This window comes from Carcharhinus amblyrhynchos, chromosome 9 (genome assembly GCF_965287045.1).
Source record: "Carcharhinus amblyrhynchos chromosome 9, sCarAmb.v2.hapA, whole genome shotgun sequence".
Taxonomy (NCBI): Eukaryota; Metazoa; Chordata; class Chondrichthyes; order Carcharhiniformes; family Carcharhinidae; genus Carcharhinus; species Carcharhinus amblyrhynchos.
Window position 1 is genome coordinate 111,605,658 of NC_137332.1, and position 133,039 is coordinate 111,738,696.

General features: G+C 45.9%; 2 protein-coding genes and 1 pseudogene across 2 annotated transcripts; 2 read left to right on the top strand and 1 right to left on the bottom strand.

Annotated features, from left to right (window-relative positions):
• The first annotated feature begins 5,264 nt into the window (after positions 1–5,264).
• LOC145348696 (zinc-binding protein A33-like) lies at positions 5,265–26,161 on the top strand. Its single transcript, XM_080196853.1, has 6 exons — positions 5,265–5,979; positions 6,068–6,163; positions 6,257–6,490; positions 7,024–7,046; positions 8,301–8,416; positions 25,611–26,161. The coding sequence occupies exons 1-6, from the start codon at positions 5,509–5,511 to the stop codon at positions 26,159–26,161; spliced, it is 1,491 nt and encodes a 496-aa protein (XP_080052979.1). The 5' UTR covers positions 5,265–5,508.
• Positions 26,162–36,596: 10,435 nt separating this feature from the next.
• On the top strand, positions 36,597–102,449 carry LOC145348697 (uncharacterized). The gene is made up of 18 exons (XM_080196854.1): positions 36,597–37,007; positions 37,096–37,191; positions 37,285–37,518; positions 37,702–37,791; positions 38,066–38,088; positions 39,209–39,324; positions 55,020–55,562; positions 74,490–74,560; positions 75,667–75,836; positions 80,041–80,383; positions 80,515–80,658; positions 82,883–82,958; positions 84,470–84,951; positions 85,040–85,135; positions 85,229–85,462; positions 85,994–86,016; positions 87,117–87,232; positions 101,899–102,449. The coding sequence occupies exons 1-18, from the start codon at positions 36,597–36,599 to the stop codon at positions 102,447–102,449; spliced, it is 3,819 nt and encodes a 1,272-aa protein (XP_080052980.1).
• On the bottom strand, positions 76,501–76,667 carry LOC145348787 (U2 spliceosomal RNA; annotated as a pseudogene).
• Positions 102,450–133,039: the final 30,590 nt, after the last annotated feature.

Here is a 133,039-nt window from a genome sequence, read left to right on the forward strand (position 1 = left end):
AATCTGTGAACCTTCAGAAACAGTCCCCATTACTTGGGCCGTTTCTAATGGGGAATTCTTCCCGGCAGCACTGTGATTCCGTCAGCAGGGGGCAGCGGTGCGCTTTGTAACAATGAAAGACTTGAGTTCACAGAGTCTCATAAGAACATAAGAAATAGGAGCAGGAGTCGGCCATCTAGCCCTTCGAGCCTGCCCCGCCATTCAGTGGCCACCTCGCACTTGCCAACGTTAAATTCCATTTGCCAGTTCCTGGCCCATTCGCCCAGTCTATCTAGATCCTTCTGCAGACTCTCCACACCCTCCGTTCCACCAATCTTGGTGTCATCAGCAAATTTCAACACCATACACTCGGTTCCCTCCTCCAGATCATCTATATAAATGGTAAATAGCTGACGCCCCAGCACCGACCCCTGGGGCACTCCACTAGTCACCAACTGCCAATCCGAATAGTACCCATTAACCCCCACTCTCTGCCTCCTATTTGACAACCAATACTCGATCCACGCTAACACCCTACCCCCAACTCCATGCCCCCTTACCTTCTGCAATAACCTCTTGTGAGGTACCTTGTCAAACGCCTTCTGAAAATCAAGAAAGACCACATCCACCGGCTCTCCTCTATCCACCGCCCTCGACACATCCTCACAGAACTCCAATAAATTTGTCAGACACGACTTCCCCTTGACGAGACCCTGCTGCGTCTGCTCTATCAAGCAATTCCCTTCAAGATGCCTCGCTATTTACTCCTTGATGACGGATTCTAACATTTTACCTACAACAGACGTTAAACTAACCGGCCTATAATTCCCAGCCTTTTGCCTGCCACCCTTCTTAAACAACGGCGTAACATTAGCCGTTTTCCAATCTTCCGGCACTTCCCCGGAATCCAGCGTCGTTTGGAAATTAACCACCAAGGCACCCACTATCACCTCCACCATTTCTTTCAGAACCCTCGGATGCATTCCATCCGGTCCTGGGGACTTGTCCACAATCAGTCCCTCCAGTCTGTCGAGCACCGCCTCTCTAGTAACAATAATGTCATTGAGATCCTCCAGTCCCACCACCTTGCCATCGCTAACACCCGGCAAATTATTCACGTCCTCCTCCGTGAAGACCGAAACAAAAACGTTATTCAAGACCTCAGCCATTTCCCCAAACCCTACCACTAAGTCCCCCCTCTCATCCTCTAAGGGTCCAACGTTCACCCTAGCCAGCCTCTTCCTTTTTATATATTTATAAAAACTCTTGCTATCCTTTTTTATATTAAGCGCTAGCCCAGCTTCATAGTTTCTCCTACCCTTCTTTATCAACTTCTTTGTCAATCTTTGTTGACATTTAAACCTCTCCCAATCCTCTTCTCGCCCACTACTCTTAGCTACTCTAAACGCCTCCGCTTTTAATTTAACACTTTCCTTCACCTCCTTCGTTATCCACGGCTTATTACCTCTCCTCCTGCGGTCCTTTTTGACCATCGGAATAAATTTCTGCTGAGCACCAAGAAAGATCTCCTTCAAGATCCTCCACTGCTCCTCAGCAGACCTACCTTCCAACGCGCTCCCCCAGTCCACATTCGCCAATTCTTGTCTCATCCTACCGTACTCCCCTCTGTTCAAACAAAGGACGCGCGTCCGGGAACCCACTTTCTCCTCCTCCATCTGCACCAGAAACTCCATCATACAATGATCACTCTCCCCAAGAGGATCCTTCACCACAAGGTCCCTAATTCTTCCCGCCTCATTACATAACACAAGATCCAAGATGGCACGCTCCCTCGTCAGCTCTAACACACACTATTCAAGAAAACTATCCCGGCAGCATTCCAAGAACTCCTCCTTGAGCCCACCGCGTCCAACATGGGTCGACCAATCAATATGTAGATTGAAATCCCCCATAATTATCGCCGTTCCGTTCCTGCATGCCGCACTTATTTGCGCGTTAACAGCCCGCCCCACCTCCAGATCATTATTCGGGGGCCTATAGACGACACCCACCAGCGTCTTCCTCCCTTTGCTGTTCCTAATCTCCACCCACAACGATTCCACTTTCTGCTCTTTGGTTCCTGTATCATCCCTTGCTACCACCCTGATGCTATCTTTAATCAGCAAAGCTACGCCCCCCACTTTTTCCTCCCGCCTATCCTTCCTAAACACTTGATACCCCTGGACATTCAGCTCCCTGTCCCTGTCACCTTGCAGCCACGTCTCTGTAATGGCCACCAGATCATATCCATTTGTGCTGATCTGCGGCACCAGCTCATCCACTTTATTCCGAATGCTTCGTGCATTCAGATAAAGTGCCTTCATCCCAGCCTTCACCTGGACCCTATTTGCCAGAACGCCACCAACCATACTCACGCCCCCTACTCCCTTTATTATTGGGACATCCTCGGCCTCTTCCCTTACCTGTACCCTCTCCTTAACTTTAGACCCCGTAATGTCACCTACCCTTGCACCCTCCACCACCCCCCCCCCCAATTAGTTTAAAGCCCTGTCTACAGTCCTATTTACACGATTCGCAATGACTCTGGTCCCAGCACGGTTCAGACCAACCCCATCCCACCTGAACAGGTCCCACCTACCCCAATACTGATGCCAATGCCCCATAAATTCAAACCCATTCCTCCCACACCAATCCCTGAGCCACCCATTCACTTCCTTAATCTTATCAACCTTACGCCTGCCTGCACTCAGTTCAGACAGTAGCCCAGAGATAACCACCTTGTCGGTTCTACTTTTTAATTCCATTCCCAGCTTTTCATGCTCCCTCCCCAGATCCTCAGTTCGCATTTTGCCTACGTCGTTGGCACCCACATGTACCACAACGACCGGATTCTCACCCTCGCATTCCAGGTTCCTCTGCAGCCCAGATGCGACATCCCGGACCGGAGCACCAGGCAGACAACACACCCTTCTGTGCACTTTGTCATTGTGACAAAGGACAGTGTCAATACCCTTAACCCCACTATCCCCAATTACTACTACGTTGCTTTTCACCTTCTCTTTGCCTATGTCCTGCATCTGCATCACTGTACTGTGTGCAGTTTGCTCACCAACCTCACCTCCCTCGTTCTCGTCCAGACTGGAAGCAAGAACCTCAAACCTGTTATGCAGATTGAGAGGCTGAGGCCTCCTCTCCCCACCGTCCTTCCTCCGCTTCCCACCCTCCTTCCTCCGCCCCCCACCCTCCTTCCCCCGCTCCCCACCCTCCTTCCTCCGCTCCCCACCCCCCTTCCTCCACTCCTCACCCTCCTTCCTCCGCTCCCCACCCTCCTTCCTCCGCTCCCCACTCTCCTTCCTCCTCTCAGCAGCCCCCTCTTGTTCCTGACAATTAGAGTTAGCCAGTCTAGGGGGGGTTGATGTCACTTGCACCCCATTGACAATGGCACCCTCTCTCCCCCTGATGAGCCTCAGTGTCTGTCGCTCAGAGGCCAGCTCATCTACCTTGAGCTGGAGCTCCTCCAGCAACCTGCACTTACTGCAGACATGGTCACTGGGAAGGACCCTGGGGTCCACCAGCTCCCACATCATACAGAAACAACACATCACATGCCCCTCCATTATTCACTGTAGTAGTATTGAAAATTTCAACACGCACTTACCTGGCCCTTTTTCTCCCCAGCCCTTTTGCTCCTAAGCCCTAATAGCTCACTCTGCTTCCCTCTCACTCCGCTGCCCGCTCCGACGCTGCCCGCTGTCTACACCAGGCCTCCTTTTAAACCTGGCGCTGTTTTCAAGCTTGCTCCCCCACAACTCCCTGCTATCCACTCCCTTAGAATTCTTAAAGCGGTAGATACAAAAAGCCCGCAAAAATGCTTTTAAATGATTTAAACACTTCTACAAGGTAAGTTCTCAACCCATCCCAGAAACTGACTGCACCCGCAATGAATTATTAACAAGAACAGGTCCAGCCGTCAAGTAGAGAGATTGTCACAAATGACAGAAACTTCTCAGATTTTTCTTGGGTGGAAATGATTGTCAGTAAGTTCCACTGGGCTCCGCACCTTGTCACCCTGGAAATTTACAATGTTCCCAATATCTATCCCCAGAGAGAATTCACATTTTCCGACTCTTTAATTTAAAATTGCTGCATGATTTCACTCCTGAATGTCTCCGGTCAGATTTTAACGATGAAAACAGAACTCCTCCCAATGCTGATAATGGGTGAGAGTTTCCCAAAATCGAGAATTCCATCCAGCGGGAGGATTGTCGCCAATGGCACAAACGTCCCACATTTTCCATGTGTTGAAATGACTGTCAGTAAATTCCGCTGGGCTGTGTAAGGGGTGTCCAGGTCCCCCAGGACAGATTGTCTTTCCTGTTCTCCACACAGGAGCTGTTTAACGCCCAGGCAGTAACAATAAAACCCAATGTTCAACACTGTCAGATATATGAAACATTTTACACCAGAATCCCAGACAATATCTCTGCAATAAAACAAGACATTGATTTCCAATCCACATTGATCTCTCTACCTCTACCTGCCATTTTCCCAACTTTACAAAAATGCCTGTTAATGAATCTGATCCATCGGAAAACTTCACAGCCTGTGTTTTTTCTTGCTGGAATAGTGCGAGTGTTGGGGGAAACTCTTCAAATACAATCCCAGTAGGATGTCGTTTTACCCTCTCCCATTTCCCATGTCCCACAGTCCTGCCCCCACACCCTGTGATGTGCTTCCTCTCTATCAGGGACTGGGACAGCAGAACTGTCAATGTATCAACTCTATCTCCTTCACCCACTCCATGTGACAGCGAGTTCCACATTCTCCCCACTCTGTGTGAAGAAACTCCGCCCAATATTGGAGGAGAGATTCCACTTCAAATGTTCCCTCATCAGTTAAAAGCAAGTTACTGCGGATGCTGGAACCTGACGAAGAGACATCCAGACTGGAAACGTCAGCTCTGTTCCCTCTCCACAGATGCTGTCAGACCTGCTGAGATTTTCCAGCATTTTCTGTTTTCGCTCCGTCATCAGTTGATGTTTCTCTGGGTCAGGGTCCCCGGGAGGGATTCATAAACATTTATAAAACTGTAAGTTTCTCTTTCTAGAAAATAAACCAAACTTCACAGATGAAACCCTCTAAATATCGTCCCGATACCTGCTATGTAAAATGCCCCCTTGACATTTATAGTACTTGATGTTTTAATGTGAGCGACTGCAGCCATGAACACAATTCAATTTCTGGATCTGGATCTCACACCGAGTTTCACCAGAATGGTTTTAATCGGCACTGGGTTCAGACTGAAGAGAAATGTAATGGAATCTCGATCCCTCCCATCTCCACCTCTTCTCCCCATTCTATCTCTCCATCTCTCTCTCTCTCTTTCCACTGTCAACATCCCCGGGAGCCCAACCTGCCCCCGACTGAGTTCAATGATTTCCCTCCGTTATCCTTGAGACCGCGCCAGTTGTTATCTCCAGTGTGAAAGTGGCGAGGACATGGCCCACTCTGTAATAATAATTCCCTGAGTGCTGCAGTGAACTTTATCAGTAAATAGCTGAACTGAGGATGTGCGGCAGTAACACCGAAAGTAAAAGCGGTTTGAATCAGGAAGTGCTGAGTGTGAGCATGGCTTCCAGACAACAAGCAGAGAGCTGGACCGAGGAGACAATTTGTCCCATTTGTCTCGATTTCTTCACTGATGCGGTAATGCTGGAATGTGACCACAACTTCTGCCGCTCCTGTATCACCCAGTGTTGGGAAATGAAGGAGATAAACTCCTGCCCGGAATGTAGACAGGAGTTTCCGGAAAGAACCCTCAGGGTAAATCGGGCCTTAGCGAATCTGGCCGAGAAAGCTCGACAATTAAAGCAGAGTCCGAAAGAGAAGAAAAGTAAACTTCACTGTGAGAAACATCAGGAAGAACTGAAGCTGTTTTGTGAAACTGACAAGAAATTGATCTGTCTGATTTGTAGAGATTCGCGGGATCACAGAGAGCACCGCTTCCTGCCCACCGATGAAGCTGTTGAAATCTACAAGGTAAAAGGGGAATATTATTTACCTGACAGTTTTGTCACATTTTCAACATCCAGCACTTTCATTCTGTGATTTTCTCTCCCAATCCCAGGATCAGCTCAAATCTTCTTTAGTTACTCTCACAGAGAAGAAATTGGCGGTTCTAGAAATGGAAGAGAAACAGAAAGGAAAGATTTCTGAAGTTAGGGTAAGATGTCCCTGTGCTGATTTTCTGGGATCTCAGTTAGTTTTGTTCCCTTTATCGCGGGACATTAATTATGTCTCACATTTCATTGGGTAGGAACAGTCGAGCAGCCTGCGGACCCACATCACATCCGAGTTCACTAAAATGTATCAGATTCTCACTGAGAAAGAGCAGCGTTTACTCAGAGATCTCAGGAAAGAAGAGGAGAGGAGTCTAGAACCGATGGAGAGAAACCTTCGAGAGATTCAGGAGAATTTAAATTCTATTGAGGAGAAACTCTCCAAGTTGCGGAAACAGATGGAGCAAAAAGACCAGCTGATATTTCTGAAGGTGAGGGAATATACTGTGTCTCAGTTCAGGGAAACTTCACACAGTCACTAAATAACTGATGGTAATGGTGAAATTTGTATAAAATTTACTGAAAAACAGTAACCGAATTCAACAAATTTCTGTCTATTCCGTGGAAATTCTGCTGTGACTCTGAACTAATGTCTCCCACGCTGAATAAGATTCCCGGGAATACCTGTAATAAGTTTTCTAGATTTTCACTGTTGGTTTGTGATTATTTTCGTGTTTCCCGAGTTTCAATTACTCCTGGAACTCCCATTGTAATCCGGTTCCAGTTCCATGTTGTGAGTGTGTGGGTGTGTCCGGTACGGTGTGTGAGATTCACTGTGTCTGTGAGCGGGACTGATGTTCAATTCCAGTTCATTTGACTCTCCACAATCTTCCTTCCAAAATGCATCACTTTACATTTCGTGTGAAATCACATCTGCTCTGAGTCTGCTCATTTCACCAGCCTGTCGAACTGCTCCTGAAATCTGTTACTGTCACCCTCACTGTTCCTGATTCATTTCTTTCAGGAGGAAGTTTGTCGGGAGAGAAGGTAGGACATGTTCTTTACTGAAACTCTGCAGTTTGGTAAAATAAACTTAGTGAAGTGTTATTTTGTATTTATTTATTGGTTGTTGTCATAACTTTAAATGTTCGGTCATTAGTTACCAAGACATCACACACTGCAGGAAATCATAAGCTCCGCGTATACACACTGACGAGAACTTTATGATAACTCACCTCATTACAGTGATTTTACATAACTGTTCTCCAACATTGTAATAAATAACAGGGAAGTGTAAATAATACAACAGGCCGGAAGTGATCGCTTGCCCGATGTTGGCTATTAGTGTCTGTGACCTTCCCACTGAACCTGAGAGAACCGCGCGGTCCATGTTTCCAAAGAATGGGTCACCCATGTCCCTGCATGGAGCCTGACCAACCCGGGAAAGTCTCAGTTTAAAGGGAGAATGGATTCTAAGTTTATACTAAATAAAAATTGGCTCTGCGTCCTTAACAACACAACACTTGTATTCATATAGAACTTTTATTGGAAATTAATATTGCAAGGAGTTTCACAGGAGCATGATAAAGTAAATTGACACAGAGCCAAATAAGGACATATTAATTTGGATGATCGAGGTAAATTTCAGAGAGCGTCCTCAAGGAAGAAAAAAGAAAGAAAGGTTGAGAGGATCAGGGAGAGAATTCCTGAGTTCAGGACCTCCACAGCTGAAGGTCCAGCTCCCATTGGGGGAGTGACTGAAATCAGAGATGTTCAAGGTGTCGGGAGTAGAGAAGAGCAGCATTCTGGGAGGTTGTGAGCCAAGGGATTGCAGAATTGGATATTCAGCTTTGGGATGTTTTCAGCCTTTGTCTTTGTTCTACAAACTTTGTTTATCATACAGCAAGTGGACAGGCTAAATATTCATCACTTCCTGCAGTCTGTGATGTCTGTTATCAGGTTTTGAACCTTTTTCAAGACATGGCCGTTTCCATTCTCTGCCCTTGAATTTAAAAGCTTTTCTTTCTCATTTAGAGAAACAAGATTAACATTTCACTTTGTACATTTTCTCTGTCATCAAAAATGCTGTAAACTTGAGAGGGGAATAAAGGTTATGGGGAGAGGGCGGGAAGGTGGAATTGAGCCACGACAGATCAGCCATGATCTTATTGAATGGCGGGGCAGGCTCGAAGGGCTAGATGGCCTACTCCTGCTCCTATTTCTTATGTTCTTATGTTCTTAAATAAGTACTAAATTCTTCTCACAAATACAAATTCATAGCATCATTTTTACCATTTACAGGATTAGTGAGGAGTATATCAAACTCTCAGTATCTGCTGCCGCCCTGCCTATCAGAAAGTACAAAGACCTTTTACAGTACAGAGCATGGAGAGAAATGATCAACTTCATTAACCCCGGTAAGTCTCATATTAATTGTCCTGCTTATCAATCCAGTTGTAAATATATTGAATGGACTCCAAAGATCCATCTTAAATACTCACATTTCCAGTTGTTAATACCTGCAGTATCCCCATTCTTATATTTCTCTTTCTGAGGTTCCTCTGGGTAAGTGTCTGAAGCCATCAGCACTGTGTGTCAAAGCAGTGAAGAGATCTGTATAACCAGAGGAATAGAGCACCAATCTCAGGATATGAAATGGAATTGCTCCAGGAGACTGGACTGGTCTCGTCTGTCATTGTGGGAAACATTTTTTTATCATCATTTATCAGGAAGACACACAGACATTAGAGAGCAGGTGTTAAACGGCAGATATTCTGTTTGGTGGAATTCGACACCTGAATCAAGAGGATGGATGCAGAAAGTGCGAGTCTGCACTGGATAAGGGAGGGAATGTGGTGATCTTATTGAAATGTTTAAGGTCTGGAATAAAAGGGTGGTTATAAACGTCCTCAGGTTTCACACAGTCACAGAGTCTAGATCAAAGCTTTACATCTAGAATAGGGAGGATGACAGGGCAGTTTGGATTGAGTGAGGTTGAGCTTTTGAGTGACTCCATTGAGGTAGTGAACCAGTGAACCCATCGCTCACTCGATGAATTTGATCAGAGGCCCAATCCATTCTGAGGGCTGATCTTCAGAACAAAATCTCTGTCCAGTTTCCCGCGGGTTTGCAGTGTGGGAAAATGTTCTGTCGTTCCTGAGGAGGGAACAGGGGACAAGAAATTCTCATGAATACACAGCAGGAGTGAGAGAGAAAGAACGTAAGAACATAAGAAATAGGAGCAGGAGTAGGCCATCTAGCCCCTCGAGCCTGCCCCGCCATTCAATAAGATCATGGCTGATCTGTCATGTCTCAGTTCCACATCCCCGCCCTCTCCCCATAACCCTTAACCCCCTTACCTATCAAAAATCTATCAACCCGCGTCTTAAATATATTGAGCGAGGCAGCCTCCACCACTTCAATGGGCAGAGAATTCTAGAGATTCACCACCCTTTCAGTGAACAAGTTCCTCCTCAACTCCATTCTAAACCGCCCCCCCTTTATCTTGAGGCTGTGCCCTCTAGTCCTACTGTCCTTTCTGAGCGGGAAGAGCCTCTCCACCTCTATCCTATCCATCCCATTCATCATCTTATATGTGTCAATGAGATCTCCCCTCATTCTTCTAAACTCTAACGAGTACAAGCCTAGTTTATTCAGCCTCTCCTCATAGTTCAACCCCCTCAGCTCTGGTATCAGCCTAGTAAACCTCCTCTGCACTCCCTCCAAGGCCAAAATATCCTTGCGTAAGTGCGGCGACCAAAACTGCACACAGTACTCCAGCTGCGGCCTCACAATTGCCCTGTACAGTTGCAGCAAGACCTCCCTACTTTTATATTCAATCCCCCTCGCTATGAAGGCCAGCATCCCATTAGCCTTCCTGACCCCCCCTGCACCTGCAGGCTGGATTTTTGCGACTCATGCACAAGGACCCCGAGGTCCCTCTGCACCGTCACATGCTGCAGTTTTTCGCCATGTAAGTAATAGTCCTTCCTGCCATTATTCCTACCAAAGTGGACAACTTCACACTTGCCAACATTAAATTCTATTTGCCAGTTCCTTGCCCATTCGCCCAGCCTATCTAGATCCTTCTGCAGACTCTCCACATCCTCCGCACAATTTGCTGTTCCACCAATCTTGGTGTCATCAGCAAATTTCGACACCATACACTCGGTTCCCTCCTCCAGATCATCTATATAAATGGTAAATAGCTGAGGCCCCAGCACCAGCCCCTGGGGCACTCCACTAGTCACCAACCGCCAATCTGAATAGCACCCATTGACCCCTACTCTCTGCCTCCTATTTGACAGCCAATCCCCTATTCACGCTAACACCCTACCCCCAACTCCATGCCCCCTGACCTTCTGTAATCACCTCTTGTGAGGCACCTTATCAAACGCCTTCTGAAAATCAAGAAACGCCACATCCACTGGCTCTCCTCTACCAACCGCCCTGGACACATCCTCATAGAACTCCAATAAATTTGTCAGGCACGACTTCCCCTTAATGAAACCGTGCTGTGTCTGCTCTATCAAACAATTCTCCTCAAGATGCCTCGCTATTTTCTCCTTGATCACGAATTCTAACATTTTACCTACAACAGACGTTAAACTAACCAGCCTACAATTCCCTGCCTTTTGCCTGCCACCCTTCTTAAACAATGGCGTAACATTAGCCGTTTACCAATCTTCCGGCACTTCCCCGGAATCCAGTGACGTGTTGAAAATAATCACCAAGGCATCCACTATCACCTCCGTCATTTCTTTCAGTACCCTTGGATTCATTCCATCCGGTCCTGGGGACTTGTCCACAATCAGTCCCTCCAGTCTGTCGAGCACTGCCTCTCTAGTAACAATAATGTCATTCAGGCCCTCCACTCCTACCATCTTTCCATCGCTAACACCTGGCAAATTATTCACGTCCTCCTCCGTGAAGACCGAAACAAAGAAGTTATTCAAGGCCTCAGCCATTTCCCCATCCCCTACCACTAAGTCCCCCCTCTCATCCTCTAAGGGTCCAACATTCACCCGAGTCAGCCTCTTCCTTTTTATATATTTATAAAAACTTTTACGATCCTTTTTTATGTTAAGCGCAAGCCCAGCTTCAGAGTTTATCCTACCCTTCTTTATCAACTTCTTTGTCATTCTTTGTTGACATTTAAACCTCTCCCAATCCTCTTCTCGCCCACTACTCTTAGCTACTCTAAATGCATCCACTTTTAATTTAACACTTTCCTTTACCTCCAGCAAGCAGGAGTAAGGAAAATAACTCACCTCCTGGTCACAGAGAAATCATCAAAAGTTCCCTTCATTCCTGCAGTGTGAGCCTAAACACTTGAGAACCAGTGGAATTATTTTGAGGAACAGTCAGTCTTTGAATGTAGAAAATGAGAAAACCAATGTCCAAGCAAGATCACAGAACAGCATTGTGATGATGATGAAGTCTTCTGTTTTGATGTTGTCATTTCTGGTATAAATATTAGAAAGGAAACAGAGCAAATAACTCCTTATATCATTTCTATTAAGGTTTTCAGTGGTCCCTTTAAGACCAGGGACTAATTGTATAGATTGTTCCTCTGGGTGGGGCATCACCATCCAATGGAAGATCAAGATTGTATTGAGTCTCCAGTTATATCAAATGTCTCCAGTTTGTACAGACAATGTGACTTCTCCTTATGTTTAGTGTGGGAACACTGGATACCTATTTTGCTGCTGCTACATTATTGTGGGGGTTTCATCTCTGCCAATCTTTACATTCTCATCCATCATCTGTCCTGCCATTCATCTTTGCTCAGTTATATGTTTTTCCATGAATTTGAACCTTTCCTTAACTTCTTCAGTGAGCCACAGATGGTGGGTCCTCCCATTGGGGATTTTCTTTACATTAGGAATATATTTATTCTGAATATTCTGAAATATCATCTTAAATATCTGCCATTGCTTCTGTGTCGATATATCCCCAAGCCTGGGGACCCAGTTCACTCCAACTAGCTTAGCTTTCATGATCAGATAGTCGCCCCTATTTTGGTTTAAAATACCGAACTTAGACCCTCTCTTTTCCCTTTCAAACTGGATTTCAAATTCAATCATATTGTAGTTGCGGTGACCAAGTGCTGCCTTCACTCAGAATTCACTAATTATTCCTGTCACATTACATAAAGACAAGTCTAATATAACCTACTCTGTGGTTAATTCCAGAACGTTCTGCTATGAGAAACTTCCTCGAAAGAATTCTGTGAACTCCCCATCCAGGCAACTACAGCCTGGTTTTTCTGGTTTATATTTAGATGAAAATCACCCATGATTATTACTGTCTCTTTATCTGTGACCCACATTGTGGCTACTGTTGCAAGGACTGTTGACGACTCCCACTTTTGACTTCTTTCCCCTACTATTCCTCATCTCCAAACCGATTTTATGTCTGAATCTCCTGAACCAGGATCATCTCCAGCTAATGCACCAATGAGGCCCTTGATAAACAGTGCTCCCACTCCACTTTTACCAAGCTTTCTATTCTTCTTGAATGTAAGTAAATGTTATCCTTTCCTCCTGGAGCAATGTCTCTGGAATCAGATCATATTCATTTACTTCAATATGTGTGATCAATTTGTTAACTTTATGATGAATGTTGTGGGCATTCAGATACAGAGCCTTTAGTTTCATATTTTTATTATCTTTGTACTAATTACTCTTGACTTTTGGTGTATTCGTAGGTTTTTCCTGTTTGTCCATTCCCGTTATTCTCTGATCCCCATTTCCCATATTATTTTGATGGTTTCTTGCCTTGAATCTCCCCCTGGATTTGCCACATATATTCAAGGTAGCTTACCCTCTGAGTTTAGTTTGAAGCCCTTTATACTTCCCGTGTTATGCAATTTCCTGGAACACTCTTACTAGCAGCTCAGGTGTAGACTGTCCCAACAATGAGGAAGCATGGGGTGGGGAAGGTCGGGGGGGGGGTTGGGGGTGAGGTGGCAAGATAGCACAGTGGTTAGCAGGGACTTGGTTTCGATTCCCAGCTTGGGTCACTGTCTGTGTGTAGTTTGCACGTTCTCCCTGTGCTAACTTGGGTTTCCTCCGGGTGCTCCGGTTTCCTCCCACATTCTGAAAGACGTGCTGGTTAGGTGCATTGACCTGAACAGGGGCCAGACTGTGGCGACTAGGGGAATTTCACAGTAACTTCATTGCAGTGTTAATGTAAGCCTTACTTGTGACTAATAAATAAACTTTAACTTGACTACCGTCCGGTGGTTCTAACATCCACCATTATGAAATACTTTGAAAGGTTAGTCATGGCACGAATCAATTCCAGCCTCCCAGACTGACTGGATCCACGACAGGTGGCCTATCACCGCAAAAGGTCCACAGCAGACGCCATTTCCCCGACCCGACACTCAAACCTGGATCACCTAGTTAACAAGGACACCTGTGTCAGACTCCTATTTATTGACGACAGCTCAACATTCAACACCATTATTCCGACAAAACTCATCTTGAAATTCCCTGGCCTTTGGCTTGGCTCCTCCCTTTGCAACTGGATCCTAGATTTCTTTTCTACAGACCGCAATCAGTAAGGATAGGTAACAACATCTCCTCTGTGATCATCCTCAACTCCAGTGCTCCACAAGGCTATTTCTTCAGTCCTTGACGATACTCCTCAAACACCTATGACCACGTGGCCAAATTCCCCTCCTGCCCAATATTCAAATTTGCTGATGATACAACCATAGTGGGTCAAATCTCAAACAATGATGAGATGGGCTACAGGAAAGAGATAGAGAATCTGGCAAAATGGGAAAGGTTTAAATGTCAACAAAGATTGACAAAAAAGTTGATAAAGGAGGGTAGAAGAAGCTATGAAGCTGGGCTAGCGCTTAATATAAAAAAGGATAGCAAGAGTTTTTATAGATATATAAAAAGGAAGAGGCTGGCTAGGGTGAACGTTGGTCCCTTAGAGGATGAAAAAGGGGACCTAGTGGTAGGGGATGGGGATATGGCTAAGGTCTTGAATAACTTTTTTGTTTCTGTCTTCACGGAGGAGGACGTGAATAATTTGCCGGGTGTTAGCGATGGAAAGGTGGTAGGACTGGAGGGTCTTAATGACATTACTGTTACTAGAGAGGTGGTGCGCGACAGACTGGAGGGGCTGATTGTGGACAAGTCCCCAGGACCGGATGGAATGCATCCGAGGGTTCTGAAAGAAATGGCGGAGGTGATAGTGGATGCCTTGGTGGTTATTTTCCAGACGTCGCTGGATTCCGGGGAAGTGCCGGAAGATTGGAAAACGGCTAATGTTACGCCGTTGTTTAAGAAGGGTGCCAGGCAAAAGGCGGGGAATTATAGGCCGGTTAGTTTAACGTCTGTGGTAGGTAAAATGTTAGAATCCGTCATTAAGGAGGAAATTGCGAGGCATCTTGAAGGGAATTGCTTGATAGGGCAGACGCAACACGGTTTCATTAAAGGGAAGTCGTGTCTGACAAATTTACTGGAGTTCTATGAGGATGTGTCTAGGGCGGTGGATAGAGGAGAGCCGGTGGATGTGGTCTTTCTGGATTTTCAGAAGGCGTTTGATAAGGTACCTCACAAGAGGTTACTGCAGAAGGTCAGAGGACATGGAGTTGGGGGTAGGGTGTTAGCGTGGATAGAGGATTGGTTGTCAAATAGGAGGCAGAGAGTGGGGGTCAATGGGTGCTATTCGGATTGGCGGTTGGTGACTAGTGGGGTGCCCCAGGGGTCGGTGCTGGGGCCTCAGCTATTTACCATTTATATAGATGATCTGGAGGAGGGAACCGAGTGTAGGGTGTCGAAATTTGCTGATGACACCAAGATTGGGGGAAAGGCAAATTGTGCGGAGGGTGTGGAGAGTCTGCAGAAGGATCTAGATAGGCTGGGCGAATGGGCCAGGAAATGGCAAATGGAATTTAATGTTGGCAAGTGTGAGGTGGTCCACTTTGGTAGGAAGAATGGTAGGAAGGACTATTACTTACGTGGCGAAAAACTGCAGCAGGCGACGGTGCAGAGGGACCTCGGGGTCCTTGTGCATGAGTCGCAAAAACCCAGCCTGCAGGTGCAGCAGGTGGTCAGGAAGGCGAATGGGATGCTGGCCTTCATAGCGAGGGGGATTGAATATAAAAGTAGGGAGGTCTTGCTGCAGCTGTATAGGGCATTGGTGAGGCCGCAGCTGGAGTACTGTGTGCAGTTTTGGGCGCCGCACCTGCGCAAGGATATTTTGGCCTTAGAGGGAGTGCAGAGGAGGTTTACTAGGCTGATACTGGAGTTGAGGGGGTTGAGCTATGAGGAGAGGCTGAATAAACTAGGCTTGTACTCGTTAGAGTTTAGAAGAATGAGGGGAGATCTCATTGAGACGTATAAGATGATGAATGGGATGGATAGGATAGAGGTGGAGAGACTCTTCCCGCTCAAAAAAGACAGTAGGACTAGGGGGCACAGCCTCAAGATAAAGGGGGGGCGGTTTAGAACGGAGTTGAGGAGGAACTTCTTCACTCAAAGGGTGGTGAATCTCTGGAATTCTCTGCCCGTTGAAGTGGTGGAGGCTGCCTCGCTAAATATTTTTAAGAAGCGGGTTGATGGGTTTTTGATAAGAGAGGGGATTAAGGGTTATGGGGAGAGGGCGGGAAAGTGGAACTGAGCCACGACAGATCAGCCATGATCTTATTGAATGGCGGGGCAGGCTCGAAGGGCCAGATGGCCTACTCCTGCTCCTATTTCTTATGTTCTTATGTTATGTAAAATGGTGTGACGACAGTTTCCCTCAATGTCGTAAGATGAACGAGAGTCATCAACTTCAGGAAATGTATTGGAGGACATGCTCCTGTCTACAAGAACAGGGAGGAAGTGGAAATGGTCAAGAGCTTCAGATTTCAAGGTGTTCAGATCACTAATAACCTGTCCTGGTCCCTCCATGCCAATACTATAGTTAAGAAAGATCAACAGTGCCTGTACTTTCTCAGGAGGCTTTGGAAATTTAGCATGAGCACCTTGACTCTCACCACCTTTTACAGATGCGCCATAGAAAGCATTGATATGGCTCCTGCTTTGACCAAGACCGCAACAAACTACAAAGTGTAGCCTAATTCATCATGCAAACCAGCCCCCCATCCATTGACTCCATCTACAGATCCCGCTGCCTCAGGGAAAGCAGCCAGCATAATCAAGTACCCCGTGCACCCTGGACATATTCTCTTCCAACTTCTTGTATCTGTCGGGAAAAAGAAAAGTCTGAGAATATGTACAAACCAACTCAAGAACAGCTTCTTCCTTGCTGCCATCAGACTTTTGATTGGTGTTATCATATATTAAGGTGGCTTTCTCTTCACCCCATCTGTAACAGTAACACTATATGCGGCATCCTATACTTTCCTCCTCTCATATGTACTCTGTGAATAGTACTTCTCATCTGTATAACCTGCAAGAAACAATATTTTTCACAGCATAAATGTGACAATAATAAATCAAATCAAAACCACCCACAATCCCCAATACTCGTGCCAATGCCCATGATCCAGACACCAGCCTTTGAACATTCATCTTTGCCATCTCATTTTCCCTCTGCCAGTTTACATGTAGCTCAGGTAATGATCGAGAGATTATTCCCTTTGAGGTTCTGCTCCTTAATTTGTAACGAGCTTCTCATGGTGACTATGTCCTTTACAGACATCCCAAATACCCCTGCTTCTGTGACCACTTCCCTCCAACCTCAGTGTCCCCACCCAGCCCACAATATCACCCTGATAGACCATTAGTGGAGTGGACCAGGACAATCTTCTTTGCTTGTCCTGTCTATGTCTTTGGTACCTAAATAGTCCATGCCAACTGGATCCTCCCACTTCCAGTGAAAATTCCTCTCCAGCTCAGAACTCTGGTACGATCAAGCAACTGAGTTGTTTGGGCTCTTGCTTTTGCTGCAGAGATCAGTATCTGTGTCCCACACTATATTGTTCCCTACTGCCACCACATTCCTGTTTGTTATCCCCCACTTGATAGGCTTCCTGTATCATAGTGCCATGGTTGGTGGTTATTTTCCAAACGTCGCTGGATTCTGGGGAAGTGCCGGAAGATTGGAAAACGGCTAATGTTACGCCGTTGTTCAAGAAGGGTGGCAGGCAAAAGGCAGGGAATTATAGGCCGGTTAGTTTAATGTCTGTTGTAGGTAAAATGTTAGAATCCGTCATCAAGGAGGGAATAACGAGGCACCTTGAGGGGAATGGCTTGATAGAGCAGACGCAGCACGGTTTCGTTAAGGGGAAGTCGTGTCTGACAAATTCATTGGAGTTCTATGAGGAAGTGTCTAGGGTGGTGGATAGAGGAGAGCCGGTGGATGTGGTCTTTCTTGATTTTCAGAAGACGTTTGACAAGGTACCTCACAAGAGGTTATTGCAGAAGGTAAGGGGGCATGGAGTTGGGGGTCGGGTGTTAGCGTGGATAGAGGATTGGTTGTCAAATAGGAGGCAGAGACTGGGGGTTAATGGGTACTATTCGGATTGGTGGTTGGTGACTAGTGGAGTGCCCCAGGGGTCGGTGCTGGGGCCTCAGCTATTTACCATTTATATAGATGATCTGGAGGAGGGAACCGAGTGTAGGGTGTCGAAATTTGCTGATGACACCAAGATTTGTGGAACGGCAAATTGCGCGGAGGGTGTGGAGAGTCTGCAGAAGGATCTAGATAGGCTGGTCGAATGGGCCAGGAACTGGCAAATGGAATTTAATGTTGGCAAGTGCGAGGTGGTCCACTTTGGTAGGAATAATGGTAGGAAGGACTATTACTTACATGGCGAAAAACTGCAGCATGCGACGGTGCAGAGGGACCTGGGGGTCCTTGTGCATGAGTCGCAAAAACCCAGCCTGCAGGTGCAGCAGGTGGTCAGGAAGGCTAATGGGATGCTGGCGTTTATAGTGAAGGGGATTGAATATAAAAGTAGGGAGGTCTTGCTGCAGCTGGATAGGGCATTGGTGAGGCTGCAGCTGGAGTACTGTGTGCAGTTTTGGTCGCCGCAATTACGCAAGGATATTTTGGCCTTGGAGGGAGTGCAGAGGAGGTTTACTAGGCTGATACCGGAGTTGAGGGGGTGAGCTATGAGGAGAGGCTGAATAAACTAGGCTTCTACTCGTTAGAGTTTAGAAGAATGAGGGGGGATCTCATTGAGACATACAAGATGATGAATGGGATGGATAGGATAGAGGTGGAGAGACTCTTCCCGCTCAGAAAGGACAGTAGGACTAGAGGGCACAGCCTCAAGATAAAGGGGGGGCGGTTTAGAATGGAGTTGAGGAGGAACTTCTTCACTCAAAGGGTGGTGAATCTATGGAATTCTCTGCCCGTTGAAGTGGTGGAGGCTGCCTCGCTAAATATTTTTAAGACGTGGGTTATTGGGTTTTTGATAAGCGAGGGGATTATGGGTTATGGGGAGAGGGCGGGAATGTGGAACTGAGTCACGACAGATCAGCCATGATCTTATTGAATGGCGGGGCAGGCTGAAAGGGCTGGATGGCCAACTTCTGCTCCTATTTCTTATGTTCTTATGTTCTTATGTTAGACTGCTCACTCACTTTTCAGCCTTTGTTTTCATCCACACAGATTATAAGAATCTCAAATCTTTTCAACAACTCCAAAGTCTGAGGCTCCTCCACTACTGTCTGCTCAGTCCCTTCACTTGTCTCACTCTCGGTCACATCTTCCTGTCACTCACTGCTGACCAAAACAGATGACCCTATTCTAAGAGGTGTGACCACATTCCAGATCAAATTATCCAGGGATTTCTCCCATTCCCTTTCATTGTGCAGTGTCTGCAGTTCAGCCTCTAACTCACTAATTCTGATCTGGAAGTCCTCCAGCTGCTTACACTTTCTGTAGATGTGTTAGTCATGGATTACCTGGACATCCAAAATCACACATTCCTCAACTGCAACATAACACCTGTCTTGCATTATTCCTCATGTTATCTACTTAAATTTAATTAAATTACTCACTTAATTAACTTAGAATAATTCCAGTGATAACCACATTTCTTTCCCCTGTGCATTTCATTCCCGCATGAACCTGATTCGCCCCTCACTCAGTCTCCATCCCAGTCCAGCGCAGTCACCTGTCTCATGCACCTATTGCTGGCCATGCATTTTGCAAGGTGTGTCTTATTTATAGACCCTCTGCTGAGTCGCTGACTAGTTTTACTTCCTGCTGCACTGATTAACACTCATGGACGAACTGATTTGAGGTGGTTGACAGATAACTGCCACTCCATATAGTTCTCTCGTTAACATAGAAACTGGAAGCAGGAGTAGGCCATTTGGCCCTTCAAACATGTTCTGCTTTTTATTTTGATCATGGCGGATCATCAAATTCAATATCCTGATCCCCCCTTCTCCCCATATCCCTTGATCCATTAGCCCCAAGAACTATATCTAATTTCTTTTCGAAATCACACGACATTTTGGCCTCAACTACATTCAGTTATTGTGAATTCCACAGATTCACCATCCTCTGGGTGAAGAAATTTGTCCTCACGTCAGTTCTAAAAGGTTTGCCCCTTATCCTCAAACTATGACCCCTCGATCCAGACTCCTCCACGATTTGGAACATTCTTTTCCAATCTATCCTGTCGAACTCTGTTAGAATTTTAAAGTTTCTGTGAGATCCCCTTTTCACCCTTCTAAACTGCAGTGACTATAATCCTAACCGAGTTAGTCTCTCCTCATGTGACAGACCTGCCACCCAAGAAATCAGCCTGGTAATCCTTCGCTGTATTCCCTCTATAGCAAGGACATCCTTCCACAGATAAGGAGGTCAAAACTGCACACAGTAGTCCAGGTGTGGCCTCACGAATGTGCTATATAATTGCAGCAAAACATCCCCATTCCAATACTCAAATCCTCTCACGATGAAGGTCAACATATCAAAGAACAAAGAAAATTACAGCACAGGAACACACCCATTGGCCATCCAAGCCTGCATCGACCATGTTGTCCAACTGAACTAAAACCCCCTCCCCTTCTCGGAACCATATCCCTCCATTCCCACCTATTCATGTATTTGTCAAGATTCCCCTTAAAATCCACTATCGTATCTCCTTCCACCTCTCTCAGCAGAGAGTCCCAGACACCTATCACCCTCTGTTAAAAAAACTTACCTCGTACATGTCCTATAAACCTTGTCCCTCGCAACTTAAACTTATGCTCACTAGTAATTGACTCTTCCGCCTTGGGAGAAAGCTTCTGAATATCAACTCTGTCTATGCCGCTCATAATCTATCAATTCTCCCCTCAACCTCCATTGTTCCAGTGACCTCTCGTCATATCTAATGCCCTCCATGTCCCCAGGGCTTGATGGGATATAGCCCAGAATACTGAGAGAGGCAAGGGAGGAAATTGCTGGGGCCTTGAGAGAAATCTTTGCATCCTCACTAGCTACAGAGAAGGTCCCAGAGGATTGGAGAATACCTAATGTTGTTCCTACGTTTAAGAAGGGTAGCAAGAATAATCCAGGTAATTCCAATCCGATGAGCCTTACTTCAGTAGTAGGGAAATTATCGGAGAGGATTCTTCGAGACAGGATATATTCCCAGTTGGAAATAAGTGGACGTATTAGTGAGAGCCAACATGGTTTTGTGAAGTGGAGGTCATGTCTCACAAACTTGATCGAGTTTTTCGAGGAAGTGACAAAGATGACTGATGAGAGTAGGGCAGTGGATGTTGTCTACATGGACTTCAGGAAGGCTTTGACAAGGTCCCTCATGACAGACTGGTGCAGAAGCTAAAGCTGCATGGGATCAGAGGTGAACTAGCAAAGTGGACAAAGTCAAAGAAGACAGAGCGTAGGAATGAAAGGGTGTGTTTCTGAAAGGAGGGCTGTGACAAGTGGTGATCCTTAGGGATCAGTACTGGGATCTTTGCTGTTTGTAAGAAATATAAATGATTTGGTGGAAAATGTAACTGGATTGATTAGTAAGATTGCGGATGACGAAAAGGTTGGTGGATTAGTGGATAGTGATGAGGACCATCTGGAGATACAGCAGTTGGAGACTTGGGCGGAGAGATGGCAGATGGAAATTGATCTGCACAAATTTTTTACTCAGAGAGTGGGTCCCTGGAACTGGGTTGCCGTGGGAGGTCATGGAAGTGGATACCGTAGTGACTTTTAAGGGGCGTCTTGACAAGTACATGAACTGGAGGGAACAGAGGGATATGGCCCCTAAAAGGGTAGAGGGTTTTAGTTAAGTTGGGCAGCGTGGTCGGTGCAGGATTGGAAGGACGAAGGGCCTGTTCCTATGCAGTTTGTTAAACTGATTCTTTTTCCGAAATCCCGACTGTGCCCAAATTCACCATTATTTTCTCAGTGTTCAGTTATTACATCATTTGTTACAGATCCTAGCATTTTCCTTCGGACTAATGTCAGACTAACAAGTTTTTCATTCTCCATATTCTCTCTCCCTTCTTTCTTAAACATCAGAGTTACTTTTGCACCTTCCAATCTGCAGGAACAATTCCAGAGTCTGTAGACTTTTGAAAGATAACCACCAATGCATCAACTTTCTCTACAGTCACTACTTTCAGCATCTTAGAAAGAGATCACCAGGTCTGGGGAAATTTATCTGCTTCAAATCTCATTTATTTCTCTATTTCTACTATTCTTTGAAGCATAAAAGCATCTTGTTGTTCCTCATTAATGCCAGTCGCCTGATTCTCCATTATTTATGCAAGGTTTTTAATGAATGGTGATCATTGGTGTTTGGACAGATTTTTGAGAAAGTCAGTGTATTCTGCTTTGGTCATGTCATCTAACATGAGGTTTGAGGTGTGTGTGAGACCAGTGCCTGGAGCTGTGAGGTTGCAGCTGACCAATGCACCACTGTGCGTTGTGTTTCTTTCAAATTATGGAATCTTATGGCTTTATCCTCTTAGTGAGTAATTAGGATTTCCTTTTAATTCATGCTTACCTCGTTCATTATTGATGTATAAGATATATAGTATTAACTGTTTGCCTTGTTGACCCTTTCAAAGAAAAATTATTCCTCACTTCCCCACTTACTCTAATTCAGAGTCCTGGAGAGTCAGAGACTATGCCGACAGGTACTGGGTGTTAAGCAGGGTGCACTCAGAACGGGACACCAATCCATCACAGGGCACACACTCACACACAAAAATTAAGGGGCAATTTAACATTGCCAATCCACCTCATCCACACATCATTGATGTGGGGAGGAAACGGGAGCACCCGGAGGAAACCCATGCAGACACAGGGAGAACGTGCAAACCTCAACCCAGACAGTGAACCAAGGTTGGAATTGAACCCATGTCTCTGGAGCTGTGAGGCAGCATTGCCAATCATTTTGAGACGCTGTCTCAAAAATTATTGCATTTCTTTCACATTATTGAATCTCATGGCTTTGTACTCTTCTTCAGTCACTGGGATTTCAAAGTTGCTCTGTGCACCAAAAAAACTTTGATTGTTCCGATTCTGAACATACCCAAATATGGAGCCTCATCCAACATTGTAACAAATTTGGGGTCTGGTCTGATATCACATTGAGAAACTCAGAACTCTAGTGCAGAGAGGTATCTGGATGTCCTGGTGTAAAAATCACAAAACGTTAGTCTGCATTTACAGCGAGTAATTTGGAATATAAATGGAATGTTAGTGTTTATTGTAAGGACAATTAAATTTTAAAAAATGTGCCTGCAAGCATACAGGGACTTAGTGAGGCTGCATTTGGAGTAATGTGCAGTATTTTGATCTCCTTACGTAAGATCATGAGATCATAAGACAGAGGTAGGGCATTTGGTTCATTGAGTCTGCTCTGCCATTCAATGAGATCAGGACTGGTCTGATGTGATAATCCTCCAACTCCATCTTCCCACCTTATTTCCATAACCCCGATTCCATTACTGATTAAAAATCTGTCTCTCTCAGCCCCAAAGATATGTTCCAGTCTTTACACCTCTCTGCGGTGAAGAGTTCCAAGAATTCACTACCTCTGAGAGAAGAAATTCCTCCTCATCTCTGGCTTAAATGGACAAGCCTTTGCTCTGAGAATATGCCCTTTGGTCGTGGACTCTCCCACAAGGGGAAACAAACTATCAGTGTCCAAGCTGTCAAGCCCCCTGAGAATCCTATATGTATCAATAAGGTCACCTCTCATTCCTTCTCAACTCCAATGAGTACAGGCCCAACCTACCTCGCCTCGATTGATAAAAATATCCCGCCATATTTGGAATCAATCAAATTAACTTTCTCTGGACTGCTTTTAATGGTGGCACGTCTTTTCGGAGTTGAGGGGATGAAAACAGTATTCCAGGTGTGGTCGAACTAGTCACTTGTACAGTTCTAGCAAGTCCTCCCTATTTTCATACTCCATTCCCTTTTCAATTAAGGTCAATATTCCATTTGTCTTCCCTAACACTTGCTGAGCTTGCATGCCAGCTTTTTTGTGATTTATGCACAAGGATCCCAAATCCCTCTGTGCTGCAGCTTTCTGCAGTCTTTCTCTATTTAAATAATATCCAGCTCCTTTATTCTTCCCACCAATCTGCATAACTTCACATTTTCCTGCATTATTTTTCATCTGCCAAGCTTTCACCCACACACCTAATTTTTTTATCCCTCTGTAGACCCTGTCATCCTCAGCACTTGCCTTCCCACCTATTTTTGTGTCATCTCAAATTTAGCAGTAGTACATTCACTTCCCTTATCCAAATTATTAATATACATAAGAAATGACCATTGATTTAGAGACTGATTCCTGGGATGAAGGCAGTTATATTATCATGAAAGCCTGAGCAGATTTGGCCGATACCCATTGGAGTTTTGGAGAATGAGAGGTAATCTTATTGAAACTTAGAAGGCACTGAGGGGACTCGACAGGATTGATGCTGAGTGGATGTTTCCCTTGCGATGGCGTTTGGATAATGCACGTTTTGAAAATTATCAATCTCCCATTTAACACAGAAATGAGATTTTGTTTTCTATCAGAGGGTCATTTGTGTTGGAATTCTCTACCCCAGTGAGCAGTGGAGGCCGGATCACTGACAATATTCAATCAGATCAGTCATGATCTTGTTCAGAATAGGCTCGAGGGACGAATGGCCTACTCCTGTTCCGAATTCTTTTGTTCTTGGAATTGAGGTTTTGTGTGATATCTTACAGACTCGGATTGTGAACAATCTATACAGTGACATTTACACAATGTTTCACAGAGATATCACCTCCCACCCACTGTCTCCAGCGTTCTCTCCTCTACCTCTGTTCCGTCTCCGTCTCTCCTCAACTTTGACCGTCACCCCCCCACTCTTCTTCTCACAGCCTGTCTTCCCTCTCTCAAATTCTCCTTCCCCAACCCTGCTATCTCTCTCTCCTTCCACTCCCTGTCACTTATGCGCTCCTCTGCTCACATACTCCCCACTTCTCCCCACTAACTTCTTTCCACCTACATTCTCTCCCTCCCCTTTCTTCCTCTCTCTCACCTCCCATTCTTCCTTTGTCTCTCCCTCTTTAATTCATCTCTTCTTCCTACTTTGTGTGGCATGGTGGCTCAGTGGTTCGCATTGCTGCCCCAAAGAGCCAGGGAGCCGCTTTCGATTCCTGGTTTGGGTCACGTCTGTGCAGAATCTACACGTTCTCCCTCACGTCTGAGTGGGTTTCCTTCCACAGTTCGAAAGACATGCTGGTTTGCGATGCTAAATTCTCCCTCAGTGTACCCGAACAGGCACTGAAGTGTGGTGACTACGGGATTTTCACACTAACTTCATTACAGTGTTAATGTAAGCCTACTTGTGACACTAATTAACTTGGAAATCAATCTGTCCCGCAATCTCTCTCCCATTTCCCACAACCATCCCATCTCCCTGCCAGCCACTCATTTGTCCCTCCTGCTCCCTGACCCTGCTCCTCACCCACTCTCTCTCAGCACCTTCCTATTCTCCCCCATCGACACATAATCTCTCTCCACCTCACCTCCTATCCCCTTCCCTCATCATTCTGGTATACTTCTCCCCCTCACTCTCTTCTCTTCAGACTCTCTCCCCTTTCCCTCTGTCTCACATTCTTCCCTGCCCCTCCTGCTTTATTTCCCATCCTGCCTTTACATGGAAGGGTCTGTTTCTTTCTTCCTCCCACACTATCTGCCTTCCAGATGCTCTCTCTACTCTGCTCTTTCTTTCTCACCCACTATCCCAATCCCTGTCATCTGCTCTGCCGTTCTCTCTCCTGCTTCCACACTCAAAACATCCCACTCTGAATCTCCCACATCCCACTCTCAATCTCCCTCTTTACACTCCGGCTCCCTCCAGTCCCTCTCATTCTTGTCTCTTTTCTCTCTTCCCAACTGCACCCCTCCACCTATCCTCTCATACCCCCTCCCTATCTCTCTGTCACTCACTGTCTTCTCTCCGCTCTTCCCTGCCTCTCCTTTCTGGTCTATTCCCCCTCCTCTCCCCTCCCTCCGGCTCCATGTTGCCATCCCATTCCTGCTCCCACTCTCTCCTCCCCCTCATTCTCCCTGACCCCTCACAAACCTCTCTCCTCTCCTCCTGTCTCCTCACACTCTCCCTCCCCCCTACCCCATCTCTCTAAATCACTGACTGTGTTATTTTCACTTTCCCCCAGCTCCAGCCTCTCTGACTCTGGATCCGAACACAGCGAATCCCTGGCTCATCCTGTCTGAGGACCGGACCAGTGTGAGACTCAGAGATGAAGAGCAGCCGCTCCCTGACACCCCGGAGAGGTTTGATTCCGGTCTCTGTGTCCTGGGATCAGAGGGATTCACATCAGGGAGACATTACTGGGAGGTGGAGGTTGGGGAGAAGACATGGTGGGATCTGGGAGTGGCCCGAGAGTCTGTGAAGAGGAAAGTGTTTATCTCCCCGAGCCCTGAGTTTGGATTGTGGATGGTGAGGCTGAGTCTCGGAAGTGTTTATTCAGCCCTCACCTCCCCCTCAGTGACCCCCCTCACCCCGAGTGTGAATCCCCGGAAGATCGGGGTTTCCCTGGACTATGAGGGTGGACAGGTGTCATTTTACAATGCGGACAACATGTCCCATCTCCACACTTTCACCCACACTTTCAGTGAGAGAATCTTTCCCATCTTCAGCCCGGGATGGAATTTCGACGGGAAAAACTCGGCGCCGCTGACAATCTGCGGGATTAAAGGTCTCTAACAGATCCATCCCATAATTTCACACCGTCTCCCTGCCTCCTGCCAGCTGTAAACTGATGGAACCTGTTCATATTGTGGTTATTATATAGAATTATAATTTACATTGGGGGCTCCATGATTACATTTGTGAAATGATTCTTCAAATAAATCAATCTGAGAACCACTGGAATAGAAACAGTTTTTCTCAAAGATTCCACAGATCATCATTAAATCCAAGAAGCAGAAACTCAACATGTTGTTTGTGTCTGTCACTGAGTGAGGGAGGCGGGATTCCGGGGAATGGAGAAGCCGATTGGCCGGAGCTCCTGTCACTCAGAGCGAGGGAGGCGGGATTCAGGGGAATGGAGAGGCCGATTGGTCAGAGCTCCTGTCACTCTGAGCGAGGGAGGCGGGCTTCCGGGGAATGGACAATTCAATTCTGCTGGCTGCTTTTCTGAGGCAGGGGGAAGAGTCAATGGATAGGAGGGAGATTTGCATGATGGATTGGACTACGTTCACAACCCTTTGTAATTACTTGCAGTTTTGGTCAGAGCAGGAACCATACCAAGCTGTGATATATGGGAAAGGGTGCTTTCTAAGGTGCAGCTGTCAAAATTACTGAGAGTTGCTGCGGACAGGCCAAATTTCCTTTGCCTCCTGAGAAAGTAGAGGCGTTGGCGGGTGGGGGTGAGGGGGTGGACAAAAGTCATTCAAAGGTCCGTTGACCTTGGGTGTGATTTTCTGGTTTTGGAGCTGGAAAATCCCGTGTGTGTGAACTCAAATCTTTCATTCTTACAAAGCGCAGCCCTGACACCTGCTGACAGAACCTTAGTGCTGCAGGAAAGAATTCCCCATTGAAAACGGCCCAAGAAGTGGGGACAGTTTTCGAAGATTCACAGGCAGGATGAGCCGAATGGTCTCTTTCCATTGCGAGATCACATTATGATTTTTATATGATCTGACATTTACATCGGATCAAATCCACATTTTCAAAGTTGACTTGAACTGAAGATTGTCATGTGAGATGAGAGTAAATACACTCGGCCTCTGTTCCCCAGAGTTTCAATGAGAAGGGGGTTGACACAGAATAGGTGCTGGATGGATGGTTCCCCTGACTGGGGTCTCCAGAACCAGGGACTTTAGCAGCTTGATGGTGATGTTCCTGCAGTAATAATCCAGACTGTAACCAGTGGAGAGTTTCCCCCCGATTGCCATTGAGTTGTGTTTCGCTGGGGCTCCTTGATGCCACACTGGGTGAAATGCTGCCATGATGTTCAGGGCAGTCACTCTCACTCCACCTCTGGAATTCAGCTCTTTGCTCTGGCTGGGGGAGATGTTCAGTTCGAGTTCCTCCAGACGCACTGGGCTCCGCATCTCACGGCAGCCTCTTTGCAAACTATTAAGAGGCCATGGAATGGAGTGAAACTAGCCATCCCATGAGAAAGTGTTGGCCCCATATGAAAGGAGGAGTTGAATGAGCGCCCATGATGCGGCTCTGGGCGGCTGAGGGGGGAAAGCGGGCGCGCGGGAGGAAAAGCTCCGCCCAGAGCGCGAGGAGCGGCCACGCGCTGACCTCCTACCCAACGTCAGAGCGCGGGAAGAAGCGCGGCTCTGATTGGAGGATCAGGTAGCGTCAGCGGGGGCAGGGGGAGGGGCTGGACGCAGCACAGCATCACGTGGTGGGAAGCGCGAGCGGGGGAGGGGAGCCCGGGAAAGGACCCGGAGCCCCGGGTTCAGAAAGAGACAATGTCCCAAATTCAGCTGATTCAGCTTTCTCACCACATTCTGTGATCCTGAGTGTCACTGATTCACCAGCTCCATTCACACGTCACACACACTGATTGACACCCACACTGCAACGTTACATTGCGCTCTTCATCTGGTTATTCCTCTGTTCAGATCATTCCTGCTCAAAACACAGGAAAAATCATCAGATTATCCCCAATCTGACGTGTAAGGCATGGTTACAGTGGATTAACCAGGGTTCAATTAAATACAGTCCTGATGCTGCCCACAAAATAATTATTAAAGTAATTGTCAGAAGTTGATTTGAGCCACCGAAACAAACCTATTTACCAGATATCGAAAAACGGCGACAATCTTAATATTTAAAGAGTATCTTAAAGGAGGGGAGAGAGGTCGGGAGGTATTAGTGGAACCGCGGCCTTAGGGCCGGGACAGCTGAAGACACAGCCACCAATGATGGAGCAAAGGGAATCAGGGTTTAACAAGAGGCAGAATTGGAGCAGCTCAGAGATCTTAATAAGTTATCGGGCTGGAGTAGTTCACAAAGATAGGGAGCAGCGAGGCCAAGGGAGGTGATTTGAACGCAAAGATTTGTTGCGGGAACTGGATACATAATCAGATACACTTCACACCTCACGCGCACCCAAACCCGTGTCCCCATCACAAATACAGACAACATTCAGAAAACACTGAAACAGACAGGGAGATGATCCATTAATTTCACTGTCTTTCAAGGTGATAACTGTGTCATTGACCGACAGAAAATGATCCAACAACAGAGTCACAGACAAGGCCGGAAGGAATAAGGGTAAGGATTGGGAAAGGACGCCAGAGTTAGAATAATCCCCATATCTCGTAACATAACAGAACCGCCACCGGAATAGAGAAAAGTCAGGAAACTGACTAACTTGTTCCGTTCTCTTCACAAGTATTAGACCAATGCCGGAACTCTTATTTCTCAGTAAGAAGTCTCACAACACCAGGTTAACGTCCAACAGCTGAAGGAGCAGCGCTCCGAAAGCTCGTGATTCCAAATAAACCTGTTGGAGTTTAACCCGGTGTTCTGAGATTTCTTACTGTGTCCACCCCAGTCCAACGCCGGCATCTCCACATCTTAATAACAGCTGCCCACTCACCAAGGCCCTTTATAGGATCATTGAATAGAATCACAGAATCCCTGCAGGGCAGAAGGAGGCTTTTCGGCCCATCGAGCATTCACTAGCAACAATTCCACACAGGCCCTATCCAAGTATTTACCCTGTCAATCACATATTAAAGGGCTATTTAGCATGGCCAATCAACCTAACCCGCATTTGTCTGGACTGTGGGAGGAAACTGGAGCATTCCCACGCAGACACGAGGAGAACGTGCAAACTCCACACAGGCAGTTACCCGAGGCTGGAATTGAACCCGGATCCCTGGCGCTGTGAGGAAGCAATGCTAACCACTGTGCCACCGCGCTTCTGTCTATTTACAGTGAGAATTCTTTGCTCTGAAATTCCAATTCCTTTGTAATAGACCGAAAGTCAGGAGTTAACAGTGAACCGAGTCAACGATTTAAAATATAAAGAAATATTTTAGGTGGGAAACACGAGGCTTGTGATTGATTTTTTTAGTGCAGTGTCTCTGAGACGCTCTGTTGAGTCCAAGGAAGTTTGCAGAGTGAGTTGACCCTCACATCATTTTGCCCGGCAGAGGGAATCCCATTGCGATATTGGCTGGAGTACCAGACAACCCGCGAACACAGGCGGGAGTAACTCTGGCTCTCTTGGGCGGGTTTCCCCGGAGAATGAATTCTGGCGAGCTGTCTCTGTGGAGTTTTCTCCTGTTTTTAGCGACCACAGCGACAGTCGCTCCTCCCCGTTGGCTCCCGCTGGGAAACTCAGTAATCCGCTACTGAGGGACTCAACGACTAGGGAAAAGTACGAGACGGCCGCGATCTGCGTGGATCAGAGACTGAGTCTCAAGATGGTATCAAGGAATGGGAATCCCGTTGTTGATGGTTCAGAGCGGCTGGGATCCGTCCCGGATAAACAACCTTCCCCGCAGTGGCGTCTGTAGCAGCGCAATGTGCAAAATGTCAATGTCACCGCCACACATGTTCCAGCTCTCCGGAGCGAGTAACAAGATCTTCCGTAACTCCAACCCAAGAGGAGATCTTGAGACCCCCGCCATTGCTACCAGCCCTGTTGGCAGCTGAGTTCGGGTCCCAGAGCAGGAGAGGCAGCCAACCCAGTGGCGGACGACACTGTTATCGAAGAGTGGACGGCCCATCCACCGGAAAATGCGAACTTTGTAACAACACAAATCTCCTTTTAGAAGAAATATCGCGTTTCCAAGAAGGGAAGGGAACTCCGACCAATGGAGCGGCAATTGACACAAATGGAGAAACATCCGAGACGACCACCTTCATGGAAGGGGTCACTGTCGAGCCGACTTATGACACTGTATCAGTCCGAGAGGTGATCACCCATTACCACCATTGATGGGGTTGTTCTGCAGCTCCTGTAACACCCTCCTCCGCACGATCGGCTTCTCCAACATCCACATGACCAAAGTGCCCCAGGTTATAAACATAAGACCATAAGAACATAAGAAATAGGAGCAGGAGTAGGCCATCTAGCCCTTCGAGCCTGCCCCGCCATTCAATAAGATCATGGCTGATCTGTCGTGGCTCAGTTCCACTTTCCCGCACTCTCCCCATAACCCTTAATCCCCTCTCTTATCAAAAACCCATCAACCCGCGTCTTGAAAATATATAGCGAGGCAGCCTCCACCACTTCAACGGGCAGAGAATTCCAGAGATTCGCCACCCTTTGAGTGAAGACGTTCCTCCTCAACTCCGTTCTAAACCACCCCCCCTTTATCTTGAGGCTGTGCCCTCTAGTCCTACTGTCTTTTTTGAGCGGGAAGAGTCTCTCCACCTCTATCCTATCCATCCCATTCATCATCTTATACGTCTCAATGAGATCTCCCCTCATTCTTCTAAACTCCAACGAGTACAAGCCTAGTTTATTCAGCCTCTCCTCATAGCTCAACCCCCTCAACTTCGGTATCAGCCTAGTAAACCTCCTCTGCACTCCCTCCAAGGCCAAAATATCTTTGTACAGGTGCGGCACCCAAAACTGCACACAGTACTCCAGCTGCGGCCTCACCAATGCCCTATACAGCTGCAGCAAGACCTCCCTACTTTTATATTCAATCCCCCTCGCGATGAAGGCCAGCATCCCATTCGTCTTCCTGACCACCTGCTGCACCTGCAAGCTGGGTTTTTGCAACTCATGCACAAGGACCCCGAGGTCCCTCTGCACCGTCGCCTGCTGCAGTTTTTCGCCACGTAAGTAATAATCCTTCCGACCATTATTCCTACCAACGTGGACCACCTCACACTTGGCAACATTAAATTCCATTTGCCAGTTCCTGGCCCATTCGCCCAGCCTATCTAGATCCTTCTGCAGACTCTCCACACCCTCCGCACAATTTGCCCTTACCCCAATCTTGGTGTCATCAGCAAATTTCGACACCCTACACTCGGTTCCCTCCTCCAGATCATCTATATAAATGGTAAAAAGCTGAGGCCCCAGCACCGACCCCTGGGGCACTCCACTAGTCACCATCCGCCAATCCGAATAGCACCCGTTGACCCCCACTCTCTGCCTCCTATTTGACAGCCAATCCTCTATCCATGCTAACACCCTACCCCCAACTCCATGCCCCCTTACCTTCTGCAATCAACTCTTGTGAGGTACCTTGTCAAACGCCTTCTGAAAATCAAGAAAGACCACATCCACCGGCTCTCCTCTATCCACCGCCCTAGACACATCCTCACAGAACTCCAATAAATTTTTCAGACACGACTTCCCCTTAACGAAACCCTGCTGCGTCTGCTCTATCAAGCCATTCCCCTCAAGATGCCTCGTTATTTCCCCCTTGATGATGGAGTCTAACATTTTACCTACAACAGACGTTAAACTAACCGGCCTATAACTCCCTGCCTTTTGCCTGCCACCGTTCTGAAACAACGGCGTAACATTAGCCGTTTTCCTATCTTCCAGCACTTCCCCGGAATCCAGCGATGTTTGGAAAATAACCACCAAGGCATCCACTGTCACCTCCGCCATTTCGTTCAGAACCCTTGGATGCATTCCATCCGGTCCTGGGGACTTGTCCACAATCAGTCCCTCCAGTCTGTCGAGCACCGCCTCTCTAGTAACAATAATGTCATTGAGATCCTCCAGTCCCACCACTTTTCCATCGCTAACACCCGGCAAATTATTCACGTCCTCCTCCGTGAAGACCGAAACAAAAAAGTTATTCAAGACCTCAGCCATTGCCCCATCCCCTACCACTAAGTCCCCCCTCTCATCCTCTAAGGGTCCAACGTTCACCCTAACCAGCCTCTTCCTTTTTATATATTTATAAAAACTCTTGCTATCCTTTTTTATATTAAGCGCTAGCTCAGCTTCATAGTTTCTCCTACCCTTCTTTATCAACATCTTTGTCAATCTTTGTTGACATTTAAACCTCTCCCAATCCTCTTCTCGCCCACTACTTTTAGCTACTCTAAACGCCTCCGCTTTTAATTTAACACTTTCCTTCACCTCCTTCATTATCCACGGCTTATTACCTCTCCTCCTATGGTCCTTTTTGACCATCGGAAGAAATTTCTGCTGAGCACCAAGAAAGATCTCCTTAAAGATCCTCCACTGCTCCTCAGCAGACCTACCTTCCAGCGTGCTCCCCCAGTCAACATTCACCAATTCTTCTCTCATCCTACCGTACTCCCCTCTGTTCAAACAAAGGACGCGTTTCCGGGAACCCGCTTTCTCCTCCTCCATCTGCACCAGAAACTCCACCATAGAATGATCACTCTCCCCAAGGAGAGGATCCTTCACCACAAGGTCCCTAATTCTTCCCGCCTCATTACATAGCACCAGATCCAAGATAGCTTGCTCCCTCGTCGGCTCCAACTCACACTGTTCAAGGAAACTACCCCGGCAGCATTCCAAGAACTCCTCCTTGAGCCCACCGCGTCCAACATGGGTCGACCAATCAATACGTAGATTGAAATCCCCCATAATTATCGCCGTTCCGTTCCTGCACGCCGCATTTATTTGCGCGTTAACAGCCCGCCCCACCTCCAGATCATTATTCGGGGGCCTATAGACGACACCCACCAGCGTCTTCCTCCCTTTGCTGTTCCTAATCTCCACCCACAACGATTCCACTTTCTGCTCTTTGGTTCCTATATCATCCCTTGCTACCACCCTGATGCTCTCTTTAATCAGCAAAGCTACGGCCCCCCCCCACCCCCGCCTTTTTCCTCCCGCCTATCCTTCCTAAACACTTGATACCCCTGGATATTCAGCTCCCAGTCCCTGTCACTTTGCAGCCACGTCCCTGTAATGGCCACCAGATCATATCCATTTGTGCTGATCTGCGCCACCAGCTCATCCACTTTATTCCGAATGCTTCGTGCATTCAGATAAAGTGCCTTCATCCCAGCCTTCACCTGGACCCTATTTGCCAGAACGCCACCAACCATACTCACGCCCCCTACTCCCTTTATTATTGGGACATCCTCGGCCTCTTCCCTTACCTGTACCCTCTCCTTAACTTTAGACCCCGTAATGTCACCTACCCTCGCACCCTCCCCCTGCCTAATTAGTTTAAAGCCCTGTCTACAGTCCTATTTACACGATTCGCCAGGACTCTGGTCCCAGCAGGATTCAGACCAACCCTATCCCACCTGAACAAGTCCCACCTACCCCAATACTGATGCCAATGCCCCATAAATGCAAACCCATTCCTCCCACACCAATCCCTGAGCCACCCATTCACTTCCTTAATCTTATCAGCCTTACGCCTGCCTGCACTCAGTTCAGACAGTAGCCCAGAGATAACCACCTTGTCGGTTCTACTTTTTAATTCCATTCCCAGCTTTTCATACTCCCTCCCCAGATCCTCAGTTCGCATTTTGCCTACGTCGTTGGCACCCACATGTACCACAATGACCGGATTCTCACCCTCCCATTCCAGGTTCCTCTGCAGCCCAGATGTGACATACCGGACCCGAGCACCAGGCAGACAACACACCCTTCTGTGCACTTTGTCATTGTGACAAACGACAGTGTCAATACCCTTAACCCCACTATCCCCAATTACTACAACGTTCCTTTTCACCTTCTCTTTGCCTGTGTCCTGCATCTGTATCACTGTACTGTGTGCAGTTTGCTCACCAACCTCACCTCCCTCGTTCTCGTCCAGACTGGAAGCAAGAACCTCAAACCTGTTATGCAGATTGAGAGGCTGAGGCATCCGCTCCCCACCCTCCTTCCTCCGCTTCCCACCCTCCTTCCTCCGCCCCCCACCCTCCTTCCTCCGCTCCCCACCCTCCTTCCTCCGCTCCCCACCCTCCTTCCTCCGCTCCCCACTCTCCTTCCTCCTCTCAGCAGCCCCCTCTTGTTCCTGACCCTTAGAGTAAGCCAGTCTAGGGGGGGGTTGATGTCACTTGCACCCCATTGACAATGGCACCCTCTCTCCCCCTGATGAGCCTCAGTGTCTGTCGCTCAGAGGCCAGCTCATCTACCTTGAGCTGGAGCTCCTCCAGCAACCTGCACTTACTGCAGACATGGTCACTGGGAAGGACCCTGGGGTCCACCAGCTCCCACATCATACAGAAACAACACATCACATGCCCCTCCATTATTCACTGTAGTAGTAATGAAAATTTCAACACGAACTTACCTGGCCCTTTTTCTCCCCAGCCCTTTTGCTCCTAAGCCCTAATAGCTCACTCTGCTTCCCTCTCACTCCGCTGCCCACTCCGACGCTGCCCGCTGTCTACACGAGGCCTCCTTTTAAACCTGGCGCTGTTTTAAAGCTTGCTCCCCCACAACTCCCTGCTATCCACTCCCTTAGAATTCTTAAAGCGGTAGATACAAAAAGCCCGCAAAAATGCTTTTAAATGATTTAAACAGTTCTACAAGGTAAGTTCTCAACCCATCCCAGAAACTGACTGCACCCGCAATGAATTATTAACAAGAACAGGTCCAGCCGTCAAGTAGAGAGATTGTCACAAATGACAGAAACTTCCCAGATTTTTCTTGGGTGGAAATGATTGTCAGTAAGTTCCACTGGGCTCCGCACCTTGTCACCCTGGAAATTTACAATGTTCCCAATATCTATCCCCAGAGAGAATTCACATTTTCCGACTCTTTAATTTAAAATTGCTGCATGATTTCACTCCTGAATGTCTCCGGTCAGATTTTAACGATGAAAACAGAACTCCCCCCAATGCTGATAATGGGTGAGAGTTTCCCAAAATCGAGAATTCCATCCAGCGGGAGGATTGTCGCCAATGACACAAACGTCCCAGATTTTCCATGTGTTGAAATGACTGTCAGTAAATTCCGCTGGGCTGTGTAAGGGGTGTCCAGGTCCCCGGGGACAGGTTATCTTTCCTGTTCTCCACACACGAGCTGTTTAACACCCAGGTAGTAACAATAAAACCCAATGTTCAACACTGTCAGATATATGAAACATTTTACACCAGAACCCCAGACAATATATCTGTAATAAAACAAGACATTGATTTCCAATCCACATTGATCTCTCTACCTCTACCTGCCATTTTCCCAACTTTACAAAAATGCCTGTTAATGAATCTGATCCATCGGAAAACTTCACAGCCTGTGTTTTTTCTTGCTGGAATAGTGCGAGTGTTGGGGGAAACTCTTCAAATACAATCCCAGTAGGATGTCGTTTTATCCTCTCCCATTTCCCATGTCCCACAGTCCTGCCCCCACACCCTGTGATGTGCTTCCTCTCTATCAGGGACTGGGAGAGCAGAACTGTCAATGTATCAATTCTATCTCCTTCACCCACTCCATGTGACAGCGAGTTCCACATTCTCCCCACTCTGTGTGAAGAAACTCCGCCCAATATTGGAGGAGAGATTCCACTTCAAATGTTCCCTCATCTGTTAAAAGCAAGTTACTGCGGATGCTGGAACCTGACGAAGAGGGATCCAGACTGGAAACGTCAGCTCTGTTCTCTCTCCACAGATGCTGTCAGACCTGCTGAGATTTTCCAGCATTTTCTGTTTTCGCTCCGTCATCAGTTGATGTTTCTCTGGGTCAGGGTCCCCGGGAGGGATTCATAAACATTTATAAAACTGTAAGTTTCTCTTTCTAGAAAATAAACCAAACTTCACAGATGAAACCCTCTAAATATCGTCCCGATACCTGCTGTGTAAAATGCCTCCTTGACATTTACAGTACTTGATGTTTCAATGTGAGCGGCTGCAGTCATGAACACAATTCAATTTCTGGATCTGGATCTCACACCGAGTTTCACCAGAGTGGTTTTAATCGGCACTGGGTTCAGACTGAAGAGAAATGTAATGGAATCTCGATCCCTCCCAACTCCACCCCTTCTCCCCATTCTATCTCTCCACCTCTCTCTCTCCACTGTCAACATCCCCGGGAGCCCAACCTGCCCCCGACTGAGTTCAATGATTTCCCTCCGTTATCCTTGAGACCGCGCCAGTTGTTATCTCCAGTGTGAAAGTGGCGAGGACAGGGCCCACTCTGTAATAATAATTCCCTGAGTGCTGCAGTGAACTTCATCGGGAAATAGCTGAACTGAGGATGTGCGGCAGTAACACCGAAACTGAAAGCGGTTTGAATGAGGAAGTGCTGAGTGTGAACATGGCTTCCAGACAACAGCTCCAGAGTTTGACCGAGGAGACAATTTGTCCCATTTGTCTCGATTTCTTCACTGATCCGGTAACACTGGATTGTGGACACAACTTCTGCCGCTCCTGTATCACCCAGTGTTGGGAAAAGAAGGAGATAAACTCCTGCCCGGAATGTAGAGAGGATTTTCCGGAAAGAAACCTCAGGGTAAATCGGGCCTTAGCGAATCTGGCCGAGAAAGCTCGACAATTAAAGCTGAATCCGAAAGAGAAGGAAAGTAAACTTCACTGTGAAGAACACCAGGAAGAACTGAAGCTGTTTTGTGAAACTGACAAGAAATTGCTCTGTCTGATTTGTAGAGATTCGCGGGAACACAAATCTCATAATTTCATGCCCATTAAAGAAGCTGTTGAAATCTACAAGGTAAAAGGGGAATATTATTTACCTGATAGCTTTATCACATTTTCAATATCCAGCACTTTCATTCTGTGATTTTCTCTCCCAATCCCAGGATCAGCTCAAATCTGCCCTCGACTCTCTCACAGAGAAGAAATCGGCGGTTCTAGAAATGGAACAGAAACAGAAAGGGGAGATTGCTGAAGTTAGGGTAAAGTCTCCCTGTGCTGATTTTCTGGGATCTCGGTTAGTTTTGTTCCCTTTATCGCGGAACATTAATTATGTTTCACATTTCATTGGGTAGGAACAGTCGAGCAGTCTGCAGACCCACATCACATCCGAATTCACTATAATGCGCCAGATTCTCACTGAGAAAGAGCAGCGATTACTCATAGATCTCAGGGAAGAAGAGGAGGGGATTCTTGAATCAATGGAGAGAAACCTTCGAGAGATTCAGGAGAATTTAAATTCTATTGAGGAGAAACTCTCCAAGTTGCAGAAACAGATGGAGCAAAAAGACGAGCTGATATTTCTGAAGGTGAGGGAATATATTGCAGCTCAGTTCAGGGAAACGTCACACAGTCACTAAATCACTGATGGTAATGGTGAAATTAATATAGAGTTTACTGAAAAATACTAACTGAATTGAACAGAAGTGTGTGTCCCTTCCTGAACCGTTTTCCTGTTGTCTCGGATCTGATGGCTCCCACACGACCTGCAGATTCCCGGGAATTCCTGTAACCTCCTGAGAATGAGTTTTCTTGATTTTCACACTTGCTTTGTGATTATTTCCATGTTTCCCGAGTTCAATGTATCCCTGGAACTCCCATTGTAATCCGGTTCCAGTTCCATGTTGTGAGTGTGTGGGTGTGTGTGGTATGGTGTGTGAGTCACTGTGTCTGTGAGCAGGACTGATGTTCAATTCCAGTTTATTTGACTCTCCACAATCTTCCTTCCAAAATGCATCACTTTACATTTCCGTGTGATATCTCATCTGCTCTGAGTCTGCTCATTTCACCAGCCTGTCTAACTGCTCCTGAAATCTGTTACTGTCATCCTCACTGTTCCTCATTCATTTCTTTCAGGAGGAAGCTTGTTGGAAGAGAAGGTAGAACATGTTCTTTACTGAAACTCTGCAGTTTGGTAAAATAAACTCAATGAAGTGTTATTTTGTATTTATTTATTGGTTGTTGTCACAACTTTCGATGTTCGGTCATTAGTTACCAAGACATCACACACTGCAGGAAATTATAAGCTCCGCGTACACACACTGACGAGAACTTTATGATAACTCACCTCATTACAGTGATTTTACATAACTGTTCAACTATATTGTAATAAATAACAGGGAAGTGTAAATAATACAATCAGACCGAAAGTGATCACTTGCCCGATGTTGGCTGTTAGTGTCTGTGACCTTCCCACTGACTCTCAGGGAACCGCGCAGTCCATGTTTCTAAGGAGTGGGACACCCATGTCCCTGCGTGGAGCCTGACCAACCCGAGAAAGTCTCAGGTTAAAGGGAGAATGGATTCTAAGTTTATGCTAAATAAAAATTGGCTCTGCGTCCTTAACAACGTAACACTTGTATTCATATAGAACCTTTATTGGAAATTAATACTGTAAGGAGTTTCACAGGAGCATTATAAAGTAAATTGGCACAGAGCCAAATAAGGAAAGATTAATTTGGATGATAGAGGTAAATTTCAGAGAGCGTCTTCAAGGAAGAAAAAAGAAAGAAAGATAGCGAGGATCAGGGAGAGAATTCCAGAGCTCAGGACCTCGACAGCTGAAGGTCCAGCTCCTAATGTGGGAGTGACTGAAATCAGAGATGTTCAAGGTGTCGGAAGTAGAGGCGAGCTGGATTCTGGGAGAGTTGTGAGCCCAGGGATTGCAGAATTGGATATTCAGCTTTGGCATGTTTTCAGTCTTTGTCTTTGTTCTACAAACTTTGTTTATCATACTGCAAGTGGACAGGCAAAATATTTATCATTTCCTGCAGTCTGTGATGTCTGTTATCAGGTTTTGAACCTTTTTCAGGACATGGCCGTTTCCATTCTCTGCCCTTGAATTTAAAAGTTACTCCTTTCTTATTTAGAGAAACAAGATTAACATTTCACTTTGTACATTTTCTCTGTCATCAAAAATGCTGTAAACTTGACCATTTAAATAAGTTCTAAAATCTTCGAACAAAAACAAATTCATAGCATCATTTTTACCATTTACAGGATTAGTGAGGAGGTTCGCAGTCTCTCAGTATCTGCGGCCGCCCTGTCTATCAGAAAGTACAAAGACCTTTTACAGTACAGAGCATGGAGAGAAATGATAAACTTCATTAACCCCGGTAAGTCTCATATTAATTGTCCTGCTTATCAATCCAGTTGTAAATATATTGAATGGGCTCCAAAGATCCAGCTTAAATACTCACATTTCCAGTTGTTATTACCTGCAGTCTCCCCATTCTCATATTTCTCTTTCTGAGGTTCCTCTGGGTTAGTGTTTGAAGCCATCAGCACTGTGTGTCAAAGCAGTGAAGGGATCTGTATAACCAGAGGAATAGAGCACCAATCTCAGGATGTGAAATGGAATTGCTCCAGGAGACTGGACTGGTCTCGTCTGTCATTGTGGGAAACATTTTTTTTTGTCATCATTTATCAGGAAGACACACAGACATTAGAGAGCAAGTAATCTGTTTGGTGGAATTCGATACCTTAATCAAGAGGATGGATGCAGAAAGTGCGAGTCTGCAGTGGATAAGGGAGGGAACGTAAGAACATAAGAAATAGGAGCAGGAGTAGGCCATCTAGCCCTTTGAGCCTGCCCTGCCATTCAACAAGATCATGGCTGATCTGAAGTGGCTCAGTTCCACTTTCCCGCTTTCTCCTCATAACCCTTAATCCCCTTGCCTACCAAAAACCTATCTACCTGCGTCTTAAATATATTTAGTGAGGTAGCCTCCACCACTTCAACGGGCAGAGACTTCCAGAGATTCAGTCAACAAAGATTGACAAAGAAGTTGATAAAGGAGGGTAGGAGAAGCTATGAAGCTGGGCTAGCGCTTAATATAAAAAAGGATAGCAAGAGTTTTTATAAATATATAAAAAGGAAGAGGCTGGCTAGGGTGAACGTTGGTCCTTTAGAGGATGAGAAAGGGGACCTAGTGGTAGGGGATGGGGATATGGCTAAGGTATTGAATAACTTTTTTGTTTCTGTCTTCACGGAGGAGGACGTGAATAATTTGCCGGGTGTTAGCGATGGAAAGGTGGTAGGACTGGAGGGTCTTAATGACATTACTGTTACTAGAGAGGTGGTGCTCGACAGACTGGAGGGGCTGATTGTGGACAAGTCCCCAGGACCGGATGGAATGCATCCGAGGGTTCTGAAAGAAATGGCGGAGGTTATAGTGGATGCCTTGGTGGTTATTTTCCAGACGTCGCTGGATTCCGGGGAAGTGCCGGAAGATTGGAAAACGGCTAATGTTACGCCGTTGTTTAAGAAGGGTGCCAGGCAAAAGGCAGGGAATTATAGGCCGGTTAGTTTAACGTCTGTGGTAGGTAAAATGTTGGAATCCGTCATTAAGGAGGAAATTGCGAGGCATCTTGAAGGGAATTGCTTGATAGGGCAGACGCAACACGGTTTCATTAAAGGGAAGTCGTGTCTGACAAATTTACTGGAGTTCTATGAGGATGTGTCTAGGGCAGTGGATAGAGGAGAGCCGGTGGATGTGGTCTTTCTGGATTTTCAGAAGGCGTTTGACAAGGTACCTCACAAGAGGTTATTGCAGAAGGTCAGGGGACATGGAGTTGGGGGTAGGGTGTTAGCGTGGATAGAGGATTGGTTGTCAAATAGGAGGCAGAGAGTGGGGGTCAATGGGTGCTATTCGGATTGGCGGTTGGTGACTAGTGGGGTGCCCCAGGGGTCGGTGCTGGGGCCTCAGCTATTTACCATTTATATAGATGATCTGGAGGAGGGAACCGAGTGCAGGGTGTCGAAATTTGCTGATGACACCAAGATTGGGGGAAAGGCAAATTGTGCGGAGGGTGTGGAGAGTCTGCAGAAGGATCTAGATAGGCTGGGCGAATGGGCCAGGAAATGGCAAATGGAATTTAATGTTGGCAAGTGTGAGGTGGTCCACTTTGGTAGGAAGAATGGTAGGAAGGACTATTACTTACGTGGCGAAAAACTGCAGCAGGCGACGGTGCAGAGGGACCTCGGGGTCCTTGTGCATGAGTCGCAAAAACCCAGCTTGCAGGTGCAGCAGGTGGTCAGGAAGGCGAATGGGATGCTGGCCTTCATAGCGAGGGGGATTGAATATAAAAGTAGGGAGGTCTTGCTGCAGCTGTATAGGGCATTGGTGAGGCCGCAGCTGGAGTACTGTGTGCAGTTTTGGGCGCCGTACTTACGCAAGGATATTTTGGCCCTGGAGGGAGTGCAAAGGAGGTTTACTAGGCTGATACCGGAGTTGAGGGGATTGAGCTATGAGGAGAGGCTGAATAAACTAGGCTTGTACTCGTTAGAGTTTAGAAGAATGAGGGGAGATCTCATTGAGACGTATAAGATGATGAATGGGATGGATAGGATAGAGGTGGAGAGACTCTTCCCGCTCAAAAAAGACAGTAGGACTAGGGGGCACAGCCTCAAGATAAAGGGGAGGCGGTTTAGAACGGAGTTGAGGAGGAACTTCTTCACTCAAAGGGTGGTGAATCTCTGGAATTCTCTGCCCGTTGAAGTGGTGGAGGCTGCCTCGCTAAATATTTTTAAGAAGCAGGTTGATGGGTTCTTGATAAGAGAGGGGATTAAGGGTTATGGGGAGAGGGCGGGAAAGTGGAACTGAGCCACGACAGATCAGCCATGATCTTATTGAATGGCGGGGCAGGCTCGAAGGGCTAGATGGCCTACTCCTGCTCCTATTTCTTATGTTCTTATGTTCTTATGTTCTTATCCTTTGAGTGAAGAAGTTCCTCCTCAACTCTGTTCTAAACTGTCCCCCCCCTTATATTGAGGCTGTGCCCGCTAGTCCTGCTGTCCTTTCTGAGTGGGAAGAACCTCTCCACCTCTACCCTATCCATCCCTTTCATCATCTTATACGTCTCAAAGAGATCTCCCCTCATCCTTCTAAACTCTAATGAGCACAAGCCCAGTCTATTCAGCCTCTCCTCATAGCTCAACCCCCTCAACTCCGGTATCAGCCTAGTGAACCTCCTCTGCACTCCCTCCAAGGCCAAAATATCCTTGCGCAGGTGCGGTGACCAAAACTGCACACAGTACTCCAGCTGCGGCCGCACCAGTGCCCTGTACAGTTGCAGCAAGACCTCCCTACTTCTATATTCAATCCCCCTCGCTATGAAGGCCAGCATCCCATTTGCCTTCCTGACCACCTGCTGCACCTGTAGGCTGGGTTTTTGTGACTCATGCACAAGGACCCCCAGGTCCTTCTGCACCGTAGCATGCTGCAGCTTTTCGCCCTGTAAGTAGTGGTCCTTCCTACCATTATTCCTACTAAAGTGGATAACCTCACACTTGCCAACATTGTATTCCATCTGCCAGGTCCTCGCCCACTCGCTCAACCTATCTAGATCCCTCTGCAGACTTCCCACACCCTCCGCACAATTTGCCATTCCACTTACCTTGTGTCATCAGCAAATTTCGACACCTTACACTCGGTTCCCTCCTCCAGATCATCTATATAAATGGTGAATAGCTGAGGCCCCAGCACCGATCCCTGGGGCACTCTACTTGTCACCAACCGCCAATCCAAATAGCACCCATTGACACCCACTCTCTGCTCCCATTTGACAGCCAATCCCCTATCCACGCAAACACCCTACCCCCAACTCCATGCCCCCTAAACTTCTGTAACAACCTTTTGTGCGGCACCTTATCAAACGCCTTCTGAAAATCGAGAAACACCACATCCACCGGTTCCCCTCTATCCACTGCACTAGACACATCCTCACAGAATTCTAATAAATTCGCCAGACACGACTTCCCCTTAACGAAACCGTGCTGCGTCTGCTCTATCAAACAATTCTTCTCAAGATGCCTCGTTATTTTCTCCTTGATTACGGATTCAAGCAATTTTCCTACAACAGACGTTAAACTAACCGTCATATAATTTCCTGCCTTTTGCCTGTTACCCTTTTTAAACAGCTCGGGGTTTCCAGTGGAATGTGGTGATCTTATTGAAATGTTCAAGATCCGGAATAAAAGGGTGGTTATAAATGTCCACAGGTTCCACACAGTCACAGAGTCGAGATCAAAGTAGATATAGCTTTAAATCTAGAATGGGGAGGATGACAGGGCAGTTTGGATTGAGTGAGGTTGAGTTTTTGAGTGACTCCATTGAGGTAGTGAACCAGTGAGCCCACGGCTCACTCGATGAATTTGATCAGAGGCTCAATCCATCCTGAGGGCTGATCTTCAGAACAAAATCACTGTCCAGTTTCCCACGGGTTTGCAGTGTGGGAAAATGTTCTCTCGTTCCTGAGGAGGGAACAGGGGACAAGAAATCCTCATGAACACACAGCAGGAGTGAAAGAGGAAGGAACAGCAAGCAGGAATTAGAAAAATAACTCACCTCCTGGTCACAGAGAACTCATCAAAAGCTCCCTTCATTCCTGCAGTGTGAGCTTAAACATTTTAGAACCAGTGGAATCGTTTTGAGGAACAGTCTGTGTTTGAATGTAGAAAATGAGGAAACCAATTTCCAAACAAGATCACAGGAAAAGCATTTGATAATGATAAAGTCTTCTGTTTTGATGTTGTCGTTTCCGGTATAAATATTAGAAAGGAAACAGAGCAAATAACTCCTTATATCATTTCTATTAGGGTTTCCAGTGGTCCCTTTAAGGCCAGGGATTAATTGTATAGATTGTTCCTCTGGGTGGGGCATCACCATCCAATGGAAGATCAAGATTGTATTGAGTCTCCAGTTATATCAAATGTCTCCAGTTTGTACAGACAATGTGACTTCTCCTTATGTTTAGTGTGGTAACACTGGATTTTGCTGCTGCTACATTATTGTGGGGGTTTGATCTCTGCCATCCTTTATATTCTGATCTGTCATCTGACCTGCCATTCATCTTTGCTCAGGTAGTGAACTACAGATAGTGGGTCCTCCCATTGGGGATTTTCTTTCCAGTAGGAATATATTTATTCTGAATATTCTAAAATATCATCTTAAATATCTGCCATTGCTTCTCTATCAATATATCCCCAAGCCTGGAGACCCAGTTCACTATGACTAGCTTAGCTTTCACGACCAGATAGTTGCTCCTACTTAAGTTTAAAATACCGAACTTAGACCCTCTCTTTTCCCTTTCAAACTGGATTTCAAATTCAATCATATTGTAGTTGCTGCGGCGGCGTGCTGCCTTCACTCAGAATTCACTAATTATTCCTGTCACATTACTCAAAGACAAGTCTAATATAACCTACTCACTGGTTAATTCCAGAATGTTCCACTATGAGAAACTTTCTCGAAAGAATTCTGTGAACTCACCATCCAGGCAACTACAGCCTAATTTTTCTGTTATTTTTAGATGAAAATCACCCATGATTATTACTGTCTCTTTATCTGTGACCCACATTGTGGCTACTGTTGTGAGGATTGTCGACCACTGCAACTATTGACTTCTTTCCCCTACTATTCCTCATCTCCAAATCAATTTTTAACGGATCTCCTGAACCAAGATCATCTCCAGCTACTGCACCAATGGGGTCCTTGATAAACAGTGCTCCCCCTCCACCTTTACCTAACTTTCTATTCTTCTTGAATGTTATTAAATGTTGTCCTTTCCTCCTGCAGCAATGTCTCTGTAAAGTTATCAGATCATATTCATTTACGTCAACGTGTGTTATCAATTTGTTAACTTTATTATGAATGTTGTGTGCATTCAGATACAGAGCCTTTAGTTTCATATTTTTATTGTCTTTGTACGATTTAGTCTTGACTGTTGGTGTATTCGTAGGTTTTATCTCTTTGTCCATTCCCATTATTCTCTGATCCTCATTTCCCATATTATTTTGATGGTTTCTTGCCTTGAATCTCCCCCTGGATTTGCCACATATATTCAAGGTAGCTTACCCTCTGAGTTTAGTTTGAAGCCCTTTTTACTTCCCGTGTTATGCAATTTCCTGGAACACTCATTCCAGCAGTTCAGGTGTAGACTGTCCCAACAATGAGGCAGCATGGGGTGGGTTTGGGGGGGCGGGGGGCGGGGGGGGGAGGAGTGGGGGGAGGAGGCAAGATAGCACAGTGGTTAGCAGGGACTTGTGTTTGATTCCCAGCTTGGGTCACTGTCTGTGTGTAGTTTGCATGTTCTCCCTGTGTTAGCTTGAGTTTCCTCCGGGTGCTCCCATTTCCTCCAACATTCTGAAAGACATGCTGGTTAGGTGCATTGACTGGAACAGGGGCCAGACTGTGGTGACTAGGGGAATTTCACAGTAACTTCATTGCAGTGTTAATGTAAGCCTAACTTGTGACGAATAAATAAACTTTAACTTGACTACCGTCCGGTGGTTCTAACATCCGCCATTATGAAATGCTTTGAAAGGTTAGTCATGGCACGAATCAATTCCAGCCTCCCAGACTGACTGGATCCACGACAGTTGGCCTATCACCGCAAAAGGTCCACAGCAGACGCCATTTCCCCGACCCGATACTCAAACCTAGTTAACAAGGACACCTATGTCAGACTCCTATTTATTGACTACAGCTCAGCCTTCAACACCATTATTCCGACAAAACTCATCTTGAAATTCCCTGGCCTATGGCTTGGCTCCTCCCTTTGCAACTGGATCCTAGATTTTTTTTCTACAGACGGCAATCAGTAAGGATAGGTAACAACATCTCCTCTGTGATCATCCTCAACTCCAGTGCTCCACAAGGCTATTTCCTCAGTCCCTGACGATACTCCTCAAACACCTATGACCATGTGGCCAAATTCCCCTCCAGCCCAATATTCAAATTTGCTGATGATACAACCGTAGTGGGTCAAATCTCAAACAATGATGAGATGGGCTACAGGAAAGAGATAGAGAATCTGGCAATATGGTGTGACGACAATCTCCCTCAATGTCGTAAAATGAACGAGAGTCATCAACTTCAGGAAATGTATTGGAGGACATGTTCCTGTCTACAAAAACAGGGAGGAAGTGGAAATGGTCGAGAGCTTCAGATTTCAAGGTGTTCAGATCACTAATAGCCTGTCCTGGTCCCTCCATGCCAATACGACAGTTAAGAAAGATCAACAGTGCCTGCACTTTCTCAGGAGGCTTAGGAAATTTAGCATGACCACCATGACTCTCACCAACTTTTACAGATGCACCATAGAAAGCATTGATATGGCTCCTGCTTTGACCAAGACCGCAACAAGCTACGAAGTGCATCCTAATCCATCATGCAAACCAGCCCCCATCCATTGACTCCATCTACACTTCCCGCTGCCTCAGGGAAAGCAGCCAGCATAATCAAGTACCCCGTGCACCCTGGACATATTCTCTTCCAACTTCTTGTATCTGTCGGGAAAAAGATACAAAAGTCTGAGAATACATACAAACCAACTCAAAAACAGCTTCTTCCTTGCTGCCATCAGACTTTTGATTGGTTGTATCATATATTAAGGTGGCTTTCTCTTCACCCCGTCTGTAACTGTAACACTATATTCGGCATCCTATACTTTCCTTCTTTTATATGTGCTCTACGAATAGTACTTTTCATCTGTATAGCCTGCAAGAAGCAGTATTTTTCTCAGTAGAAATGTGACAATAATAAATCAAATCAAAACAACCCACTATCCCCAATACTGGTGCCAATGCCCATGATCCAGACACCAGCCTTTGAACATTCATCTTTGCCATCTCATTTTCCCTCTGCCAGTTTACATGTAGCTCAGGTAATGATCCAGAGATTATTACCTTTGAGGTTCTGCTCCTTAATTTGTACTGAGCCTCTCATGGTGACTATGCCCTTTACAGACATCCCAAATACCCCTGCTTGTGTGACCACTTCCCTCCAACCTCAGTGTCCCCACCCGGCCCACAATATCACCTTGATGGACCATTAGTGGAGTGGACCAGGACAATCTTCTTTGCTTGTCCTGTCTATGTCTTTGGTACCTAAATAGTCCATGCCAACTGGATCCTCCCACTTCCAGTGAAAATTCCTCTCCAGCTCAGAACTCTGGTACAATCAAGCAACTGAGTTGTCTGGGCTCTCGCTTTTGCTGCAGAGATCAGTATCTGTGTCCCACACTATATTGTCTGCTGCTGCAATCACCTTCCTGTTTGTTATCCCCCACTTGATAGGCTTCCTGTATCATAGTGCCATGGTTCGACTGCTCACTCACTTTTCAGCCTTTGTTTTCATCCACACAGATTATAAGCACCTCAACTCTTTTCAACAACTGCAAAGTCTGAGGTTCCTCCACTACTGTCTGCTCAGTCCCTTTCCTTGTCTCACTCTCGATCACATCTTCCTGTCACTCACTGCTGACCAAAACAGATGACCCTATTCTAAGAGGTGTGACCACATTCCAGATTAAATTATCCAGGGATTTCTCCCATTCCCTTTCATTGTGCAGTGTCTGCAGTTCAGCCTCTAACTCACTAATTCTGATCTGGAAGTCCTCCAGCTGCTTACACTTTCTGTAGATGTGTTAGTCATGGATTACCTGGACATCCAAAATCACACATTTCTCAACTGCAACATAACACCTGTCTTGCATTGTTCCTCATGTTATCTACTTAAATTTAATTAAATTACTCACTTAATTAACTTAGCATAATTCCAGTGATAACCACATTCCTTTCCCCTGTGCATTTCATTCCCGCATGAACCTGATTCGCCCCTCGCTCAGTCTCCATCCCAGTCCAGCGCAGTCACCTGTCTCATGCACCTATTACTGGCCATGCATTTTGAAAGGTGTGTCTTATTTATAGGCCCTCTGCTGAGTCGCTTGCTAGTTTTACGTCCTGCTGCACTGGTTAACACTCATGAACAAACTTATTTCAGGTGGTTGACAAATAACTGCCACTCCATATAGTTCTCTAGTTAACATAGAAATTAGAAGCAGGAGTAGGCCATTTGGCCCTTCAAACATGGTCTGCTTTTTAATTTGATCATGGCGGATCATCAAATTCAATATCCTGATCCCCCCTTCTCCCCATATCCCTTGATCCATTAGCCCCAAGAACTATATCGAATTTCTTTTCGAAATCACACAACATTTTGGCCTCAACTACATTCAGTTATTGTGAATTCCACAGATTCACCATCCTCTGGGTGAAGAAATTTCTCCTCACCTCAGTTCTAAAAGGTTTACCCCTTATCCTCAAACTATGACCCTTCATTCCAGACTCCTCCACGATTTGGAACATTCTTTACGAATCTATCCTGTCTAACTCTGTTAGAATTTTAAAGTTTCTATGAGATCCCCTTTCACCCTTCTAAACTGCAGTGACTATAATCCTAACCAACTTAGTCTCTCCTCATGTGACAGACCTGCCACCCCAGAAATCAGCCTGGTAATCCTTTGCTGTATTCCCTCTATAGCAAGGACATCCTTCCTCAGATAAGGAGGTTAAAATTGCACACAGTAGTCCAGGTGTGGCCTCAACAATGCGCTATATAATTGCAGCAAAACATCCCCATGCCAATACTCAAATCCTCTCACGATGAAGGTCAACATATCAAAGAACAAAGAAAATTACAGCACAGGAAGACACCCATTGGCCCTCCAAGCCTGCATCGACCATGCTGTCCAACTGAACTAAAACCCCCTGCCCATACGGGAACCATATCCCTCCATTCCCACCCTATTCATGTATTTGTCAAGACTCCCCTTAAAAGCCACTATTGTATCTCCTTCCACCTCTCTCGACAGAGAGTCCCAGACACCTATCACCCTCTGTGTAAAAAAACTTACCTTGTACATCTCCTATAAACCTTGTCCCTTGCAAGTTAAACTTATGCTCACTAGTAATTGACTCTTCCACCTTGGGAGAAAGCTTCTGAATATCAACTCTATCTATGCCGCTCATAATCTGTCAATTCCCCCCTCAACCTCCATTGTTCCAGTGACCCCTCGTCATATCTAATGCCCTCCATATCCCCAGGGCCTGATGGGATATAGCCCAGAATACTGAGAGAGGCAAGGGAGGAAATTGCTGGGGCCTTGAGAGAAATCTTTGCATCCTCACTAGATACAGAGAAGGTCCCAGAGGATTGGAGAATACCTAATGTTGTTCCTATGTTTAAGAAGGGTAGCAAGAATAATCCAGGTAATTCCAATCCGATGAGCTTTACTTCAGCAGGAGGGAAGTTATTGGAGAGGATCCTTCGAGACAGGATATATTCCCACTTGGAAATAAGTGGACGTATTAGTGAGAGCCAACATGGTTTTGTGAAGGAGAGGTCGTGTCTCACAAACTTGATCGAGTTTTTCGAGGAAGTGACAAAGATGACTGATGAGAGTAGGGCAGTGGATGTTGTCTACATGGACTTCAGTGAGGCCTTTGACAAGGTCCCTCATGACAGACTGGTGCAGAAGCTAAAGTTGCATGGGATCAGAGGTGAACTAGCAAAGTGGATAAAGTCAAAGAAGACAGAGCGTAGGAATGAAAGGGTGTGTTTCTGAAAGGAGGGCTGTGACAAGTGGTGATCCTTAGGGATCAGTACTGGGATCTTTGCTGTTTGTAATATATATAAATAATTTGGAGGAAAATGTAATTGGATTGATTAGTAAGATTGCGGATGACGAAAAGGTTGGTGGATGAGTGGATAACGATGAGGACCATCAGGGGATACAGCAGTTGGAGACTTGGGCGGAGAGATGGCAGATGGAAATTGATCTGGAAAAATTTTTTACTCAGAGAGTGGGTCCCTGGAACTGGGTTGCCGGGGAAGGTAGTGGAAGCGGATACCGTAGTGACTTTTAAGGGGCGTCTTGACAAGTACATGAATTGGAGGGAACAGAGAGATATGGTCCCCAAAAGGGTAGAGAGTTTTAGTTAAGTTGGGCAGCGTGGTCGGTGCAGGATTGGAAGGACGAAGGACCTGTTCCTATGCAGTTTGTTAAACAGATTCTTTTTCCGAAATCCCGACTGTGCCCCAATTCATCATTATTTTCTCAGTGTTCAGTTATTACATCATTTGTTATAGATCCTAGCATTTTCCTTCGGACTAATGTCAGACTAACAAGTTTTTCATTCTCCATATTCTCTCTCCCTTCTTTCTTAAACATCGGAGTTACATTTGCACCTTCCAATCTGCAGGAACAATTCCAGAGTCTGTAGAATTTCGAAAGATAACCACCAATGCATCAACTTTCTCTACAGTCACTACTTTCAGCATCTTAGAAAGAGACCACCATGTCTGGGGAAATTTATCTACTTCAAATCTCATTCATTTCTCTGTTTCTACTATTCTTTGAAGCATAAAAGCATCTTGTTGTTCCTCATTAATGCCAGTCACCTAATTCTCCATTATTTATGGAAGGTTTTTAATGAATGGTGATCATTGGCATTTGGACAGATTTTTGAGAAAGTCTGTGTGTTCTGCCTTGGTCATGTCATCTAACATGAGGTTTGAGGTGTGTGTGAGACCAGTGCCTGGAGTTGTGAGGTAGCAGCTGAACCAATGCACCACTGTGCGTTGTGTTTCTTTCTAATTATGGAATCTTCTGGCTTTATCCTCTTAGTGAGTAATTAGGATTTCCTTTTAATTCATGGTTACCTCATTCATTATTCATGTATAAGATATATAGTATTAACTGTTTGCTTTGTTGACTCTTTAACAGAAAAAATTATTCCTCACTTCCCCACTTACTCTAATTCAGGGTCCTGGTGAGTCAGACACAATATCGACAGGCAGAGGGTGTTCAGACACCAATCCATCACAGGGCACACACTCACACACAAAAATTAAAGGGGCAATTTAACATTGCCAATCCACCTAATCCACACACCATTGATGTGGGGAGGAAACGGGAGCACCCGGAGGAAACCCATGCAGACACAGGGAGAACGTGGAAACCTCAACACAGACAGTGACCCAAGGTTGGAATTGAACCCATGTCTCTGGAGCTGTGAGGCAGCATTGCCAACTATTATGCCCTGACGCTGTCTCAAAAATTTTTGTATTTCTTTCAAATTATTGAATCTCATGGCTTTATACCCTTCTTCAGTAACTGGGATTTCAAAGTTGCTCTGTGCACCAAAAAAAAATTGATTGTTCATATTCTGAACATAACCAAATATGGAGCCTCATCCAATATTGTAACAAATTTGGGGTGTGGTCTGATATCACACTGAGAAACTCAGAACTTTAGTGTAGAGAGGGATCTGGATGTCCTGGTGTAAAAATCACAAAACGTTAGTCTGCATTTACAGGAAGTAATTAGGAATATAAATGGAATGTTAGTATTTATTGTAAGGACAATCAAATATAAAAAATTGTGCCTGCAAGCATACAGGGCCTTAGTGAGGCTGCATTTGGAGGAATGTGCAATATTTTGATTGCCTTACGTAAGATCATGAGATCATAAGACAAAAGTAGGCCATTTGGCTCATTGAGTCTGCTCTGCCATTCAATGAGATCAGGACTGGTCTGATGTGACAATCCTCCAACTCCATTTTCCCACCTTATTTCCATAACCCTGATTCCATTACTGATTAAAAATCTGTCTCTCTCAGCCCCAAAGGTATGTTCCAGTCTTTACACCTCTCTGCCATGAAGATATCCAAGAATTCACTACCTCTGAGAGAAGAAATTCCTCCTCATCTCTGTCTTAAATGGAAAAGCCTTTGCTCTGAGAATATGCCCTTTGGCCTTGGACTCTCCCACAAGGGGAAACAAACTATCAGCATCCAAGCTGTCAAGCCCCCTGAGAATCCTGTATGTATCAATAAAGTCACCTCTCAGTCTTCTCAACTCCAACGAAGACAGGCCCAACCTACTTAGCCTCGATTGATAAAAATATCCTGCCATCTTTGGAATCAATCAAATTAACTTTCTCTGGACTGCTTTTAATGGTGGCATGTCTTTTCTGAGTTGAGGGGATGAAAACAGTATTCCAGGTGTGGTCGAACTAGTCACTTGTACAGTTCTAGCAATACCTCCCTATTTTCATACTCCATTCCCTTTTCAATTAAGGTCAATATTCCATTTGTCTTCCCTAACACTTGCTGAGCTTGCATGCTAGCTTTTTAGTGATTTATGCACAAGGATCCCAAATCCCTCTGTGCTGCAGCTATCTGCAGTCTTTCTCTATTTGAATAATATCCAGCTCCTTAATTCTTCCCACTAATCCGCATAACTTCACATTTTCCTGCATTATTTTTCATCTGCCAAGCTTTCACCCACACACCTAATTTTTTTTATCCCTGTCATCCTCAGCACTTGCCTTCCCAACTATTTTTGTGTCATCTCAAATTTAGCAGTAGTACATTCATAAGAACATAAGAACATAAGAAATAGGAGCAGAAGTAGGCCATCTAGACCCTCGAGCCTGCCCCACCATTCAATAAGAACATGGCTGATCTGTCGTGTCTCAGTTCCACATTCCCGCCCTCTCCCCATAACCCTTAATCCCCTTGCCTATCAAAAATCTATCAACCCGCGTCTTAAAAATATTTAGCAAGGCAGCCTCCACCACCTCAATGGGCAGAGAATTCCAGAGATTCACCACCCTTTGGGTGAAGAAGTTCCTCCTCAACTCTGTTCTAAACCGCCCCCCCTTTATCTTGAGGCTGTGCCCCCTAGTCCTACTGTCCTTTCTGAGCAGGAAGAGCCTCTCCACCTCGATCCTATCCATCCCATTCATCATCTTATATGTCTCAATGAGATCCCCCCTCATTCTTCTAAACTCTAACGAGTACAAGCCTAGTTTATTCAGCCTCTCCTCATAGTTCAACCCCCTCAACCCCGGTATCAGCCTAGTAAACCTCCTCTGCACTCCCTCCAAGGCCAAAATATCCTTGCGTAAGTGCGGCGACCAAAACTGCACACAGTACTCCAGCTGCAGCCTCACCAGTGCCCTATACATCTGAAGCAAGACCTCCCTTCTTTTATATTCAATCCCCCTTGCTATGAAGGCCAGCATCCCATTTGCACTTCCCTTACCCAAATTATTAATATACATAATATAAGAAATGACCATTGAATTAGAGACTGATTCCTGGGATGAAGGCAGTTGTATTATCATAAAGCTTGAGCAGATTTGGCCTATATCCATTGGAGTTTAGGAGAATGAGAGGTGATCTTATTGAAACATAGAAGACACTGAGGGGATTTGACAGGATTGATGCTGAGTGGATGTTTCCCTGGCGATGGTGTCTTGTATAATGCACAGTTTGAAAATTAGCAATCTCCCATTTAATACAGAAATGAGATTTTGTTTTCTATCAGAGGGTCATTTGTGTTGGAATTCTCTACCCGAGTGAGCAGTAGAGGTCGGATCACTGACAATATTCAATCAGATCAGTCATGATCTTGTTCAGAACAGGCTCGAGGGGCCGAATGGCCTAGTCCTGTTCCGAATTCTTTTGTTCTTGGAACTGAGGTTTTGTGTGATATCTTACAGATTCGGATTGTGAACAATCTGTACAGTGACATTTACACAATATTTCACAGATATATCACCTCCCACCCGCTGTCTCCAGCTTTCTCTCCTCTACCTCTGTCCCCTCTCCCTCTCTCCTCAACCTTGACCGTCACCCCCCCACTCTCCTTCTCACAGCCTGTCTTCCCTTTCTCAAATTCTCCTTCCCCAACCCTGCTATCTCTCTCTCCTTCCACTCCCTCTCACTTATGCACTCCTCTGCTCACATACTCCCCACTTCTCCCCACTAACTTCTTTCCACCTACATTCTCTCCCTCCCCTTTCTCCCTCTCTCACTCACCTCCCATTCTTCCTTTGTCTCTCCCTCTTTAATCCGTCTCTTCTTCCTACTTTGTGTGGCATGGTGGCTCAGTGGTTCGCATTGCTGCCCCACAGAGCCAGGAAGCCGCTTTCGATTCCTGGTTTGGGTCACGTCTGTGCAGAATCCACATGTTCTCCCTCACGTCTGCGTGGGTTTCCTTCCACAGTTCGAAAGACATGCTGGTTCGCGATGCTAAATTTTCCCTCAGTGTACCCGAACAGGCACCAAAGTGTGGTGACTACGGGATTTTCACACTAACTTCATTACAGTGTTAATGTAAGCCTACTTGTGATGCTAATTAACTTGGAAATCAATCTGTCCCGCAATCTCTCTCCCATTTCCCACAACCATCCCATCTCCCTGCCAGCCACTCATTTGTCCCTCCTGCTCCCTGACCCTGCTCCTCACTCACTCTCTCAGCACCTTCCTATTCTCCCCCATCGACACATAATCTCTCTCCACCTCACCTCCTATCCCCTTCCCTCATCATTCTGCTATACTTCTCGCCCTCACTCTCTTCTCTTCAGACTCTCTCCCCTTTCCCTCTCTCTCACATTCTTCCCTGCCCCTCCTGCTTTATTTCCCATCTTGTCTTTACATGGAAGGGTCTGTTTATTTCTTCCTCCCACACTATCTGCCTTCCAGTTGCTCTCTCTACTCTGTTCTTTCTTTCTCACCCACTATCCCAATCCCTGTCATCTGCTCTGCCGTTCTCTCTCCTGCTTCCACACTCAAAACATCCCACTCTGAATCTCCCACATCCCACTCTCAATCTCCCTCTTTACACTCCGGCTCCCTCCAGTCCCTCTCATTCCTGCCTCTTTTCTCTCTTCCCAACTGCACCCCTCCACCTATCTTCTCATCCCCCCTCCCTATCTCTCTGTCACTCACTATCTACTCTCCGCTCTTCCCTGCCTCTCCTTTCTGGTCTATTCCCCCTCCTCTCCCCTCCCTCCGGCTCCATGTTGCCATCCCATTCCTGCTCCCACTCTCTCCTCCCCCTCATTCTCCCTTACCCCTCACAAACCTCTTTCCTCTCTTCCTCACTCCTCACTCTCCCTCCTCCCCACCCCCTCTCTCTAAATCACTGACTGTGTTATTTTCACTTTCCCCCAGCTCCAGCCTCTCTGACTCTGGATCCGAACACAGCGAATCCCTGGCTCATCCTGTCTGAGGACCGGACCAGTGTGAGACTCGGAGACGAAGAGCAGCCGCTCCCTGACACCCCGGAGAGGTTTGATTACTGGGAATGTGTCCTGGGATCAGAGGGATTCACATCAGGGAGACATTACTGGGAGGTGGAGGTCGGGGAGCAGACAGACTGGATTCTGGGAGTGGCCCGAGAGTCTGTGAAGAGGAAAGTGTTTATCTCCCTGAACACTGAGTCCGGATTCTGGATTGTGAGGCTGAGACCAGGAAGAGGTTATTTTGCCTTCACCTCCCCCTCACCGACCCCCCTCACCCCGAGTGTGAATCCCCGGAATATCGGGGTTTCCCTGGACTATGAGGGTGGACAGGTGTCATTTTACAATGCGGACAACATGTCCCATCTCCACACTTTCACCCACACTTTCACTGAGAGGATCTTTCCCATCTTCAGCCCGGGATTGAATGACGACGGGGAAAACTCGGCGCCGCTGACAATCTGCGGGATTAAAGGTCTCTAACAGATCCATCCCATAATTTCACACCGTCTCCCTGCCTCCTGCCAGCTGTAAACTGATGGAACCTGTTCATATTGTGGTTATTATATAGAATTATAATTTACATTGGGGGCTCCATGATTACATTTGTAAAATGATTCTTCAAAGAAAGCAATGTGTGAACCGCTGGAATCGAAACAGTTTTTCTCAAAGATTCCCCAGTTCAACATTAAATCCAAGAAGCAGAAACTCAACATGTTGTTTGTGTCTGTCACTGAGTGAGGGAGGCGGGATTCCGGGGAATGGAGAAGCCGATTGGTCGGAGTCCCTGTCACTCAGAGCGAGGGAGGCGGGATTCCGGGGAATGGAGAAGCCGATTGGCCGGAATGGATGTCATTTACATTGAGGGGGCGGTTCGGTGTGGGACTGTCGATTGGTGGCTATAACTGTCAATCAGAGAAGAAGCGGGTGCTCTTGACACCGGGAAGACTCCGATCACTGAGACTGAGGAGGCGGGGTTCATGAAGCTTAGAAGGCGATTGGTTCGCGCCCCTGTCGCTCTGCGCCGGAAAACCGAATTTTGCAGAGTCTGAAATACGATTGGTTCAACCGCCTGTCAGTCATCATGAGGGACGCGGGTTTTCGAGTGGTCCGTAAGTCAATTGGTTGTTGTGTCATTCATTCAGATTAAGAGGCGGGTTTCCGAGCAATAGGGAAGCCGATTGGTCAGTATGACGTATTGACATAAAAGGAGGCCGTCCCCGGAAGGTGGAGGGCGATTGGTTAGCGCCGCTGTCACTCAGACGGAGAGAGGCGAGGTATCAGGGAAGCCGGAAACGGATTGGCCCTATCCGCTGACACGCAGCCTCACAGGGGCGTTGCCAATTGGGGAGCAGGATTGGCTGGAGCGGCTGTCACTCATCTGAAGGGAGGCGGGATTGCGGAACCTCGGAGGTGATTGGCTGCATCTCTTGTCCCTCAGTGCCGGGGTACCCCCCTCGCCCCGTTCCCCCTCCGCTTCATTGCGTTCCCCCTCTCCCTCGCCCCATTCTCCTCACCATCTGCCCCTTCCCTATACGCCCCGCCTCTGTCGCTGCTCTCCCTGCAGTGTAAGTACACCCACCAGTGTGGAACTCCCACCCACCTGACGAAGGAACAGCCTATTCTGAAAGCTTGTTGCATTTGCGACAACTCAACCTGTTGGACTTTAAGCTGGTGTTGTGAGACTTCTTTCTGTGTACGTACATCCACAGCGCTGATAGGGATGGAGCTACAGGATTTTGACTTCTCGGGCAGTGAGGGAACATTTGATATATTTCCAAATCTGGATGGTGGGTGGCTTGGAGGGGACCTTTCAAGTGTTGGTGTTCCCATGCAACCTTATCCTTCTGGGGAGTTCTTTCGGGTTATAACCGAGCAGAGTATACACCTTTCTCAAACCCTTGCCAACAGCCTGCTTTAGCGATTTTGATATTGATTTGATTTATTATTGTCACATGTGTTAGTATGCAAAGAAAAGTATTGTTTATTGTGCGCTATACAGACAAGCAGACTGCTCGGAGAGAAGGAAAGGAGCGAGTGCACAATATAGTGTTACAGTCATAGCTAGGATGTGGAGTGCAAGTTTATAAGGTAAGTCCTTTCAAATGTCTGACGGCAGCAGGGAGGAAGCTGTTCTTGAGTCCGTTGGCATGCGACCTCAGACTTTTGTATCTGTTTCCTGACAGATAAAGGTGGAGGAGAGAATGTCTGGGGTCCTTAATTATGCTGGCTGCTTTTCTGAGGTAGGGGAAGAGTCAATGGATAGGAGGGTGGTTTGCATGATAGACTGGGCTACGTTCACAACCCTTTGTATTTACTTGCAGTCTCGGTCAGAGCAGGAGCCCTACCAAGCTGTGATATATCAGGAAAAGGTGCTTTCTATGGTGCATCTGTAAAAATTGCTGAGAATTGCAGCAGATGTGCCAAATTTCCTTCACCTCCTGAGAAAGTAGCGGTGTTGATGGGTTTCCTAAACCATAGCGCAACATGGAGGGACCAGGACAAGTTGTTGATAAGCTGGACACCTGGAAACTTGAAGCTCTTGACCATGGCGGCACGGTGATACAATGGCTAGCATTGCTGTCTCAGCGCCAGGAACCCGGGTTCGATACTGGCCTCAGGTCACTGTCTGTGATCAGAAAATTTGTTTTTACTCTTCCACTGCAATCCGTTAGGAATAGAAACAAGACAGGAGTTCACAGTAAACTCAGTAAAGAGGAGAGTGAAATATACACTGAAGGATACACTGAAGTTGGATTCATGGCTTTCACAGGGGATTGTTTTCAGCCTCCGTGCCCCAGTCTTAAGAGGTGCGGTGAGAGGTTTTTTCCGCAGTGTGAATGCAGCAGATTGGAGCGGATTTGTCCAAGTCTGGGTTTTGATACCAAGGCTGACAGCGATCCTGTTCACTTCGTGAGTTCACCAATCATTTACTCTGCACCATTACCGTCCAACGATCACCTGTTTATAATCCTCTTCAGTTTTATAGATCGATTAAGAGTCATATAAATACCGCAACATAAAACACTACTGGAAAATCCTTACGTGTGTATATTTCCCACCCAACTGAGGATATGACGAGCATTCTCGCCCTAAGTTTTCTCAATGATGGCTGCGGAATGCATCATCAGACAATGGCATTGAGTGAAATCAATTGTCAGAATGCAGATGTGATACAATCTAAGGACAGGAGGAACACATAAGAGTCATAATATGACCCAGCAGAGTCCATTCGGCTGATCGTAACTGAATTTTCAAAGAGAGTCCCCACTTCTTGGGCCGTTTTGAATGGGGAATTCTTCCCTGCAACATTGTGATTCCGTCAGCAGGTGGAGAAACTGGGACTATTCTCCTTGGAAAGACGGAGATTGAGGGGGGACATGATAGAGGTATATAAGATACTGAAGGGAATAGATAGAGTCAATAGTGAGAGACTGCTCCCTAGACTGGGTACAAATACGAGAGGTCATGATTTAAGGGTGAGGGGGGAGAGGTATAATTTGGATGTGAGAGGAAGGTTCTTTTCGCAGAGAGTTGTGGGGGTATGGAACGCGCTACCGGGTAGGGTGGTGGAGGCAGGAACGTTGGACTCGTTTAAGGTTCAGTTAGATAGACACATGAGTGAAACGAGGATGGAGGGTTATGGTAGGGGCTATTAAATAAGGTTAGAACCTCGGGAGACACCGGAAAAGCAGACTTGTAAGATTAACTTTTTATTCCGCAGGTGGAGGTCCACCTCGTGTCAAACGAGGGGCATGCACACGGTGGGTCGTGCGTGGGCTGCTCTTGGAGGTTCCGGGAGTGGCCTAGTACTTCGTGTCGGTGTGTGTGCTTGATCCTGGACCGGTAGACGGGCGCCGCAACAGCTCGGTGACTATCACTGCTAGCTGTGCAGATACATGGATTTGGGCCTGTGTCTGTGGGAGTTCAGTCTGTGTGCATTCTCCCTGTGGATGCGTGGGTTTCCTCCGGGCGCTCCGGTTTCCTCCCACACCCAAAAGATGCGCTCTTAGGCTGATTGGTTTTACCAAATTGACACTATTCTCCCCTGAATCTGGCTAAGTTAGGGGTTCCATTCGTAGACACGCAGGGTAGAATAGGTGTAGGGTGATGCGGCGGCGCGGGCTCGTTGGGCCGAAGGGCTTGTTTCCCGTGCTGGGCTGTTCTTTGTTGTTGTTGTAAGTCAGAATGAGCCGAAGTGGTGGCGCTATCATAGAATCCCCACAGTGCAGAAGGAGGCCATTCAGCCCACTGAGTCTACACCAACTCTCCGACAGTGATTCCCACCCAGGCCCACCCTGCCCGATGTCGCTATGGTAACATTGCAGAGCGACTGGCTCTGGGAGTCATTAATATTGAATGTAGAACATGTAGATTGGAGAGGATATTATAGGTGGTGATGTGCTCGTCTATCTGCTGTAGGTGGGAGAGGTGATGGATTTGGAATGTGCTGTGGAAGGGGGCCTGGTGAGTTGGTGAATTATATCTTTATATTGCTGTTTGTTCTTCTGTCCATTTCACTTCTCCCCACAATATCAGGAAGATCTTCATCTTCTCCTCCAGTTTCAGTGTCAGGCGCGCTTTGAGCTTCCTAACCAGGGGAGTCTGCTCACCAGGATCATCATAAAACAACAGTTTGGACTGGCTGGAATGAGGGGGGTGAGCAATGCTGTTCCTGCTTCCACAGATACTTGTCCCGGCACCGGTTGCAAATCCCCGAAATACCGGAAAACTCAGCAATAATAACTGTAACTTGCACTTACATAGCACCTTTCACGTTGTAAACTTCAAAAGATTCTTCGCGTGTGGATTATGGGCCAAAGTTAATGTAGTGAAATGGTTCAGGTGAGCAAACTGTTAGTCAAAGAGGAAGGATTTAGAGAATGTTATTAAAGGAAACACAGAATGGTTGGGGGTGGGGAGAAATGGGGTGAGGAGGGGCGAGATAATCCCAGAGTTTAAAATCTGGCCACGTGAACATAGAGCCGCCAGTGATGAAGCGACAAAAATCAGAGTTTACACAAGAGATCAGAATTCGAATGGCACATATATGGTGAGATTTGTAAAGCTGCAGATATTTACAGAGATATGGAGGAATGAGGTCATGGAGAGATTGATAAACAAAGCCGACAATATTATAATCTAGCCGTGGAGTGCATTCTGGAGTGATGTGTGAACAAGTCTTGCTGCGAGTTAGGATACATGAAGAAGAATTTTGAACAAGTCCACTCACATTAGAATGTGTCCAGAAAATCGATGTAATTCCAAGAGATCAATATTTGTATTGTTTAATATTAGGAATCAGGTATAGTTATAAGTGGGTTAATTTAGTGTCGCCATGTGAGGCAGGATACAATTATTGTTGGACCAATGATCGACAATGGTGTTTGTATGTGTGGAGGCTTGGTTTTTGCTCAAATTTGTTTCTGTTGTGCTTACAGAGGTTACCAAATGAAACGTAAGCAAGCTGATGTGATGAAAGTAGTTATAGACATATAATGTTTAAGGGGAATGTTTTTAATGTCAGTATTTTTCTCTGGACAGTTGGTATGTCTGGTGGGAATGCAGCTCAGATGCTGGGAGAGCAGCAGCATAATTACTCATTATAGCCATGTGGTGTTTACTTCAGAGAGAGCTAATTGACTGGGATTTTTGATGAAAGGAATGGCAGGTGAGTTTCGGTACACAGAGTCATGTGATAATGTGCTTCATTGAAGGAGCTTGGTATGTCACAGAGAGAAATAAAAAAACAGCTTTCAACTCTGGCTGGGATTTTGTTTCAAGACAGAGATCTGTAAGATGTTCTCTCCACAACATTTCCAAAAGCTTCAAGGCTGTTTACACTCACTATAGAAAGTATATTTACAGTTGCTAACTGTACTTAAAGTGGTTTTGGAGTCTGTAAAAGAAAGTTGCTTATTTGGAACTGAAGCAGTGATAAGATAGAAGTTAGTGTTGTTTCTTTCCATCTTTAAATATTGTTCAATGAGTTACAGTTAAGCTGCTGCATTTGGTAGAGTTATAATTAAACTGTGTTATTAAATAAAGATTGTTTTACTATTAATGATCCCTAATTTGTCACTGGAATTATACCTGGTGTGAATGATCCTATCTTCACATTGATGCAACAATAGAAAAAGTGTTGGGGTTTTGTCTGTCTTCCTAATTTAATTTGGGATACAGGTCCAAGACTCTAAGACTGGAGAAGTAGAACTCATTACTTAGTAACTGGTCCATCTTTAGATAGGAGCGTTTATTGCGTGTGGTTTTAACTGAGTTCATTGGCAGGTGGCTATAGAAGGATAGAGAGCGGGACATCTCTCTCACCATTGCTCGAAGAAAATCCATACCATGGGCAAATGGTAAAGAACACAAATACGGGAAACATAAAGAACATTGGTTAAGGGAACTAGAGAAATGGATTGAAGTTTCTCAGACGTCCGTCGTTCACAGCACTGCCTTGAACGCAGTGCAAGTAAACGTCAGGCCTGGGCAAAGAAGAGTTAATAAGGTTTACTACGAACAAGCAACATGTCTGAAGTAATTGTAAGATTTGGTATCCTTGCTTCCAGTGTGTGAAGCAACAGTACTCTGCTGGGGGCTGATTTTGTGTCAATTTAAGTCAAGGGAAATCTGAAAGGAGAAGTGGGAAACCGTTGTTCAAAAGTGGAGCGGAAGCTTTGTTTGAAAGGATAGATAGAAAACCAGAAATGGATCCTTGATGAAAACAGCTGATGGAAAGCATTGTTTGAAAGAAGATTTTAAAACGTGTTTATATGGGAGTGGAGTTTTGAAACTCATCTTGAGATTGTCATCGAAATTGACGGAAGATGGGCCATATGGTTTCAGAGTGGGCTATTAATGTTGAAGACTGTAGACATTTGCAACAGGTGGTGAGCTGAGGCCACACAGACACAAGCGATGTTAGAACTGGAATTTCCTTGGGTAAGGGAATGAATGTGAGGTCAGAAGTTCACCTCGGTTGCAGAACAGTTTGGATCAGTATAAGAAATTGTTGGACAGAGGATTGGAGTTTTTGGTGGAGATTAAAATCGGATTTGGCCGCCTCATTTTTCAATTATAGAAATTTCTGCTGAACTAGCACCAGATGTTTGACATATGTTGTGACAATTCAGAGCCACTGGAGAAGTCAGGGAGTTCCTGGTGAGGTAAAGCGGGCTGCTGTCAGCGTCCATGTGTTGGAATCTGATTCTGGATTCTTGGTTTTGTTCTTGAACTTCGGCCCCTCCAACTCCGGATCCGAACTCAGCGTATCCCCGGCTCATCCTGTCTGAGGACAGGACCAGTGTGAGAATCAGAGACAAACCGCAGCCGCTCCCTGACGAGGTTTGATATCTGGCCCCATGATGTAACAGGTTTAAACCAAGTACAGAGGAAGGGAAATGGAGAATAGAACAAAAAGGAAGGTCTGTGATAGGGTGGAAAACGGTAGTGATTAAATGACAAAAGGGATGACGGTGAGAAATAAAAGGGGTTGGAAATGGGGCAAGTGCAATTAATGTCTGGAGGAAGTATAAATGATGTAGAGATTCTGGCGTTGGACTCGGGTAAATACAGTAAGAAGTCTCAAAACACCAGGTTAAAGTCCAACAGGTTTATTTGGTAGCAAACGCCACTAGCTTTCAGAGTGCTGCTCCTTCGTCAGGTGAGTGGGAGATCATATAAAGACACAAAGTCACTTTACAGAATTACATGGTACCAAATTACGAGACATGGCAGATGTTACGACAACGGATGAATGAACACCGCTCAGCAATCACCAGGCAAGACAGTTCCCTTCCTGTTGGGGAAACTTCAGCCGTCACGGGCATTCGGCCTCTGATCTTTGGGGAAGTGTTCTCCAAGGCGGCCTTCACGACACATGACAACGCAGAGCCTCTGAGCAGAGGCTGATAGCTAAGTTCAGCACACATGAGGACGGCCTCAACCGGGATCTTGGGTTCATGTTCAACCCCCACGACTTGCCTGGATTTGCAAAATCTCACTAACTGTCCTGGCTGGACACAATACACATCTCTTTAACCTGTGCTAATGTTCTCTCCACTCACATTGTCTGTACCTTTAAGACTTGATTACCTGTAAAGACTCGCATTCCAATCATTATTCTGTAAACTGACTTTGTGTCTTTATATGCCCTGTTTGTGAACAGACTCCCACTCACCTGACCAAGGAGCAGCGCTCCAAAAGCCAGTGGCGTTTGCTCCCAAAAAAACATGTTGGACTTTAACCTGGTGTTGTGAGACTTCTTCCGGAGGTATAAATGAGCAGAGCTGAATCATCACCAACAGCTGCCGTCTGAAAACAAAGCCAATAAAAATGCAAAACAAAACGGAAACTGAGATTTTAATCTGAAATTGATTAACTGAAAGCTGAATTCAGAAGGTGTAAAATGTCCAATGGAAATATTAGAAGCTATTTCTCCAGCTTAAGTTGGGCTTTATTGGAACAGAGCAGGATGCCGAGGGCAGAAAGGTGAGAGAGGAAATGGGGCGGCCAATTAAGAACATAAGAAATAGGAGCAGGAGTAGGCCATCTAGCCCTTCGAGCCTGCCCCGCCATTCAATAAGATCATGGCTGACCTGTCGTATCACAGTTCCACATTCCCGCCCTCTCCCCATAACCCTTAATCCCCTCTCTTATCAAAAACCTATCAACCCGCGTCTTAAAAATATTTAGCAAGGCAGCCTCCACCACTTCAACGGGCAGAGAATTCCAGAGATTCACCACCCTTTGAGTGAAGAAGTTCTTCCTCAACTCCGTTCTAAACCGCCCCCCCTTTATCTTGAGGCTGTGCCCTCTAGACCTACTGTCCTTTCTGAGCGGGAAGAGTCTCTCCACCTCTATGCTATCCATCCCATTCATCATCTTATACGTCTCAATGAGATCTCCCCTCATTCTTCTAAACTCTAACGAGTAGAAGCCTAGTTTATTCAGCCTCTCCTCATAGCTCATGATAACAGGCACTGGAAGCTCAGGGTCAAGCTTGCGGACGGGACGAAGGTGTCCTGCAAAGATATCACCCAATTTGTGTTTAGTCTCTCCAATGTCGCCAACCTTTCCACCACCGACAACATCACGATTCTGTACAGACAATGCAAACTTGATTTAAATAGTCGCAAGGGCTCGAGAGGCTGGATATCCATCTCTATTCCCCGACTGTTAATTCCGTGTGCTAATCAGCACATGTGCTGCTCTTTCGGTGAGATGTTGACCAAGGTCTTGTCTGCTTTGAATTATGTTTAAATGCCACGGTAAAGAGAAGCGGGAGAGTTAAAGCTGTGTCCTGACCAAGATTCCTCTCTCAAGCACCGATACAAAGAGGTTAACTAGCAATTCATTTTATTTGTTTTTATCTGCGAGAACTTGCTCTGTGTGAAGTACCTGCTTTATCTTCCAACACTGCTCACAAACAGAGGGGTATCGCGATGTAATGCGGGTGCAGTAAGTTTCTGGGATGGGTTGAGACTCTGTGTGAACTCAAGTCTTTCATTGTTACAAAGCGCACCGCTGCCACCTGCTGACGGAACCTCGGTGCTGCAGGAACTAATTCGACCATAACAAATAGAAACAGGAGTGGGCTGTTCAGTTCCTTGAGCTTGCTCCGCCTCTCAATAGAATCATAGTTGGCCCGACATTCCTCAGTGCCCACTTTCCCGCCCTTTCCCCATCACCCATGATTACTTTAATGATCAAGAATCTTTCTTAGCCTTAAATATAAGCAACGACTCTGGCCCCACAGCTTTCTGTGGCAAGGAGTATCAAAGACTCACAACACTCAGAGGAAAAAATCCTCCTCACCTTAGTCTTAAATTAGTACTGCTTTATTCTGAGACAATTCCCTCTGGTCCTGGACTCTCCCTCAAGAGAAAACACCGTCTCAGCATTTACCCTGTCAAGCCCTACTGGAACCCTATATATTTCAACGAGATTCCCTTTCATTCTTCCAATCTCCAATGAGTTGTTGAGTTCCAGAATAAAGGGTCTAAATTTAAATCATGATGACTCATTGAATTGTTCAGTGTGACTCTCGCCCTAATTGGAAGTCTACCCGCGCATGCGCAGTGAATGTGATGAGGTCATGGAAAGGGTGTCAGGGTTGGAAGATGATTGAAAATCCAAATGTTTGATACAATTTTTGCCTTGCAACAAGTACTAAAATGCAAGCAATGAAATTGTTTAAAACTGGAAAGACATAGCCAATATAAAGTTATGCATTGATGATCGCAGATATTCCTCATTTACGTTTTGGACATGTATTAGCAAAATCTGGTTTGCATGCTGGTTGAATAGTAAAAGGGGTGATTTTGGGATCGGGTACAATCAGTGGGGAGGATATCTCACATTCCACATGTTCACAGACATTTACAGAAAACCCAATTTTAGAAGCTATTGCATTTTCCCTTACTTAACCCTTTTAATTGCCATTATTTCTATGTTAACACCATCAGTCTCTCGTAACTCTTTACATTCCTTATTTTGCCTCTCTTCAATGTAACTTCAAAATCGCCCCACAATATTTACCTTAGTCGTCTGTAACCTTTCGGTCTGAACAAGTTTCAAATTTCTCAGGATTCTAAAGCCTACTTGCTACACTGTCTTCACAGCCGACCATCCATCTATCCTATGCCCTTTCCGTACTCAGAAATACACGGGGGCTATTCTGGAGATTGTTACCTTAGTGGTTCCTTGTGGCCAACTTCAGACACCAATGCACTCACACTGGGGAGGGACCATTCAACTGCTCCGTGTGTGGGAAGAGATTTTCCCGACCTGTTGATACGTCAGAGAGTTCACACCGGAGAGAAGCCGTTCACCTGTCTGTGTTTGAGATGAAATTCACTTATTCATCCAAACTGCAGAGGTATCACCGAATTTACAAGTGATTGTGTTTTGCATTGTGCGATTATCGCTGCTGTTAATTACATCCAGGACTGGACCATGTTTATTCGGGTGGGTAGGATTTGTTTGCTAAAAAAGTCTGTGTACTGGGAAATAGCTTGATATTTTGTAAGCATAAATTATCTTTCTTTGAAGCACAACATCTGGTCTTTGATATCTCGGTGACAGGACAATTTGGAGGATTTATGGGGTATGTGGAATCCACCTTTGAATTCAGGTACTGGATCAGAATCTGTATTAAGACGAGAACTGGAGACAATCATATGGGAATTGGATAGAATGGAGACTAGAGTCATGGCTACAGAAAAACATGGCAGACATTAAAAAGTTCAGAGTGTAACGTACTTAGAAAAGTTAGCTGGGGGGAAAGAGGTTGTAAGGTAGTCGTGCTGACTCAGGAGCACAATATTATCTCAATTCTGTCTATGAATCAAATTAGGAACATATTTCCATTTCCTGAGTCCTAACTATATTTTTAATTGATTAATAGGATGTGGACGTCTCTGTTTAGACCAGTATTTATTTCTAATCCCTCATGCCCCTTGAGAAAATGGGGAGCTGCCTTCTTGAACGGCTGAAGTCCCTGAAGGCTAGGTACACCCCTGTGTTGTTCGGGAGGGGGTTCCAGGATATGATTTCCATCAAGTGAAAGTGATGGAACTGCGAAGCATTTCCAAGTCAGGATGTTGAGTGATTTGGAGAGGAACCTCCAGCAGGTAGTTTTCCCATGTGTCTTCTGCACTTGTCCTTCAAGATGGTAGTCGTCATGGGATTGGAAGGTGTTGCTGAAGGAGCCTTGATGAATTTCTGCAGCGCTTCTTGTAGGTGGTACACACTGCTGCGACTGCGCACTAATGGTGGATAGAGTGACTGTTTGTGGATGAGGTGCCAGTCTAGTGTCTGTTTTGTCCTGGATGGTCTTATGGAGTGCTTTTGGAACTGCATTCAACCAAGAAAGTGGAGCGTATTCCATCACATTCCTGACTGGTGGACTATCTTTAATACATAATTGCATTTGGTGACCGATGTTGTCAGAGGATTTCCAGCATCACTTGAAACTGTCTCCTCTGTCTCCAAGTTAATCCGGCCCCTGCCCAATGGGCACCTTCCATCCTTTGGAAACATTGCTGATGATATGAACATGCCCAGTACCCGGAGCCAAAGGAGGGAGTGATAAATCCTGGCTGTTGTATTTGAGTTTACCTGGTGGAATGAGTTTTGTCAGCAGGTGGCAGCGGTGCACGTCTGTCACAGTGAAAAATTGAATTCACGCAGAATCTCAACTCATCCCAGAAACTTACTGCACCCGCAATGAATTAATTACTGACAAGGACAGGAGCCCCGAGTTGCCACAAATGAAAGAAATTTCCACCTTTTCCTTGAGTTGAAATTAAAGTCAGTATATTCCACTGAGCACCTCAACTTGATACCCCGGAAGATCACAATATTCCCAATATCTATCCCAAGATGAGGGAGAATTCCACATTTCTCCGACACTTTGATGTGAAAAATTACTTCATGATTTGACTGCCGAAAGTCCTCGCTCAGATTTTAACGATGATGGCAGAACTCTCCGTGGTGCTGCCGAGGGTGAAGGCATTTTCCAAAACTGAGGAGAATTTAATCCGCTCAGAATGACAGAAATTCCAATTTCAATAACTTCCCAGATTTTCCATGTGTTGAAATGAATGTTAGTAAATTCCGCTGGGCTGTGTAAGGGGTGCTCATGTCCCCCAGGACAGATTCTCTTTCCTATTCTCCACACAGGAGCTGTTTAAAACCCAGGCAGTAACAATAAAACCCAATGTTCCACACTGTCAGATATATGAAACATTTTACACTAGAATCACAGACAATATCTCTGCAATAAAACAAGACATTGATTTCCAATCCACATTGATCTCTCTGCCTCTACCTGCCTGTTAATGAATCTGATCCATCGCCAAACTTCACAGCCTGTGGTTTTCCGTGCTGGATTCGCGCGAGGATAGGAGAGATGGAGTTACTCCGAAGAATGAAGATAGTTGGGTGACAGTGAGAGGAGCTGGGAGGAAGCAGTCAGTACAGGGATACCCTGTGGTCTTTCCCCTCGGCAACAAGTCTACTGCTTTGGATACTGTTGAGGCAGACGATCTACCAGTGGTAAGCCGCGGTGACCGGATCTTCAGCACTGAGTCCGTCCCTGTGGCTCAGAAGGGAAGGGGGGTGGTGGGGGGAAGGGAGCAGGAGGGCAATAGTTATTGGGGACTCGAAAGTTAGAGGGACAGATAGGAGGTTCTGTGGCAACGAAAGAGACTCATGGATGGTATGTTGCCTCCCGGGTGCCAGAGTTCGTGACTTCTCAGAACGTGTTTTCAGGATCTTTAAGGGGGAGAGGGAACAGTTCACAACTCATGGTACATATCAGTACCAACGACTTGGTAAGAGAAGGGACGGGGATTTAAAACAGGAATTTAGGGAGCTAGGGTGGAAGCTGAGAGTCAGGACAAACCATGTTGTCATCTGTGGTTTGTTGCCAGTGCCACGTGCTACCAAGTTGAGGAACAGGGAGAGAGTGCAGATAAACACGTGGCTACAGGGATAGTGTAGGAGGGAGGGTTTCAGTTACATGGATAATTGGAGCACATTCTGGGGAAGGTGAGACCTGGACAAACAGGACGGTTTGCACCTGAACCAGTGGGGCACCAATATCCTGGGAGGGAATTTGCCACGGCTCTTTGGAGGGGATTTAAACTAATTTGTCAGGGGGATAGGAAAACGAGCTGTAGTCCAGAAGCCAGTGTTGAGTGTAGTGAGGTACTGAGGAGGGTATCAAGGTCGCACGAGTGTACAGGCAGACAGGAAGGTGGGCTGATGTTCGTCTACTTCAATGCAAGGAGCACCCAGAATAAGATAGGTGAACTTGGAGCGTGGATTGGGACTTGGGGCTACGATGTTGTGGCTATTACGGAGACATGGTTAGAACAGGGACAGGAATGGTTGTTGGAAGTTCCGGGTATAGATGTTTCAGTAAGAGTAGGGAAGGTGGTAAAAGAGGTGGAGGAGTAGCACTGTTAATCGAGTATAGTTAAGCGGCTGCTGAAAGGCAGTTCGAGGGGAATCTGCCTCCTGAGGTAATATGGGCTGAAGTTGGAAATCGGAAATGAGCGGTCACGTTTTTAGGAGTTTTCTGTAGGCCCCCAAATATCAATCGAGACGTGGAGGAAGAAATTGCAAAACAGATTATGGATCGGTGTGGAGGTCACGGGGTAGTTGTCGTGGGTGACTTTAACTTTCCAAATATTGATTGGAGCCTTTATAGGTCGAATAGTTCGGATGGGGCAGTTTCTGTACAGTGTGTGCAGGAGAGTTTCCTGTCACAATATGTGGGTAGGCCGACAAGTGGTGGGGCCACATTGGACTTGGTACTGGGTAACGAACCGGACCAAGTGTTAGATTTGTTTGTGGGAGAGGACGTTGGAGATAGTGACCACAATTCGGTGTCTTTCATTATTGCAATGGAGAGGGATAGGGCCATACGGCAGAACAACGTTTGTAATTGAAGGAGGGGTAATTATGATGCGATTAGGCAAGAATTAGGGAGCATAAGATGGGAACAGAAACTGTCAGGGAAAGGCACAAATGAAAAGTGGAGCTTGTTCAAGGAACAAATACTGCGTGTCCTTGACAGTTATGTGCCTGTCAGGCAGGGAGGAAATGGCCAAATGAGGGAACCATGGTTCACAAAAGAGGTTGAATGTCCTCTCAAGAGGGAAAAGGAAGCGTATGTAAGGATGAGAAAACAAAGTTCAGTTGGGTCGCTTGAGGGTGACAAGGTAGCAAAAAATGAGGTTAAAAAAGAGTTTAGGGGAGCCAGGAGGAGGCATGAGAAGTCCTTGGTGGAGCGGATCAAGGAAAACCCCAAGGCTTTTTACTTTTATGTGAGAAATAAAAGAATGACCAGGACGAGGTTAGAACTGGCCATGGAGTCAGAAGAGATAGCAGAGGCGATGAACTAATACTTTTCTTCAATGTTCACTAAGGAAAGGGACCATGTTTTTGAGGATGAGAGTATGATACAGGCTGATAGGCTGGAGGAGGTAGATGTTCTGAGGGAAGATGTATTAGCAATTCTGAAAAACCTGAGGGTCAATAAATCCCCTGGGCCAGATGGGATATATCCTAGGATTCTGTGAGAGGCAAGGGATGAGATTGCCGAGCCTTTGGCTTTGATCTCTGGGTCCTCAATATCCATGGGGATAGTGCCAGAGGACTGGAGAGTGGCGAATATTGTTCCTCTGTTCAAGAAAGGTAATAGGAATGACCCTGATAATTATAGGCCGGTTAGTCTTACTTTGGTGGTTGGTAAGTTAATGGAAAAGGTCCCGAGGGATAGGATTTATGCCCATTTGGAAAGATGCAGCTTAATCTAGTATAGTCACCACGGATTCGAGAAGGGTAAGTCTTGCCTCACAAATTTGATTGAATACTTTGAGGAGGTAATTAATGTGTGGACGGAGGTAGAGCAGTTGATGTTGTATGCATGGATTTTAGTAAGGTGTTTGATAAGGTTCCCCATGGTCGGCTCATGAAGAAAGTAAGGAGGTGTGGGATAGAGGGAAATTTGGCCGTTTGGATAAGTAACTGGCTATGTCATAGAAGACAGAGGGTGGTGGTGGATGGAAAAGTTTCAGACTGGAAGCCAGTTACCACCGGTATACCACATGGATCAGTGCTGAATCCTCTGCTATTTGTGATTTTTATCAATGAGTTGGAGGAGGGGGCTAAAGGTTAGGTCAGTAAATTTGCTGATGACACCAAGACTGGTGGGGTAGTGGATGAGGTGGAAGGCTGTTGTCGGCTGCAAAGAGACATTGATAGGATGCAGAGCTGGGCCGAAAAAAACGGCAGATGACGTTTAACCCAGATAAGTGCAAGGTGATTCGTTTTGGTAGATCCAATTTGAATGTGGCTTATAAGGTCAACGACATGATTCTGAGGAATGTGAATGAACAAAGAGATCTTGGGGTTCATATCCACAGATCTCTGAAGGTTGCCACTCAAGTGGATAGAGTCATAAAGAATGTCTATAGTGTGTTCGTGTTTATTAATAGCGGGGGTGGGGGGCGGCGGTGTGGTTGAGTTTAAGAGTAGTGGGGTTATGCTGCAAGTATACAGGACCTTGGTGAGACCACATTTGGATTATTGTGTGCAGTTCTGGTCACCTCACTATAAGAAGGATGTGGAAGCATTAGAGAGAGTGCAGAGGAGATATACCGGGATGCTGCCTGTTTTGGAGGGTAAAACTTATGAGGAAAGGTTGAGGGAGCTAGGACTTTTCTCTTCAGAGTGGAGGAGGATGAGAGGCGACTTACTCAAGATGATGAGGGAAATAGATACTGTGGACGTTCAGAGACTATTTCCTCAGGTGGATGTAGCTGTTATTAGGGGGCATGACTATAAGGTTCATGGTGGGAGATATAGGAGGGGTATCCGAGGTTTCTCTGTCATATTTCTCTTTCTGTGGTTCCTCTGGGTAAGTGTCTCAAGCCATCAGCACTGTGTGTCAAAGCAGTGAAGGGATCTGTCTCGTCTCGTCTGTCATTCTAGGAAATAGTTTTTATCATCGTTTATCAGGAAGACGTAAAGATATTAGAGAGCAAATGTTAAACGGCAGATATTCTGTTTGGTGGAATTCGACTCATTAATCAAGAGGAGGGGGCTGTAGAAACTGCGAGTCTGTGCTGGATAAAGGAGGGAGTGTGGTGATCTTACTGAAATATTCATGGTTCAGAATGAAAGGGAGATTGCAAACATCCAGAGTCTAGATCGACGTAGGTGTAGCTTTAAATCTAGAATGGGGGGGTGACAAGGCAGTTTGGATTGAGTGAGGTTGAGTTTTTGAGTGACTCCAGTGAAGTAGTGAACCAGTGAACCCACCGCTCAGTCTGTGAATTTGATCAGAGACCCAATCCATTTTCAGAGCTGATTTTAAGAACAATATCATAGTCCAGTTTCCCACTGGTTTGCAGTGTGGGATAATGTTCCGTGGCTCCTGAGGAGGGAACAGGAGACAAGAAGTCCTCCTCCTAATTCTGGTGACTCGGGGCCGTGGGATGCATGAATATTCAGTGGGGATGAGAGAGAGCAAGGAGAGTCGAGCAGCAGTGAGAAAGACAAGTCACCTGCTGGTCACAGAGAAATCATTAAAAACTGCCTTCATTCCCACAGTGTGACGCAAATTCCTTCAGAACCAATGAATGTGTTTGCGGAATAATCTCTGCTGTAATGCAGGAAATGTAAAAAACAATTTCCAAATAGCAAGCTCCCAGAAACAGCATAATGATGAAGTTTGATGATGTTGTTTCAGTGTAAATATTGGGCAAGAAACAGAGGGAACAAACTGCTTACCGAATTTCTGATGGGAATTTCCAGTGGTCAATTAAGATCAGTGATTAGAATATTCTGTTCCTCTGAGTGGGGCATCGCAATCCAATGGAAGATCAAGTTTGCATTGAGTCTTCAGGTATGAGATTTTTGCCTATGTGAGTACACTGGCTATCTACTTTGAAGCTGCTACACAATTGCAAGGGCTGGATCTCTGCCTTTCTATACATTCTGTTCAGTCATCGGATTTGCGATTCATCTGCCCACAGTTATATGATTTTTCCTTAAATTTAATGTTCGCTTTAACTTCTTTCGTTAACCACAGATGGTGGATCATCCTTTAGGGATTTTCTTGCCTTGAATCTACCTCTGGATTTGTCACAACTACTCAAGGTTGATCCCTCTCTCTCTATGTTTAGTTTGAAGCCCTCTTTACTTCCCTTGTTAAGTGAATTGCAAGAACATTCATCTCAGCATAGTTTAGGTGTAGATCATTCAAACAATACAACCTTACCATCCCCAAAACTGGTACAATGCCCATGATCGAGAGGCATTCCTCCCACACCAGACTTTGAACATTCATCTCTGCAATCTGCAATTCCCTCTGCCAATTTGCAGCTCAGGTAATCATCCAGAGATTATTACCTTTGAGGTCCTCCTTCTTAGTTAGGTACTTAGCCTCTCATGCTGATTATGTCCTCACAGATATCTGAAATATCCCTGTTAGCATGACCCCATTTGTCCACTTCTGTCCCCAACAGAAGCAGCCTGGAGGGACTGAATGGCCTACTCCTGTTCTTAATGTTTGTGTTCCTGTAATTTAAATATTATTTGGCATCTTACAGGCTCACATTGTGTACAACCTGTGCGGTGACATCTACATGCTGCTTCATGGAAATATCGCTTCCCACCCGATCTCCCTGCAGCTTTCTCTCCTCCTTCTTTGTTCCCTCACTCCTCAACCTTGACCTTTCCCCCCTACTCTCTTTCTCACTGTCTGTCTTCCCTCTCTTAAATTCTAACTCCCCACCACCCCTCGATCCACTCGCTTTCTCTCACTTCCTTCTACTCACCTCTCTCCCTCTTCTCCACCCATCCTTCCCCACACCTATGCTGCCTTATTTTTCCCCCTGGCTCTCAACTCTCAATATGCCCTTCTCTTGCCCGATTTAGCTTCCTCTCTCTTTCTTACCTCAATCTCTGTCTCCCATTCTCCACAATCACTCCCTCACCCTAACTTGCAAGAATCTGTTCTTCCCATTCTCTATCCCGAGTCTCCACACACTCGCTCTTAGTTCCTCCCTGCTCCTTTTCTACCTTTGCATACTATCCTTTCCCCTTTCCTCATCATACAACTATACCTCTTCCCTTCACCATCCCATCTCTCTCGCTATTGTTTCCCTCTCCACCACTTTTTTCCCTGTCCTATTTCTTTCCGGTCCTCTTGTACACATTTTCTCCTCTCTCGCACTCTCTCTCTCTCATACACCATCATGTTGTTCCTCCCAAGGTCCTGTTCGCACCACTTGCCCTTCTTTCTTACAGTCTTCCGCTTTTGTGTTCACCCTCCTACTCTCTCTCTTACGCACACTCTTCCACTCTCCCTGCCATGCCAAACCCTGTACCTCCCATCTTATTATGTCACAACATCCGACACTATCTGCCACTCAGTTGCTCTCTATATACTGCCCTGTGGTTCTCACCCACTACCCCAATCTCATCTCATTGTTTCTCTTGCTTCCACAAACAAGCATTCCCAATCGCATCTGACCTCCCCCTCATCCTGCTCTCCATTTCCCTCTTTACACTCTAGCTCCCTTCACTCCCTTTCACTGCTGAGCTGTTTTCTCTTATCTCAACTGCACCATTCTACCTCCTTCTCTTTCCCCCTCCCTATAACCCTGTCAACCCCCTCTCGACACTTCCTTGCCTCTCCCTTCTGTTCTCTCCACGTTTCTCTCCCTTCCACCGCTCACCATTCCTGGCCTCATGCTCCCCTCCCTCTCATTTCCTCTCTTCTCCCCCTCAAAACCTCTCTTCCTCATTTCTCACACTTCCTCCTCTCCCCACACCCTTTTTCTAAATCACTGAGTGTGTTATTTTAACTTTCCCCCAGCTCCAGGCTTTCTCACTCTGGATCCGAAGACAGCGAAGCCCTGGCTCATCCTGACTGAGGACTGGACCAGTGTGAGACTCGGAGACAAGCTGGAAAGATTTGAACCCTCGAAGATATCCTGGAATCATTAGGGAGACATTAGTGGGAGGTGGAGGTGGGGGTGAAGACAGTGGATTGTAGGAGTAGCCCGAGAGACTGTGAACAGGAAAGGAGGAATCGACATGAGCCCTGAGTCCGGATTCTGGGCTGTGGGACTGGAGTATGGAAGGGGTTATTTTGTCCTCACCTCCCCCTCACCAGCGCCCCTCCTCCACCACCACCACCGCCCTCCACCTCCCCCACCTCCCCCCGCACCCCGCCCCCCCCCCCCCCCCCCGCCACCCCTCCACCACAACTTCGAATGTGAATTCCTGGAAGATCGGAGTTTTCCTGGACTGTGAGGGTGGACAGGTATCATTTTGCAATGCGGACAACGTGTCCCATCTCCACACTTTCACCCAGACTTTCAGTGAGAGATGGAACAGTCCGAGGTGGAATATCGACGGGAAAAACTCGGAGCCACTGACAATCTGCGGGATTAAAGGTCGCTAACAGATCCATCCCATAATTTCACGCCGTCTCCCTGCCTCCTGCCAGCTGTAAACTGATGGAACCGGTTCGTATTGTGGTTATTATATAGAATTATAATTTACACTGGGGTCTCCATGATTACATTTCTAAAATGATTCTTCAAACAAAACAATCTGTGAACCGCTGGAATAGAAACAGTTTTTCTCAAAGATTCCACAGCTCATCATTAAATCCAAGAAGCAGAAACTCAACATGTTGTTTGCGTCTGTCACTGAGTGAGGGAGGCGGGATTCCGGTGAATGGAATCCGGTGAACGGAGAAGCCGAATGGCCGGAGCTCCTGTCACTCTGAGTGAGGGAGGCGGGTTCCCGGGGACTCGACAAGCCGATGGGTCAGTGTGGCTATCATTTACATTGAGGGGGCGGTTCGGGGAGGGACTGTCGATTGGTCGCTATAACTGTCAATCAGAGAAGAAGCGGGTGATCTTGGCATCGGAATGGGCCCGGTTAGTGAGACTGAGGGAAGCGGGGTTCATGAAGCTTAGAAGGCGATTAGTTCGAGCTCCTATCATTCTGAGCCTCAACACCGATTTTTGGGGAATCTGAAGGGCGATTGGTCAAACTGCCTGTCAGTCATCGTGAGAGAGGCGGGATTTCAAGTGTTCCGTAAGACGAATGGTTGTTGTGTCTTTCATTCCGATTACGGGGCGGGTTTCCGAGCAGTGGGGAAGCCGATTGGTCAGAGTGACTTCAGGGAGCCGATCCGCGACATGAGGAGGTCGATTGGTCAGCGCTGCTGTCACTCAGATTGAGAAAGGCAGGATTCCAGGTATCCCGGAATCCGAATCGCCCTACCCGCTGTCATTCAGAGTCACGGGGTCGGGACCTCTGCCAATTAGAGAGGTGGAGTGACCGGAGTGCCTGTCACTCATCTGAAGGGAGAGGTGTTTGCGGAAATTGGAGGTGATTGGCTGCATCTCTTGTCCCTCTGTGAGGGAAATAGCTGTCTCCTGGTGTTCTGAACTGTAATTGGTGAAGGCCGCTGTCAGTCAGAGCTTGTGGGGCGGGTTTCTACTGATCCCCGAAGCGGATTGGTTGACTGTCCTGTCACTCAGATGGGATTCGGGGGCGGAACTCGGCATATCGGCAGTGAGTTTTTGATTTGATTTGGTTCATTATTGTCACATGTATTAGCATCCAATAAAAAGTATTCTTTCTTGCGCACGAAACACAAAACGCATACCGTTCACAGAAAAGGAGCGGAGAGAGTGCAGAATGTCGTGTTACATCAGATCTAGGGTGTGGAGAAAGCTCAACTTAATGCAAGGTAAGTCCCATTCAAATGTTTGATGGCATCAGGGAAGAGCTGTTCTTGAGTCGGTTGGTTGTGATCTCAGATTGTTGTATCTTTTTTCCCGACAGATAAAGGTGGAAGAGCTGTTTTTGAAGTTACCGGTCGATACGTGGAGTGAACGGAGCAAGCCCCGATTCCATCTCCCTGCTCCAAAAATCAATTTAATATATGGTTCCCAGATGCGGGACGTATCAGATATTAAACTGATCAGAACAAATACTACACTTGATCTGAGCCAAAAGGCCGAGAAGCGATGCCAAAGAAAGTGTTTTACTCACAGATGATGCTTCGTTTAAGGAAGGAATGAGCAGCAGAAGGACGGGGTGGAGTGGGTCCATCTGAGAGAGGTCACAGAGTTCCTTTCCTGCCGTCCGAATGTTACTGCTGAAAAGCAGCCTGACCAGGATTCGAACCTGAACCTTCTGCTCTGGGAGCAAGTGTGCTCGTCCGCTTGGGGTCTTTTATTATGCTGGCTGCTTTTCTGAGGCAGGGGGAAGAGTCAATGGGTAGGAGGGAGATTTGCATGATGGATTGGGCTCTGTTTACAACCCTTTGTAATTACTTGCAGTTTTGGTCAGAGCAGGAACCATACCAAGCTGTGATATATCGGAAAGGGTGCTTTCTAAAGTGCGGCCGTAAAAATTACTGAGAGCTGCTGCGGACATGCCAAATTTCCTTTGCCTCCTGAGAAAGTAGAGGCGTTGGGGGGTGGGGGTGAGGGGGTGGACAAAGGTCATTCAAAGGTCCGTTGACCTTGGGTGTGATTTTCTGGTTTTGGAGCTGGAAAATCCCGCCATGTGTGTGAACACAAATCTTTCATTCTTACAAAGCGGAGCGCTGCCACCTGCTGACCGAATCTTAGTGCTGCAGGAAAGAATTCCCCTTTAAAAACGGCCCAAGAAGTGGGGACAGTTTTCGAAGATTCACAGGCAGGGTGAGCCGAATGGTCTCTTTCCATTGCGAGATCACATTATGATTTTTATATGATCTGACATTTAGATCGGATCAAATCCACATTTTCAAAGTTGACTTGAACTGAAGATTGTCATGTGAGATGAGAATAAACACACTCGGCCTCTGTTCCCCAGAGTTTCAATGAAAAGGGGGTTGACAGAGAATAGGTGCTGGAAGGATGGTTCCCCTGACTGGGGTCTCCAGATCCAGGGACTTTAGCAGTTTGATGGTGGTGTTCCTGCAGTAATAATCCAGACTGTAACCAGTGGAAAGTTTCCCCCCGATTGCCATTGAGTTGTGTTTCGCTGGGGCTCCTTGATGCCTCACTGGTGAAATGCTGCCATGATGTTCAGGGCAGTCACTCTCACCCCACCTCTGGAATTCATCTCTTTGCTCCGGCTGGGGGAGATGTTCAGTTCGGCTTCTTCCAGACGCACTGGGCTCCGCATCTCACGGCAGCCTCTTTGCAAACTGTCAGGAGGCCATGGAATGGAGTGAAACTAGACATCCCATGAGAAAGTGTTGAACTCATATGAAAGGAGGAGTTGAATGAGCGCCCATGATGCGGCTCCGGGCGGCTGAGGGGGGAAAGCGGGCGCGCGGGAGGAAAAGCTCCGCCCAGAGCTCGAGGAGCGGCCACGCGCTGACCTCCAGCCCAACGTCAGAGCGCGGGAAGAAGCGCGGCTCTGATTGGAGGATCAGGTAGCATCAGCGGGGGCAGGGGGAGGGGCTGGACGCAGCACAGCATCACGTGGTGGGAAGCGCGAGTGGGGGAGGGGAGCCCGGGAAAGGACCCGGAGCCCCGGGTTTAGAAAGAGACAATGTCTCAAATTCAGCTGATTCAGCTTTCTCACCACATTCTGTGATCCTGAGAGTCACTGATTCACCAGCTCCATTCACACGTCACACACAGACTGATTGATACCCACACTGCAACATTTCATTGCGCTTTTCATCTGGTTATTCCTCTGTTCAGCTCATTCCTGCTCAAAACACAGGAAAAATCATCAGATTATCCCCAGTCTGACCTGTAAGGCGTGGTTACACTGGATTAACCAGGGTTCAATTAAATACAGTCCTGATGCTGCCCACAAAATAATTATTAAAGTAATTGTCAAAAGTTGATTTGAGCCACAGAGACAAACCTATTTACCAGATATCGAAAAACGGCGTCAATCTTAATATTTAAAGAGTGTTTTAAAAGAGGGGAGAGAGGTCGGGAGGTTTTAGTGGAATCGCGGCCTTAGGGCCGGGACAGCTGAAGACACAGCCACCAATGTTGGAGCAAAGGGAATCAGGGTTTAACAAGAGGCAGAATTGGAGCAGCTCAGAGATCTTAATAAGTTATCGGGCTGGAGGAATTTACAAAGGTAGGGAGCAGCGAGGCCAAGGGAGGTGATTTGAACGCAAAGATTTGTTGCGGGAACTGGATACATAACCAGGCACACTTCACACCTCACGCACACCCAAACCCGTGTCCCCATCACAAATACAGACAACATTCAGAAAACACTGAAACAGACAGGGAGATGATCCATCAATTTCACTGTCATTCAAGGTGATAACTGTGTTATTGACCGACAGAAAATTATCCAACAACAGAGTCACAGACAAGGCCGGAAGGAATAAGGGAATGGGGTAAGGATTGGGGAAGGACGCCAGAGTTAGAATAATCCCCATATCTCGTAACATAACAGAACCGCCACCGGAATAGAGGAAAGTCAGGAAACTGACTAACTTGTTCCGTTCTGTTCACAAGTATTAGACGAATGCCGGAAGTCTTCTTTCTCAGTAAGAAGTCTCACAACACCGGGTTAAAGTCCAACAGCTGAAGGAGCAGCGCTCCGAAAGTTCGTGATTCCAAATAAACCTGTTGGAGTTTAACCCGGTGTTCTGAGATTTCTTACTGTGTCCACCCCAGTCCAACGCCGGCATCTCCACATCTTAATAACAGCTGCCCACTCACCAAGGCCCTTTATAGGATCATTGAATAGAATCACAGAATCCCTGCACTGCAGAAGGAGGCTATTCGGCCCATCGAGCATTCACCAGCAACAATTCCACGCAGGCCCTATCCAAGTATTTACCCTGTCAATCACACACTAAGGGGCCATTTAGCATGGCCAATCAACCTAACCCGCATTTGTCTGGACTGTGGGAGGAAACTGGAGCATTCCTACGCAGACACGAGGAGAACGTGCAAACTCCACACAGGCAGTTACCCGAGGCTGGAATTGAACCCGGATCCCTGGTGCTGTGAGGCAGCAATGCTAACCACTGTGCCACCGCGCTTCTGTCTATTTGCAGTGAGAATTCTTTGCTCTGAAATTCCAATTCCTTTGTAATAGACCGAAAGTCAGGAGTTAACAGTGACCCGAGTCAACGATTTAAAATATAAAGAAATATTTTAGGTGGGAAACACGAGACTTGTGATTGATTTTTTTAGTGCAGTGTCTCTGGGACGCTCTGTTGAGTCCAAGGAAGTTTGCAGAGTGAGTTGACCCTCACATCATTTTGCCCGGCAGAGGGAATCCCATTGCGATATTGGCTGGACTACCAGACAACCCGCGAACCCAGGCGGGAGTAAGTCTGGCTCTCTAGGGCGGGTTTCCCCGGAGAATGAATTCTGGCGAGCTGTCTCTGTGGAGTTTTCTCCTGTTTTATGCGACCACAGCGACAGTCGCTCCTCCTCGTTGGCTCCCGCTGGTAAACTCAGTAATCCGCTACTGAGGGACTCAACGACTAGGGAAAAGTACGAGACGGCCGCGATCTGCGTGGATCAGAGACTGAGTCTCAAGATGGTATCAAGGAATGGGAATCCCGTTGTTGATGGTTCAGAGCGGCTGGGATCCGTCCCGGATAAACAACCTCCCCGCAGTGGCGTCTGTAGCAGCGCAATGTGCAAAATGTCAATGTCACCGCCACACATGTTCCAGCTCTCCGGAGCGAGTAACAAGATCTTCCGTAACTCCAACCCAAGAGGAGATCTTGAGATCCCCGCCATTACTACCAGCCCTGTTGGCAGCTGAGTTCGGGTCCCAGAGCAGGAGAGGCAGCCAACCCAGTGGCGGACGACACTGTTATCGAAGAGTGGACGGCCCATCCACCGGAAAATGCGAACTTTGTAACAACACAAATCTCCTTTTAGACGAAATATCGCGTTTCCAAGAAGGGAAGGGGAACTCCGGCCAATGGAGCGGCAATTGACACAAATGGAGAAACATCCGAGACGACCACCTTCATGGAAGGGGTCACTTTCGAGCCGACTGAAAACAGAGCATCAGTCAGAGAGGTGATCACCCATTACCCCCATTGATGGGGTTGTTCTGCAGTTCCTGTAACACCCTCCTCCGCACGATCGGCTTCTCCAACATCCACATGACCAAAGTGCCCCAGGTTCTCAACATCAGAACCAGGTGTTGACTCTGCGGTAAAACAGGAGACTATCAATCCATTGCCTGGCACTGCCCTCAGTGTAGCGGAGAAAGGTAACCTGTAACAGTCGGGGAATACCAATGCAGCGAGTGCGAGCTCAGCTTCACCACCAGGTGTGGGCTGAGCCAGCACGACAGGCAGATACATGTCGCTTTGCGCACCCAGAAGCGCCTGGAAGCTCTTCAGGTCAATTCTCAGCCGGGGATCTGTGCCTGGAAGTGAACCCCGGAGCAAGTTACACTCCTGAGGGAACTCGAGCCGAGATTTGCAGGATGCCGGTACACCAATAAGGAAATCGCAAGCATCCTTCAAACTGAAACACCCAAATAAACCTCAGACAGATAAATAAATACAGCATTCCAAATGAAACCATCTCGTCTCATTAACAACTTACTTTTTCGAAGTAAGCTCTATCCCACAAGTTCATCCCTAACAAGGGGGAGATATCAAACGCTTTCAAATCATATCAGTGATGCGAGGCAGCAAACAAAACCATCGCCCAAATTTCGGTTGCTGCCCGTTTGTAAAGAACGCAAGAATTAAACACCACAGCAGGGATTCCAACAACTACACCGAGATGTCAGTAAGTACTGCTCAATATCTTACAAGGAGCCAAGACTAGTGGCCAAGGACGGCTCCTTATGGAAACCTGACACAATACTCACGTAGATCAGAGAGTTACAGTGGTGGGTGTTACAGTGCGGCACGAAGACGAATACAAGGCACTGAGTTGTGCGGGACTTAAAACGGCACAAATACATCCATCTGGGATCGGAGGTGAAGGAATTACCGGGAGGTTCTGAGTCTGAGTACGTGGGCTTTGTGCTGAGCGCCAGAGGGAAATGGCTGGAAATGAACAACACCTTACTAACATTCCTATTTTACAGAGTAAACAATTTCTCAGCAAGAACAGTGTCAGGGAGAAGGGCGGAGAGTAACAATGGGGAAAGCTCTATGAAATGGTGGAAGACAAGAGAGGTTAAATGTCTGAAGGTGTAACGGTACAAAGTATAAGAGAATGGGGAATGGGACTGGTGAAGAAGCATAAGGTGGTTCCAGAGCAGTGTTAATGGTTACAGCAGAATGGTAACGGTGGTTAGAATCTGAAGTTCCTGAATTCAATGCTGTGGCTGAAAGGCTGGAAAGGACAGAATGGGAATATTCCTAATTCCTGTCAGGAACAAATCACACTGCATTACCAGAGCTGTGTATAAGCGGCTGTTGGAAAGAGAGACGTGTCGATGTCCTTTTGGAAACAGTTCATCAGTTAACAGTGATCTCAGTGAATGAGGGATAATAATTATATCAGAACGAGCCTTAGATGGAACATATCGAGATCATAGTTGATTTTATTGTGTTCAGTGACTCTGTGATCCTCTGGGGTGTCTGAATGAAATCCTTGGAGAGCTCAGTGTCCAACATTTCATCCGGCAGAATGAATCCCATTGCGATCTTCACCAGGTGAACAGACAAACCGAGAGTGCAGCAGATTGGAGTTGACTTACACAAGGCAGGGTCTGATACCAGGCCTGCAGCGATCCTATTCAGTTCCTTAGTTCTCTAAACTCTTGTGCTCCACGATTACTATTGTTCAATCCCGCTGTCAGCTCAACAATTTATACTTAAATAGTTTTCGTTGCGGGTTTCTAAGCCAACTAAATATAGCAGCATGTATTGAGTTTTTGCAGAATTTTAATGCGTAAATCCTTCTCGCAGAATGATGAATATTAATGTGACATTCTCCTGATAATCTTTCTGACTAATAGTCAGGGGACATCTCATCAAACAATGGAATTTACTGAATGGGATTTGTTAATCTGGATTTGATCAGATCCAAGATAAATAACAATGCCAGTCTGATACAACACAGAAAGAGATTATTCGGTCCATTGAATCTGTGAACCTTCAGAGACAGTCCCCATTTCTTGGGCCGTTTTCATGGGGACTTCTTCCCTGCAGCACTGTGATTCCGTCAGCAGGTGGCAGCGGTGCGCTTTGTAACAATGAAAGACTTGAGTTCACAGAGTCTCAACCCATCCCAGAAACTAACTGCACCCGCAATGAATTATTAACAAGAACAGGTCCAGCCGTCAAGTCGAGAGATTGTCACAAATGACAGAAACTTCCCAGATTTTTCTTGGGTGGAAATGGTTGTCAGTAAGTTCCACGGGGCTCCGCACCTTGTCACCCTGGAAATTTACAATGTTCCCGAATATCTATCCCCAGAGAGAATTCACACTTTCCGACACTTTAAAATAAAATTGCTGCATGATTTCACTCCTGAATGTCTCCGGTCAGATTTTAACGATGAAAACAGAACTCCCCCCAATGCTGATAATGGGTGAGAGAGTTTCCCAAAATCGAGAATTCCATCCAGCGGGAGGATTGTCGCCAATGGCACAAATATCCCAGATTTTCCACGTGTTGAAATGACTGTCAGTAAATTCCGCTGAGCTGTGTAAGGGGTGTCCAGGTCCCCCAGGACAGATTGTCTTTCTTGTTCTCCACACACGAGCTGTTTAACGTCCAGGCAGTAACAATAAAACCCAATGTTCAACACTGTTAGATATATGAAACATTTTACACCAGAATCCCAGACAATGTATCTGCAATAAAACAAGACATTGATTTCCAATCCGCATTGATCTCTCTACCTCTATCTGCCATTTTCCCAACTTTACAAAAAAGCCGCTTAACGAATCTGATCCATCGGAAAACTTCACAGCCTGTGGTTTTTCTTGCTGGAATAGTGCGAGTGTTGGGGGAAACTCTCCAAATTCAATCCCAGTAGGAAGTCGTTTTACCCTCTCCCATTTCCCATGTCCCACAGTCCTGCCCCCACACCCTGTGATGTGCTTCCACTTTATCAGGGACTGGGAGAGCAGAACTGTCAATGTGTCAACTCTCTCCTTCACCTACTCCATGTGACACATTCTCCCCACTCTGTGTGAAGAAACTCCGCCCAATATTGGAGGGGAGATTCCACTTCAAATGTTCCCTCATCAGTTAAAAGCAAATTGCTGCTGATGCTGGAACCTGACGAAGAGACATCCAGACTGGAAACGTCAGCTCTGTTCTCTCTCCACGGATGCTGTCAGACCTGCTGAGATTTTCCAGCATTCCCTGTTTTCGCTCCGTCATCAGTTGATGTTTCTCTGGGTCAGGGTCCCCGGGAGGGATTCATAAACATTTATAAAACCGCAAGTTTCTCTTTCTAGAAAACAAACCAAACTTCACAGGTGGAACCCTCGAAATATCTTCCCGATACCTGCTGTGTAAAATCTTTCCTTGACATTTACAGTACTTGATGTTTTAATGTGAGCGGCTGCAGTCATGAACACAATTCACTTTCTGGACCTGGATCTCACACCGAGTTTCACCAGAGTGGTTTTAATCGGCACTGGGTTCAGGCTGAAGAGAAATGTAATGGAATCTCGATCCCTCCCATCACCACCTCTTCTCCCCATTCTATCTCTCCATCTCTCTCTCTCTCTTTCCACTGTCAACATCCCTGGGAGCCCAACCTGCCCCCGACTGAGTTCAATGATTTCCCTCCTTTATCCTTGAGACCGCGCCAGTTGTTATCTCCAGTGTGAAAGTGGCGAAGACAGGGCCCACTCTGTAATAATAATTCCCTGAGTGCTGCAGTGAACTTTATCAGTAAATAGCTGAACTGAGGATGTGCGGCAGTAACACCGAAAGTAAAAGCGGTTTGAATCAGGAAGTGCTGAGTGTGAGCATGGCTTCCAGACAACAAGCAGAGAGCTGGACCGAGGAGACAATTTGTCCCATTTGTCTCGATTTCTTCACTGATCCGGTAATGCTGGAATGTGACCACAACTTCTGCCGCTCCTGTATCACCCAGTGTTGGGAAATGAAGGAATTAAACTCCTGCCCGGAATGTAGAGAGGAGTTTCCGGAAAGAAACCTCAGAGTAAATCGGGCCTTAGCGAATCTGGCCGAGAAAGCTCGACAATTAAAGCAGAGTCCGAAAGAGAAGAAAAGTAAACTTCACTGTGAGAAACATCAGGAAGAACTGAAGCTGTTTTGTGAAACTGACAAGAAATTGATCTGTCTGATTTGTAGAGATTCGCGGGATCACAGAGAGCACCGCTTCCTGCCCACCGATGAAGCTGTTGAAATCTACAAGGTAAAAGGGGAATATGATTTACCTGATAGTTTTATCACATTTTCAACATCCAGCACTTTCATTCTGTGATTTTCTCTCCCAATCCCAGGATCAGCTCAAATCTTATTCAGTTTCTCTCACAGAGAAGAAATTGGCGGTTCTAAAAACGGAAAAGAAACAGAAACGGAAGATTTCTGAAGTGAGGGTAAGGTGCCCCTGGGCTGATTTTCTGGGATCTCGGTTAATTTTGTTCCCTTTATCGTGGACCATTAATTATGTTTCACATTTCATTGGGTAGGAACAGTCGAGCACTCTGCAGACCCACATCACATCCGAGTTCACTAAAATGCACCAGTTTCTCACTGAGAAAGAGCAGCGATTACTCAGAGATCTCAGGAAAGAAGAGGAGAGGATTCTAGAACCGATGGAGAGAAACCTTCGAGAGATTCAGGAGAATTTAAATTCTATTGAGGAGAAACTCTCCAAGTTGCGGAAACAGATGGAGCAAAAAGACCAGCTGATATTTCTGAAGGTGAGGGAATATATTGTGTCTCAGTTCAGGGAAACTTCACACAGTCACTAAATAACTGATGGTGATGGTGAAATTTGTATAAAATTTACTGAAAAACAGTAACCGAATTCACAAATTTCTGTCTATTCCGTGGAAATTCTGCTGTGACTCTGAACTAATGGCTCCCACACTGAATAAGATTCCCGGGAATACTGTAATAAGTTTTCTAGATTTTCACTGTTGGTTTGTGATTATTTTCGTGTTTCCCGAGTTTCAATTACTCCTGGAACTCCCATTGTAACCCGGTTCCAGTTCCATGTTGTGAGTGTGTGGGTGTGTCTGGTACGGTGTGTGAGAGTCACTGTGTCTGTGAGCGGGACTGATGTTCAATTCCAGTTTATCTGACTTTCCACAATCTTCCTTCCAAAATGCATCACTTTACATTTCGTATGAAATCTCATCTGCTCTGAGTCTGCTCATTTCACCAGCCTGTCGAACTGCTCCTGAAATCTGTTACTGTCACCCTCACTGTTCCTGATTCATTTCTTTCAGGAGGAAGCTTGTCGGGAGAGAAGGTAGGACATGTTCTTTACGGAAACTCTGCAGTTTGGTAAAATAAACTCAGTGAAGTGTTATTTTGTATTTGTTGTCATAACTTTCAATGTTCGGTCATTAGTTACCAAGGCATCACACACTGCAGGAAATGATCAGCTCCGCGTATACACACTGACGAGAACTTAATGATAACTCACCTCATTACAGTGATTTTACATAACTGTTCTCCAACGTTGTAATAAATAACAGGGAAGTGTAAATAATACAACCAGGCCGGAAGTGATCACTTGCCCGATGTTGACTGTTCGTGTCTGTGACCTTCCCACTGAACCGGAGAGAACCGCGCGGTCCATGTTTCCAAGGAATGGGCCACCCATGTCCCTCCATGGAGCCTGACCAACCCGAGAAAGTCTCAGGTTAAAGGGAGAATGGATTCTAAGTTTATACTAAATAAAAATTGGCTCTGCGTCCTGAACAACACAACGCTTGTTTTCATATAGAACTTTTATTGGAAATTTATATTGCAAGGAGTTTCACAGGAGCATGATAAAGTAAATTGACACAGAGCCAAATAAGGACATATTAATTTGGGTGATCGAGATAGATTTCAGAGAGCGTCCTCAAGGAAGAAAAAAGAAAGAAAGATAGAGAGGATCAGGGAGAGAATTCCACAGTTCAGGACCTCCACAGCTGAAGGTCCAGCTCCCATTGGGGGAGTGACTGAAATCAGAGATGTTCAAGGTGTCGGAAGTAGAGAAGAGCAGCATTCTGGGAGCCCAGGGATTGCAGAATTGGAGATTCAGCTTTGGGATGTTTTCGGCCTTTGTTTTTGTTCTACAAACTTTGTTTATCATATAGCAAGTGGACAGGCTAAATATTCATCACTTCCTGCAGTCTGTGATGTCTATTATCAGGTTTTGAACCTTTTTCAAGGCATGGCCGTTTCCATTCCCTGCCCTTGAATTTAAAAGTCATTTCTTTCTCATTTCGAGAAACAAGATTAACATTTCACTTTGTACATTTTCTCTGTCATCAGAAATGCTGTAAACTTGACCATTTAAATAAGTTCTAAATTCTTCTAACAATTACAAATTCATAGCATCATTTTTATCATTTACAGGATTAGTGAGGAGTATATCAAACTCTCAGTATCTGCTGCCGCCCTGCCTATGAGAAAGTACAAAGACCTTTTACAGTACAGAACATGGAGAGAAATGATCAACTTCATTAACCCCGGTAAGTCTCATATTAATTGTCCTGCTTATCACTCCAGTTGTAAATATATTGAATGGACTCCAAAGATCCATCTTAAATACTCACATTTCCAGTTGTTAATACCTGCAGTCTCCCCATTCTCATATTTCTCTTTCTGAGGTTCCTCTGGGTTAGTGTCTGAAGCCATCAGCACTGTGTGTCAAAGCAGTGAAGGGATCTGTATAACCAGAGGAATAGAGCACCAATCTCAGGATGTGAAATGGAATTGCTCCAGGAGACTGGACTGGTCTCGTCTGTCATTGGGGGAAACATTTTTTTATCATCATTTATCAGGAAGACACACAGACATTAGAGAGCAGGTGTTAAACGGCAGATAATCTGTTTGGTGGAATTCGACACCTTAATCAAGAGGATGGATGTAGAAAGTGCGAGTCTGCACTGGATAAGGGAGGGAATGTGATGATCTTATTGAAATATTCAAGATCTGGAATAAAAGGGTGGTTATAAACGTCCACAGGTTTCACACAGTCACAGAGCCTAGATCAAAGCTTTACATGTGGAATAGGGAGGATGACAGGGCAGTTTGGATTGAGTGAGGTTGAGTTTTTGAGTGACTCCATTGAGGTAGTGAACCAGTGAACCCATCGCTCACTCGATGAATTTGATCAGAGGCCCAATCCATTCTGAGGGCTGATCTTCAGAACAAAATCTCAGTCCAGTTTCCCGCTGGTTTGCAGTGTGGGAAAATGGTCTGTCGTTCCTGAGGAGGGAACGGGGACAAGAAATCCTCATGAATACACAGCAGGAGTGAGAGAGAAAGAACATAAGAACATAAGAAATAGGAGCAGGAGTAGGCCATCTAGCCCCTCGAGCCTGCCCCGCCATTCAATAAGATCATGGCTGATCTGTCGTGTCTCATTTCCACATTCCCGCCCTCTCCCCATAACCCTTAATCCCCTTGCCTATCAAAAATCTATCAACCCGCGTCTTAAATATATTTAGTGAGGCAGCCTCTACCACTTCAACGGACAGAGAATTCCAGAGATTCACCACCCTTTGAGTGAAGAAGTTCCTCCTCAACTCTGTACTAAACCACCCCCCCTTTATATTGAGGCTGTGCCCTCTAGTGCTACTGTCCTTTCTGAGCGGGAAGAGCCCCTCCACCTCTATCCTATCCATCCCATTCATCATCTTATATGTCTCAATGAGATCTCCCCTCATTCTTCTGAACTCTAACGAGTACAAGCCGAGTTTATTCCGCCTCTCCTCATAGTTCAACCACCTCAACTCCGGTATCTGCCTAGTAAACCTCCTCTGCACTCCCTCCAAGGCCAAAATATCCTTGCGTAAGTGCGGTGACCAAAACTGCACACAGTACTCCAGCTGCGGACTCACCAGTGCCCTGTACAGTTGCAGCAAGACCTCCCTACTTTTATATTCAATCCCACTCGCTATGAAGGCCAGCATTCCATTCGCCTTCCTGACCACCTGCTGCACCTGCAGGCTGGGTTTTCGCGACTCATGCACAAGGACCCCGAGGTCCCTCTGCAACGTCTCATGCTGCAGCTTTTCGCCATGTAAGTAATAGTCCTTCCTACCATTATTCCTACCAAAGTGGACAACTTCACACTTGCCAACATGAAATTCCATTTGCCAGTTCCTGGCCCATTCGCCCAGCCTATCTAGATCCTTCTGCAGACTCTCCACACCCTCCGCACAATTTGCCGTTCCACCAATCTTGGTGTCATCAGCAAATTTCGACGCCATACACTCGGTTCCCTCCTCCAGATCATCTATATACATGGTAAATAGCTGAGGCCCCAGCACCGACCCCTGGGGCACTCCACTAGTCACCAACTGCCAATCCGAATAGCACCCATTGACCCCCACTCTCTGCCTCCTATTTGACAGCCAATCCCCTATCCACGCTAACACCCTGCCCCCAACTCCATGCCCCCGACCTTCTGTAATAACCTCTTGTGAGGCACCTTATCAAACGCCTTCTGAAAATCAAGAAAGACCACATCCACCGGCTCTCCTCTATCCACCGCACTAGATACATCCTCATAGAACTCCAATAAATTCGTTAGACACGACTTCCCCTTAACGAAACGGTGCTGCATCTGCTCTGTCAAACAATTCCTCAAGATGCCTCGCTATTTTCTCCTTGATCACGGATTCTAACATTTTACCTACAACAGACGTTAAACTAACCAGCCTATAATTCCCTGCCTTTTGCCTGCCACCCTTCTTAAACAACGGCGTAACATTAGCCGTTTTCCAATCTTCCGGCACTTCCCCGGAATCCAGCGACGTTTGGAAAATAATCACCAAGGCATCCACTATCACCTCCGTCATTTCTTTCAGAACGCTTGGATGCATTCCATCTGGTCCTGGGGACTTGTCCACAATCAGTCCCTCCAGTCTGTCGAGCACTGCCTCTCTAGTAACAATAATGTCATTCAGGCCCTCTACTCCTACCATCTTTCCATCGCTAACACCCGGCAAATTATTCACGTCCTCCTCCGTGAAGACCGAAACAAAAAAGTTATTCAAGGCCTCAGCCATTTCCCCATCCCCTACCACTAAGTCCCCCCTCTCATCCTCTAAGGGTCCAACGTTCACCCTAGTCAGCCTCTTCCTTTTTATATATTTATAAAAACTCTTACTATCCTTTTTTATATTAAGCGCTAGCCCAGCTTCATAGTTTATCCTACCCTTCTTCATCAACTTCTTTGTCATTCTTTGTTGACATTTAAACCTCTCCCAATCCTCTTCTCGCCCACTACTCTTAGCTACTTTAAACGCATCCGCTTTAATTTAACACTTTCCTTTACCTCTAGCAAGCAGGAGTAAGAAAAATAACTCACCTCCTGGTCACAGAGAATTCATCAAAAGCTCCCTTCATTACTGCAGTGTGAGCCTAAACACTTTAGAACCAGTGGAATTATTTTGAGGAACAGTCAGTGTTTGAATGTAGAAAATGAGAAAACCAATGTCCAAGCAAGATCACAGGAATAGCATTGTGATGATGATGAAGTCTTCTGTTTTGATGTTGTCGTTTCCGGTATAAATATTAGAAAGGAAACAGAGCAAATAACTCCTTATATCATTTCTATTAGGGTTTCCAGTGGTCCCTTTAAGACCAGGGATTAATTGTATAGATTGTTCCTCTGGGTGGGGCATCACCATCCAATGGAAGATCAAGATTGTATTGAGTCTCCAGTTCTATCAAATGTCTCCAGTTTGTACAGACAATGTGACTTCTCCTTATGTTTAGCGTGGAAACACTGGATACCTAGTTTGCTGCTGCTACATTATTGTGGGGGTTTGATCTCTGCCATTCTTTACATTCTCATCAGTCATCTGTCCTGCCATTCATCTTTGCTCAGTTATATGTTTTTCCATGAATCTGAGCCTTTCCTTAACTTCTTCTGTGAGCCTCCCATTGGGAATTTTCTTTACAGTAGGAATATATTTATTCTGAATATTCTGAAATATCATCTTAAATATCTGCCTTTGCTTCTGTATCGATATATCCCCAAGCCTGGGGACCCAGTTCACTACAACTAGCTCAGCTTTCATGACCAGATAGTTGCCCCTATTTAAGTTTAAAATACCGAACTTAGACCCTCTCTTTTCCCTTTCAAACTGGATTTCAAATTAACTCATATTGTAGTTGCGGCGACCAAGTGCTGCCTTCACTCAGAATTCACTAATTATTCCTGTCACATTACATAAAGACAAGTCTAATATAACCTACTCTCTGGTTAATTCCAGAACGTTCCGCTATGAGAAAGTTCCTCGAAAGAATTCTGTGAACTCCCCATCCAGACAACTACAGCCTGATTTTTCTGGTTCATATTTAGATGAAAATCACCCATGATTATTACTGTCCCTTTATCTGTGACCCACATTGTGGCTACTGTTGCAAGGATTGTTGATGACTCGCACTATTGACTTCTTTCCGGTCCTATTCCTCATCTCCAAACCGATTTTATATCTGGATCTCCTGAACCAGGGTCATCTCCAGCTATTGCACCAGTGAGGTCCTTGATAAACAGTGCTCCCACTCGACTTTTACCTAGCTTTCGATTCTTCTTGGATGTTAGTAAATGTTATCCTTTCCTCCTGCAGCAATGTCTCTGTAATCACATCATATTCATTTACTTCAATATGTGTTATCAATTTGTTAACTTTATTATGAATGTTGTGTGCATTCAGGTACAGAGACTTTAGTTTCATCTTTTTATTATCTTTGTACTAATTAGTCTTGACTCTTGGTGTATTCGTAGGTTTTATCTGTTTGGCCATTCCCGTTATTCTCTGATCCCCATTTCCCATATTATTTTGATGGTTTCTTGCCTTGAATCTCCCCCTGGATTTGCCACATATATTCAAGGTAGCTTACCCTCTGAGTTTAGTTTGAAGCCCTTTTTACTTCCCGTGTTATGCAATTTCCTGGAACACTCATTCTAGCAGTTCAGGTGTAGACCGTCCCAACAATGAGGCAGCATGGGGTGGGGTGGGGGGGGGGGGGGGGTGGGGAAGGGGTGGGGGGGGGGGAGTGGGGGAGGTGGCAAGATCGCACAGTGGTTAGCAGGGACTTGGGTTCGATTCCCAGCTTGGGTCACTGTCTGTGTGTAGTTTGCACGTTCTCCCTGTGCTAGCTTGGGTTTCCTCTGGGTGCTCCGGTTTCCTCCCATATTCTGAAAGACATGCTGGTTAGGTGCATTGACTGGAACAGGGGCCAGAGTGTGGCGACTAGGGGAATTTCACAGTAACTTCATTGCAGTGTTAATGTAAGCCTTACTTGTGACTAATAAATAAACTTTAACTTGACTACCGTCCGGTGGTTCTAACATCCGCCATTATGAAATGCTTTGAAAGGTTAGTCATGGCACGAATCAATTCCAGCCTCCCAGATTGACTGGATCCACGACAGTTGGCCTATCACCGCAAAAGGTCCACAGCAGACGCCATTTCCCCGACCCGACACTCAAACCTGGATCACCTAGTCAACAAGAACACCTGTGTCAGACTCCGATTTATTGACTACAGCTCAGCCTTCAACACCATTATTCCTACAAAACTCATCTTGAAATTCCCTGGCCTATGGCTTGGCTCATCCCTTTGCAACTGGATCCTAGATTTCTTTTCTACAGACCGCAATCAGTAAGGACAGGTGACAACATCTCCTCTGTGATCACCCTCAACTCCAGTGCTCCACAAGGCTATTTCTTCAGTCCCTGACGATACTCCTCAAACACCTATGACCATGTGGCCAAATTCCCCTCCAGCCCAATATTCAAATTTGCTGATGATACAACCGTAGTGGGTCAAATCTCAAACAATGATGAGATGGGCTACAGGAAAGAGATAGAGAATCTGGCAAAATGATGTGAGGACAATCTCCCTCAATGTCGTAAAATGAACGAGAGTCATCAACTTCAGGAAATGTATTGGAGGACATGCTCCGGTCTACAAAAACAGGGAGGAAGTGGAAATGGTCGAGAGCTTCAGATTTCAAGGTGTTCAGATCACTAATGGCCTGTCCTGGTCCCTCCATGCCAATACGATAGTTAAGAAAGATCAACAGTGCCTGTACTTTCTCAGGAGGCTTAGGAAATTTAGCATGACCACCACGACTCTCACCAACTTTTACAGATGCACCATAGAAAGCATTGATAAGGCTCCTGCTTTGACCAAGACCGCAACAAACTACGAAGTGTAGCCTAATCCATCATGCAAACCAGCCCCCCATCCATTGACTCCGCCTACACTTCCTGCTGCCTCAGGGAAGGCAGCCAGCATAATCAAGTGCCCCGTGCACCCTGGACATATTCTCTTCCAACTTCTTGTATCTGTCGGGAAAAAGATACAAAAGTCTGAGAATACGTACAAACCAACTCAAGAACAGCTTCTTCCTTGCTGCCATCAGACTTTTGATTGGTGTTATCATATATTAAGCTGAGCTTTCTCTTCACCCCATCTGTCACTGTAACACTATATTCGGCATCCTATACTTTCCTTCTGTCATATGTACTCTATGAATAGTACTTTTCATCTGTATAGCCTGCAAGAAACAATATTTTTCACAGTATAAATGTGACAATAATAAATCAAATCAAAACAACCCACTATCTCCAATACTGGTGCCAATGCCCATGATCCAGACACCAACCTTTGAACATTCATCTTTGCCATCTCATTTTCCCTCTGCCAGTTTACATGTAGCTCAGGTAATGATCCAGAGATCATTACCTTTGAGGTCCTGTTCCTTAATTTGTACCGAGCCCCTCATGGAGACTATGCCCTTTACAGACATCCCAAATACCCATGCTTGTGTGACCACTTCCCTCCAACCTCAGTGTGCCAGCCCACAATATCACCCTGATGGACCATTAGTGGAGTGGACCAGGACAATATTCTTTGCTTGTCCTGTCTATGTCTTTGGTATCTAAATAGTCCATGCCAACTGGATCCTCCCACTTACAGTGAAAATTCCTCTCCAGCTCAGAACTCTGGTACGATCAAGCAACTGAGTTGCCTGGGCTCTCACTTTTGCTGCAGAGATCAGTATCTGTGTTCCACACTATATTGTCCGCTACTGCAATCACATTCCTGTTTGTTATCCCCCACTTAATAGGCTTCCTGTATCACAGTGCCATGGTTCGACTGCTCACTCACTTTTCAGCCTTTGTTTTCATCCACACAGATTATAAGCACGTCAAATCTTTTCAACAACTGCAAAGTCTGAGGTTCCTCCATTACTGTCTGCTCAGTCCCTTTCCTTGTCTCAGTCTCGATCACATCTTCCTGTCACTCACTGCTGACCAAAACAGATGAACCTATTCTAAGAGATGTGACCATATTCCAGATCAAATTATCCAGGGATTTCTCCCATTCCCTTTCATTAAGGAGGAAATTGCGAGGCATCTTGAAGGGAATTGCTTGATAGAGCAGACGCAACACGGTTTCATTAAAGGGAAGTCGTGTCTGACAAATTTACTGGAGTTCTATGAGGATGTGTCTAGGGCGGTGGATAGAGGAGAGCCGGTGGATGTGGTCTTTCTGGATTTTCAGAAGGCGTTTGATAAGGTACCTCACAAGAGGTTACTGCAGAAGGTCAGAGGACATGGAGTTGGGGGTAGGGTGTTAGCGTGGATAGAGGATTGGTTGTCAAATAGGAGGCAGAGAGTGGGGGTCAATGGGTGCTATTCGGATTGGCGGTTGGTGACTAGTGGAGTGCCCCAGGGGTCGGTGCTGGGGCCTCAGCTATTTACCATTTATATAGATGATCTGGAGGAGGGAACCGAGTGTAGGGTGTCGAAATTTGCTGATGACACCAAGATTGGGGGAAAGGCAAATTGTGCGGAGGGTGTGGAGAGTCTGCAGAAGGATCTAGATAGGCTGGGCGAATGGGCCAGGAAATGGCAAATGGAATTTAATGTTGGCAAGTGTGAGGTGGTCCACTTTGGTAGGAAGAATGGTAGGAAGGACTATTACTTACGTGGCAAAAAACTGCAGCAGGCGACAGTGCAGAGGGACCTCGGGGTCCTTGTGCATGAGTCGCAAAAACCCAGCCTGCAGGTGCAGCAGGTGGTCAGGAAGGCGAATGGGATGCTGGCCTTCATAGCGAGGGGGATTGAATATAAAAGTAGGGAGGTCTTGCTGCAGCTGTATAGGGCATTGGTGAGGCCGCAGCTGGAGTACTGTGTGCAGTTTTGGGCGCCGCACCTGCGCAAGGATATTTTGGCCTTGGAGGGAGTGCAGAGGAGGTTTACTAGGCTGATACCGGAGTTGAGGGGGTTGAGCTATGAGGAGAGGCTGAATAAACTAGGCTTGTACTCGTTAGAGTTTAGAAGAATGAGGGGAGATCTCATTGAGACGTATAAGATGATGAATGGGATGGATAGGATAGAGGTGGAAAGACTCTTCCCGCTCAAAAAAGACAGTAGGACTAGGGGGCACAGCCTCAAGATAAAGGGGGGGCAGTTCAGAACGGAGTTGAGGAGGAACTTCTTCACTCAAAGGGTGGTGAATCTCTGGAATTCTCTGCCCGTTGAAGTGGTGGAGGCTGCCTCGCTAAATATTTTTAAGAAGCGGGTTGATGGGTTTTTGATAAGAGAGGGGATTAAGGGTTATGGGGAGAGGGCGGGAAAGTGGAACTGAGCCACGACAGATCAGCCATGATCTTATTGAATGGCGGGGCAGGCTCGAAGGGCCAGATGGCCTACTCCTGCTCCTATTTCTTATGTTCTTATGTTCTTATTGTGCAGTGTCTGCAGTTCAGCCTCTAACTCACTAATTCTGATCTGGAAGTCCTCCAGCTGCTTACACTTTCTGCAGATGTGTCAGTCATGGATTACCTGGACATCCAAAATCACACATTCCTCAACTGCAACATAACACCTATCTTGCATTGTTCCTCATGTTATCTACTTAAATTTAATTAAATTATTCACTTAACTTAGAATAATTCCAATGATAACCACATTTCTTTCCCCTGTGCATTTCATTCCCGCATGAACCTGATTCTCCCCTCATTCAGTCTCCATCCCAGTCCAGCACAGTCACCTGTCTCATGCACCTCTTACTGGCCATGCATTTTGAAAGGTGTGTCTTATTTATAGACCGTCTGCTGAGTCGCTTGCTTGTTTTAATTCCTGCTGCACTGATTAACACTCATGAACCAACTGCTTTCAAGTAATTGACAGACAACTGCCACTCCATAAAGTTCTCCAGTTAACATAGAAATTAGAAGCAGGAGTAGGCCATTTGGCCCTTCAAACATGCCTGGTAATCCTTCGCTGTATTCCTTCTATAGCAAGGACATCGTTCCTCAGATAAGGAGGTCAAAACTGCACACAGTAGTCCAGGTGTGGCCTCACGAATGTGCTATATAATTGCAGCAAAACATCCCTATTCCAATACTCAAATTCTCTCACGATGAAGGTCAACATATTAAAGAACAGAGAAAATTGCAGCACAGGAACACGCCCATTGGCCCTCCAATCCTGCATCGACCATGCTGTCCAACTGAACTAAAACCCCGTACCCATACAGGAACCATATCCCTCCATTCCCACCCTATTCATGTATTTGTCAAGGCTCCCCTTAAAAGCCACTATCGTATCTCCTTCCACCTCTCTCGGCAGAGAGTCCCAGACACCTATCACCCTCTGTGTAAAAAAGACTTGCCTCGTACACCTCCTATAAACCTTGTCCCTCGCAACTTAAGCTTATGCTCACTAGTAATTGACTCTTCCACCTTGGGAGAAAGCTTCTGAATATCAACTCTGTCCATGCCGCTCATAATCTATCAATTCGCCCCTCAACCTCCATCGTTCCAGTGAGAACAAAACAAGCTTCTCCAACCTCTCGTCGCATTTAATGCCCTCCATGTCCCCAGGGCCTGATGGGATATAGCCCAGAATACTAAGAGAGGCAAGGGAGGAAATTGCTGGGGTCTTGAGAGAAATCTTTGCATCCTCACTTGATGCAGAGAAGGTCCCAGAGGATTGGAGAATACTTAATGTTGTTCCTACGTTTAAGAAGGGTAGCAAGAATAATCCAGGTGATTCCAATCCGATGAGCCTTACTTCAGTAGTAGGGAAATTATTGGAGAGGATTCTTCGAGTCAGGATATGTTCCCACTTGGAAATAAGTGGACGTATTAGTGAGAGCCAACATGGTTTTGTGAAGGGGAGGTCGTGTCTCACGAATTTGATTGAGTTTTTCGAGGAAGTGACAAAGATGTTTGATGAGAGTAGGGCAGTGGATGTTGTCTCCATGGACTTCAGTAAGGCCTTTGACAAGGTCCCTCATGACTGATTGGTGCAGAAGCTAAAGCTGTATGGGATCAGAGGTGAACTAGCAAAGTGGATAAATGCAAAGAAGACAGAGCGTAGGAGTGAAAGGGTGAGTTTCTGAATGGAGGACTGTGGCAAGTGGTGATCCTCAGGGATCAGTACTGGGATCTTTGCTGTTTGCAATATATATAAATGATTTGGAGGAAAATGTAACGGGATGGATTCGTATGATTGCGGATGACGAAAAGGTTGGTGGATTTGTGGATAGCGATGAGGACCATCATGGGATACAGCAGTTGGAGGCTTGGGTGGAGAGATGGCAGATGGAAATTGATCTGGACAAATTTTTTACTCAGAGAGTGGGTCCCTGGAACTGGGTTGCCGGGGAAGGTAGTGGAAGCGGATACCGTAGTGACTTTTAAGGGGCGTCTTGACAAGGACATGAATTGGAGGGAACAGAGGGATATGGTCCCCAAAAGGGTAAAGGGTTTTAGTTAAGTTGGGCAGCATGGTCGGTGCAGGATTGGAAGGCCGAAGGGCCTGTTTCTATGCAGTTTGTGAAACTGATACTTTTTCAGAAATCCAGACTATGCCCAAGTTCACCATTATTTTCTCAGTGTTCCGTTATTCCATCATTTGTTACAGATCCTAGCATTTTCCTTCGGACTAATGTCAGGCTAACAAGTTTTTCATTCTCCATATTCTCTCTCCCTTCTTTCTTAAACATCGGAGTTACATTTGCACCTTCCGATCTGCAGGAACAATTGCAGGGTCTGTAGAATTTTGAAAGATAACCACCAATGCATCAACTTTCTCTACAGTCACTACTTTCAGTACCTGAGATAGAGACCACCAAGTCTGGGGAAATTTATCTACTTCAAATCTCATTCATTTTTCCATTCCTACTATTCTTATGAGCATGAAAGCATGTTGTTGTTCCTCATTAATGCTAGTCACCTGATCCTCCATTATTTATGGAAGGTTTTTAATGAATGGTGATCATTGACATGTGGACAGATTATTGAGAAAGTCTGTGTGTTCTGCCTTGGTCATGTCATCTAACATGAGGTTTGAGGTGTGTGTGAGACCAGTGCCTGGAGCTGTGAGGCAGCAGCCGAACCAATGCACCACTGTGCGTTGTGTTTCTTTCAAATTATGGAATCTTATGGCTTTATCCTCTTAGTGAGTAATTAGGATTTCCTTTTAATTCATGCTTATCTCGTTCATTATTCATGTATAAGATACATAGTATTAACTGTTTGCTTTGTTGACTCTTTAATAGAAAAAATTATTCCTCACTTCCCCACTTACTCTAATTCAGGGTCCTGGCGAGTCAGAGACAATGCCGACAGGCACAGGGTGTTAAGACACCAATCCATCACAGGGCACAGACTCACACACAAAAATTAAAGGGGCAATTTAACATTGCCAATCCACCTAATCCACACATCATTGATGTGGGGAGGAAACGGGAGCACCCGGAGGAAACCCATGCAGACACAGGGAGAACGTACAAACCTCAACACAGACAGTGACCCAAGGTTGGAATTGAACCCATGTCTCTGGAGCTGTGAGGCAGCATTGCCAACCTGACGGAGTCTCAAAAATTATTGTATTTCTTTCAAATTATTGAATCTCATGGCTTTATGCCCTTCTCCAGCAACTGGGATTTCAAAGTTGCTCTGTGCACCAAAAAAAACGTTGATTGTTCCTATTCTGAACATAACCAAATATGGAGCTTCATCCAATATTGTAACAAATTTGCGGTGTGGTCTGATATCGCACTGAGAAACTCAAAACTTTAGTGTAGAGAGGGATCTGGATGTCCTGGTGTAAAAATCACAAAACGTTAGTCTGCAATTACAGGAAATAATTAGGAATATACATGGAATGTTAGTGTTTCTTGTAAGGACAATCACATTTAAAAAATTGTGCCTGCAAGCATACAGGGACTTAGTGAGGCTGCATTTGGAGTTATGTGCAATATTTTGATCTCTTTACGTAAGATCATGAGATCATAAGACAAAGGTAGGCCATTTGGCTCATTGAGTCTGCTCTGCCATTCAATGAGATCAGGACTGGTCTGATGTGATAACCCTCCAACTCCATTTTCCCACCTTATTTCCATAACCCTGATTCCATTCCTGATTAAAAATCTGTCTCTCTGAGCCCCGAAGATATGTTCCAGTCTTTACACCTCTCTGCCTTGAAGAGTTCCAAGAATTCACTACCTCTGAGAGAAGAAATTCCTCCTCATCTCTGTCTTAAATGGATAAGCCTTTGCTCTGAGAATATGCCCTTTGGTCGTGGACTCTCCCACAAGGCGAAACAAACTATCAGCATCCAAGCTGTCAAGCCCCCTGAGAACCCTGTATGTATCAATAAGGTCACCTCTCATTCTTCTCAACTCCAATGAGTACAGGCCCAACCTACTTAGCCTCGATTGATAAAAATATCCCGCCATATTTGGAATCAATCAAATTAACTTTCTCTGGACTGCTTTTAATGGTGGCATGTCTTTTCTGAGTTGAGGGGATGAAAACAGTATTCCAGGTGTGGTCGAACTAGTCACTTGTACAGTTCTAGCAAGACCTCCTTATTTTCATACTCCATTCCCTTTTCAATTAAGGCCAATATTCCATTTGTCTTAGCTAACACTTGTGGAGCTTGCATGCCAGCTTTTTTGTGATTTATGCACAAGGATCCCAAATCCCTCTGTGCTGCAGCTTTCTGCAGTCTTTCTCTATTTAAATAATATCCAGCTCCTTTATTCTTCCCACCAATCTGCATAACTTCACATTTTCCTGCATTATTTTTCATCTGCCAAGCTTTCACCCACACACCTAATTTTTTTTATCCCTCTGCAGACCCTGTCATCCTCAGCACTTGCCTTCCCACCTATTTTTGTGTCATCTCAAATTTAGCAGTAGTACATTCACTTCCCTTATTCAAATTATTAATATACACAATGTAAGAAATGACCATTGAATTAGAGACTGATTCCTGGGATGAAAGCAGTTATATTATCATGAAAGCCTGAGCAGATTTGGCCTATATTCATTGGAGTTTAGGAGAATGAGAGGTGATCTTATTGAAACATAGAAGACACTGAGGGGACTCGACAGGATTGATGCCGAGTGGATGTTTCCCTTGCGACGGCGTCTTGTATAATGCACGTTTTGAAAATTAGCAATCTCCCATTTACTACAGAAATGAGATCTTGTTTTCTATCAAAGGATCATTTGTGTTGGAATTCTCTGCCCCAGTGAGCAGTGGAGGCCGGATCACTGACAATATTCAATCAGATCAGTCATGATGTTGTTCATAACAGGCTCGAGGGGCCGAATGGCCTACTCCTGTTCCGAATTCTTTTGTTCTTGGAATTGAGGTTTTGTGTGATATCTTACAGACTTGGATTGTGAACAATCTGTACAGTGACATTTACACAATGTTTCACAGAGATATCACCTCCCACCCGCTGTCTCCAGCTTTCTCTCCTCTACCTCTGTCCCCTCTCCCTCTCTTCTCAAACTTGACCATCACCCCTCCCTCCCACTCTTCTTCTCACAGCCTGTCTTCCCTCTCTCAAATTCTCCTTCCCCAACCCTGCAATCTCTCTCTCCTTCCACTCCCTGTCACTTATGCACTCCTCTGCTCACATACTCCCCACTTCTCCCCACTCACTTCTTTCCACCTACATTCTCTCCCTCCCCTTTCTCCCTCTCTCACTCACCTCCCATTCTTCCTTTGCCTCTCCCTCTTTAATTCATCTCTTCTTCCTACTTTGTGTGGCATGGTGGCTCAGTGGTTCGCATTGCTGCCCCACAGAGCCAGGGAGCCGCTTTCGATTCCTGGTTTGGGTCATGTCTGTGCAGAATCTACACGTTCTCCCTCACGTCTGCATGGGTTTCCTTCCACAGTTCGAAAGACATGCTGGTTCGCGATGCTAAATTCTCCCTCAGTGTACCCGAACAGGCACTGAAGTGTGTTGACTAGAGGATTTTCACACTAACTTCATTACAGTGTTAATGTAAGCCTGCTTGTGATATTAATTAACTTGGAAATCAATCTGTCCCGCAATCTCTCTCCCATTTCCCACAACCATCCCATTTCCCTGCCAGCCACTCATTTGTCCCTCCTGCTCCCTGACCCTGCTCCTCACCCACTCTCTCTCAGCACCTTCCTATTCTCCCCCATCGTCACATAATCTATCTCCACCTCACCTCCTATCCCCTTCCCTCATCATTCTGGTGTCCTTCTCCCCCTCACTCTCTTCTCTTCAGACTCTCTCCCCTTTCCCTCTCTCTCACATTCTTCCCTGCCCCTCCTGCTTTATTTCCCATCATGTCTTTACACGGAAGGATCTGTTTATTTCTTCCTCCCACACTATCTGCCTTCCAGACGCTCTCTCCACTCTGCTCTTTCTTTCTCACCCACTATCCCAATCCCTGTCATCTGCTCTGCTGTTCTCTCTCCTGCTTCCACACTCAAAACATCCCACTCTGAATCTCCCACATCCCTCTCAATCTCCCTCTTCACACTCCGGCTGCCTCCAGTCCCTCTCATTCCTGCCTCTTTTCTCTCTTCCCAACTGCACGCCTCCACCTATCTTCTCATCGCCCCTCCCTATCTCTCTGTCACTCACTATCTTCTCTCTGCTCTTCCCTGCCGTTCCTTTCTGGTCAATTCCCCCTCCTCTCCCCTCCCTCTGGCTCCATGTTGCCATCCCATTCCTGCTCCCACTCTCTCCTCCCCCTCATTCTCCCTGACCCCTCACAAACCTCTCTCCTCTCCTCCTCACTCCTCACCCTCTCCCTCCTCCCCACCCCCTCTCTCTAAATCACTGACTGTGTTATCTTCACTTTCCCCCAGTTCCAGCCTCTCTGACTCTGGATCCGAACACAGCGCATCCCCAGCTCATCCTGTCTGAGGACCGGACCAGTGTGAGACTCGGAGACAAACGGCAGCCGCTCCCTGACACCCCGGAGAGGTTTGATCCCGGTCTCTGTGTCCTGGGATCAGAGGGATTCACATCAGGGAGACATTACTGGGAGGTGGAGGTGGAGGACAAGTCATGGTGGTTTCTGGGGGTGGCCCGAGAGTCTGTGAACAGGAAAGGGGGAATCTTCCTGAGCCCTGAGACCGGATTCTGGATTGTGGAGCTAATACCCGGAAGTGGTTATTTTGCCTTCACCTCCCCCTCACCGGCCCGCGTCACCTCGAGTGTGAATCCCCGGAAGATCGGGGTTTCCCTGGACTATGAGGGTGGACAGGTGTCATTTTACAATGCGGACAACATGTCCCATCTCCACACTTTCACCCACACTTTCACTGAGAGAATCTTTCCCATCTTCAGCCCGGGATGGAATATCGATGGGAAAAACTCGGCGCCGCTGACAATCTGCGGGATTAAAGGTCTCTAACAGATCCATCCCATAATTTCACACCGTCTCCCTGCCTCCTGCCAGCTGTAAACTGATGGAACCTGTTCATATTGTGGTTATTATATAGAATTATAATTTACACTGGGGGCTCCATGATTACATTTGTAAAATGATTCTTCAAAGAAAGCAATCTGAGAACCGCTGGAATCGAAACAGTTTTTCTCAAAGGTTCCACAGTTCATCATTAAATCCAAGAAGCAGAAACTCAACATGTTGTTTGTGTCTGTCACTGAGTGAGGGAGGCGGGATTCCGGGGAATTTAGAAGCCGACTGGCCGGAGCTCCTGTCACTCAGAGCGAGGGAGGCGGGATTCCGGGGAATGGAGAAGCCGATTGGTCAGGGTGGATGTCATTTACATTGAGGGGGCGGTACGGAGTGGGACTGTCGATTGGTCGCTATAACTGTCAATCAGAGAAGAAGCGGGTGCTCTTGACACCGGGAAGACTCCGGTCACAGAGACTGAGGAGGCGGGGTTCATGAAGCTTAGAAGGCGGTTGGTTCGCGCCCCTGTCGCTCTGCGCCTGAATGCCGATTTTTGGAGAGTCTGAAAGGTGATTGGTTCAACCGCCTGTCAGTCATCATGAGGGAGGCGGGTTTTCGAGTGGCCCGTAAGTCAATTGGTTGTTGTGTCATTCATTCAGGTTAAGAGGCGGATTTCCGAGCATTAGGGAAGCCGATTGGTCAGTATGACTTATTGACATAAAAGGAGGACGTCCCCTGAACGTGGAGGGCAATTGGTCAGTGCCGCTGTCACTCAGACTGAGAGAGGCGAGGTTTCAGGGAAGCCGGAAACGGATTGGCCCTATCCGCTGACACGCAGCGTTCCAGGGGCGTTGCCAATTGGGGAGCAGGATTGGCCGGAGCGCTTGTCACTCATCTGAAGGGAAGTCGGATTGCGGAACCTTGGTGGTGATTGGCTGCATCTCTTGTCCCTCAGTGCCGGGGACACCCCTCGCCCCGTTCCCCCTCTCCCTCGCCCCATTCCCCTCACCATCTGCCCCTTCCCTCTACGCCCCGCCTCTATCGCTGCCCTCCCTGCAGTGTAGGTACCCCCACCAGTGTGGAACTCCCACCCACCTGACGAAGGAACAGCCTATTCTGAAAGCTTGTTGCATTTGCTCCAAATAAACCTGTTGGACTTTAAGCTGGTGTTGTGAGACTTCTTTCTGTGTACGTACATCCACAGCGCTGTTAGGGAGGGAGCTACAGGATTTTGACTTCTCGGGCAGTGAAGGAACATTGATATATTTCCAAATCTGGATGGTGGGTGGCTTGGAGGGGAACTTTCAAGTGTTGGTGTTCCCATGCAGCCTTATCCTTCTGGGGAGTTCTTTCGGGTTATAACCGAGCAGAGTATACACCTTTCTCAGCCCCTTGCCAACAGCCTGCTTTAGCGATTTTGATATTGATTTGATTTATTTTTGTCACATGTGTTAGTATACAAAGAAAAGTATTGTTTATTGTGCGCTCTTCAGGCAAGCAGACTGCTCGTAGAGAAGGAAAGGAGCGAGTGCACAATGTAGTGTTACAGTCATAGCTAGGATGTGGAGCGCAAGTTTATAAGGTAAGTCCTTTCAAATGTCTGACGGCAGCAGGGAAGAAGTTGTTCTTGAGTCCGTTGGTATGCGACCCCAGACTTTTGTATCTGTTTCCTGACAGATAAAGGTGAAAGAGAGAATGTCTGGGTTCCGTAATTATGCTGGCTGCTTTTCTGAGGTAGGGGAAGAGTCAATGGATTGGAGGGTGGTTTACATGATGGACTGGGCCACGTTCACAACCCTTTCTATTTACTTGCAGTCTCGGTCAGAGCAGGAGCCCTACCAAGCTGTGATATATCAGGAAAAGGTGCTTTCTATGGTGCATCTGTAAAAATTGCTGAGAATTGCAGCAGATGTGCCAAATTTCCTTCACCTCCTGAGAAAGTAGCGGTGTTGATGGGTTTCCTAAACCATAGCGCAACATGGAGGGACCAGGACAAGTTGTTGATAATCTGGATACCTGGAAACTTCAAGCTCTTGACCATGGCGGCACGGTGATACAGTGGCTAGCATTGCTGTCTCATAGCGCCAGGGACCCGGGTTCGATTCTGGCCTCAGGTCACTGTCTGCGTGGAGTCTGTACATTCTCCCCACATCGGCATGGAGTTGCTCCGGGTGCTCCTGTTTTCTCCCACGGTCCAAACGATAAGGAACAAAGAAAATTACCACGCAGGAACAGGCCCTTCGGCCCTCCAAGGCTGTCCAACTTAACTAAAACCCCGACTTTCTGGGGACCATATCCCTCTATTCATGTACTTGTCAAAACACCCCTCAAAAGTCACTATCATATTCGCTTCCGCTACCTCCCCCAGCAACAAGTTCCAGGTACTCACTACGCTGTAAAAAATCTGCCTCGTATATCTCCTTCAAACCTTGCCCCTCGCAACATAAACGTCTGCCCCCCAGCAATTGACTCCACCACCCTGGGAAACAGCTTCACACTATCCACTCTGTCCATGCCTCTCATAATTTTGTAGACTTCTATCAGGTCTCCTCTCAACCTCTGTTGCTCCAGTGAGAACAAACGAAGTTTCTCCAACCTCTCCTCATAACTAATGTTCTCCATACCAGGCAACATTCTGGTAAATCTTTTCTGTACCCTCTCCAAAGACTCCACAACCTTCTGACAGTGTGGCAAACAGAATTGAAAACTGTATTCCAAGTGCAGCCTAACTAAGGTTCTATAAAGCTGCAACATGACTTGCCAGTTTTTAAACTCAGTGCCCCGGCCGATGAAGGCAAGCATGCTGTACGCCTTCTTGACTACCTTCTCCACCGCATTGCCACTTTCAGTGACCTGTGTACCTGTACACCCAGATCCCTTTGCCTATCAATACTCTTAAGGGTTCTGCCATTTACTGTATATTTCCTATCTGTATTACACCTTCCAAAATGCATTATCTGACATTTGTCCAGATTAAATTCCACCTGCTATCTCTCTGCCCAAGCCTCCAACTGATCTATATTCTGCTGTATCGTCTGATGGTCCTATCGCTATCCACAAATCCACTAACTTTGTGTCATGTTAAACTTGTTAATCAATCCAGTTACATTTTCCTCCAAATCATTTATATATATTGCAGACAGCAAAGGTCCCAGCACCAATTCCTAAAGAACAGCACTTGTCACAGCCCTCCATTCAGAAATACACCTTCCACTGCTACCCTCTGTCTTCTTTAACCGAGCCAGTTTTGTATCCACCTTGCTAGCTCACCTCTGATCCCGCGCGACTTCACCTTCTGCACCAGTCTGCCATGAGGGACCTTGTCAAAGGCCTTACTCAAGTCCATGTCGACAATATCCACTGCCCTACACTCATCAATCATCTTTGTCACTTTCTCCAAAAACTCGATCAAGTTCGTGAGATGTGACTTCTCCTTCACAAAACCATATTGCGTCTCACTAATATAACCACTTATTTCCAAGTGGGAATAAATCCTGTCTCGAAGAATCCTCTCCAATAATTTCCGTACCACTGATGTAAGGCTCACCAGCCTGTAATTACCTGGATTATTCTTGCTACCCTTCTTAAACAAAGGAACTGCATTGGCTCATCTCCAATCCACTGGAACCTCCCCTGTAGCCACTGAGGATACAAAGATTTCTCTCAAGGCCCCAGCAATTTCCTCTCTTGCCTCTCTCAGTATTCTGGGAAATATCCCATCAGGCCCTGGGGATTTGTCTCCTTTACTGTTTCTCAAGAACCCCAATATCTCCTCCTTTTTGATCTCAACATGACTCAAATTATCTACACATCCTTTCCCAGACTGAACTTCCACCAAGTCCTTCTCTTTGGTGAATACTGATGCAAAGTATTCATTTAATATCTTGCCCATTTCCACTGGCTCCATGCATAGATATCCCCCTTGTCCTTCAGTGGGCCAACTCTCTCCCTGGCTACCCTTTTGCACTTTATATATGTATAAAAAGCCTTGGGATTTTTATTAATCCTGCTGGCCAATGCTTTTTCATGACCCGTTTTTGCCCTTCTTACTCCTTGCTTAAGTTTCTTTCTACTTTCCTTGTATTCCAGACTTGTTTTGTGTGTTCTCAGCTTCCTAGCTTTGACAAATGCTTCCTTTTTCTCTTTGACTAGGCTCACAGTATCTCTCGTTATCAAAGGTTCCCAAAACGTACCATATTTATCCTTCATCCTTACAAGAATGTGTCAGTCCTGAATACATATCAACTTACACTTGAAAGATTCACACATGCCAGATGTTGACTTGCCCTCAAACATCTGCCCCCAATCTACATTCTTCAGTTCCTGCCTAATATTATTGTAATTAGTCTTCCTCCAATTTAGCTCCTTAGCTTAGAACATAGAACATAAAACATAGAAAAACTACAGCACAAACAGGCCTTTCGGCCCACAGGTTGCAACGAACACATCTCTACCTACTCGGCTTACCTATAACCCTCAATCTTACTAAGTTCCATGTACTCATCCAGAAGTCTCTTAAAAGACCCTATTGAATCCACCTCCACCACCACTGTTGGCAGCCGATTCCATGCACCCACCACCCTCCTGAGTGAAAACTTACCCCTGACATCTCCTCTGTACCTACTCCCCAGCACGCTAAACCTGTGTCCTCTTGTGGCAGCCAATTCAGCCCTCGGAAAAAGCTTCTGAGAATCCACGCGATGAATACCTCTCAACATCTTATAAAACTCTATCGGGTCACCTCTCATCCTTCGTCTCTCCAACTATTCTCATAAGGCATGCCACCCAATCCAGGCAACGTCCTTGTAAATCTCCTCTGCACCCTTTCAATGGCTTCCACATCCTTCCTGTAATGCCGCGGCTCGAACAGAGCACAGTGCTCCAAGTGGGATCTGACCAGGGTCTTATACAGCTGCAGCATTATCTCCTAACTCCGAAACTCAATTCCTCGATTGATGAAGGCCAGAACACCATACGCCTTCTTAACACATCCCCTACCTGCGACGCCGATTTGAGAGTCCGATGAACCCGGACCCCAGGGTTCTTCTGATCTTCCACACTTCTAAGAGTCTTACCCTTAATATGATATTCCTTCATCCCATTTGACCTGTCAAAATGAACCACCACACACTTATTTGGGTTGCAGTCCATCTGCCAGGAGACTTGAGGAGACTACACTTATCTTTATCCAGCAGTACCTTAAAGCTTACTGAATTGTGGTCACTGTTCACGAACTGCTCCCCTTCTGAAACATTGACCACCTGGCTGGGCTCATTCCCCAATACCAAGTCCAGTATGGACCCTTCCCTAGTTAGACTATCTATGCACTGTTTCGGGAAGCCCCCCGGATGCTCCTTACAAACTCTGCCCCATCCACGCCCCTAGCACGAAGTGAGTCCCAGTCAATTTAGGGGAAATTAAAATCTCCCACCACAACAACCCTGTTATTTTTACACTTCGCCAAAATCTGCCCACATATCTGTTCCTCAATCTTCCACTGGCAGTCGGGCAGTCTATAGTAAACCCCCAATATTGTGATTACACCTTTCCTATTCCTGAACTCTCCCCATATTGCCTCACTGTAGGAGCCCTCTGAGGTATCCTCCTGGAGTACAAATATGATATTCTCCTTAACCAGGAATGCAACTCCCCCACCCCTTTTACATCTCCCTCTATCCCGCCTGAAACATCTGTATGCTGGAATGTTAAGCTGTCAATCACGTCCTTCCCTTAACCAAGTCTCTGTAATGGCAAGAACATCGTAGTTTCTAGTACTAATCCAAGCTCGAAGTTCATCTGTCTTACCTGTTACACTTCTCACATTGAAACAAATGCACCTCAGTCCACCAGACTCTGATTAGCAATCCCTCCCTGCCTGCTATTTCTCTGAGTTTTACTGGCCCTACTCTCAGGTTTCCCTTCAGCGAATTCACCTTTGCTTTGGTTGCCACCCTGCCTGCCAAACTAGTCTAAATCCTTTCGTGTGACACTAGCAAACCTCCCGGCCAGGATATTTATTATGCCTTTCCAGTTTAGATGCAACCCATCCTTCCTCTACAAGTTCCACCTGCCCCGGAAGAGACCTCAATGGTCCAGATATCGGAAACCCTCCATCCTCCACCAGCTGCTTAGCCACGTGTTCAGCAGCATGGTCTTCTTATTCCCAACCTCACTAGCACATTGTACAGAGAGTAATCCTGAGATTACAACCCAGAAGTCCTGCTTTTTAACTTTCTACCTAACTCCCTAAACTGCTGCTGCAGGACTTCATCACTCTTCCTGCCTATGTCACTAGTACCAATATGTGTCAGGATCTCTGACTGTTCGCCCTCTCCCTTCAGAATGCTTTCTGTCCATTCACAGACATCCTAGACCCTGGCATCAGGGAGGCAACATACTATCCTGGAGTCTCTTTCACATCCACAGAAACGCCCATCTCCACCTCTAATTACAGAGTCCCTGATACCTATTGCTCTAGTCCTCTTTATCCCTCCCAGCTTAACAACAGAGCCAGCTGCGGTGCCACTGTTTTGGCTGCTGCTGCTGCCGGTATCCCCTGATAGTCATGATGTGGAGATGTTGGCGTTGGACAGGGGTAAACACAGTAAGAAGTCTCACAACACCAGGTTAAAGTCCAACCGGTTTATTATTAGCAAACGCCATGAACTTTTGGAACTGGTTGTTCCTTCCACCCACCTGACGGAGGAATAGGCAGTTCCGAAAGCTAGCGGCGTTTGCTATAAATAAACCTGTTGGACTTTAACCTGCTGTTGTGAGACTTCTTACTCTGTTTACCCCAGTCCAAAGCCAGCATCTGCACATCACATCTCGACAAGCACCAACAACATGTTGAGTTTCTGCTTCTTGGATTGAATGGTGAACTGTGGAATCGTTGAGAAAAACTGTTTCTATTCCACTGGTTCTCAGATCGTTTTGTTTGGAAAATAATTTTACAAATGCAATGTTAAAATGGGTGTTAAATATAATTCAATATAATAACAGGAAATGGTTCCATTTACAGAGAACATTAAAGTAATTACATATTAGTGATTAAAAGATTATTTCGGATGTGGACAATGATGAGACAGGTCAGACAAACCAGAAATTAACAGTAACTGTGACTCCACTAACACATTAGTGCAGCAACTGAACTGCCTTTCATTTGGTTAAACATTAATGTCCTATAAATTCGATTCGTTCACACATCGTGATCAATACAGACAGAATTTCAAATCCATATTCATAGCAGCGTGACATCATTTACAATCTGATTTGATTCATCATTGTCACATGTATTAACATACAGTGAAAAGTATTGTTTCTTGCGCGATATACAGACAAAACATACCGTTCATAGAGACGGAAACGAGAGTGCAGAATGTACTGTTACAGTTATAGCTAAGGAGTAGAGAAAGATCAACTTAATGCAAGGTAAGTTCATTCAAAAGTCTGACAGCAGCAGGGAAGAAGCTGTTCTTGAGCCAGTTGGTACGTGACCTCAGACTTTTGTAACATTTTCCTGTCGGAAGAAGGTGGAAGACAGGATATCCGGGGTGCATGGGGTCCTTAATTATGCTGGCTGTTTTGCCGAGGCAGCAGGTAGTGCAGTCAGAGTCAATGGATGGGAGGCTGTTTTGTGTGATGGACTGGCTGCATTCAAACTATATCTTCAAACTGCCTCAAGGCAGGCTGCGACTTTAATGTTAAATAAAACCTCCCATAAACACAGAAGTTTACTTCCTTTCAGTTTTATTACAGATGTTCCCTTGATCATGGCATTCTGGGCAATATTTACAGAGCTGTGCAAACCCATTCCAGTTCATCATTGTTATTGAATCATTAAGGGAACTTATTGAACCATGCTGAGAGTTTGAAGTCAGTTAGGCAGACAGTTTTATCACAATTAGGAGAAACAAACCAACTGGAGATTAATATAAAAAGAAAATGATGGATACATTTAACAGACCAGGCAGCACGGTAATGGCTCTTGTTCACTGCTTGAACCCAAAATGGAGATGGCCAAGTATCACAGCAACAGCTGCTCTCCCGCCTTCCTCACCACCACCCTCCCCTGCCCCCCACCCCCGCCTCCATCTCCGCAAAATAAATGTCCAGCTCACCGCTGAAAACTTTGACAGCCAAAATGTTCATCATTGTGAAGTAGGGAAAGAATTCTGGAAGATTGGGGTGGAAATCCTGACAGCTGCTCTTGCAGATCTAGCATTCACTCCTGGGAATTTATACAAAGTGGGGTGCTTGTTATTGTTTTACAACTTTTCTTCCCATCTTCTTTGTGTTTTTCTCCTTTTTTTCCCTAAATATAAATTACTTTATTGAAAGCATCCCTGGAGATCTCTGCCCTGATTCATCTCAAACATGGTGATGTCCCACTACCTTCTGCCTTTGGAGAAACACTACAGGCAGGAAGGTCACTGGGTTCCTACAGTTCACAGCTCTACCCGGAAAGTTCCTCCCCACAAATAAACTTTTATTTGTTTCTTCTCTCCCCGTCCTTCTTTCTCCCAGCCCTACAGAAGTCATTGCTGATCTTTCAGTTCCCAGGGTTTATTCCAGGAATGTTAACCTGGCTTCTCTCCCCACCTGTGACTGAGACCCACACTCATCATCTTACATGGAGAGAGGATTGGTTGAACGGCAGGGGAGGATTGCAACAGACGCCCAAAGATGCTAAAAGACGCCCTCGTAAAATAGGATATGGCGTTTGACTCATCGATCGACAGTTCTGACACACCACTGCGGAAAACCGCACCGATCTCCTCAGAAGACAAACATAGGACACGGCGGACAGAGTATCCTTCATTGACCAGTACTTCTCCAGAGCAGAGAAGTTACGACATCTTCTTTGGAGCCTTCAACATGTCATAGATGAAGATGTACATCTCACCAAGGCCATCCCCACACCCCCACTTCTTGCCATTAAACAACTTCACAACCTCAACACACCATTGTCCGCAGCAAAATACCCCAGCCTTCAGCAGAACAGTGACCACAACACCACAGAACCTTGCCACAGTAGCCCGTGCAAGATGTGCAGGATCATTGACATGGATGTCATCATCTCACGTGAGAACACCATCCACCCGGTACACGATACATACTCTTGCCACTTCTTCGCCCAGTCTCCGAACCTGTCCAAGTCCTTCTGCAGCCACCCCCCACCACGCTTCCTCAGTATTATCAGTCCCTCTGCACATCTTTGTATTATCTGCAAACTTAGCAACAGTGCCTTCAGTTTCTTCCTACAAATCGCTAATGTATATTGTGAAAAGTTGTGGTTCCAGCATTGACCCCTGAGGCACACCACTAATTACCGGCTGCCAACTTTGCCGACCTGATATACTGCAGGAAAGTGTGTCCCAAGGCATGGTTCACTGGGGACACCACGCAGACGCTATGACTACGGATGAATGAACACCACTCGACAATCACCAGGCAGGAGCATTCTCTTCCTGTCAGGGGCAGCAGTCATGGGCATTCAGCCTCTGATCTTCGGGTAAGCATTCCCCAAGGTGGGCTTCGTGACACTTGACAATGTAGAATCGCCGAGCAAAAACTGATAGCTAAGTTCCATACAGATGAGGATGACCTCTACAGGGATTTTGTGTTCATGTCACACTATCTGTAACCCCCACGACTTGCCTAGGCTTGCAAAATCTCACTAACTGTCCTGGCTGGAGACAATTTACACATCTCTTTAACTTGTGCTTAACCCTCTCTCCACTCACATTGCCTGTACCTTGAAGACTTGATGACCTGTAAAGACTCGCATTCCAACCATTATCTTGTAAACTGAGTCTGTATCTATGTATGCCCTGTTTGTGAACACAACTCTTTACTCACCGAAGGAAGGAGCAACACTCTGAAATCTTGTGCTACCAAATAAACCTGTTGGACTTTAACCTGGTGTTTGAGATTTCTTACTGACTGGCAGAAGGCAGAGAGTGCGGATCAAGGGGTCTTTCTCAGGATGGCAGCCAGTAACTATGGTGTGCCTCAGGGGTCAATGCTGGAACCACAACTTTTCACAATATGCATTAACGATTTGTAGGGAGGAACTGAAGGCACTGTTGCTAAGTTTGGAGATGATACAAAGATATGCAGAGGGATAGGTAATATTGAGGAAGTAGGGGGGAGGGGGCGCTGCAGAAGGACTTGATCAGGTTTGGAGAGTGGGCAAAGAAGTGGCAGATGGAATACAATGTGGAAAAGTGTGAGGTTATGCACTTTGGAAGGAAGAATTGAGGCACAGACTATTTTCTAAATGGGAAAATGCTTAGGAAATCAGATATCCGAAGGGATCTGGAAGTCTTTCTTCAACATTCTCTTCAGGTTAATGTGCAGATTCAGTCGGCAGTTAGGAAGGCAAATGCAATGTTAGCATTCATGTCGAGAGGGCGAGAAAACAAGTGCAGGGATGTACTTCTCAGACCGTATAAGGCTCTGGTCAAACTCCATTTGGAGTTTTGTGAGCAGTTTTGGACCTCATATCTAAGGAAGGATGTTCTGACCTTGCAACGGGTCCAGAGGAGGTTCACAAGCATGATCCCTGGAATGAAGAGGTTGTCATATGAGGAACTGTTGAGGACGCTGGGTCTGTACTCGTTGGAGCTTAGGAGGGTGAGGGGGCATCTCATTGAAACTTACAGGATACTGCGAGGCCTGGATAGAGTGTACATGGAGAGGATGTTTCCACTAGTAGGAAAAACTAGAACCAGAGGGAACAACCTCAGGCTGAAGGGAAGATCCTTTCAAACGGAGATGAGGAGGAATTCTTTCAGCCAGGAAGTGGTGAATCTGAGGAACTCTTTGCCGCAGAAAGCTGTAGAGGGCAGGTCATTTTGTGTCTTTAAGTCAGAGATAGATAGGTTCTTGATTGATAAGGGGATCGGGGTTATGGGGAAAAGGCAGGAGGATGGGGATGAGAAAAACATCAGCCATGATCGAATGGTGGAACAGGTTTCAAGTGGCCTAATTCTGCTCCTATATCTTATGGTCTGACAGCTGGCAGGGTACAGAGAGGCGGTGTGAAGTTATGGGATGGATTTGTTAATGATCTTTAATCCAGCAGATTGTCAGTGGTGCAGGGTTTTCCCCATTGTCATTCCATCCCGGACTGTAAATGGGAAAGATTCGCTCTGTGAAAGTGTGGGTAAAAGTTTGGAAATGGGACATGTTATCTGCATTGTAAAATGACACGTGTCCACACTCATAGTCCAGGTAAATTCCGATCTTCTGGGATTTCACTCTTGGGGTGAAGGAGGTGCATGATGGGGAAGTAAGGGCAAAACAACTGCTTCTGGGATTCAGCCCCACAGCCCAGTACCCAAACTCAAAGCTCAGGTCGAAAAAGCCACCAAGTCTTTTGCCCCACTTCCACCTCCCAGTAATGTCTCCCTGATGTGAATCCCTCTGATCCCAGAGCGAAGGGCCAAGAATCAAACCTCTCCGGAGTGGCAGGGAGCGGCTACCATTTCTCTCCAAATCTCACACTGGTCCGGTCCTCAGACAGGATGAGGCGGGTTTGGGCTGTGTTTGGATCCAGAGTCAGAGAGACTGGAGCTGGGGGCAAGTTAAAATAACACAGTCAGTGATTTAGTCAGATGAAGAGAGGAGAGTGTGAGAAGAGGGGTAGAATCCCACAGGGAGAAACAGATGGAATGAGGAGAAGTGAGCACAGTGAGGTAAAGAAGTGAAGGGAGAGGACAATAAGGTGTAGGGGAGGTATGAGCCTCAAGGAAAGAAATGAGATAGGAAGCAAATCCAGGAGGTGAGAGAGAGGGGAGAGGAGAGAGATGAAAGCTGTGAATGAGGTTGAGAAGAGAGAAAACGGAGCAAAGAGGGGGGAATAGAGAAGTGGAGAGAGCTGGAGTCAAGAGATGGAGAGTGGGATTGGAGAGAGATCGGGTGTCTGGAGGGCATGGAAGCAGAAGAGAGTGAGAGAGAGAGCAGTGTGACAAGGAAATCAGGAGGGTGGATAAAAAAGAGAGGGGAGGACAGAGAGAGCGGGAAGGTGGCAGGAAGTGTCTTGGAAGCTCTCTAACAATGAGATTAGGGGAGTAGAGAATGCAGGATTCAGGGAGAAAGACACAGCGTGAGTGAGAGAGTGAGCATGAGGGTGAATGTAAAAGTAGAAGAGTGTAAGAAAGATGGAGGGGTGTTAGCAAAAACAGGAGGATGGGAAAAAGAATGAGTGCATGAGAGAGAGTGGGAGAGGGGAGGGAATGTGCAAGACTGGAGTGAGAGATGGGGGAAAATGTGCAAGACGGGAGTGGGAGAGGGGGAAGAACGTGGGAGAGGGGGGTAATGTTCAAGCTGATGTGGGGAAAGAAAGCAGAGCAGGAGAGAAATTGCTGGAAAGAGAAAGGAGAGAGGGGCAGAAGGGGAGTGCTCGGGGTGAGATAAAGCAGAATGATGAGGGAAGGGAGAAGGAGAGGAAGTGGAGAGAATATGTGCTGGCAGAATCGAGAATGGAAGGGGCTAAGAGGCCAGTACAGTCAAGAGTCCTCCGTAGCAAGGAGTGAGAGATGTCTGTGTTACCTGCGCTGTGCAAGAGTTTGAGATATGTGCTCTGGGCTGGAGAGGAACATGGACTGGGCGGGGGAGCGTCCAGTGGCCGAGGTCCATGCAGGTGCCAATGATGTAGGCAGAAGAAGGAAGGAGTTTCTGCATAGACTGGGCTAGGCACCAAATTAATGCACAAACCTCAATGGTAATCATTTCTGAATTATTGCCCGAGTCATGTGCAAATATGCATGGAGCAATAAAAATTGGAGAAATGAATACATGGCTCAAAGACTGGAGTGGGAGAAGTGCATTCCGGTTCATGAGCACTGACATCAGTACTGGGGAATCTGTACCATTGGGACAGCCTGCACCTGAACTGTGCTGGGGATAATCTTCCAGCAGGCACTCAACTCGGAAAATAGAGAGTTTCAATTTAGATGTTTGGGCGAGGCATCAAATTTGGGATGATGTGATTTACCAAAGTGAAGAGACAAGGCAAGGGAAAAAGGTACTAATATTGGAAATGGTAAACAGAGCATGACAGGAAGGGACAAAGAATACACGTCTAAGAGTAAACCAGCGGATGGTACTGAGAGAGAGGAAAAGGAGTGTGGTAGAGGTAAAGGAGATGGGTTAGTCAGGATTGAGTTTCATATCAATTGCAGCGAGGGGGTGCGGATCGTGCAGGGGGAGAGACTCGGTGAAGTAAAAAAACAGATATGTTAGAAGCACCATTGTCGAAGGTGGCATCACCAAAACAGATATTACAGAGATGGAGAAGCTGGGAGAATAAGATTGGGTTCTTACAGGGTGCCGGGTGTGAGGAGCTGTAGTCAAAGTAATTGTGGTAATCAGTGGGTTTACAATGAACATGGTGGTCAGTCTATCACCAGAAATGGAGACAGAAGTCAAGGAAGGGAAATGAAGTGTTGGAGATGGATCCTGTGAAAGCGAGAGAGAGGTGAAAATTGGAAGCAAAGCCGACTTTTTTCCCTGTTCCAGATGAAGGTACAAAGTGACACTGATACTGTCATTGATGCAATAGAAAAAGGAGTTGCAGAGTGTTCCAGAGTACAATGGAACCAGGAGTCTTCCACACACCCCACAAAAAGATAAACACAACTGGGGCCCTTACTGGTCCTCATAGCCACACCTTTTAGTTGCAGGAAACGAGATAAAGTAAAGGAGAAATTGTTGTGACAAATTGAGTCTGGTGGAGGAGAGTGGTGAATGGGAACTGTTCACGTCCCTGCTCAAGGAAGCAGTGCAAGACTCAACTCCTCCTGGTGAGGGATAGAGGTGGAGAGGCATTGGAGAGTTAATGCACTGGCCGGTTCCTCCCTGCCATCTCTACAACACAAGCCTCTGTGTTCAGTGGATACCTCCCAGGGACAATGGCCCAGAAAATAACATCAACTGATGTTGTTTGGAAGGACTTGGAATCTCACTTTTCCCCCAGTATTCGGAGGAATTTCTATGCGCAGAGTGGAGTGAGAATGTGGAACTCACTGTCACTTGGAGTGGTTGAAATAGAGAGAGTTGATACATTGACAGGGAGGCTTGAATTACAAGATCATCACAGCATGTTTATGGAGTTTGTTTTCTGTCTGTTTGGGCAAATAAGGCTCATTTTCTAAAATATAAATAAAATACAGACACATTTAAAGACTGGACCAAGGGCTTTATTTTATATGGATTCATATCTCAAACAGTGCCGACCCTCTCACTCATTGAGAAAGAGGAAAAATATCATAGGGATGGGGGTAACACTGTGGGACTAACCAATGCAAAGTGGGAGAGGGTGAAATCTCATCCAATTGGGAGTCTAAAAGCAAAATACTGCAGATGCTGGAACCTGAAACAAAAACAGAAAATGCTGGAAAATCTCAGCCGGCCTGGTAGGCTCAGTGGAGAGAGGAAATAGAGTTGAAAAGAAGTGACACGGACTCGAAACATGAACTCCATTTCTCTCTCCACACAGGCTGTCAGAACTGCTGAGCATTTCCAGCATTGTCTAATGGAAGTGATCTTAAAGCGCCTCCCGCTACTGGAAGAACACTTGTGCTGTCCAGCAAGGTAGGAAACACAAACAGGGAGAACTCACAGGCTGTGACATTTTGGCATATTTCCCGCATCGGATTGACTGATAAACTGTAATGTAGAGAGTGAAGGAGGAGGGAGCGGGTTGCAACGTTGATTAAAAATAATTGCATTTTTAATTGCAGAGATATTCTCCGTGATTCTATTCTGTAAGATGCTCCATCTCTGCCACAATTTCTAAAACTCAGATATATTTTCATTTTTACTCCCCGGGCGTCAAGCAGAGACTGTGTGGGAAGCTGGAACGAAAGTCTGGCGCGTGATCCGTGCACTCCTTAGTCATCCCAGCCGAATTCACTCACATTCCCCTTCATGGAAAGACAGTCTGGGAAGTTTCTATCATCGGCAGCAATCTTCCCGCCAGCAGAGACCCTCTTTTTTTTTTGGAAACTGCTCTCACCCATTATCAGCATTGAGAACTTCTGTCATCAGCTTTAACATTGGAGTGAGGTGTTTCACCAGTGAAAACATCAATCACATTTTCACTTCAAAATCTGATTGTCCCAACATTGTCCCACAATATTCTGTGGATATCGGAAAAATCTGGACTTTTCAGAGTGTCAACCGATTTCTATCAAAGGCTGTAAATGGAATTGAGAAACAGATCGGTCATGATCTCATTGAAATGCGGAAGGGATTCCAGGATCTGAATGGTTTACTCCTGTTACTCTCTTTTCACTTCCAGCTCAGTCAGTCCGGTGGAGATATTGAACCGAGATCGCATCTGTCTCAAGTGGATGTTTCAGATCCCTCAGTAAAGAGGATCAGGGGAATTCCCCCAGTGTCCTGGACAATTTTCCTCACTGAAACAACAACAGCAAAAAGAGGCTAACTGCTAATCCATCTCATTTATTCTGCTCATGTGTCATACCATATGTCATATAGCTGCTGTATTTCCCTACATAACGGCTGCTCCTGTTCTTCTGAGTAATTCATTGCGGGTGCAGTCAGTTTCTGGGATGGGTTGAGAATCTGTGTGAACTCAAGTCTTTCATTGTTACAAAGCGCACCGCTGCCACCTGCTGACTGAATCACAGTGTTGCAGGGAAGAATTCCCCATTCAAAACGGCCCAAGACATGGGGACTGTCTTTGAAGATTCACAGTCACGATCGGCCGAATGGACTCTGCTGGGTCATATTATGATTCTTACGTGCTCCTTCTGTTCTTAGATTGTATCACATCTGCATTCTGACAATTCATTTCACTCAATGCCATTGTCTGATGATGCATTCCGCAGCCATCATTGAGAAAACTTAGGGCGAGAATGCTCGTCATATCCACAATTGGGTGGGAAATAGACACACATAAGGATTTTCCAGTCGTCTTTAAGTTTGATTTATATTGCGGTATTTGTAAGACGCTGAATCGATCTATAGAACTGAAGAGGATTATCAACAGGTGATCGTTGGACGGTAATGGTGCAGAGTCAATGATTGGTGAACTCACGAAGTGAAGAGGATCGCTGTCAGCCTTGGTATCAAAACCCAGACTTGGACAAATCCGCTCCAATCTGCTGCGCTCACACTGGGGAACAAATCTCTCACCGCACCTCTTCAGACTCGGCAGAGGGTCACTGGGACACGGAGGCTGAAAAAAATCCCCTGTGAAAGCCATGAATCCAACTTCAGTGTATCCTTCAGTGTATATTTCACTCTCCTCTTTACTGAGTTTACTGTGAACTCCTGTCTTGTTTCTATTCCTAACGGATTGCAGTGTAAGAGTAAAAACAAATGCGGTTGCTGTTTTCTTAGGACGTTGTGAGTCCACACCTGGTGGAATGTGCACACTTCTTGTTTCTTTATCTAAGGAGTGATTTACTGACCTCAGAGGGAGAACAGACAGGATTGTCCAGATTGATTTCTGGGCGGGCTGTGGTGTGAGGAGAGAGTGAATAGATTGGGTAAATATTCTGTAGAGTCGAGAAGAACGAGAAGCAATCTTATTGAAACTTGTACAATTCTTACGAAGATTGATAGGATGTCACTGACCAGTCAGAATGAGCCGAAGTGGTGGCGCTATCATAGAATCCCCACAGTGCAGAAGGAGGCCATTCAGCCCATTGAGTCTGTACCAACTCTCCGGCAGAGATTCCCACCCAGTCCCAACCTGCCCGATGCCGCTATGGTAACATTGCAGAGCGACTGGCTCTGGGAGCCATTCATATTGAATGTAGAGCATGTGGACTGGAGAGGATCTTACAGGTGATGATGTGCTCGTCTATCTGCTGTAGGTGGGAGAGGTGATGGATTTGGAATGTGCTGTGGAAGGGGACCTGGTGAGTTGGTGAATTATATCTTTATATTGCTGTTTGTTCTTCTGTCCAATTCACTTCTCCCCATAACATCAGGAAGATCTTCATCTTCTCCTTCAGTTTCAGTGTCAGGCGAGCTTTGAGCTTCCTAACCAGGGGAGTCTGCACACCAGGATCATCATAAAACAACAGTTTGGATTGGCTGAAATGAGGGGGATGAGCAATGCTGTTCCTGCTTCCACAGATACTTGTGCCGGCACCGGTTGCAAATCCCCGAAATACCGGAAAACTCAACAACAATAACTGTAATTTGCATTTACATAGCACCTTTCACGTTGTAAACTTCAAAAGATTCTTCGCATGTGGATTATGGGCCAAAGTTAATATAGTGAAATGGTTCGGGTGAGCAAACTGTTAGTCAAAGAGGAAGGATTTAGGGAATGTTGTTAAAGGAAACACGGAATGGTTGGGGGTAGGGGGAAATGGGGGGCAAGGGGTGAGGAGGGGAGAGATAATCCCAGAGTTTAAGATCTGGCCACGTGAACATAGAGCCGCCAGTGATGAAGCGACAAAAATCAGAGTTTACACAAGAGATCAGAATTCGAATGGCACAGATATGGTAAGATTTGTAAAGCTGCAGATATTTACAGAGATATGAAGGAATGAGGTCATGGAGACATTGATAAACAAAGCCGACAATATTATAATCTAGCCGTAGAGTGCATTCTGGAGTGATGCGTGAACAAGTCTTGCTGCGAGTTAAGATACATGAAGAAGAATTTTGAACAAGTCGACTCACATTAGAATGTGTCCAGAAAAACCGATGTAATTCCAAGAGATCTATATTTGTATTGTTTAATATTAGGAATCAGGTATAGTTATAAGTGGGTTAATTTAGTGTCGCCATGTGAGGCAGGATACAATTATAGTTGGACCAATGATCGACAATGGTGTTTGTATGTGTGGAGGCTTGGTTTTTTGCTCAAATTTGCTTCTGTTGTGCTTACAGAGGTTACCAAATGAAACGTAAGCAAGCTGATGTGATGAAAGTAGTTGTAGACATATAATGTTCAAGGGGAATGTTTTTAACGTCAGTATTTTTCTCCGGACAGTTGGTATGTCTGGTGGGAAAACAGCTCAGATGCTGGGAGAGCAGCAGCATAATTATTCATTATAGCCATGTGGTGTTTACTTCAGAGAGAGCTAATTGACTGGGATTTTTGATGAAAGGAATGGCAGGTGGGTTTCGGTACACAGAGTCATGTGATAATGTGCTTCATTGAAGGAGCTTGGTACGTCGCAGAGAGAAATAAAAAAAAGCTTCCAACTCTGGCTGGGATTTTGTTTCAAGACAGAGATGTTCTCTCCACAAAATTTCTGAAAGCTTCAAGGCTGTTGACACTCACTATAGAAAGTATATTTATAGTTGCTAACTGCACTTAAAGTGGTTTTGGAGCCTGTAAAAAAAAGTTGCTTATTTGGAACTGAAGCAGTGATAAGATAGAAATTAGAGTTGTTTCTTTCCATTTTTAAATATTGTTCAATGAGTTACAGTTAAGCTGCTGCATTTGGTCGAGTTATAATTAAACTGTGTTATTAAATAAAGATTGTTTTACTATTAATGATCCCTAATTTGTTAGTGGAATTATACCTGGTGTGAATGATCCTATCCTCACATTGATGCAACAATAGAAAAAATGTTGGGGTTTTGTCTGTCTTCCGAATTTAATTTGGGATTCAGGTCCAGGACTCTAAGACTGGAGAAGTAGAACTCATTGCTTAGTAACTGGGCCATCTTTAGATAGGAGCGTTTTTTGAGTGTGGTTTTAACTGAGTTCATTGGCAGGTGGCTATAGAAGGATAGAGAGCGGGACATCTCTCTCACCATTGCTCGAAGAAAATCCATACCATGGGCTAATGGTAAAGAACACAAAGACAGGAAACATAAAGAACAGTTGGTTAAGGAAACTAGAGAAATGGATTGAAGTTTCTAAGACGTCCGTAGTTAATGGAATAAGGAGGAACTGCCTTGAACGCAGTGGAAGTAAACGTCAGGCCTGGGCAAAGAAGAGTTAATAAGGTTTGCTACGAACAAGCAACATGTCTGAAGTAATTGTAAGATTTGGTATCCTTGCTTCCATTGTGTGAAGCAACAGTATTCTGCTGGGGGCTGATTTTGTGTCAATTTAAGTCAAGGGAAATCTGAAAGGAGAAGTGGGAAACCGTTGTTAAAAAGTGGAGCGGAAGCTTTGTTTGAAAGGATAGATAGAAAACCAGAAATGGATCCTTGATGAAAACAGCTGATGGAAAGCATTGTTTGAAAGAAGATTTTAAAACGTGTTTGTCTGGGAGTGGAGTTTGGAAACTCATCTTGAGATTGTCATCGAAATTGACGGAAGATGGGCCATATGGTTTCAGAGTGGGGTGTTAATGTTGAAGACTGTAGACATTTGTGAAGATAACTGGGGAGTAATGCAACATTGGAATACAATCAAGCTTTTCACTTTAATTAATGTATTTTTCCAGTTGTTAAGACTAATTAGTGGCTTTGTGACTCTGTTCATCCAGGTTTTTTTATATAAAAATGAAAAAGTTAGGATCCTATGAGACAGACTTCCATTCTGCAAACTTCCCATCCAGTCGTGACACGAATTGGGATTGGCACACAAGAGCTGCCAGTGAATTGGGGCGATCAAGAGTAGCGGTAACAAAAGCCCGGAATACAGTTTCAGCAACAGGTGGTGAGCTGAGGCCCCACAGACACAAGCGATGTTAGAACTGGAATTTCCTTGGGTAAGGGAATGAATGTGAAGTCAGAAGTTCACCTCGGTTGCAGAACAGTTTGGATCAGTATAAGAAATTGTTGGACAGAGGATTGGAGTTTTTGGTGGAGATTAAAATCGGATTTGGCCCTCATTTTTCAATTGTAGAAATTTCTGCTGAACTAGCACCAGATGTTAGACATACGTTGTGACAATTCAGAGCCACTGGAGAGGTCGAGAGAGTTACTGGTGAGGTAAAGAGGGCTGCTGTCAGCGTCCATGCGGTGGAATCTGATTCTGGGTTATTGGTTTTGTTCTTGAACTTCGGCCCCTCCAACTCTGGATCCGAAATCAGCGCATCCCCGGCTCATCCTGTCTGAGGACAGGACCAGTGTGAGACACAGAGACAAACTGCAGCCGCTCCCTGACGAGGTTTGATATCTGGCCCCGTGACGTAACAGGTTTAAACCAAGTCCAGAGGAAGGGAAATGGAGAATAGGACAAAAAGGAAGGTCTGTGATAGGGTGGAAAACAGTAGTGATTAAATGACAAAAGGGATGACGGTGAGAAATAAAAGGGGTTGGAAATGGGGCAAGTGCAATTAGTGTCTGGAGGAAGTATAAATGATGTAGAGATTCTGGCGTTGGACTCGGGTAAATACAGTAAGAAGTCTCAAAACACCAGGTTAAAGTCCAACAGGTTTATTTGGTAGCAAACGCCACTAGCTTTCAGAGCGCTGCACCTTCGTCAGGTGAGTGGGAGATCATATAAAGACACAAAGTCAATTTACAGAATTACATGGTACCAAATTACGAGACATGGCAGGTGTTACGACAACGGATGAATGAACACCGCTCAGCAATCATCAGGCAAGACAGTTCCCTTCCTGTTGGGGAAACTTCAGCCGTCACGGGCATTCGGCCTCTGATCTTTGGGGAAGTGTTCTCCAAGGCGGCCTTCACGACACATGACAACGCAGAGCCTCTGAGCAGAGGCTGATAGCTAAGTTCAGCACACATGAGGACGGCCTCAACCGGGATCTTGGGTTCATGTTCAACCCCCACGACTTGCCTGGATTTGCAAAATCTCACTAACTGTCCTGGCTGGACACAATACACATCTCTTTAACCTGTGCTTCATGTTCTCTCCACTCACATTGTCTGTACCTTTAAGACATGATTACCTGTAAAGACTCGCATTCCAATCATTATTCTGTAAACTGACTTTGTGTCTTTATATGCCCTGTTTGTGAACAGAACTCCCACTCACCTGACGAAGGAGCAGCGCTCCAAAAGCTAGTGGTGTTTGCTACCAAAAAAACATGTTGGACTTTAACCTGGTGTTGTGAGACTTCTTCCGGAGGTATAAATGAGCAGAGCTGAATCATCACCAACAGCTGCCGTCTGAAAACAAAGCCAATAAAAATGCAAAACAAAACGGAAACTGAGATTTTAATCTGAAATTGATTAACACAAAGCTGAATTCAGAAGGTGTAAAATGTCCAGTGGAAATATCAGAAGCTATTTCTCCAGCTTAGGTTGGGCTTTATTGGAACAGAGCAGGATGCCGAGGGTAGAAAGGTGAGAGAGGGAATGGGGCGGACAATTAAGATAACAGGCACTGGAAACTCCGGGTCAGGCTTACGGACAGGACGAAGGTGTTCTGCAAAGATATCACCCAATTTGTGTTTAGTCTCTCCAATGTCGCCAACCTTTCCACCACCTACAACATCATGATTCTGTACAGACAATGCAAACTTGATTTAAATAGTCGCAAGGACTCGAGAGGCTGGATATCCAACTCTATTCCCCGACTGTTAATTCCGTGTGCTAATCAACACATGTGCTGCTCTTTCGGTGAGATGTTGACCAAGGTCTTGTCTGCTTTGAATTATGTTTAAATGCGACGGTAAAGAGAAGCAGGAGAGTTAAAGCTGTGTCCTGACCAAGATTCCTCTCTCAAACAGCACCGATACAAATCGGTTAACTAGCAATTCATTTTATTTGTTTTTATCTGCGAGAACTTGCTCTGTGTGAAGTAACTGCTTTATCTTCCAACATTCCTCCCAGAGTGATGTCGCGATGTAATGCAGGTGCAGCAAGTTTCTGGGATGGGTTGAGACTCTGTGTGAACTCAAGTCTTTCATTGTTACAAAGCGCACCGCTGCCACCTGCTGACGGAACCTCGGTGCTGCAGGAACTAATTCGACCATAACAAATAGAAACAGGAGTCGGCTGTTCAGTTCCTTGAGCTTGCTCCGCCACTCAATAGGATCATAGTTGGCCCGACATTCCTCAGTGTCCACTTTCCCGCCCTTTCCCCATCACCCATGATTACTTTACTGATCAAGAATCTATCTTAGCCTTAAATATAAGCAACGACTCTGGCCCCACAGCTTTCTGTGGCAAGGAGTATCAAAGACTCACAACACTCAGAGGAAAAAATCCTCCTCACCTTAGTCTTAAATTAGCACCGCTTTATTCTGAGACAATTCCCTCTGGTCCTGGACTCTCCCTCGAGAGAAAACACCGTCTCAGCATTTACCCTGTTCAGCCCCATTGGAATCCGATATATTCCAACGAGATTCCCTTTCATTCTTCCAATCTCCAATGAGTTGTTGAGTTCCAGGATAAAGGGTCTAAATTTAAATCATGATGGCTCATTGAATTGTTCAGTGTGACTCCCGCCCTGATTGAAAGTCTACCCGCAAATGCGCAGTGAATGTGATGACACCATGGAAAGGGTGTCAGAGTTGGAAGATGATTGAAAATCCAAATGTTTGATACAATTTTTGCCTTGCAACAAGTACTAAAATTCAAGTAATGAAATTGTTTAAAACTGGAAAGACATAGCCAATATAAAGTTATGCGTTGATGTTCGCAGATATTCCTTATTTACGTTTTGGAGATGTATTAGTAAAATCTGGTGACCATGTTGGTTGAATAGTAAAAGGGATGATTTTGGGATCGGGTACAATCAGTGGGGAGGATATCTCACATTCCACATGTTCACAGACATTTACTAAAAACCCAATTTTAGAAGCTATCGCATTTTCCCTTACTTAACCCTTTTAATTGCCATTATTTCTATGTTAACAGCATCAGTCTCTCGAAACTCTTTATATTCCTTATTTTGCCCCTCTTCAATGTTACTTCCGAATCGCCCCACAATATTTACCTTCGTCGTCTGTAACCTTCCGGTCTGAACAAGTTTCAAATTTCCCAGGATTCTAAAGCCTACTTGCTACACTGTCTTTACAGCCGACCATCCATCTACCCTATGCCCTTTCCGTACTCAGAAATACACGGGGGCTATTCTGGAGATTGTTACCCTAGTGGTTCCTTGTGGCCAACTTCAGACACCAATGCACTCACACTGGGGAGGGACCATTCAACTGCTCCGTGTGTGGGAAGAGATTCACTCCTTTTTCCAACCTGTTGATACATCAGAGAGTTCACACCGGAGAGAAGCCGTTCACCTGTCTGTGTTTGAGATGAAATTCACTTATTCATCCAAACTGCAGAGGTGTCACCGAATTTACAAGTGATTGTGTTTTGCATTGTGCGATTATCGCTGCTGTTAATTACATCCAGGACTGGACCATGTTTATTCGGGTGGATAGGATTTGTTTGCTGAAAAAGTCTGTGTACTGGGAAATAGTTTGATATTTTGGAAGCATAAATTATCTTTCTTTGAAGCACAGCATCTGGTCTTTGATATCTCGGTGACAGGACAATTTGGAGGATTTATGGGGTATGTGGAATCCATCTTTGAATTCAGTTCCTCGATCAGAATCTGTATTAAGACGAGAACTGGAGACAATCATATGGGAATTGGATAGAATGGAGACCAGAGTCATGGCTACAGAAAAACATGGCAGGCATTAAAAAGTTCAGAGTGTAACGTACTTAGAAAAGTTAGTTGGGGGGAAAGAGGTTGTAAGGTAGTTGTGCTGACTCAGGAGCACAATATTATCTCAATTCCGTCTATGAATCAAATTAGCAACATATTTCCATTTCCTGAGTCCTAACTATATTTTTAATTAATAGGATGTGGATGTCTCTGTTTAGACCAGTATTTATTTCTAATCCCTCATGCCCCTTGAGAAAGTGGTGAGCTGCCTTCTTGAACGGCTGAAGTCCCTGAAGGCTAGGTACACCCCTGTGTTGTTCGGGAGGGGGTTCCAGGATATGATTTCCATCAAGTGAAAGTGAAGGAACTGCAATGCATTTCCAAGTCAGGATGTTGAGTGATTTGGAGAGGAACCTCCAGCAGGTAGTTTTCCCATGTGTCTGCTGCACTTGTCCTTCAAGATGATCGTCGTCATGGGATGGGAAGGTGTTGCTGAAGGAGCCTTGGTGAATTTCTGCCGCGCTTCTTGTAGACGGTACACACTGCTGCGACTGCGCACTGATAAGACAAAGAACAACACAGCACGGGAAACAGGCCCTTCGGCCCAACGAGCCCGCGCCGCCGTCCTACTATCTCAGTGACCTATTCATGATTTTAGTCTACGCCTAACGTGCGAGGATCAGGGAGGTCCAATTTAGGGACAATTTTAGTACCCAATCAATCAGCCTAAAAGCACATCTTTGGGGGATGTGGGAGGAAACCGGAGCACCCGGAGGAAACCCACGCAACCACGGGGAGAACGTGCAAACTCCCACAGACACAGGCCCAAATCCATGTGTCCGCACAGCAACAGAGATAGTCTCTGAGCTGTCATGTTGCCCTCGAGATGGTCCAGTTTAATCACACTAACGACATGAAGCAATAGGCAACTCCCGAAGCAACATCCAAGAGCAGCCCACTACAACCTGCCGCCTGCATGCCCCTTGCTGGACTTAAATGCCTGTGGAGACAAAAAAATTCATTATTAAACAGGCAAAGACTAACATTCCTGAAGCAAAACGTATTCCCAAGCCTACAATGTTCAGTAAGGCCTACTATATCCCCCTATATGTAGCCCGCTCATATGGCTGTCTAAGTGACTCTTAAACAACCCTAGCGTGCCTGCTTCCACCACCTTACTCGGCAGTGCATTCCACACCCCCACTACCCTTTGCGTGAAAAACTGCCCTCTAATATTTGTCTTATACCTAGCCCCCCTCACCCTAAGCCCGTGACCCCTCGTTCTATCCATTTCTTGTAGCGGAAAAAGCTTACCACCATTTACTCTATCTATCCCCTTCATAATCTTATAAACCTCTATTAGATCCCCCCTCAGCCGACGTCTCTCAAGGGAAAACAGCCCAAGTTCATCCAATCTTTCCTCGTAAGACAGCCCTTCCATACCAGGCAACATCCTGGTAAATCTCCTCTGCACTCTCTCCAGGATCTCTACATCCTTCCGGTAGTACGGCGACCAGAACTGGACGCAGTACTCCAAGTGAGGCCTAACCAACGTTCTATACAACTGCAACATCAGACTCCTACTCTTATATTCTATACCTCTTTCTATGAAGGCTAACATACCATACGCTTTCCTCATCACATTCTGCACCTGTACCGACACCTTCAGGGACTTGTGCACTTGCACCCCCAGGTCTCTCTGCGTATCTATACTCCGGATAGTTCTACCTTTTATCGTATAACTCCCCTCCACATTATTCCGGCCAAAGTGCATCACCTCGCATTTCTCCGGATTAAATTCCATTTGCCATCTATCTGCCCAATCTACCAGCCTGTCTATGTCCTGTTGCATTGCCAGGCACTGCTCCTCAGTACCCGCCAATCCAACCATCTTGGTGTCATCAGCAAATTTGCTGATCACACCACCTACCCCCTCTTCCAAGTCATTAATATATACCACAAATAGAAGAGGTCCAAGTACCGAGCCCTGCGGCACACCACTGGTGACAGGCCTCCAATTGGAAAAGGAGCCTTCCACTACTACTCGCTGTCTCCTCCTCCCAAGCCAGTTCTCCACCCATCTACATACCTGGCCTTGTATCCCATGAGCCTTCACCTTTTCTATCAGCCTACCATGAGGGACCTTGTCAAACGCCTTACTGAAATCCATATAGACAACATCAACGGCTTGTCCTTCGTCAACCGTTTTTGTCACCTCTTCAAAAAATTCCACTAGATTCGTAAGGCACGACCTCCCTGTAACGAAGCCATGCTGCGTATCCCTGATCAGATTGCAGCGCTCCAGATGTTCATACATCCTATCCTTGAGGATCCTCTCCATTAGCTTGCCTATAACTGAAGTCAAGCTCACCGGCCTGATAGTGGATAGAGTGACTGTTTGTGGATGAGGTGCCAGTCTAGTGTCTGCTTTGTCCTGGGTGGTATTTGGGGTGTTTTTGGAGCTGCATTCAACCAAGAAAGTGGAGCGTATTCCATCACATTCCTGACTGGTGGACGATCTTTAATACATAATTGCATTTGGTGACCGATGTTGTCTGAGGATTTCCAGCATCACTTGAAACTGTCTCCTCTGTTTCCAAGTTAATCCGGCCCCTGCCCAATGGGCACCTTCCATCCTTTGGAAACATTGCTGATGATATGAACACGCCCAGTACCCGGAGCCAAAGGAGGGAGTGATAAATCCTGGCTGTTGTTTTGAGTTTACCTGGTGGAATGAGTTTTGTCAGCAGGTGGCAGCGGTGCACTTCAGTAACAGTAAAAAATTGAATTCACACAGAATCTCAACTCATTCCAGAAACGTACTGCACCCGCAATGAATTAATTACTGACAAGGACAGGAGCCCCGAGTTGTCACAAATGACAGAAATTTCCATCTTTTCCTTGAGTTGAAATTCAAGTCAGCATATTCCACTGAGCACCTCAACTTGATACCCTGGAAGATCACAATATTCCCAATATCTATCCCTAGATGAGGGAGAATTCCATATTTCTCCGACACTTTGATGTGAAAAATTACTTCATGATTTGACTGCCGAAAGTCATCGCTCAGATTTTAATGATGATGGCAGAACTCTCCGTGGTGCTGCCGAGGGTGAGGGCATTTTCCAAAACTGAGGAGAATTTAATCCGCTCAGAATGACAGAAATTCCAATTTCAATAACTTCCCAGATTTTCTCTGTGTTGAAATGAATGTTAGTAAATTCCGCTGGGCTGTGTAAGCGGTGCTCATGTCCCCCAGGACAAATTCTCTTTCCTGTTCTCAACACAGGAGCTGTTTAACACCCAGGCAGTAACAATAAAACCCAATGTTCAACACTGTCAGATATATGAAACATTTTACACTAGAATCACAGACAATATCTCTGCAATAAAACAAGACATTGATTTCCAATCCACATTGATCTCTCTACCTCTACGTGCCTGTTAATGAATCTGATCCATCGCCAAACTTCACAGCCTGTGGTTTTCCGTGCTGGATTCGCGCGAGGATAGGAGAAATGGAGTTACTCCGAAGAATTAATGTAGATGGGTGACAGTGAGAGGGGCTGGGAGAAAGCAGTCAGTACAGGGATACCCTGTGGTCTTTCCCCTCGGCAACACGTCTACTGCTTTAGATACTGTTGAGGGGGACGATCTACCAGTGGTAAGCCGCGGTGACCGGATCTTCAGCACTGAGTCCGTCCCTGTGGCTCAGAAGGGAAGGGGGTGGGGGGCGGGGGGGCGGGGTTGGTCGGGGGGGCGGGAGGGGAGCAGGAGAGCAATAGTTATTGGGGACTCGAAAGTTAGAGAGACAGATAGGAGGTTCTGTGGCAACGAAAGAGACTCATGGATGGTATGTTGCCTCCCGGGTGCCAGAGTCCGTGACTTCTCGGACCGTGTTTTCAGGATCCTTAAGGGGGAGAGGGAACAGTTCACAACTCATGGTACATATCAGTACCAACGACTTGGTAAGAGAAGGGACGGGGATTTAAAACAGGAATTTAGGGATCTCGTGTGGAAGCAGAGAGTCAGGACAAACCATGTCGTCATCTGTGGTTTGTTGCCAGTGCCACGTGCTACCAAGTTGAGGAACAGGGAGAGAGTGCAGATAAACACGTGGCTACAGGGATGGTGTAGGAGGGAGGGTTTCAGTTACATGGATAATTGGAGCACATTCTGGGGAAGGTGAGACCTGGACAAACAGGACGGTTTGCACCTGAACCAGTGGGGCACCAATATCCTGGGTGGGAATTTGCCACGGCTCTTCGGAAGGGATTTAAACTAATTTGTCAGGGAGATGGGAAAACGAGCTGTAGTCCAGAAGCCAGTGTTGAGTGTAGTGAGGTACTGAGGAGGGTATCAAGGTCGCACGAGTGTACAGGCAGACAAGAAGGTGGGTTGAAGTGTGTCTACTTCATTGCAAGGAGCACCCGGAATAAGATAGGTGAACTTGGAGCGGCGATTGGGACTTGGGACTACGATTTTGTGGCTATTAAGGAGACATGGTAAGAACAGGGACAGGAATGGTTGTTGGAAGTTCCGGGTATAGATGTTTCAGTAAGAGTAGGAAAGGTGGTAAAAGAGGTGGAGGAATAGCATTGTTAATCGAGTATAGTTTAGCGGCTGCTGAAAGGCAGTTCGAGGGGAATCTGCCTCCTGAGGTAATATGGGCTGAAGTTGGAAATAGGAAATGAGTGGTCAAGTCTTCAGGAGTTTTCTATGGTCCCCCAAATATCAATAGAGACGTGGAGGAAGAAATTTCAAAACAGATTATGGATAGGTGTGGAGGTCACAGGGAAGTTGTCGTGGGTGACTTTAACTTTCCAAATATTGATCGGAACATTTATGGGTCGAATAGTTCGGATGGGGCAGTTTTTGGACAGTGTGTGCAGGAGAGTTTCCTGACACAATATATGGATAGGCCGACAAGAGGTGGGGCCACATTGGACTTGGTACTGGGTAACGAACCGGACCAAGTGTTATATTTGTTTGTGGGAGAGGACTTTGGAGATAGTGACCACAATTCGGTGTCTTGCATGATTGCAGTGGAGAGGGGTAGTGCCATACGGCAGAACAACGTTTATAATTGAAGGAAGGGTAATTATGATGCGATTAGGCAAGAATTAGGGAGCATAAGATGGGAACAGAAACTGTCAGGGAAAGGCAGAAATGAAAAGTGGAGCTTGTTCAAGGAACAAATACTGCGTGTCCTTGATAGTTATGTCCCTGTCAGGCAGGGAGGAAATGGCCGAATGAGGGAACCATGGTTCACAAAAGAGGTTGAATGTCCTCTCAAGATGAAAAAGGAAGCGTATGTAAAGATGAGAAAACAAGGTTCAGTTGGGTCGCTTGAGGGTTACAAGGTAGCAAGGAATGAGCTTTAAAAAAGGGCTTAGGAGAGCCAGGAGGAGGCATGAGAAGTCCTTGGTGGAGCGGATCAAGGAAAACCCCAAGGCTTTTTACTCTTATGTGAGAAATAAAAGAATGACCAGGATGAGGTTAGGGCGGGTCATGGAGTCAGAAGAGATAACAGAGGCGATGAATGAATACTTTTCTTCAATGTTCACCAAGGAGAGGGACCATGTTTTTGAGGATGAGAGTATGATACAGGCTGATAGGCTGGAGGAGGTAGATGTTCTGAGGGAAGATGTATTAGCAATTCTGAACAACCTGTGGGTCACAAAATCCCCTGGGCCAGATGGGATATATCCTAGGCTGCTTGGAGAGACAAGGGATGAGATTGCAGAGCCTTTGGTTTTGATCTCTGGGTCCTCAATATCCATGGGGATAGTGCCAGAGGACTGGAGAGTGGCGAATATTGTTCCTCTGTTCAAGAAAGGTAATAGGAATGACCCTGATAATTATAGGCCGGTTAGTCTTACTTTGGTGGTTGGTAAGTTAATCGAAAAGGTCCCGAGGGATAGGATTTATGACCATTTGGAAAGATGCAGCTTAATCCGGTATAGTCACCACGGATTCGTGAGGGGTAAGTCTTGCCTCACAAATTTGATTGAGTTCTTTGAGGTGGTACCTAAGTGTGTAGATGAAGGTAGAGCAGCTGATGTTGTATACATGGATTTTAGTAAGGTGTTTGATAAGGCTCCGCATCGTTGGCTCATGAAGAAAGTGAGAAGGTGTGGGATAGAGGGAAATTTGGCCGTTAGGATAAGTAACTGTCTAAGGCATAGAAGACAGAAGGTGGTGGTGGATGGAAAAGTTTCAGACTGGAGGCCAGTTACCAGCGGCATGCCACATGGATCAGTGCTGAATCCTCTGCTATTTGTGATTTTTATCAATGACTTGGAGGAGGGGGCTAAAGGTTGGGTCAGTAAGTTTGCTGATGACACCAAGATTGGTGGAGTAGTGGATGACGTGGAAGGCTGTTGTCGGGTGGAAAGAGACATTGATAGGATGCAGAGCTGGGCCGAAAAAAAGCGGCAGATGACGTTTAACCCTGATAAGTGCAAGGTGATTCGTGTTGGTCCATCAAATTTGAATGTGGTTTATAAGGTCAACGACATGGTTCTGAGGAATGTGAATGAACAAAGAGATCTTGGGGTTCATATCCACAGATCTCTGAAGGTTGTCACTCAAGTGGATAGAGTCATAAAGAAGATCTATAGTGTGTTAGTGTTTCTTAATAGCGGGGGGCGGGGTGATGAGTTTAAGAGCAGTGGGGTTATGCTGCAACTATACAGGACCTTGGTGAGACCACATTTGGATTATTTTGTGCACTTCTGGTCACCTCACTATAAGAAGGATGTGGAAGCATTGGAGAGAGTGCAGAGGAGATATACCGGGATGCTGCCTGGTTTGGAGGGTAAAACTTATGAGGAGAGGTTGAGGGAGCTAGGACTTTTCTGTTTAGAGTGGAGGAGGATGAGAGGCGACTTACTAAAGGTTTATAAGATGATGAGGGGAATAGATAGAGTGGACGTTCAGAGACTATTTCCTCAGGTGGATGGAGCTGTTACTAGGGGGCATAACTATAAGATTCATGGTGGGCGATATAGGAGGGATGTCCGAGGTTTCTCTTTCATATTTCTCTTCCTGTGGTTCCTCTGGGTAAGTGTCTCAAGCCATCAGCACTGTGTGT

Excerpts from the sequence above, each read along its gene's own strand:
- LOC145348696 (XM_080196853.1), top strand. The coding sequence starts at position 5,509 with ATGTGCGGCAGTAACACCGAAAGTAAAAGCGGTTTGAATCAGGAAGTG. Across the intron at positions 6,491-7,023 it reads ACCAGCTGATATTTCTGAAG|GAGGAAGTTTGTCGGGAGAG; the intron begins GTGAGGGAATAT and ends CATTTCTTTCAG. Across the intron at positions 8,417-25,610 it reads GATCAACTTCATTAACCCCG|CTCCAGCCTCTCTGACTCTG; the intron begins GTAAGTCTCATA and ends ACTTTCCCCCAG.
- LOC145348697 (XM_080196854.1), top strand. The coding sequence starts at position 36,597 with ATGGCTTCCAGACAACAGCTCCAGAGTTTGACCGAGGAGACAATTTGT. Across the intron at positions 55,563-74,489 it reads GACAATCTGCGGGATTAAAG|CTCCAGGCTTTCTCACTCTG; the intron begins GTCTCTAACAGA and ends ACTTTCCCCCAG. Across the intron at positions 85,136-85,228 it reads GGAAGATTTCTGAAGTGAGG|GAACAGTCGAGCACTCTGCA; the intron begins GTAAGGTGCCCC and ends TTCATTGGGTAG.